Genomic DNA, 141486 nt, shown 5'->3' on the forward strand with positions numbered 1-141486 from the left:
ACAGCAGGAAGTAGTTATGGAATAAGAACGATGCCCCTTTCCCTTTTCAACATAATTTTCCTAAAAGAAAAAGGGGAAATGAGAGAGTCACTTCCTAGGCAGGTTGATAAAAAGTCCAGGGTCCTCAAGGAGAAACGGGTCTGGGGCTCTTGAGGAGGAGATAGGGGTCTGGAATTCTCAAGGAGGAGGAAAGGGAAAACATCTTTTTTTTTTCCTTACATTCCTTAGTCTTAGTCACATTAAATATTTTTTTCTTTAAGCCCGGAACTGATGATTACACAACAAATAACTCAGTTTGAACTCTGTACTAAGGATTATATAACAACATATCCTGCTTGAGGACAGTTTCTCTTCCTGAGAACCTTCTGGCTAATCCTGTTATCTTAAAATGTAAATTATGAGAGTGGATCTAGTAAGATCTTTACAACTTTGAGACATTTTTTGATTTATTGTAATAATTAATTAAAAAGTATATAGCTCCCTTGCTAACACTAGTGAAGGGGGCGCTCTCTGTCCCCCTTCTGATGTCTGTGTCAGACGCTTTCTCTGTCCCTTTTTATACTTTAATAAAACTCTGCTATACAAAAAAAAAGCATCAGTTCTTCGGCACTCAGCTATATGGTCCAACTCTCACATCCATACATGACTACTGGAAAAACCATAGCTTTGACTAGATGGACCATTGTTGGCAAAGTAATGTATCTGCTTTTTAATATGCTGTGTAGGTTGATCATAGCTTTTCTTCCAAGGAGCAAGCATCTTTTAATCTCATGGCTTCAGTAACCATCTGCAGTGACTTTCGAGCCCAAGAAAATAAAGTCTGTCACTGTTTTCGTTCTCTCCCCATCTATTTCCCATTCAAGTACAATGCCAAGATAATAACAATCCGGTAGCAGATCAAGGTAGGGCTTAGAATCTTCCTAGCCCTCAGGAAATTGTTTTTTTTTTTTTTTTTTTGACTTTTTAAAAAAATTTATTATTATTATTATTTTTACTTTACAATATTGTATTGGTTTTGCCATACATCAACATGCATCTGCCACGGGTGTACACGTGTTCCCCATCCTGAACCCCCCTCCCACCTCCCTCCCCATACCATCCCTCTGGGTCATCCCAGTGCACCAGCCCCAAGCTTCCTGTATCCTGCATTGAACCTGGACTGGCGATTCGTTTATTATATGATTTCTGACTCTTTCTCTTGTCTTTGCCCCTCCTTAACGACTTTATCTTACTTTCCTCATCCATAAAATGGGTTGTTGTAAGGTTTAACTGGAATTATGCATGTAAAATGCTGAGGATGGTGCCTGGTACCAGAAATGCCTTCACATTATGTTTGCCCTTCTCTACTGGCTTCCCTGGTGGCTCAGACACTAAAGCATCTGCCCGCAATGCGGGAGAACCGGGCTCGATCCCTGGGTTGGGAAGATCCCGTGGAGAAGGAAATGGCAACCCACGCCAGTACTCTTGCCTGGAAAATTCCATGGATTGAGAGGCTCCTCAGAGCCTGGTAGGCTACAGTCTATGGGGTCGCAAAGAGTCAGACACGACTGAGCGACTTCACTTCACTTTACTGCTCCATTCCAGGGAGTCATTTGAGGTGCTGGAGGAGGACATCCCGATCTGCCATCCTCCCAGCCCCCAAGCTGAACAGCGCACCAGGGAAGCTGATGGGAAAATACCGTGCAGCGCATAAGGCCAACGGGGAGTGGTGGCCCTGGGGATGGACTGTTGGGGGCCCTGGGTGACCTTTCTGCCCTGGCGTCCACCCTCCCCAGATCTGAGCCGCAGACCTCCGGGCGGGAACGGGGGCGGTGCGCTCTAGCCCCGCCGGCGCGTAGGCGGGCGGGCGGGCGGGGCTCTGCGACCCGAAGCCCTGGGCCGCCAATATAGGCGCTCGGCGGAGGCGCTAGTGCGCGGGGGCAGCGCTGCAGGCGGGGGCCGAGATCCAGACACCGAAGCAGCTGGCACCCGGGTGGCCCGGAGAGGGGCGAGCAACATGAGCAGCAAATGCGACGTGATCGTGGTGGGGGGCGGCATCTCAGGTCAGTGGCGGCTGCGCGCCCTCTTTCCCCCTCCCAAGGCTCCGACAAGTGGCCGCCCGGGGAGGCATGCGGGGCGGCAGTGCGGCGGCGTATCCCCCGGAGCCCCTAGACTCTCCGTGCGCTGGAGGGGATCTAGAGGGTCCCAAGCGTCGCACACAGAATCCTCCCTCAATGGGAGAAGGATTTGGTGGCCCCCTCCCCTCCCCGGACAGAATCTGGAGGATGTCTTTTGAAGGTCTGGGGCTAGACTTTGAACTTCTGCCCCGGACAGCTGCCAAGCCTGAGACTGCTGAAATTTTCAAAGCGCCGGGGGGCGGGGACAGAGGGTGGTGGTGGTGAGAAAACGGGCAGGGGAGAGACTCTTACCGGGGGTGGCATAAAGGTCAGTCGCTTGCCCCAAGCAAAGGTCAGTCCTTTTGCTCCAGCCCGACCTGGACACTCTACACCCTCCTCACTCAGAGCAGGCACGGACCACGACGTGTTGTTATTCTGGAACCAGGAAAACGACCTTGAACAGCTTCCCGTTCAAAAAGAAGGGATTGGACCCTGGGGTATCGACCCTCCTGACCCTGATTCTTTCTGATTCCACGATTTCCATGGGTCTACCTGCGGCTGCAGGGCCTTCTTGTCAAATGCCTTCTTGTCGAATGTCTCCTCTCCTTCTGCCCCTTCTTCTCCTCGCCCCCACACTCAGTGCAGGGTGGCCAAAAAGCTTAGAAGGGATGGGGGACAGAAAGTACCCTCTTACACACGGGGAAGGGAGGTGGGACTGGGCCTCGAGAAACAGACACCAGAAGATGGATGGGGTCAGCGGGGGAACCCACCTTCTGAAGAAAGTCAGCCAGATCCTATGGGGAGGGGTCAGTGGAATATTAAGTGATGCTTCCAGAACAGCCTGTCTCACAGACCCCTGAGAATGCTTTGGTCCAACCCCCAGGACCTCCTGATACTTGAGCAATTATGAGGACACCTCCAAAATCCACCACTGTGTTGACTAAGACGTGCCCTAACCAGACGTCAGGAGCCGGCCTCCAACTTGCTTCCTGCTGGGCAGGCAGGGCAGAGGCGCTCAGATTCTCTTGTGGCAGGTAAAGAAAGCAAGGTGCTGGATGTTGGATGCCATGCCTCCATTCCAGCTTTCTTCACCTTTGAGTCAGATCTCAGGCTATCCCTTCTGTTTGCCGGGTCCCCCCACCCCCTCCCCTAGCTCACCCATGCCAGGCTCTGTGCACAGGGCTACAGATGCTTTAAGTACAACAGCATGCTGTGGTGGGCTCTGGCTATATAGATTCCATTTTCATTCAGTATTTTAGACATCATTTCTCCTAGAGGAACTCGGTGTGTGTCCGTGCTGCCTTGCACAGCACTCCCATCTTACGGAAGAGGAAACCTCTCTTTCTAGGCCTTCAAAGTCCTTTTCTTACCCAAACTATGTCTAACGTGTTCCAATTCTTAGTTTCCCCCTTTATTTTTTTTTTTTCTGATTCATTCTCTAAACCTTCACGCTCACTCAAATTATTCATGTAAGACTCATACTGGAAGGATAGATAAGGGTTTAGCTATTTTTTTACAAGCAGTGGTGAATCTCTGCTTTTGACTCCCAAACTCTCCAAACAAGGGACTGGTGAGTAGATCTGCCTTTTCTCAAGAATGTCACATGGAATAGGCATTGTTCTAAAAACTGAGAAAGCACGGTTCCAAGGCCTTACTCAATTGCTTTATCTGCTATGTGAGGATAACTCCAACTAGTCATAGCTAGATTACAAGATCATCTAAAAGGTAGGTGAAGCAATGTGTGTGAAAATGGCTTTGCAAAGTCTGATATATGTATGACACAATCACTAGATTACAAGATCATCTAAAAGGTAGGTGAAGCAATGTGTGTGAAAATGGCTTTGCCAAGTCTGATATATGTATGACACAATCACTAGATTACAAGATCATCTAAAAGGTAGGTGAAGCAATGTGTGTGAAAATGGCTTTGCAAAGTCTGATATATGTATGACACAAGGGATTACAAGAGTTTTGCTCATTTATTCAAACAGTACACATTAGGGCAGGCTGTGGTTGAGGATGCAAAACTAGATCACATTTTTCTTGTCCTGGAAGATTTGTCAGTCTAGGAAAAGAGATGAGGTATCCAGACAAAGACAATACAAGGTAGAAAGTGGTAGGTGCCACAAAAGAGGTCCATTCATTAGTTCATTATCCATTCATTCAAGGAATATTTGCTTCCTGTCCCGCATCCTATCGAAAAGGGAAGGAAAGATGAGTTAGTCAGAGCCATTGCCCCTGGGGTACTCACAAGCTGATGTGGGAGGCAGAGTTGTGAACGAGTGGTACTAATGACCTATGATATATGCCTTTTCCTAGGACCTCCTACTGAAGGTTATAGGAAAGGTGAATGTTGAACTCTAGGTGAATGTTGAACTCTGCCTGAGAATATCCAAGCAGACTTCACAGGGATGGTGAAGTAGATCTTAAGGAATGGATATGAATTCACCAGGAGACTGGGTGAAGAAAGTATCTGAAGCTAAAGAATAGCTTAAATCACAAATATGTGAGATATTCTCATGCTTAGGAAAGATAAGAACTTTAGCACAGGGACTTCCTTGGTGTTTCAATGGTTTAAGACTTGGCCTTCCAATGCAGGGGGTTGCAGACTCAGTCCCTGGTCGGGGAGCTAAGATCCCACATGCCTCAAGGCAAAAAACCCCAAAACATAAAACAGAAGCAATGTTGTAACAAATTCAATTAAGACTTTAAAAATTTTCCACAGGAAAAATTCTTTAAAAAAAAAAAGAAAAAACTTCAGTGTGGAGGATTGAGGGGAACTTGTGGGAGACCAAGCTACAGAGGTGGGTTGGGATGAGTTGTAGGTAGCCTTGTATGTCATCACCCAAAGATTTAGCTCCCTGGTGGCTCAGATGGTACAGAATCCACCTACAATGCAGGAGACCCAGGTTCAATCCCTAGGTCAGGAAGATTCCCTGGAGATGAGAATGGCTTCTGACTCTAGTATTCTTACCTAGGAAATCTCATGGACAGAGGAGCCTGGCGGGCTATAGTCCATTTGGTCGCAAAGAGTTAGACACGACTGAGTGGCTAATGTTGGGGGCTTCCCAGGTAGTGCTAGTGGTAAAGAACCCACCTGCCAATGCAGGAGACATAAGAGATGTGGGTTTGATCCCTGGGTCAGGAAGATCTCCTGGAGGAGAGCATGGCAATCCACTCCAGCATTCTTGCTTGGAGAATCCCATGGACAGAGGAGAGGGTCACAAAGAGTCAGACATGAGTGAGTGACTTAGCACACACGTGGTCAATGAATAGCCACTAATGATTTTTCATTCACAAAGTGATATGTCAAGTGACAGGAATATGATCTACAAAAAGAGGAATGTGCAGAAGAGCAGGTTTGGAGAAAGATGGAGCATCTAGAATTGAAGGTGCTGATAGAACACCCAGGGAGAGATGTCTAGCAGCTGCAAGTGCCAAGAACAGGTTGGGCTGACAGATTTGTGTGACAGAGACGTTTTAGTTGAAGCCCCTGAAGTCTGTGAAATGACCCAAACCAAGAGTGGAGAGAGAAGAGAGGATGCCTAGGATGGAACTGGTTGAGGGGGTGCTCACCTCCTCTACTGGGAGGAAGATATTTCAGTCTTTATAGCTTGATGAGAGAGATGAGGAAACAGAAACTGAAAAACACTTGCTGCTGCTAAGTCACTTCAGTCATGTCCGACTCTGTGCGACCCCATAGACGGCAGCCCACCAGGCTCCCCTGTCCCTGGAATTCTCCAGGCAAGAACACTGGAGTGGGTTGCCATTTCCTTCTCCAATACATGAAAGTGAAAAGTGAAAGTGAAGTCACTCAGTCATGTCTGATTCCTAGCGACCCCAAGGACTGCAGCCTACCAGGCTCCTCTGCCCATGGGATTTTCCAGGCAAGAGTACTGGAGTGGGTTGCCATTGCCTTCTCCGGAAAAAAACTTGGTTAATCTCAAATCTTAGCTCGTATGTCATTTACTGGGGACAGCCTTCCCAAATCCCTCCAAATAGGTTGAGATGCCTTTGTTTAACTCTCCTCTGCCGTCTTGTTCTTTTCCTTGAGTTTTTAATTGTTCACATTTTAGTGTCATTTCTTGTTCAATCACTTTCTCCTCCACTAGTCTGTAAGCCCCTGGAACCCTGGGAAGTGTTTCTATGTCTCCTGGAGAACCCCCAAACTCCAGCTCCAGAGCTCTGCCTGGCCTAGTTAGCACTTAATAAATGTGTTAAATGAACAAACTTTAACATATTCCCCACAAAACAGCAGTTGCATCTGAAATTCACATCCACTTACTCCTGACCCTTTTGCATGTCCTGCCAAATCTTATTGAGTAAGGGGAAAATGGTAAAATCAGAATTTTAGGATTGGTTGGTGACTGACACAGTTAACTTTGTTAATTATTAAACTTGGGCCATTCTGGTAGTTCTCTGATAGTTTTCGAAGCTGTCAGCAAATTTTAATCACTCCCTTTGGCATAAGCAGAGATGGACTGGGGGTACGGATGGTTAATATATAACCTTTTTTTTAGTGTTTGAAAAATTCCAAGGCGACTGTAGAACAGCTTTTTGTTTGGGGAAATGAGTGTGGCATATAAACACGCACCTGCTGACATCTCTTTCACCCAAGGAGCAGGTCATCTCTGGGGACTTGGCAGAGTAATGGCATTTCCCACATGGAGCTGGACAACAGCATACGGCTTCTGTTCCGAGTCTCGATTTTAATGTGTGGTTTGGTAGAACCATGGAAACTATCTTTTGCAATTCTGGAATGGCTCTTGCTCAAGCCTCAAAATAAAAGCTAAAAAAGGGAAACTTGAAACAGAAAGGAGAATTTTTTTTCCAGGCTTGAGAGAAGTGATCTGGCCATCTGAGGATGGCAGGCACTCGGCTAACAGCCTGGAAGAGTCAAAGTCAGCCTTCCAAGTGGTAATCAACACCTGGAAGGTAATCTGTCCAGCCAGAAGGGCTAGGGGGCAAGCCTGCTGAAGGCTGCAGGGACTGGCCTAGGCAGGGTGCATCACAGAGGGCCCACAGGGGATCATGAGTTGAGGGACGTGATAGGCAGATGAGGCCTGTGTGTTAATGGCAAAGCCCCCGCCTCACCTTTGATGAAGAAAGATGGAGAACTTCCCGGACACCTATAACCCACCTGAATGTTCTAAGAAATGGTAATTGGATGGAAGTGCTTGGAAATGTGTATATCCCAAAGATAGGCTATAAAGAGGCAGTATGCAATGTTAAAAGAGCATAGGTCAGACGTCAAACAGACTCGTTATGAATTCCGTTTCCTATACTTAGCTATTGCGTCACCTTAAAATTTCCCTCACCTCTCTGTTCTTCAGCTGCCTTTTAAAATGAGATTCCCAGTGCCGTTATTGGCCGAGAGCTTGTTGCTAGGATTAGAAAGAACGCACATAAAAGACTGTACACAAGAGGCCATTATGGCGACAAGTTGTACTAAAAAGACAGCTTGTCTTTTTGGAAAAGACATGCTTTTTTTTAGCTTCTAGAGTTTTTTCATCTTGAGAGCAGAAGCAGGCATCTCTGTAATCATGTCTTCCTCTTTACTGACCAGTCATTTTTCTTGCTGTGAGGCATTTATAAGGTGACTACAGGATCTATACAGGCATCATTCTGACCTCATCCTGCCCCACCCCCATCCCTTCAGTCCCTCCAGTGAGGAGTCTGAGAACTCAGGCTTATCCTGGGCTTCAGAGCCACCAAACCCATTGTGTTCCTTATCAGAAGAAATTTTCAAAGCCCTCTATCTGTATTTCATCACTACCCCAGCCTGGCTGCTATTCCCTTCCTGATCTGGTCTTCATTTCAGCCACCTGACACCCGTCTTAATTATAAGAAATAATAAATGAGATTATTATTTATCTCTTGAATAATATCAATTATGTAACAATAATAGAAGAGTCAGCATTTTGAGTGCTGTCTGTATGTTAAATTGAGTAACAGTGAGGTGATCTTAATATTAGCATCTGCCAGGCACTGGATGAATTCAAACTCTTAGTGTAGAAATCTGTTCTGTGTTTAGAATTTCTGACATATTTATCTCTTAACTATATACAAAAAATAATTAGAATTTCAGATTTTTCTTTCAGTTTAGCTGCTACGTTTCTTACATCATCTGTGTTGGTAAATCATATACAAGCCAAAAAAGTAGGGCTGTGAAACACAGCCTTGTTATAAGACAATATTCCATGAGTGTGTGTGTGTGTGTGTTGGTACATGTACATGCACAGCCACTAAGCCACTAGCCACCTCCTCCAGCTAAAGTTTGACAGTGGAGTTGGCCGCACACTGACACTTCACATCCACTAGTGGTTAGAGGCCATTTTGTTGGCCTGATTAACAATAATAGCAAGGTCTACTGTGTGCTTGCCAGATCCTAAGCCCCATTCCAAGCATTTTACATGCATTTTCTCCTTTACCCCTCTAGACCACTTTATGAAGTAGATACCTTTATTATTCCTACTCTCCAGATGAGAAAACTAAGTCATCAAAAGGTTACCAATTTTTCTTAAGGTGACATAGCTAGTGAGTGGTAAAACCACAATAAATGCCATGCTCTTAACCTCTGTACTCTACCACTGCTAATTTCTTCTGTTCCCAGTGAAAATGTCACTACTGGAACAGTTCCTTCCAGTCTGTAGCAATAATTTAGGATTTGTTTTGATATAATTTGTTCATGTTGGAACAGTGGAAAAGACATATATATTGAGTAATGTGAGTGATATGTATGTCATCAGTTTGCAAATCATTTGTTTTATAGCTCATACACCTTAATATTAAAAAAAAGTCTCAATCAAAAAATGGGCAGAAGAGCTAGATAGACATTTCTCCAAAGACAGGTGGCCAACATGCTCATGAAAAGATGCTGAATATGCTGATTGTTAGAGGAATGCAAATCAAAACCACAATGAGTAGTTGATCTTACACCAGCCAGAATGCCCATCATTAAAAAGTCTACAAATAATAAATGCTGGAGAGGGTGTGGAGAAAAAGGAATCCTCCTACACTGTTGGTGGGAATGTAAATTGGTGCAGCCACTATGGAGAATAGTATGGAGGTTCCTTAAAAACTAAAAATAGAGTTGCCATATCATCCTGAAATCCAGCTCCTATACCCAGAAAAAACTCTAATTCAAAAAGATAAATGCACAGCAATGTTCATAGCAGCACTATTTACAATAGCCAAGACATGGAAGTAACCTAAATGTCCATCAACAGATGAACGAATTTAAGATGTGGTGTATATATGTGGGCTCCCCTGATGGCTCAGCAGGTAAAGAATCCACCTGCCAATTCAGGAGATGTAAGAGACATGGGTTCAATCCCTGGGTCAGGAAGATCCCTTGGAAAAGGGTATGACAACCCACTCCAGTACTCTTGCCTGGAGAATCCCATGGACAGAGGCACCTGGAAGGCTACAGTCCATAGAGTCACAAAGAGTTGGACACAAGTGAAGCGACTGAGCACACACACGTATATTCAGCCATAAAAAAAGAATGAAAATGCCATTTGCAACAACATGGATGGACCTAGGGATTATCATACTAAGTGAAGTAAGTCAGACAGAGAAAGAAAAATTTATGTGATATCACTTATATGTGGAATATAAAAAATGATACAAGTGAACTTATTCGCAAAACAGAAATAGACTCACAGACATAGAAAATAAATTTATGGTTACCAAAGGGGATAGTGATGGGGGAGAGATAAATTAGTTGTTTGGGATTAACAGATACACACTACTATATATAAAATAGATGAACAATAAAGACCTACTGCATAGCACAGGGAGCCATATTCAATATCTTGTAATAACCTATAATGAAAAAGAATCTGAAAAAGAATATGCATATATATACACATATCTGAATCACTTTGATGTACACCTGAAACTAACACAGCATTGTACATTAAATATACTTCAACTTTAAAATGGTTAAGAGATAAAGAAAGGCAGAGTATACAGATTTCTGGATTATCACTGGAAAAAAAATCTGCATTTAAATGCAATCAATAGGGCAAAAGGAAAAGAAAAAAGAATAAATCAGCTGCTTTGATGATTTCTACATTTTTGTCAATAAATATACAGATGAGATCTGACTCAAATTTATCCTATGAACTTGATGAGATAATTTAGTTTCTAACTTATTTCTCTAATATTTTGGGCTTCAGTGGCATTTTCATGTTCTAGTGACACAATAAAGTCAATAAAATGTTCCAGTATCAAGCATTTCTCCAGATATCAGTAATGGCAGCAAATGTTGCTATCACCGAATTCTAATTTTTGTACATTTCTTTATTCTTGTCAAGAATGCCCTTAACTGATGTACACTGAATTAGAACTTCTGCATTTTAAATAACATTTAGATTTAGGTAATATTGAATTATTACAGGTGGCAAGGTTATAGTATAATGTCACCTGGGACACCTGGGACAAATGAAATGTGTACAGTAGCATGTCATTCTGAATTGGAACTCACACTAACTTTAGTTTCATCTTTGGATTTGATGGCCATTATACATATAGTCTTAGCAGTGTTCCATGTGTGTGTCTATTACTGGATCTCACTTGCCATGTTTAAATTACCTATTTAAGCATCCGTGAACTTTCACCTGACCATAGGCTGCTGAAAATCAAAGACTTTGTACAATATATCTCCCTTTCTCTGGTGTTAGCAAAGAACCCAGCTCACCTTAGCCCCCAGAAATTGAATTAAATTGATAGAATCCCTTGATCAAGATTGTGGGTCTTCTTAGGCTTTGGGCTCAGAGATGGTAAGCCTTACAACGAGAGATCTATTAGAAGGATGGGACTAACTTTTTACTTCCTGGAGGAAGCAGGATAACACAGAAGTTAAATGCAAAAACCCTAGGAGCCTAACAGTTGGGTTCAGATCCTACCTGTGTCCCTAACTGTATAGCTTTGGTTAGTTACCTACTTGCTCAGCCACCAGATATTCACTTATTAAGTGGAGTGATGTTTCTGGGGCTAACTTTTGGGATGCTCAATCAGTGTTAACTCTGCTATTTTTACAAGTCAGCAGGCAGGGCTTAACTGAGGGGATCTTGGAAATGTACAAGATTGAATACACTTCTAGGTCCCCAAAACTGAGCCAAATAGAGAGGCCATGTTCAGGATGAGGGGTTTTGTCCCCATAACAGAATACTTTGGAAATTTCCTCATGTGGAAAGTACAGCATTATCATTTTTCAAGGGCCCCAAGCTTCTTGAGCTTAGCTTTTAAGGGACGTCTCCAGTAGCTCAGCTGGTAAAGAATCTGCCTGCAATGCAGGAGACCCTAGTTTGATTCCTGGGTCTGGAAGATCCCCTGGAGAAGGGATACGCTACCCACTCCAGTATTTTGGGGCTTCCCTGGTGGCTCAGCTGGTAAAGAATCCGCCTGCAATGTGGGAGACCTGGATTTGATCCCTGGGTTGAGAAGATCCTTGGAGAAGGAAGTGGAGAAGACAATGGCAACCCACTCCAATGCTCTTGTCTGGAAAATCCCATGGACGGAGGAGCTTGGTAGGCTATAGTCCATGGGGTCTCTAAGAGTAGGACACAACTGAACGACTTCACTTTCACTTTTCACTTTGATGCATTGGAGAAGGAAATGGCAACCCACTCCAGAATTCTTGCCTGGAGAATCCTAGGGACAGGGGAGCCTGGTGGGCTGCTGTCTATAGGGTTGCACAGAGTCGGACATGACTGAAGCCACTTAGCCACTGCCTGGAGAAAGGAATGGCTACCCACTCCAGTATTCTGGCCTGGAGAATTCCATGGACTATTCCATAGGGTCACAAAGAGTCAGACAAGACTGAGTGACTTTCACTGACTAGAAGTCAGTAATTCCCTTGATAATGGTATAAAATTTTTTCCTGACTTTGACCATCCAAATCCCATAAATTTCTTCTGAGCTAAAAACATGTTCTAAGGAATTCCCTGGTGGTCCAGTGCTTAGGACTCTGTGCTTTCGCTTCAGAGGAACATGGCTCCAATCCCTGGTAGAGGAACAGAAATCCTGCATGCCACGTGGTGCAGAAAAAATTTTTTTTTGCTCTAATAGAGTCATTGATGACTGAAGATGGAAACATCTTTAGTTTTATCTATTAGTGACAGCACCTGGTTTTCCAGTGAATAAAGTCCCTGTTCTGGAGGATGAACCCTCAGCTTTAGGAGAAAGGGCAGTTGGAACAAGAACCTGACTAAATGAAGCTATGTGGAAGATAAAAATGACTAACATTTTGAATGCACTGTTTTTACTTTCAAGTTTACAAAACGGATCCATGTTCAGTCTCTTTGGTTAACTCAGTAAACAAAGTACTACAGAAAACGAAGATCTGTAAGCCATGATCTCAAATCTTCATCTGTCAGTTTACTTAAGGGAGGTACAGAAAGTCTTCTGTAAGACCAAGTTATTACTCTCAGAAAACTTAAAATGCAATTGCAGACACAAGACCAGCATATACAGGCAATAAGAAATGACTAGAAATAATAAATAATTGAGTTCTGTACTGTGGAACCCAAGTAAATCACAGAAGACCCCAGGAGTTGGAGAAGTTCTTCTTAGAGGTGTGAAATTGGAACAGTTCCTGAAGAACAGTCAAGGTTTGGGGTTGGTAGAGAAGGAGAGGCTTTAAAGATGGGAGGAATAATATAAATCATAAGGCCATAGGCTCCAGTTTACAGGTGATATTTCTATTTATAATAAGGTAAAAAGTATAATAAGTCTAAGAGACTAGGCTAGGGAGATATGGGTAATAAATTTGGAAGGAGGAGGGCAGGATCAAGCAATGAAATGTTGAAGAGCAAAGTGAGTTTGTTACGTTTTTCAGTGGTTTGGAACTAAGGAAGCATTGACAGTTTTTGCTAAAAAGATAAGATGGGCAGCCCTAGAGCTGAAGAAACCAAGAGATGGGTAGTAATTCAGGAAGAGGTTGAGAGGTGATTAGCTGATTATAACGAATTGAGTTATCCTGAAGCTCAAAGCAGATTGCAAGAGAAAGTGGGGGGAGGCAAGAATGGGAAGAAGTTCTTCTGTTTTACTGAGAAAACACCTAGAAAAGAGGTATCACAAAAATTAATTAGTATTTTCCCCTTGAAGTTTCATAGTTGAAATGGAAGGACCTGATTTTATTTAAAATTTTCCTTTTTAGAAAAATAAGATCAAAGAGATTTTCTCCCTAAGGGTTGTGACCCAGCTTACTAAATGACAAACATGCATCTTGAGCAATCTCAAACACAAAGTGAATAGTTCATCCTATTCTGTAATATAAGAGTTTTCATTGAAACTTGTTCTGTGAGAGAGAGGGCAAAATCAGAAAGCAAGGTCAAAGTTTGACCTTTCAAATGTTAGTTATGTTACCAGAGTCTCTGTTTAATGGCATCTTAAATGTCATATTCTGGTTAATTTCCATTTTAAGTCAGAAGTTTACATTCTTGATCTTATGTTAGTCATCTCTTACCTGGCTCATTTTTTACTCTGGACTCATCATCAGCTTCAACATTTAATCTAAAAAATGATGCAAATGAACATATTTATAAAGCAGAAGCAGACTCCCAAACTTAGAGAAGGAAACTAGTGGTGCTAGTGGTGAAGAATCCGCCTGCCAATGCAGGAGACACAAGAGAAACAGGTTTGATCCCTGGGTCGGGAAGATTCCCTGGAGTAGGAAATGGCAACTCACTCTAGTGATGTTCCATAGACAGAGGAGCCTGGTGGGCTACAGTCCGTGGGACCACAAAGAGTTGGACATGACTGAGCTACTAAACACACACAGGGGAGAAGGCTGGGGGAAAAGGACAGTTAGGGAGTTTGGGATTGACATGTACATACTGCTTTTTAATATATAATGATTTGTATGTTCATTCATTTTGAGAAACATCCATTTGCACCTTGTACCTCAAGCAGTCTTAAAAACTTGTTATAAACTTAAAAAAAAAAACACATTTGTCAGAATTGCACAATGCTGAAAGTGTCCTTCTAGGTCCTTAATTTTATTTGTTCTCCTTCCAACCTAAATAACACGCCCCCCTTTTTAATTTATTTCGCAGACATTTCCAATGATTCATTCATAGTGAATTTGGAATACTGACCTCATCTTTTGTATTTTTTTAATTCCTGTGATCCCAGTCCTGTTTCTGTCTTAAATTGTGTCTTTATGATTATGTTTAATTCTATCTTACTTTTTGGGGTTGTTTTCCAGTTTTTTACATTAAAGCAACAAATTCTTTGGAAAAATTTTGTTATCCAACACGGCCCCCTTTCACATAACTTCGGGTAAAGAGTTAATAATCAAATTAATAACCAAAGTTCCCTCGGAAATTTTTAGGAAGACAGGCCACTGATGAAAATGAAAGATGAAATCACATTCGTTCTTGGTTATTTACAGCTTAAGGAGTTTTTTTTTTGGAGAGGTAGGAATGTTTTTTAATAATGTGAATTGAGGAATAATACATACTCATTGTGAAAATGTGTAAATTACAGAAAGGAGCAGAAAGAAAACAAAAATTGTCTATAATTGATTCCTACAAAAAAAGCCACTGTTACAATTGTCACCTGTATTTCCTATTTGTAAGCCATCTACTGGATTTACCATACTCACTGGTAGTCCTTTTAACATAAATAGCAACATATTATGAATGTTTAACCATGTCTTAAATTCTCTTCTATACAATATTAATAACTTTATATTACTTCATCTGATTGTATTTATTTACCAATCTTCTATTGCTGAACATTTGTATTGTTTCCAAATTTCTATTTTAAATGAAGCTATTGTGAATGTCCTTGTACCTAAACCTTTGTGCATAATTCTGATTACTTCTTTAGGAAAGTCCTAGACATAAGTGTTGGGAATCATTTTAAGGCATTTCGTAATGATCACAAAATTGTGACTCCAAGAAAGTTTTGTCAATATTAAGGTAGAATTTTAATAATGGGCTTCTTAGTTACTTCTCTAGGAAGCCAGTATTTTTCCATCTTTGACACAACACAAAGAAAACCAGGGATCTTCACCAGTTCACAGCTGTAATTTAATGAAGTTGTAGGTACTAGTTTTTGTAAATGTTCTTTAGTTTTATAAAATTTCAGAAGTGGCATTCTTGCTCTCTTGCTCTTCTTTCTCCCTATAACATGCAGGCAAACCACTTTTGCAATTAATGCTTTATGCCTACCACTGTTTACTAGGTATTTATATATTATACAGTGCTTTAAAATTTTTTGAATACCATTATTCTGTGCTTCTAGAAGTTTGATATCATTAATTAGATCATTCTATGTGTTTCAGCCGGAGAAGGCAATGGCAACCCACTCCAGTACTCTTGCCTGGAAAATCCCATGGGCAAAGGAGCCTGGTAGGCTGCAGTCCATGGGGTCGCTAAGAGTCGGACACAACTGAGCAACTTCACTTTCACTTTTCACTTTCATGCATTGGAGAAGGAAATGGCAACCCACTCCATTGTTCTTGCCTGGAGAATCCCAGGGACGGGGGAGCCTGGTAGGCTGCCGTCCATTGGGTCGCACAAAGTCAGACACGACTGAAGCGACTTAGCAGCAGCAGCAGAATGTGTTTCAGCACAGAAAAGAAAAAAGAATAGTCCTGCGGAAAACCATTTTCTATGATTATTTTTGCCCATCTAGATAAGAAATGAATATTGTCTGTGTCCAGGGTCTATTGTAAAAGCTGATCAAACAGCTGTTTCATGTTTTACATTTTAATTTCCTCTCCAGTTTGCATTCAAATCCTGTGATAGATTTTGGTTTGTTTAGGAGTCCTGTAAGATAGAGTTGGCTGTTTCAGAGTAGCCCTTTTATGCTATGCCTGTTAAAATTAAATAGCCCTTGTTAAGTAGTGATGATAAGCACATATAAACGCATACACTCAGATGAGTTATCCTCATTTCATCAAGCATGTTTTATTTTATTGTTTCTGCAGAGGAGAAAAAAGTCAAGTTTGTTCATTCGTTGATTCATCCATTCATCCAATAAAACCTTATCAAGGGCCCTATTTACCAAGCATGGGGCTAGACATGGGAATATACAGATGGGTAATCCATGTTTCCTTCTTTGAAGGGTACACCAAGCAGAGGGAGGCACATTCAGCTACATACAGGTGAATTCTCTGAGTGGTGGTGGGTGCTGAGAAAGATAAATTCATCTGGTTCAGGTGATACAGAAGAGAGGAATATGGCAGCTTCACCTCGGGGCCTTAGAGGACCCGAAGGAGGACTTGGTGATAGGATTTATTGGAGAGATAGTTAGCCAATTCAAATATTCTTCCACCAAATAGAGTGTTATGTGCTTGACATTTAAATCTACGTTGGTATCTACCTCTATTCTTCCCTTAATCTACAACCATTTTATGCAGCTCCCTGTAGGATTTCTCACAAGGAATCAGAGATGCTGAAAGTGATGAACAAGAGAGAAAGTGACACTGTGAGGGAACGGTTGATAGGATTTGAGTGGAAAGGTTAATAGATTGAGGATCTTGGGTTAAAGGGCATTCATATTAGATGGATTTGAACAAGTGAACTAGAAAGATAGAAGATCATAATTGCAAGGGAGAGTGCTATAGTGTTTTGACAGACAACCTTTTGATTGTACTTCTTGGAAATGACCATTAATAGCATTTACATGAGCTACAACATTTTGAATCAGCATATCCAGAGATGGGATTCTCTGTGTGATTCAACAAATGGTTTAAAGGCAAGAAAAATAAATGCCTTAAAAAAAGTAATTAATCTGCTATTTTACAGTTGGGCAGAGGAAACAACTAGTCATTTAGTCTAAGTTTAGGGATGTCTGGAAGGCCCCTCTGCTGGACTGAGAAACGCAGGAATCTTGAAGATGATTGGAAAAGCATAGAAAAAGGCAAGGGCTATATATAATGCAGCATTATGTAAAGTCCAGTAGGGACACCACATTGTCCCATTCCATGGCAAAACTGAGGAGAGAGAAAGAGAAAGTCCATCCTTCCCATGCCCCACCAGATCAAACGTTGTAGAGCTAGACTATTAGTATTATAATGACATTGACAATTGGAGGATTCTGTTCTCTGATTAAAAAGATGAAGCCTATGACTTATGGAAATGTCTGTAAAAGGAAATTGTGGTCTAGTTTTTAATCCTGTGATTCAGCCTCTTCTGTTTACAATCTATCAAAAAATCTTGGCTGGCAACATGCCAATCTGTCTCCATCCATCTGCTGCTAGTCTTAGATTGGGAAAACATTGAGAGCCTTTTTCACTCTCCTCTTTCACTTTCATCAAGAGGCTTTTTAGTTCTTCTTCACTTTTTGCCATAAGAGTGGTGTCATCTGCATATCTGAAGTTATTGATATTTCTCCCAGCAATCTTGATTCCAGCTTGTGCTTCATCCAGTCCAGCATTTTGCATGATGTAGTCTGCATATAAGTTAAATAAGCAAGGTGACAATACACAGCCTTGAATTACTCCTTTCCCGATTTGGAACCAGTCTGTTGTTCTATGTCCAATTCTAACTGTTGTTTCCTGACCTGTGTACAGATTTCTCAGGAGGCAGGTAAGGTGGTCTGGTATTCCCATCTCTTTCAGAATTTCCCACAGTTTCTTGTGAGCCACACAGTCAAAGGTTTTGGGGTAGTCAATAAAACAGAAGTAGATGTTTTTCTGGAACTCTCTTGCCTTTTCAATGATCCAATAGATGTTGGCAGTTTGATCACTGGTTCGTCTGACTTTTCTAAATCCACCTTGAACATCTAAAAGTTCACGGTTCACGTACTGTTGAAGCCTGACTTGAAGAATTTTGAGCATTATGTTGCTAATGTGTGAGATGAGTGCAATTGTGCAGTAGTTCGAGCATTCTTTGGCATTGTCTCTCTTTGGGATTGGAATGAAAACTGACCTTTTCCAGGCCTGTAGTCACTGCTGAGTTTTCCAAATTTGCTGACATATTGAGCACAGCACTTTCAGAGCATCATCTTTTAGGATTTGAAATAGCTCAACTGGAATTCCATCACCACCACTAGCTTTGTTGGTAGTGATGCTCCCTAAGGCCCCCTTGACTTCAAATTCTGGGTTATCTGGCTCTAGGTGAGTGATCACACCATCGTGATTATCTGGGTCATGAAGATCTTTTTTGTATAGTCCTTCTGTGTATTCTTGCCACCTCTTCTTAACATCTTCTACTTTTGTTAGGTCCATACCATTTCTATCTTTTATTGTGCCCATCTTTGCATGAAATGTTCTCTTGGTATCTCTAATTTTCTTGAAGGTATCTCTAGTCTTTCCGATTTTGTTGTTTTCCTCTATTTCTTTGCACTGATCACTGAGGTAGGCTTTATTATCTCTCCTTGCTATTTTTTGGAACTCTGCATTCAAATGGGTATATCTTTCCTTTTCTCTTTTGCCTTTAGCTTCTCTTCTTTTCTCAGCTATTTGCAACGCCTCCTCAGACAACCATTTTGCCTTTTTGCATTTCTTTTTCTTGGGGATGGTCTTGATCACTGCCTCCTGTACAGTGTCACTCACCTCCATCCATAGTTCTTCAGGCACTCTATCAGATCTAATCCCTTGAATCTATCTGTCACTTCCACTGTATCATAGTAAGGGATTTGATTTAGGTCATACCTGAATGGCCCAGTGGTTTTCCCTACTTTCTTCAACTTAAGTCTGAATTTGGCAATAAGGAATTTATGATCTGAGCCACAGTCAGCTCCCAGTTTTACTGACTACATATAGCTTCTCCATTTTTGGCTGCAAAGAATATAATCAATCTGATTTCAGTATTGACCATCTGGTGATGTCCATGTGTAGAGTCTTCTCTTGTGTTGTTGGAAGAGGGTGTTTGCTATGACCAGTGCATTCTCTTGGCAAAACTCTGTTAGGCTTTGATTTGCTTCATTTTGTACTCCAAGGCCAAATTTGCCTGTTACTCTGGTATCTCTTGACTTCCTACTTTTGCATTCCAGTTCCCTATTATGAAAAGGACATCTTTTTTGGGTATTAGTTCTAGAAGATCTTGTAAGTCTTTATAGAACCGTTCATCTTCAGCCTCTTCAGCATTGCTGGTGAGGGCATAGATTTGGATTACTGTGATATTGAATGGTGTGCCTTGGAAATGAACAAAAATCATTCTGTCATTTTTGAGATTGCATCTAAGTACTGCATCTCAGACTCTTGTTTACTATGATTGCTACTCTATTTCTTGATGAAAGGAAAAGAGGAGAGTGAAAAAGTTGGCTTAAAACTCAACATTCAGAAAACGAAGATCATGGCATCTGGTCCCATCACTTCATGGCAAATAGATAGGGAAACAATGGAAAGAGTGGGAGACTTTATTTTTTTTTTACTCCAAAATCACCACCAATGGTGATTGCAGCCAGGAAATTAAAAGATGCTTACTCCTTGGAAGAAAAGTTATGAAGAACCTAGATAGCATATTAAAAAGAAGAGACATTACTTTGCCAACAAAGGTCCATATTGTCAAAGGTATGGTTTTTCCAGTAGTCATGTATGGATGTGAGAATTAGACTATAAAGAAAACTGAGTGCCAAAGAATTGATGCTTTTGATATGTGATGTTGAAGAAGACTCTTGAGAGTCCCTTGGACTGCAAGGAGAGGCAACCAGTCAATCCTAAAGAAAATCAGTCCTGAATATTCATTGGAAGGACTGATGCTGAAGCTGAAACTCCAATATTTTGGCCTCCTGATATGAAGAACTGTCTCACTAGAAAAGACCCTGATGCTGGGAAAGATTGAAGGCAGGAGGAGAAGGGGACGACAGAGGATGAGATGGTTAGATGGCATCACCAATTTGATGGACATGAGTTTGAGTAGGCTCCAGGAATTGGTGATGAACAGGGAAGCCTGGTGTGCTGCAGTCCATGGGGTTGCAAAGAGTTGGACACAACTAAGTGACTGAACTGAACTGAACTGAACTGAGAGCCTTCTATGTGCCTGGTGCCAGGAATGAATAGTGAAGAAACATTTCCAGTTTAACCAGGTGCACACACAAGGAAAGATGTTAAATTACATTTCTTGTGCCCATTTATTGTTATTGCATGCACCAAAATGTCCTTTTTTTCGATGAAAGAAGCTTCTGGGTACCTTTCAAGAAATCACCCTTGGACCAAGTTAGAATAGATGCTAAGATAACTTGGGGTTGAGTTTCCAAGTATTATGTCCTATCCTAGCTTTTTTAGTCTTACTTGTAGATAGTGTGATATTTCTGGCGTCAGGAGGAGTAAGGAGAACATCAGAAATGCCTTTTCTGTCATCAGAAATTGGGTTGCATGAGGGAACAGTCACAATTTGAAAGGAAATCACATGGCCCACCCTAGTTGATAAAAGGCAGAACATCCAAAATACACTGTCTGTTGTCTGCTTTTCTCCCCTTGGTCCATCCTTTCTGATTTCATGAAGAATATGTCCAAAGGGAAATGAGTTTTCTGTAGATAAATCAGTCTGCTGGCCCACAATATTGCACTTCCAGTGGACAGGTCTGAGAAATGGGGAAAAGTACAAAAAGTTGAGCTGACTGTAAGATAAGGGAGGCAAAAATATTTTATTTGCAAAAGAAAAATCTTTTGGGTTTATGCTTGCTTTATTTCTGGGTTTTAGTTTGTGAACAGAATAGTATGAGAAGTGATGGAATGCATTTTCTTCTCCCACTGCATTCTTTTAAAAGGTATATTTCAGTAAACATGTATCTTTTAAATCTGGCTTCCTTTCCATTAGGTGTGAGAGCAATTTTAAAACCAATCTTTAAAATTCTAAGCATTAGTGAATTATAATTTCCAAAGAATGCTTGTGTGTTAGGGATTTCAATTTTTTCTTAGAAAAATAAGAGTTTTAAGCAGTATTAACATTTAGAATTTAAATCAGTATTCAAATCGTGCATTTTGTATAGAAACTCTTAGCATTATTTTTCAGTGTTTTTTTAATACAGTGGATAAAGACCTCAATGACAGTGAAAAATGATGTCTGCATTTTTCAAATTACAAGTAATTGGTAAAGTAAGAGCTTATTCCATCTTGTGAAACCATTGGAACGAGGTGTGAAGAACAAAGCACATGTGCAAAATATAGTAACAAAAATATCTGCCTGACATTGCTAAAGGACCTTGGTTACATACTAATATAATGACCTTCTGTACATGTAAGAACATATAAAGAAAGGCAATATTAGGATTTTTTTCCTCCCCAAATGCATCCTTCCTATAAGGTGGTATGTGCAGTATATTGATTTGTGTGATTTTACATATAGTGGAAGGTCAGAAAGAGGTGGAGTGTGGGACTGCACTGGAAACTTTTATTTCACTCACTGTGAGTTGTCTGGTTGAATAATGTTTCCTCCATCTTTGACATCTGAGCCTTGTGGTACAGCACAGGATAAGGGTGTTTTTTTTTTGGTTTTAACTAATACTGTGTATTTTATTTAACTAATAACTGTTTTCCAAAAGAGTTCCCACTGTCTGAAAAAAAGATTTTTCAGCTTTTTATGCTAAGTATTAACCAAGCATTTTAAAACAGCACTTCTCATCACTCCCACAATCCCACTGTTTCCTGCTTCCCTCCTCCTTCTCTAGTTGCTCCTTCCGTCTCTTGTGGCAGCATCTACACCCTTCACCTCCAGTGTCCCCTGAAACAGAATCACCCTCAGACAAGTTCTCAAGCTAAGACCCTTGACATTGGTAGCAGACATTGGAGGGGTCCCACTGTCCCTCTGTACTCCCCTCTATGGGGACCTATGGCTTCTAGGTGCTGCAAGTCTTTGCCTGAGGGCTTTCTCTGACCACTGGAATCCATAAGGGGCTCCCACTCAGGACAGGCCAGCAGTGGGGTGGGGTTAATGCCCCCAAGAGCAGCCATCTTCCTAAGACTGACACAATGGCTCACCACTTAGTAAAATCACCTAGGCGTGTTCCACACAGTCTTCAGAGGTCCCAAGCATGATCCATCATCAATTGCCCACAGTGACAGTCTGCTGGCCAGTACACCTTTACTACCTCCCTTCTCTTCTTTGCCTCACCTCCCCTAAGCCCTACTTGGGCTTCTTGAGGTCTCCTTACGAATAAACTGCTGCTGCTGCTAAGTCACTTCAGTCGTGTCCGACTCTGTGCGACCCCATAGACGGCAGCTCACCAGGCTCCGCCATCCCTGGGATTCTCCAGGCAAGAACACTGGAGTGGGTTGCCATTTCCTTCTCCAATGCATGAAAGTGAAAAGTGAAAGTGAAGTCGCTCAGTCGTGTCCGACTCTTAGCGACCCCATGGACTGCAGCCCACCAGGCTCCTCCATCCGTGAGATTTTCCAGGCAAGAGTACTGGAGTGGGATGCCATTGCCTTCTCCGTACGAATAAACTAGCGGCATCTAACTCCTTGTTTCACGGTCTGCTTTGGGATATTAGACATTTTCTTCTTTTCTCCTTTTCTTCTTCCTAAAGCCCTATTAGTTGCAGTTTCAAAATATAACTTGGATCTGTCCATCTCACCGCCTCTGTGTCCCTGTGAATCTGGGGTTCTGCACGTGGGCCACTCTAGTTCTGAGTCGCTCGTTTATGTACGTCACTTGGTCCAGCCCTTCTCCAGTCCATTTTTTTTCTTTGTTTACAGTGATAAAATATGTAAAATGTAAAAAATACCATTGTAGCCATTTTAAGCGTACAATTCAGTACTGCTATGTACATCCACATTGTATAACCATCACCACCATCCATCTCCAGAATTTTGTCAGCACTCTAAATTGAAACTCTGTCCCCATTTAATACTAACTCCCCATTCCTCAATCCTTTCAGCCCCTGGTAACCTCCATGGTTTATTTCACTTAGCATAATACCCTCAAGATTCAGCCATCCAGTCCATTCTTACAACTGAAGGAAGAAGAATAATTTTTTTTTAATGGGAAAGCACAAATTTGATGTTTCTAAGTGACAAAAAAAATTTATCGTCAGAAGTGATGTAAACAAAGTTGTTCAGAGACAAAGCTAACTACCCGTCAGACTTTACCCCATCTCAGCCCTTCAGAGGTGACTCGTGTTGACAGTCTGGCATGTATCTTTCCAGACTTTTCCCCAGGAAGGATAATCTTTCTAAAATATAAATCTCATGAGGTTACTCGTGTGCTTTAAACCCTTCAGTGGCCTTCCATACACCCAAGATCAAGTCCAAAATGATGACTCTGGCCCAGACATGCTGCAAACCTGACCCCTGCCTACAGTGGAAGCCTGATCTCCCACGACCTCTTTGGCTCACTCTCTAGCCACACTAGTCCACTTTCAAGTTCTCAATCTACCACAGTCTCTGGCCATTGCACTTGCTCTTCATGTGCATCTCTTCCCAGCTCTTCTCCTTCCTATCTATCACTTTGGCAACTTGATTGTCTTTCAGAGTTTATTTTAAAACTTACTTTTTTGAGAGTCTCCTTATCTAATAACTTTCTGCACACTACCCTGCACCCCCTACTTCTTCCTTCCTATAGCACCTTGTTTTATACCTTTCCTGCCCTCCCAGTAATCTACTTTTTGTCTCTAGATATTTGCTTGTTCTGGACATTGCATACAGATGCAATCATACCATAAATGGCTTTTGTGTCTGGCTTTTTTCAGCATAAGGTTTTCAAGGTTCATCTAGTTTGTAGCATGCATGAGTACTTGATTCCTTTTTATGACTAATATTTCATTGTATGGATATACCACATTTTGTTTATCTGTTCATTAGTTGATGGGCATTTTGTTTTTTCCACTTTGGAGTTATCGTGGATAGTGATAGTGCTGCTATGAACATTCATGCGTGTGGGGACTTATGCTTTCATTTTTGGGGGTGGTGGTTAGATGTCTAGAAGTGGAATTGCTCAGTTGTATGGTAAATCTATGTGTAACCTTCTAAGGATCATCTTCCTAAGATTTTTTAAAATTTTATTGAAGAAGAGTTGATTTACAATGCTGTGTTAATTTCCTCTGTACAGCAAAGTGACTCAGTTTATATACATATATGTGTTATATTGTGGTTGTTTAGTTGCTCAGTCACGTCCAACTCTTTGCAACCCCATGAACTGTAACCCACCAGGCCCCTCTGTCCATAGAATTCTCCAGGCAAGAATATTGGAGTGGGTTGCCATTCTCTTCTCCAGGGGATCTTCCCAACCCAGGGATAGAACCCATGTCTCCTGCATTGCAGGCAGATTCCTTACCACCTAGCCACCTTGGAAGCCCCACGTGTGTGTATGTGTGTGTGTGTGTGTGTGTACATTTCCTTTATGGTTTGTCACAGAATATTGAATATAGTTCCCTGTGCTATATGGTAGGACCTTACTGTTTATCCATCCTGTATATAATAGCTTGCCTCTGCTAATACCAAACTCTCATTCTTTCCCTTGCCTATCCCCCCTACTTGGGAACCACAAATCTGTTCTCTATACCTAAGGTTTTTAAATGTCACCTTCAGTGGTTTTCTGGATACCACATTGTGTGGATGCACCTAGCAAGTTGGTATTTTTTGTTGCCTTCTGAGAGAAGAAGTTGACTGTATTAATCCAGGAAATTGGAATGAGACAGGCGGAACTTGCCTGCTTCTCCTGTATGCTTTCCCCAGATGATTGGGACTGAAAGAGATCCTTGGTGCAAAATGTTCCAACATTCACATGAAAACCCTGACCAAAAAAAAAATACTTAACTATATATTTAAGTATATGCTTATATAGAGAATGTGTATATTTACAGGAGTATATTTATGTGTATATTTAGATATTGTATTTAACATATAAGAAGTATTTTTCTTAGTTACAATTTTTTCTATGAACATTGGGGAATTTTAGTTGGCCTGTGAGCCTGGAATACAGATCATGATGCCAAATTCAGTCCCTTAATGGGTGAACAATAATTACATTGTATTCATCAGTTTAGAAAGCACAATATAAACAATATTATTAAGTTCCAAAATTTACAGGGTAATCTAATAAAGATATATTGGTGGTGTTCAAAAAACAGTTAAGGGAAACAGCTCCTGAGCCTTGAAAAAATAATGTACATCCTTTGCTTTTTTCCCCCAATCCCATCATTAGGTTGTAACTGGAGTAAATTTCATAAAATATCAAGTAGTTGAGTTTATTAGATTTGACAGCTTTGGGTAAGCACTTCTGTGAATTTACTTGCATGCAATTTTCTTCTGAAATAGGGAGGGTTGGTGTCAATATAAAGGCAGACTATGATTTACAGAGAGAGAAGTTTTGCAACTATGGGACTCTAAGTGCTTAATTTTAGGTCTCTAAAAAGTATAAATGTATAACAAAAAGTCAGTGATTCCTGGAAATAGCCCAATAACCTAAACCACTCATTTGTCATCACAATAATTTTTTTCTTACTATTCCTGGATGAGTTATTTTCACAAGTTCATTTTTAAGTCTTACCATCCAAAGACAACCACTCTTAACACTTGGGTGTGTTTTCTTTCAGTCTTTTTTCATGCATTTGTTTGGTTCTTCTGCATGTGTGTGTGACATATTGATATTTATAGTCATAGTACAGACACAATTTTATATCTTTTCACCTGATATTAAAACATGAACATTTTCTACATTTTTACAGTCTTTATGAACACAATTTAATATCAAATAAGCTTACCATAGCTTACTTAACTAATACCAAATTATTGGACATTATATTTTTTGTATGAGTATTGTTATTATAAATGACATTAACCCAAAGATCTTTAGGAATAATATTTTTCCACATTTGATATTATTTCTTGGAATTAAATCGTAAAGTAACAATGTCTGATTTAAAGATATGGACAGTTTAAAGGTTTTGATAGATACTGCCAGATTGCTTTTCTCAAATGTCTTACCAATTACTATTCCAGCCAGCTTTGTTTCATCACATTGTTGGCAGCCTTTAATACCATCCTTTTTTCCCAAAACTTTCTTAAATTGTGAGTGAAAATGGTATTTCTCCATTTCTCAAATTGAGAGGTGTAATGGTTGTTTGTAATTTTTACTTACTAAAAAGTTGAACATTTTTCTTTTATCTATTAATCAATTATATTATCTGGAAGGGCTACTATTATTTCATTATTTTTCTTAATTTGTGGTTAGAATATGGGGTGGAATCTATTCTTTTTGAATAAACCAGTATTTATGTATTTGTTTTTGAACTGGTAAGTAACTAATACTAGAAACATTTTAACCAAGATATTTAAATACTCTTTGAGAGCCATTATGCATGCATGCAGTCTTCTGTGAGCTTCTCAGCCCCTTTCAGGGTACAGATTTCACACCCAGGTGTATGGCCAGTGGCCACAGGATGGTTCTGATACTACAATTAAAGTGGCTTAATCCAATAAGTAAACGTCCTTGAGCATGTTTTCCTTGAGGTATTATTCTATGCAAAATTCGTGCTGTGATTCTCCTGCTTTCACAAAGCACTCCTACAGGAAAGAGTGATTTCAAACTTCCCCTGTGCTGAGATGAGTCCCAAATTGCTATATATTTTCAGCCAAAGTCAACAAATGGGAAAATATGTAACTATTGGCTTTGTAGTTGGGTCAGTTATGAGATACAGAAGGAACTGGGGAAGTATGGGATATAGATGGATATAGTAAGACAGAGCTAAGAATGTATTAAATACATGGAGCCCCACACACTTAGAGGAGCCCCAGAAATAGACTCACTAGATCTATAGAAATTCAGGGGGACAGAGGAGCACAGAAAAACAGAATATCACAGCATAACTTTCCAGATTTAGAATTTTGTTACTGCTGCTGCTGCTGCTGCTAATTCGCATCAGTCGTGTCTGACTCTGTGCGACCCCATAGACGGCAGCCCACCAGGCTCCCCTGTCCCTGGGATTCTCCAGGCAAGAACACTGGAGTGGGTTGCCATTTCCTTCTCCAATGCATGAAAGTGAAAAGTGAAAGTGAAGTCGCTCAGTCGTATCTGACTCTTCGCCACCGGCTGTTAAATATAATTTTTGCAACTGTGGGTTATGAGTGGTGATGCTGGCATTTTCAGTTCCATTTGCTCCTTCATCTAGAAGGATTTTGTCAAAGATCACAGGATCCCTAGTTCTGGATTCTACCTCCATTTAACAAGATGAAGTGGCCTTTCCCATTAGAAGTGGTTTCTGCTTTCAATTTGGAAGGGGGCTATGCCCAGAGCTTGGGAGTACAGAGTTTGTTTAAGGTGCTTAAACACACACACACAATTTCAGGTAGAATATATTAAAACACATTTACTGTATAAGAAATTTCTGTAAGTAGGTAGTTCAACATAGCCCAGGTACCTTTCTGTCCCATAATCTCATGGTGCAGGCTTAAGATTTAAATGCCCCAGAGGATTTAGTAATTAACAAAGCCTTTAAAATACCTTTTTAAAATATCAGTTGCTCCAGTGATCTTCTATTGAGTTTAGTTTTCTGACCAGTGCCAGGTTGTGTTATTGATTAAAAGGAACTCTAAAGCCTTTAGATGTGAGGAAGGCAGGCAGGCTATGGAGCTGACATTGTACTGTTAATATTTGGGGGCCTCTTTGAATCCTTAACCAGATGGAAGGCTCCATTTCTATACTGATACTTTTTCCCTTGAAAAATTTTATGTTAAATTTGTGATTAAAAAGATATTTGGAACAGGAAATTTGGGGTTGAATATTTTAAAGGGCACTTGCGATCAAATGGTCACATTGACATTAAAATAAGTTTCATGACACATCAGATTTTGAGTAGAAATGCATTCTGATGAACCCACTAGAGTAAGTTCTTTGCAAGATGAGCCCCTCTTCGTCTTTCACAGCTGAGCTAACTAACTTGTCTGACTTGTTTCAGATCAGATCAGTCACTCAGTCGTGTCCGACTCTTTGCCACCCCATGAATCGCAGCACGCCAGGCCTCCCTGTCCATCACCAACTCCCGGAGTTCACTCAGACTCACGTCCATCGAGTCAGTGATGCCATCCAGCCATCTCATCCTCTGTCGTCCCCTTCTCCTCTTGCCCCCAATCCCTCCCAGCATCAGAGTCTTTTCCAATGAGTCAACTTTTCGCATGAGGTGGCCAAAGTACTGGAGTTTCAGCTTTAGCATCATTCCTTCCAAAGAAATCCCAGGGCTGATCTCCTTCAGAATGGACTGGTTGGATCTCCTTTCAGTCCAAGGGACTCTCAAGAGTCTTCTCCAACACCACAGTTCAAAAGCATCAATTCTTCGGCGCTCAGCCTTCTTCACAGTCCAACTCTCACGTCCATACGTGACCACAGGAAAAACCATAGCCTTGACTAGACGGACCTTTGTTGGCAAAGTAATGTCTCTGCTTTTTAGTATGCTATCTAGGTTGGTCATAACTTTCCTTCCAAGGAGGAGTAAGCGTCTTTTCATTTCATGGCTGCAGTCACCATCTGCAGTGATTTTGGAGCCCCCCAAAATAAAGTCTGACACTGTTTCCCCGTCTATTTCCCATGAAGTGATGGGACCGGATGCCATGATCTTCGTTTTCTGAATGCTGAGCTTTAAGCCAACTTTTTCACTCTCCACTTTCACCTTCATCAGTAGGCTTTTGAGTTCCTCTTCACTTTCTGCCATAAGGGTGGTGTCATCTGCATATCTGAGGTTATTGATATTTCTCCCAGCAATCTTGGTTCCAGCTTGCGTTTCTTCCAGTCCAGTGTTTCTCATGATGTACTCTGCATATAAGTTAAATAAACAGGGTGACAATATACAGCCTTGACGAGCTCCTTTTCCTATTTGGAACCAGTCTGTTGTTCCATGTCCAGTTCTAACTGGTGCTTCCTGACCTGCATACAGATTTCTCAAGAGGCAGATCAGGTGGTCTGGTATTCCCATCTCTTTCAGAATTTTCCACAGTTTCTTGTGATCCACACAGTCAAAGGCTTGGGCATAGTCAATAAAGCAGAAATAGATGCTTTTCTGGAACTCTCTTGCTTTTTCCATGATCCAGCGGATGTTGGCAATTTGATCTCTGGTTCCTCTGCCTTTTCTAAAACCAGCTTGAACATCAGGAAGTTCATGGTTCACATATTGCTGAAGCCTGGCTTGGAGAATTTTAAGCATTACCTTACTAGCGTGTGAGATGAGTGCAATTGTGTGGTAGTTTGAGCATTTTTTGGCATTGCCTTTCTTTGGGATTGGAATGAAAACTGACCTTTTCCGGTCCTGTGGCCACTGCTGAGTTTTCCAAATGTGCTGGCATATTGAGTGCAGCACTTTCACAGCATCATCTTTCAGGATTTGAAATAGCTCCATTGGAATTCCATCACCTCCACTAGCTTTGTTCATAGTGATGCTTTCTAAGTCCCACTTGACTTCACATTCCAGGATGTTTGGCTCTAGGTCAGTGATCACATCATCGTGATTATCTGGGTCATGAAGATTTTTTTTGTACAGTTCTTCTGTGTATTCTTTCCACCTCTTCTTAATATCTTTTGCTTCTGTTAGGTCCATACCATTTCTGTCCTTTATTGAGTCCATCTTTGCATGAAATGTTCCTTTGGTATCTCTGATTTTCTTGAAGAGATCTCTAGTCTTTCCCATTCTGTTGTTTTCCTCTATTTCTTTGCATTGATCGCTGAAGAAGGCTTTCTTATCTCTTCTTGCTATTCTTTGGAACTCTGCATTCAGATGTTTATATCTTTCCTTTTCTCCTTTGCTTTTCACTTCTCTTCTTTTCACAGCTATTTGTAAGGCCTCCCCAGACAGCCATTTTGCTTTTTTGCATTTCTTTTCCCTGGGGATGGTCTTGACCCCTGTCTCCTGTACAATGTCATGACCTCATTCCATAGCTCATCAGGTACTCTATCTATCAGATCTTGGCCCTTAAATCTAGATTTGTCTAGGCCCTTAAATCTAGACTTGTTTCAAGCCAGCAACAAATATTGAGAATGTCTCTATGTCAGATATTCTCCCTGATGCTGGGAATAAAGTAGGAAACAAAACAAGTAAGATCCCTGCCTTCATAGAGCTTATAATCTAGTAAGGAAGATCATACAATAGATAACCAATTAATCAACCAGATAAATTCCTATCTACCTACATACATTGTTGTTGTTTAGTTGCTCAGTTGTGTCCAACTCTTTTGCGACCCCATGGACTGTAGCCTGCCAGGCTCCTCTGTCCATGGGATTTTTCCAGGCAAGAATACTGGAGTGGGTTGCCATTTCCTTCTCTAGGGGATCTTCCCAACCCAGCGATCGAATTGCAGGCAGATTCTTTACTGCTGAGCCGCCTGTATATATATATATATATATATATACACACACACACACACACACACACAGAAAGTACTACCAGTGGTAAGTAATCCATGAAAAATAAAATAGATGGTGTGATGGAGCAGAATCAAGGAATACTTCTTCTTTAGACTTGAAATAGAAGTTGAGATCAGAGATGCTGAACATGTAAATATCAGGGGGAAAAAAAGTATCATAGGAGATGGGAACAATTGATCCAAAGCCCCTATGGTGGGGAAACCTTGAAGTGTTCAAGGAACAGAAGGAAAATCAACAAAGCTCTAGTGGAATAAAGTGGGTAGGAAGGCAGGATACATAGACAAGAGTTCATATGTGTCCCGGTAAGTTAAGTATAATGAGGTGGGGTTGTCTCTTTGCACTAGAAGTCATTGGAAGATTTGAAACAGGGAAATGTCATAAATTTGATTTTGCTTTAAAATATATTCTATGCTATGTAAATTGAAACTTTAGAGACGTTAGAGTGGAAGCAGTTGCAAGGCTATTGCAATAATCCAAAGGAGAGATTCTGTCCTAAGAATCTCTAAGAGATCAAGGTAGTAGTAGTAGTAGTAGTAGTATGGCTGCTAAGAAATGGTTGTATTCAGGTCAAGTTGACTTACTGATGTATTGATTGGAGGGTGGAGTGGCCAGGGGAAAAAGAATCAAAGACAAATTCTGGATTTTGGCCTGAACAACTGGGTGAAAAGTGCTACCATTACTGAGATGGAAAAGCATGCACAAGAACTGATTTGAGGGAGGAGACTCACTCAAGACCTCTGTTTGGAATATGTTCAGTTTGAGATGATTTTTTAAATAGCTGAAGGCATAATTCAGGATCACCCAGAAAGGATTTTTTAAAAAAAGGTCCAAGAAACCTAGTTCCGGGGTTCTCCAACATTTAGAAGCTGGAAAGGGGAGAAAATCCAGCAAAGGAGTCTAAGAAGGATAAGAGAGAGGAAGAATCTCAAGGAAGTGTGTAGCCCAAAAACCAGTGAAGAGAGTGGGTCAAGAAGGAAGATATGAGAGTTCCAGGTGGCCTAGTGGTTAGGATTCCAGCCTCTCACTGCCATGGCCTGGGTTTGATCCCCAGTCAGGGAAGTAAGATCCTGAAAGCTGCATAGTGCAGCCTAAAAAATAAAGACATCAATGCAGATCCTACAGATATTTAAAGAGAGAGGGAGGATAAAAAGGAGGACAAGACCAGAAGATGCTAAGAGGACAAATAATTTAAGGACCAAGACTGGACTGTGGGGTTTGCATTATGAAAATCACTGGCATCCTTGACAAGAGTAGTCTAGGTGGAATGGTAAAGAAAAAAGTGATTGCAGTGAAATGGGGAAATAGAGGCAATGGCCGAAGATAACTCTTTGTAGTATTGTGAAGAGATGCAGAGGGAAGGGGTTTTAGTTAAAGGAGGTATTGGGCCACAGTTAGGTTTTTTGAAGATGGGAGATACCAGAGCAGGTTTGTTTGCTGATAACAGTGATCCAAGAGGGAGGGAGAAATTGATGTTGCAGGAGAGAAAGTATGTGATTAGAGGACCAAAGCCCTGGGGGGAATAGGATCCAAAAAGAGTCGCAAAGGTTGACTTCCTTAAAGAATCCACTTCATTTGAGTCATAGAAGGTAAAGCAGCACATATAGGCACAGGTGAAGGTATGTAGTTGGATTTATTATGAAAAGATGAAAGAGTTATTTTATTTTCTCAATAAAAAATGAAACAGAGTCATTAGTTGAAGAGGGCTAGGGTCAGGGGGTTAGTGTCATGGAAGTTTAAGAAGAAAAGGTATGAAATAGCCATTTTGGACAGTGGGATGTGTGAAGATATCTGTCAAATAGGCTTCCCGAGTAGCTCAGCAGTAAAGAATCCACCTACCAATGCAGGAGATGCAGAGGAAGTGGGTTCAATCCCTGGGTCAGGAAGATCCCCTGGAGAAGGAAATGGCAACCCATTCCAGTATTTTTGCCTGGAGAATCCCATGGACAGAGGAGCCTGGCGGGCTACAGTCCATGGGGTCACAAAGAGTCAGACACGACTGAGCGACTAAACAACCATCTGTCAAATATAATGGTCTTAATTTTAGAAAAGAGATTGCAATATTCATTCCAAGGATTGCTAATCAAAAGATATTACTTAGATTGCTCCAAGTCCATGATAAAAATGTTACCAACAGAGAAAAAATTGCTTTACCTCTTCTCTGCTATGGTCGGTGGGCATTCATCCAGTCTGTGATGCAGTTTATCCATTTGTTTTGTATAGGTTAAAAATAAGGTGGCTTAAGATCCAGTCATTTTTTTGGTTGTTCTATCAACTCTGCCTGCAAGGGACATCCCTGTTTTACAGACTGGAATTAGAAGGAGTTCGGAAGTTACTTGCTGAAGATTTCACAGGGCCTAAGGGGCAGAGTGGGATCGGAACCTTATTCTTCCAATTTCAAGGCCAAATACTTCCTAAGATGCTGGATTCATTCATCCATTGGTTATTTACTGAGTATACACCATGCAACAGGCAATGTGCTGAGAGCCTTATATATTTGGCCTCAATTTCTTTTTACAACTACTTGATGAGGTAGGGAGTAAATAAGGGGGTGACAGACGATGAGATGGTTGGATGGTATCACTGACTCAGTGAACATGAGTTTGAGCAAGCTCCGGGAGAGAAAGACCTGGTGTGCTGCAGTCCGTGGTGTCACAAAGAGTCAGATACAACTGAGCGACTAAACAACAACAACAAATACTTCCATTCCTTTACAGATCAGGGACTTGAGGTTTAAAGAAGGAGGATACATTTATTTAATCACCTAACTCATGGTAGACCATGAATATGAGAGGGGTTGAATTTTTTAGAAAGAAGAACATTTCCTTTTTGAAGTGATACAAAGGCAATTTCACACAAGGAATTAATGAAGACAATTGGATTAGTAAAGGTTGGGGCCCACTGCTCAGCATGAAATCTAGATATTCTGGCTAAAAGCACTCAAATTTGTTTCTGATTTGGGATAACTGAGTAGATGTCCTAAGGTGAATGAGGAAGCTAGATCCCAACTACAGATACCCCTGAAATAATTTGCCCAGAAAACAGTAGCTATTGTTTTCCTGTACATTTTGGTATTCGTATTCATTTTTGTGTGGCAGGTCCTCTTTTGATATTAGCCTGACAACTGAGTCCAGGGCCTCTCACTGAGATTTAGAATTTTTTTTTTTTACTTTTTTTTTTTTTGAGGTATAATCTTCCTTAGAAAGAATTGAACCTAATGAACACATAAGTAATTTCATCCGAGTTCCATTTGAGGCCTTGTCTTCACAGACGTTGTCAGCTCATTTTGGCTTTCTGAAAGCCTTTTATCAAACCACAGGCTGAGTTTTGAACAGACATGGAGTGCTTTCAACCTATCTCTGAACTGTTGATACGAAATAACAGGAAAATCCTCTTTCCAAAAGTAAATTGAGTGAGAAGTTTAAAATTATAGAGCTCTCAAAATAGTCTTGGGGATTTAGATGCAAATTCTGCCTCAGCCCCAAATGGCCTCCTCATTCTTATTGTAGGTGATCTAAAAGGGGGTAACGTATTCATTGTTATGAAAACCTCAACCCTGGGCTCCTAACCCACCTTGGGGTGGGAGGCTGGTTAGGGCAAATTGTCTAGAGCCTGAACCAAATTTTGGGGGGTGAGATGAAACTAAGTGAAATCTTTCCAGTATAACAAAGGTCTGGAAACACTAAATAGTGTGGGATATGGAAAGAATCATGAGGAGGGGGGTGGGTGGGGTAGGATTTCAATATTGCTGGAGTATAAGGTGCCAGGTAGGGAGCTGAAGGACAAAGATAGAAAAGTTGGCAGGGACAGAGTCATGCTGGATCTTTAGGGCATTAAGGGTAAGATGGGAGAAGGGACCAGGAAAATTAAAAGATGAATTCCAGGTTTCATTCCATGGGCTCTTGGGCAAATGACTGGGCCCAAGTTATGAGTCAGAAAAAAACCTGGGAAAATGGATAAGAGTTGATCATTCACCAGTTTCAGGTTTGCCAGTTATCCCTACATTGTAAATATGCTGAAAACTAGGGATTTCCTTATTGGTTTGATGAACAGCCCTGCTTTGTAGTTGGAAGGACTGCCATATTTGAAGCCATGTGAGAAGCTAATGCATCAGTAAAAACCCAAGAAAATGGTGTCCTTTGCTGAAGTCATGTCACTATTAATGAGTTGAGGCCCAGATAGTTTAGAGCAGAGGTTCTAAACTGGTAGCCCATGGGCCTTTGTACTGTACTGCATGTCTTGAAAGAGGAAGAAAGAGGAAAACTTCTAGTTTCATTCTTGGTAGGACACTTTTTTCTTCTCGTTTAACTATTTTCCACTTGGTAGAACTAAATACACTTTTGAGCCTCTCCAGGAAGCTCATTTTCCAAATACATTACACTCATCTTCTTCCCACTGCTCTGGTGCCTCTCTTGTTGGTCATTGTTCTCGTCTAGAAGCAAATCATGCTTGGGAATCAACTCCTTGACTACGTGCAGGTTAAGGACATGGTGTGGTTGAGAATGTTCGACATGTAGGGGGAAAGAGAGGAGGACTCTTTCTGAGAGGGGTTTCTGTGACCAACCTACCACCAGTTGTAGCCACATTGACCAAATGGACCAGTTGCTTTAGGATAGTATTTCCCAAAATATATAAGGAGACATTTCTGCCTTTGAGAAAGTCATTTTCACCCCCTGTCGCCCAATAGGTTATAGAGACTAAGAAATGATATAAATGGTACATACAGCACCTGGGCCTTCCCAGGTAGCTCAGTAGTTAAAGAATTCACCTGCAATGCAGGAGATGCAGGAGACATGGGTTTGATCCCTGGGTGGGGAAGATCCCCTGAAGGAGGGCATGGTAACCCACTCCAGTATTCTTGCCTAGAGAATTCCATGGACAGAGGAGCCTGGCGGGCTACAATCCATAAGGTCGCCAACAGTTGACGTGACTGGAGTGACTAAGCATGCACACAAGCATGCATATATAGTATCTGCTGATGAAGGTATGCATGCTAGTCACTGAGTCATGTCCATCTCTTTATGACCCCATGACCTGTAGCCCGGCAAGCTCCTCTGTCCATGAAATTCTCCAGGCAAGAAGAAGGGAATGGATAGCCATTCCCTTCTCCAGGGGATCTTCCTGACCCAGGGATGGAACCTGAGTCTCCTGAATTGCAGGCAGATTCTTTACTGTCTGAGCCACCTGGGAAGCCCTGATGGAGACATGCAGTACATTAATTAAAGACTCTCAAAGTCCATCTGGATGGAAACCAGTTTAACTTGTGTGTGTGTGTTTATTTTATTTTACGGCAGCTTGGTAACATATTACTAACAGCCATTGTTGATACAGAAAATGTCAGCAAACATTTGAATGTTTGTATTTAAACAGTGCTTCACTCATCTTTAAGTTGGGCAAACCTTAAGTATTCTGCAATTAAAGATATACATATATATATATGTGTGTGTGTGTGTGTATATATATATATATATATAGTCTAAGAAAACCCACCTACTTCACACTTCAAATAATCATCCTCATAATTTTGACTTTATAGCCAATTTTAGCAAATAGAGATACAATTGACATGTACCATTCATTATATCAGTTTCAGGTACACCATATAAAGTTTCAATATTTGTATATACTATGAAATGATCACCACAATATGTCTAGTTAATATCCATCACCACATAGGTGATGTGTGTGGATGTGTATGGAGAAGGAAATGGGAACCCACTCCAGTATTCTTGCCTGGAAAATCCCATGGATGGAGGAGCCTGGTGGGCTACAGTTCATGGGGTTGCAAAGAGTCGGACACAACTGAGCGACTTCACTTTCACCACACAGGTACAAATGTTTTTCTTGTGATGAGGACTCTGAAGATCTACTTTCTTAGCAATTTTCATATGTATAATGTAGTATTATTAATTATAGTCACCATACTATACATCACATCATGATGACTTAGTTTATAACTGGAAGTTTGTACCTTTTGACCACTTGATTTAATGTTTTTTCCCCCCAGATCTTTTTTATTGTAAAAATTTTCAAGGAATTATACAGTCAACACTCATATACCTACCAACTAAATTCTGTGGTTAACTTTTTTTGCTGTATTTGTCTTATTCCATATTATCTATCTATCTGTCCTGCTCTTGATCCATCAATCCTTCTTATTTTGCAATGAATTTCAGAGGAAATGACAGCATCTGAACCTTTTACCTCTAATTACCTTAGCATGCCTATCCTCAACCAGCTTTGTTTGAATCTGCATTTCTTGGTTCCAGCACAGCACAAAAATCACATGTTTTTTATTAACACCTCTGGAGGTCACTCAAATTTCATTCTCCACAGGGGAGGCTTTGGGGTAATGCTTTAGGGTTGTAAAGACACCACCTATATCATGAAATCTTGGATTATTTAAAATTGTTATCTTGTCTCATGTAGACTAATCACAGAATGGAAAGGGGGTTGATCTAATCACTTCATTTTATAGATGGGGAAAGTGAGGGCCAGACAGGTGAGGACTCATGCTTTTCTACAGAATGCCTTATCCTTGAATGAGGCTGTTTTCCCTTCACTCTAGTCCTTGCACACCGCTGACTGCCTTGGTCTCTGGCTCACAAGAATGTTTCTGGGGCAAAGTAAAACTCCTGGGCCAGGCTCCAAACTAGGCTCCCAAGTGACTGCCTTGTAACTTCATTTCTTCCAGTTACTTGTTAATCTCATCCAGATTTCTTTTCCTTAACAATACCCACATTTTATTCTGTTCTGGAATTCCAAGTTGATCATCTCAGTTTTGGTGAATGGAGCTGTTTAAATGAGAAGTATTCAAAGTATTCTACAGCAGACTTCTGACCCTTTTCTGGGCATTTGTAACACCCAGCTCTTTCAGAGACTAGGGTGTAGAGAGTGGGTGAGCCAAAGTGGGAATGATATCTCTGCAATTTTATATTCTACCTTAAGAATGTTCGTGATTCTAAAAACCATGTTGGTAAAAAAAGATTTTTTTTAATCATGTTGGTAATCCGTAGGAGGGCTGCTATCATGGCAATGAGTTATTTTACCCTTAAATCATAGTCAGGGAAATTATGGTGGAATCATATGATTATTTTTGATACTTCAAAAACAGTATTGCTAAAGGAGTATGTTTATTTATTTATATATATTCCATTGAATTTCCAAAAGGATTCAAGGCAGGTGAATTAAATGATTGTAGTTTTCTGTGCCAATTTTAAAAATGAAGACTATAACACCCATATTTGGGAAAGACCAAGCTGGAATTTCTGGGTTTGCCTCCTTTTTTCTTGGGAGATCATACAGAGGTAAGACAAGAACAAATTTTGTCCACCACGATTGTAAAACACAAAAGATAACCCCACTCCTTTCAGACAACAAAGAAAGACAAGAGCTTGCCTATGAAACAAGACTCATGATGATGGCTGACATTTTAAGAAAATGCAATAATTTACATATAAAGCGTGATAAAATGATTTGTATGGTTTTAGACATATTCTTGGAGAAGGCGATGGCACCCCACTCCAGTACTCTTGCCTGGAAAATCCCATGGATGGAGGAGCCTGGTAGGCTGCAGTCCATGGGGTCGCTAAGAGTCGGACACGAATGAGCGACTTCACTTTCACTTTTCACTGTCATGCATTGAAGAAGGAAAGGCAACCCACTCCAGTATTCTTGCCTGGAGAATCCCAGGAACGGGGAGCCTGGTGGGCTGCCATCTATGGGGTTGCACAAAGTCGGACATGACTGAAGCGACTTAACAGCAGCAGCAGCAGCAGACGTATTCTGAAAGGCCTTGGGAGGCAGTCTCATTGTAGTATTTCAGAAGCAGCACATCTGGAGAAAGGTTTCTATGGCAACTCATGAAATTTTGATTTTTTTTTCTCTCCTTTTCAAGAGCATAAATCATCCTACGGCCTAAGGCTTCAGTAAAGGTCTCCTGTATTTTAGCAGATATTGCCATTTGTTTTGGGGGTTGTATATTTTGACTGTCTAAGAGAAAACAGAGCAAAGGGCTTCCAAGAAGGCTTGGAGTCTTACATTTTTCATATTTGGGAGCAAGATGTCAATAATCTTATTCTAGACTTTGCTTCTCTGTGATCAAAAGGACGGTGCACGTTGGTATGTTTGGTTTATAGCATGTGTTATTTCAGTTTTCAAGAAAGTTGTGCGACTTCCCTGGTGGTCCAGTGGTGAAGACTTGGCAGTCCCAATCCAGGGGCACGAGTTCAATCCCCAGTCAGGGATCTAAGATCCCCCACGTGCCATGTGGCACTGCTTAAAAAAAAGAAAGTTGTGATCAGTGTGTTCTCAGGAAAGAGGAGTCAGTCTAGACTTAAGAAGGAGGAACTGTTTGGCCAAAGCATCACCTAATCAGTAGTTTAGTGGAGGTGTCCTACTGTCTTCATGTCTGCCTGTGAATGACATGGTCCTGGGGTTTTGCACACTGATATGCTTAAGGTGGTTTTTTATCAATATATCCTTTCCAAGAAAGTCAATAAAGAAATATGATATATGGCAAAACCAATACAATATTGTAACACATGTATACCTGTGGCGGATTCATTTTGATATTTGGCAAATCTAATACAGTTATGTAAAGTTTAAAAATAAAATAAAATTAAAAAAAAAAAAAAAAAAAAAAAGAAGAGTACTTTTGACTTAATACTTTAAAAAGATATCACATACTATAAATGCCATGTCTCTAGGTCTATTTTGTGTGTAAAAAACTAAAATAAACATAATTGTTGTTAAAAAAAAAAAAAATAAAATAAAAGAAAAGAAAAAAACAAGATATTCAAAAATTAAAAAAAAAAAACTCAGAACAGTTTGAGAAATTGTTTTAAACAACTTTAGCCTTTGTATATTATAGGATGTCACGTGACTAATGAAAAACACCCAAGACACAGAAACAGAGCTAGACTATAGACTGAGCTCTGCCATCACTAATTGTATCACAGTGAGCAAGCCCTTGAGAATGTCTTTGAGCCTCCATTTTCTAATCTGAAAAATAAGATAAACAACACAAGCCTCAAAGGCTTATTGTTAAGAACTGAATGTGTGTGAGTATTGGAAACCATAGTGTTGTAGCAATGTAAGGTAGTTATTATAATTGATTGGCTGGCTTTCTTTCCAGCTCTTTTTCTTTGTTAAAGTCCCTTTACCATTTCTGGTGTGACAAGAAGACATCAGTTTCAATGTGCATCAATATTTTAGTTTTCTTATACTATGTTAAATATGATTATATAGACACCACTGCAGCCAGTTGTTTATTTCTTGACTAAGTAATTAAATATCATCTTTGCTGAAGGCTATTAAATGAATCCAGGCAAGTGCCAACCGTGTATTCACATTGAGGACACAAAGACTAGGTAATTAAATTCTTATCATTCAGGAAATAAGTTCTCTGAGTTTTGAGGCCACAGCATGAGCTATTCAGACTGATGCAGTGAAAGAGGGGGGATGCAATCCAGCCCACACACTGCTAGCCAAGCACCAATGTGAGCTGTATTCACCTGAAGAAAGGATGCTTTTTTGAAACTTACCTGCCACGAGTGTAATTTCTTCTTTCTTCCTGTAATTTACACAAAGGCATGGAATGTGCTAGCAGTGGCCCTGGTATTTATGTGGTTTGTGATGTTCTGCAGAAGGCTTTCAGTGTTTCATCGTTTAGTGTGAGGAAGACTGCTTTCCATGTTTGTTTTCTGGAGTTACATTGCCTAGATTTGAATACTGGCTCTGCTGGTCGCCAGCTGTGTGACCTTGGGTACATTACTTGACCTCTCTGTGCTTTGCTTTTTACATCTGCCAACTTCATAGAGTTGTTAGGAGAATAAATAAATTCTTATATGTAAAACATTTGGAATTGAAACTGGCATGTAGTCAGTGCTCAAAATATTCCCGTCTTTTGGGAACTAAACCACTAAACTACTCATTAAGAAATACTTTGACCAAACAGTTCCTCCTCTTTAAGTCCAGACCGACTCCTCTTTCCTGAGAACACATTGATCACAACTTTCTTTCTTCTTTTTTTTTTGGCAGTGCTGCAGGGCATGTGTCATCTTAGTTCCCTGACCAAGGATTGAACCTGTGTCCACCTGCCCCTCTACTCTGTGTTGAAGAGTTCGGCAATTAACGTCTGAATTGTACCTATAAATGCCACTTTCCTTTAATTAATTTAGTCTCACATTGATGACATTTTTTCTTCTTACCCCAGCCTCTTTTGTGTGTGTGTATGTGTTAAATAACTGAAAAGGCATTCTTTGTGGAGACATCAAAGAATTCCAGTTCTTTGATTAGAAGGTCAGTTGGTTGTTTCTAGAATTTTCTCATAAAACCATTGCTTTGTCGGAAGCGACAGAGGTGATGAGGGCTATTTGCATGTTTTTGGCTTTTTTCCTTCCTAAAAGCGTGCTTATAAGGTTTACTAGGGTTATAAGTTTAAAGATGCTTTAATGTACCGTGAATTTTTTTTTCTCAGTTTTGGTCAACATGATACTTTTTTGGTAACTTTAAACTGAGAAAAAGTCCTTTGTAACATGGAAGTACTGATATTTGATAATGTTTTCAGAACAATTAGCCTTGCATTTCATAATGCCGAAAAATTCTGTTAAATATCAGCTTTTGATAGGAAGGACATAAGACAGACTGACAAAGCGAAGAGTGAGGCAGATGGCGATTTTGATTTTTATCTTCCTTCCAAATCCCAACTCCTTCACTGTTCTTAAGACTCTTAGAAGAGGCCCTTTTGTTACTTGCACTGTGTACTTTTCAGTCTCCTACAGTCTCTAACTCTTAAGCCCTTTTCCGTGGCACAAAACAGGAAGCATAGAATGTTAATAATGCTGCAAACCACTGATTTCTAGGTATTTAAAATAATTTGGGCATCTAATACAGATTGAAATATCCAAATAATTGAGATAGTCATCACTTTGAGGAAACATTTTCCAAGTGAGCTATGTGGAAAGGGAGATGAAATATTTTGATCACTTCATGGCATGAGGCTTTCGTCCACCATTTAGTCAGCTATGCCGTACTAGGCTTATTCATCCAAAGAAGACTCCCTGAGGCAAAATACCATAGATCCCGCACCATTTAGAACTAACAAGTGAGATGATCTTATCAGGGACCTGTCTAGGACACATAGGGGCTACTTCTGAAAGTGCCAAATAATCATTTGTTTGTGAAATATTCATTGATCCTGCATATTAAACTCAAGTTTTTATTAGCTTTTTAAAAGTAGGCAGCGATTATATACTTGTTTCTAAACTGGTTGCCTGAAGAGTCTGCCACAATGTGGGAGACCCGGGTTTGATCCCTAGAGAAGGAAATGGCAACCCACTCCAGTATTCTTGCCTGGAAAATCCCATGGATGGAGGAGCCTGGCAGGCTGTGTGCAGTCCATGGGATCACAAAGAGTCAGACACAACTGAGAGACTTTACTTTCACTTTCAAACTGATGGCAAAAATTAAATCTCTGTTTAAAAGAAAAACCAATATTTTAAGATTCTTCTGTTTAGATGGACAGCAGAATGTTTTAAAGACATTGCATCAATCTGTGTATAGAGTTACTGCATTTTTAACTTTTGCTTTTTGGTCCAAGGGTGGTGGCTAAGAATTCCAGTTTGGGGCTGAACCCTCACCATTTACTAATTGTATAGTCTATGGCAAGTCAGTGAATGTCTCTTAACTTCCATTTTTTTTTCTTTTTAAAATGAGGATAATAATACCTGTCAGTACTGTGGTGAAAATCAAATGGGTTTTTTTTATGTTAAACGCTACTTCTTCACACAGAGCAAAGCAACGCTCAGTGCTTTATGGTGGCGTTTGTTATTATCGTGGATATTTTCTTTTTCCTTTTTTTAGCTGTTACTGCATTGTGTCAGGAAATGATTGCCTAAGGGTTTCAACAGCACTGATTACATTGTTAGTGTTTCTACTTTATATTATTTTTCACAATAGTATTACATTTTAAAATTCTCAGACTTCCAAGAGAATACACCATCTCTCCTATTTTTGTTTTATGGCAAAATGTGTTAAAAGTTCCAAATTACTGACATAAACATGAACCCTTGGGAAACAACCCTGTTGTCAGCCTGGGGGTTCTGGGTCCTTAGTTGTTTGCTTATCTTTTGATTAATTCAACCATTAATCCTTTTGCCAGTCATCAGCGAGGAATCCCTTGAGAGCTCAGTTGCTCAGTTGTGTAACACTGAACACCATGGACTGTGGACTGTAGCCCACCAGGCTCCTCTGTCCATGGGATTTTCCAGGCAAGAATACTGGAGTGGGTTGCCATTTCCTCCTCCAGAGGATCTTCCCAAGCCAGGGATTGAACCCACATCTCCTTGTCTCCTATATTAGCAGGCGAATTCTTTACCACTGAGTCACTGGGGAAGCCCCTCCCTTGAGAGCTACATGTAAACAATCTTTTTAAATTTTCTTTATTAAAAATTTTTTTTTATTGAAGCATATAACTGGTTTACAATGTTTGGGTTAATTTCTGCTGTATAGTATAGTGATTCTGTTATATATATATATATCTATATATATACACATACATACATTCTTTTTTAAGTGTTTTTTCCATTGGTTTATCAGAGGATATTTAATATAGTTCTCTGTGCTGTACAGTAAGACCTTGTTATTTCTACATCTTGACAATCTTAATAACCTCCAGACCAGACTCCAACTCCTCAGTTTTTTTGGTACCCTAAAACTCCCTCTTCCTAAAATGCAGAGGATGAGATGGTTGGATGGCAACACCAACTCAATGGACATGAGTTTGAGCAAACTCCAGGGCATAGTGAAGGACAAGGAAGGCTGGTATGCTGCAGTCCATGGGGTTGCAAAGAGTCAGACACAACTTAGCGACTGAACAGAAACAAACTGCAGGGACTTTCTTAAGCCATTGTTATTTGGGTCAATTATTTTTCAAATCAGTCTTTGTCAGTTGATATCCAACAAGCATTTTGAATATCACCCCGCATGAGCGTGAGTGAGACAAATTGTGAGGTGTTTCCCACAACATATTTTTGTATTGCTCTATTTAAAGATACTTTTGTAATTTCTATTTATGCCTTTTTAAGGCACACGAACCTAGAGAACTCTAGTCAATGATTTGATAAGACCCCAGATTGTTCTAGTAAATGTTCCTGTATAGCATCAGGTACTTACTTAGTAGTATCTTTTGTGGAATATAAAATACTAGTGTATTTGAGTGATGTTGTGTTTCATTCTGAGCCCCTTTTTAAGCCTCAACATGCTTAGCAAGTCTATCTGAATTCCATGATAACTGCTGTTACTATGGCTGCATGTTATTTCATCTTTCATTTGTTGAACTGATCCTTGATAAGAGAGATGGCATTGAATCGTGGGCAATTTTGCCTCAATAGAAAGGTTTTCTTTTTTTTTTTTTCCTTATGGAGGCAAAATTGGGAAACTGTAGTTAAAAATCCAAGCCTTGTATTTCTAAATTAGGGTTGTGCAATGCTTGTGCACACTGTGTGTGTGTGTGGGGGGTGGACTTTGGCACCATCACCCCACCACCTGCTGGATGTTCTGGCCTTGGCCCCAAGGGCAGTTATCAGAAGGTGGATTAACTCAAATAATGAAATGTCACATCAGCCTCTTTAAAAAAAATGGTTTTCTTCTTTTAGGACAGCTCACAGAGGGTGAATGGAGCCTCGTGTTTTCATTATGGCTTCCATGGTAGGCTTCCATTGCCTTCTCTGCTTTTTCGCACTAGTGGGATCTAAAAGTTCCAGAATTATTATTTGTAAAAGACAAGGTAGAACATAAGATGGCTTCCATCTTATGTTCCACGGATTCTTATCAAACTGCAAGATACAAGTGTGCTTTCAAAACATGGTGACCCAAACAAAGTGAAAAACACTTTTGAAATGTAATTTCTCCCTGAAGCAGAAATTGAGAGATGCGATCTATGAAAAGGATGGCTCTAAGGCCCCATGGAAACCAGTGCTCATAGTGGTTATAGAAGCAGACACTGGAGTGAAACTGCCTGGCTTTGCTGCTGGCTCATTATGTGATCTTGGACACCTCTTTGTGCTTCAGTTTCCTCAGCCATAAAATGGGAATATCAATAGTACTTTTTAAAAAATTGGATTGCTGTGAAAATTCATTGAATTGATACATTAAAACACTCAGAATAGCATCTGAAATATTGTGCGCACTATAGGAATATGAGCTATTTTTGTAGGGATTTTTTTTTTTCCACACTCGTGCTTGTACTCAGTTGTTCAGTCATGTCTGACTCTTTTGCGACCCCATGGACTGTAGCCCGCCAGGCTCCTCTATCCATGGAATTTTCCGGTCAAGAATACTGGAGTGGGTTGCCATTTCCTCTTCCAGGGGATCTTCCCAACCCAGGGATTGAACCTGTGTCTCCTGCGCTGGCAGATGGATTCTTTACCACTGAGCCACCAGGGAAGCCCTTTTTCACACTGCTACTGCTGCTAAGTCACTTCAGTCATGTCCGACTCTGTGAAACCCCATAGACGGCAGCCCACCAGGCTGCCCCATCCCTGGGATTCTCCAGGCAAGAACACTGGAGTGGGTTGCCATTTCCTTCTCCAATGCATGAAAGTGAAAAGTGAAAGTGAAGTCGCTCAGTCGTGTCTGACTCTTCGCGACCCCATGGACTGCAGCCCACCAGGCTCCTCCGTCCATGGGATTTTCCAGGCAAGAGTACTGGAGTCGGGTGCCATTGCCTTCTCTGCTTTTTCGCACTAGTGGGATCTAAAAGTTCCAGAATTATTATTTTTAAAAGACAAGGTAGAAATTGTTTTATTTCTCTGTAAGGCACAGAATCTTGGCATTTCCTTGATTTTGTTTCATTTCATAAAGCAAATGAGTAAGGTATTTGGAACTGAGTAAATTCAATTCATTGTGGTAAGAACACCAGTTATATTGTCTGAAAAAACTCTTACTAAACTCTGTAAGTTAAAGATGTAGAATTTTAAGATTTGTGAGATCAAAAACTACATTCAGGATGTATTTATACCAAAAATTACATATTTGAACTTTACACTAAGCTTTATACCTTATCAAAACTCACTGAACTCATTGGTTAAAGTTTATTGTATGTAAATGTATCTCAGTAAGCTGTTTTGTTATGTTGAATTCATGATGTTGAAATTGTTGTAGGCATAAGTATTTTTGACTACATTAATAGATGAATAAATGAATGGAGTCATTTTATTCTTCAGTGATGGATCCTACGGGGAATGAGGACAATTAAATGAGTTGCATTTTATGTCTTTGGTTTTGTAACTTTACATCAACTTTCAAAAGTTCAGTTTTAATAGTGAATTTTAGGTCCTTTCACATGCTTTGAAGATTGACTCCCCCCTTCTCTCTTTCACCTAAATTTATTGGATTTTCATATTACCAATTGCTCCATTTGGTCCTGGGTTTGCTGGGGCTTATACACTTCTTTTTTGTGGGGCTTTGTGTTTTCTTTCATGTTGTCAGACACATAATCATGTAATTTAGTCTTTAAAGATAAACATTTTGATAAAGTGACCAAAGAAGCTTTTTAAGGTTTGAGACTTTTACTAAAAATGAAATATTTTTTTATTCTTTCAAGAAATAGCAGTTGGTTTTGCAGACTTGGAATCTGGGTCTCTATTGAGAAACCCTAGACACCTGTAAGTTGGTTAAGTTGAACGTAATGATAATGCTCTGTGTATAAGCCAACATGGACTTTAATCATTGGCTGTTAGCACGGGGAGCTTATGTGGAGTTGAGTGTTTGGTTCTGATTTTTTCTTGTATTTTCTACCAGGTATGGCAGCAGCCAAACTTCTGCATGACTCTGGCTTGAATGTGATTGTTCTGGAAGCCCGGGACCGTGTGGGAGGCAGGACTTACACCCTTAGGGTAAGACAATAAGAATTGGCTGGAAAATTGTGACCCTGAAACTGAGTTTCCTTTTTTCTTTCTGAAAGTCTTGAACTTCACTTGACTCTTGACAAGAGAGTGAAAATTACTTCAAAACACTCCACGGCCTCTCAATTTGCTTTCTTTTCATGTCTTTCTTCTGTCCCTTTTCTCTTCTTGCCTTATAACACTTGGCACTTTCCCCATAAATGATTGCACCAATAATTAGATGTTTGAAATACATTAGTGAGTAAAACAAAGATTCCCTGCCCTTGTGAAATATATACTCCCCCTTTTTTTTAAGTGGGAGAGCAATAGTGACTTAGTAGGTAAAGAATCCGCCTGCCAATGCAAGAGACCCAAGTTCTATCCCTGGGTCAGGAAGGTCCCCTGGAGAAGGAAATGGCAACCCACTCCAGTATTCTTGCCTGGAGAATCCCATGAACAGCGGAGCCTGGCAGGCTACAGTCCATGGGATTTCAGGAATTGGACGCAACTTAGTGACTAAACCATACCACCATACAATAAACAAACAAAAGCAGAAAAGGAGGACCTGCTCTGGTGTCCCTGACTATTAGGAATCCAGTTATGTTTGGACGTGTTCAAACATAGGGAGTTTTTCTAGTCACTCTTGTTCAAAGGTTGGTCCTTAGTCATTGCAAATGGAGCTAATTCAAAACCATATGAAAGCCTTTCTACTGAACATAAGAGCAATTTCAAAGGTTTAAATTAGGACTCTAATGCAATCTTTCAAGTGTCTGGATTAACGAACCACAAAAGAAATGGTCATTTCCTGGATGGACTTAGAGTTTATCATACTAGGTGAAGAAAGTCACACAAAGACAATTATCATATGATATCATTTATATGTAGATGCTTTAAAAATGATACAGATGAACTTACAAAACAGAAACTGACTCACATAGAAAACAAATTTATGGTTACCAAAGTGAATAGAGGGGAAGGAAGTTTGGGATTAAAATTAGGAGTTTGAGATTAACAGATACACACTGCTGCTGCTGCTAAGTCGCTTCAGTCGTGTCCGACTCTGTGTGACCCCATAGACGGTAGCCCACCAGGCTCCCCCGTCCCTTGGAGTTTCCAGGCAAGAACACTGGAGTGGGTTGCCATTTCCTTCTCCAATGCATGAAAGTGAAAAGTGAAAGTGAAGTCGCTCAGTCGTGTCCGACCCTTAGCGGCCCCATGGACTGCAGCCTACCAGGCTCCTCCATCCATGGGATTTTCCAGGCAAGAGTACTGGAGTGGGGTGCCATTGCCTTCTCCACCCAGATACACACTACTATATATAAAATAGACAAACAAAGGCCTACTGTATAGCACAGGGAAGCATATCAAAATTTTCTAGTAACCTATAATGGAAAAGAATCTGAAAAAGAATATATATGTATACACACACACATAAAACTGAATCTTTTTGCTACACACCTGAAACATTGTGAATCAACTATACTTCAATAAAAAAAAGTGGTCCTTTCCTTTCTTGCTTTTCCTCTAGCATTAGGTGCCTCAAAATTAGCTAGAAATGCTAAATAAAGAGAAATTCATTAATAATTCTTAGTTTACAAATCTAAGCCAGTAAAACCCAGAGCACGTTGTGGTAAATAGTAAGAATGATGGGGTTCAGAAATCTCTTGCTTATTTCAAGTCCAATCAGTTTTGCTTTAAAATTAGGAATGATTCAATAACCGTTTAGTTGCATGAATGAGGTAGAGTAAAGAACAGAGTCCAGTTTTCTATAGATACTCCTCAAGGTGTATCTAGAACCTGTGAAATGCCAATCTGCTTTTTTTAGGGCTGTCTTTTTATCTTAAGAATAACATTTTCACAAATATTTATTTTTATTTCTTTCCATGGGAAAACAGAACCAAAAAGTTAAATATGTGGACCTTGGAGGATCTTATGTTGGGCCAACTCAGAATCATATCTTAAGATTATCCAAGGAGCTAGGATTAGAAACCTACAAAGTGAATGAAGTAGAGCGTCTGATTCACCATACAAAGGTAAGCCTGGAACAACCTTTGAAGGATTTGGAGATTATTCTATCAGTATTTCCATATATTAGTACAAATTCCAGATCCTCCCCTCAAACAACCTCCTTTATCCTTGAATGATGCATATGTATTTTATAACTATATTTCAACCATTCTAAGAATTTTCTTTACAGTTATCAAAGGCTAATTCTAAATCTATTTGGGAAGGTTATTGATGAAGTAGTATTAACCATTTGGTAACAAGCTGAACAAAACCAATAGAGAAAAAACATTTGTGATTTATTAAATACCTCTATTAAAATAATTAGGGCTCTTTCATGTGATACAAAAACTTGTGAACAGTTTTACAAATGCTATCTTAGACATCATGTGATAGAGTATTTGCAATATGTCTAATGTAATTATTTTGAAATTTGGTTATTATGTCCTATATATAGGCTAAACTCACTCTCTTTTGGAGATTTACATAAACATAGGTCAAGTCCCAAATTTCATCTTCTGTGGGAAAGCTCCATTGATCTCCCTCAAATTTCTGTGAGTTTACTGTGTCTCACATTCTCATGATCATTTGTGGTCCACGGTTCTTGCTTCCATGACACATATGCTCATTCACATTCGTGGCCTGTGACTCTCTTCTTTCCTTTGCTCTATGTCAACCTGGGTTCGAATTCACCTCTTTGTCTTGACTTTCTTTGGACTACCCCGAGCATTTGTGTACAGTAGACTGGACTGAAGTTTTGAACAGTGGGGGTGAGGGGTTCAATCACAGAAACAAACAACTTAAAACTGAATATTGGACATTGTTATTTTAGGAAGCTCTTCAAACAGGGTGCCCTTGGTGATTTCTCACTGGCCACATTTTTCTGTGAATTCCAGTCTCCCACCATGTTTCTCCCTTTAGACTCTTCTCACAACTCCCTGATGCTTGTTTTCCCAACATCTCTGTCTTGGTCCAAAATATCACTGATGTTCTCTGACAGAGATTTTTAATTTCAGTCTTCCTTCTCTTCCTCACTTACCTCCTTAAAGGATTTGAGCAATATAGAGACAAGTTCCTCACTGGAAAAAATTGTACCCTTAGGAGACAGAAGAAACAATCAACAGTTAGTTTTGAATCACATAATAGTGTTGACGTGTTTATTATTTGTGGGTGATAATATTAAGAAGGACAAATAATAGACTATATGTTGTGAATTATTTAATGAAACAAAATAAAAATTTATCTGATTTGGTATAATGTGGGTAACACTTATAAGAAATGTTTTGTTTGACCTTCAAATTTTGTTTTATGAGCCTTTTCACCTTGCTTCCATATGTGTCTAGTGGGAAAAGAGACACATGAATTAAAAATGAAAATGAAGCATGGTAATAGCGTGATTTATTGAACATTCATCAGCAACTCTTTGTAAACATCGTTCATTGTGTTCCCGGCTTTTATATGTAGATCATCTTGACTGATTTCTTCTGTCTTCATGTCCTAACATTTAAGACTTGCAGAGACTGAATTCCCAGAACACTAGGATCTCTTTTAGATTTCTCTGGACAAAGGAGATGATGACTAGAAATTAAATTCATTTTTCTGTCTTTGTAAGGGAAGGGTTTCTTGGCAGTCAGGGGCTATGTTCAGGATGCTTTGTTTTTCTGGAAATCTTTCCGCCGACACTGTGTTCCTTGTTTGAAAGAGATTGCTCATAGTCATCAACTGTGGCAAGGATGTTATACTTGAATTTTTCAGAGTGATGACCAAATATGCTTCTTTCTTTAGCTATTTCATATAATCCACATGCAGCTAAGAAAATAATTAAGCACTATCTCTGATTTGATACAGAATAAATACATATGCCAGCATTGGTCTTCATGAAATTCAAATGAATGTTATTGCTTTCTAATTATTACAAAAGGAAAGCAGGTTTATTGTAAAAATATAAGAAGAAAACTTGGGTAGAGGAAAAGCAATTGCAAAACCCCTTCAATAATCTTATCTAGAGAAAATCACTTTAAAATATTCTTTCGGTACATAGATTTTCATGTTCCTGTATTGCTATTTTCTGACCTCTGCTGGAGGAAATAAGAAATATCAGTACACTCTAAAATATTGTATACATATGCATATGTGTATATGTTTGATATACTTACTGTTTAATCCTCATCCTGAGACAATTAAAGCACTAATGAATTTATGAAACAAAGATTTCAGTTTTCAGTCCACTGAAAACTGGTTGTATCCAGTGAAGTGTTACTTGATAATAAATAATACTAAAGATTTTAGAGCTAAAAAGTCCTCCCTAAACTAAAAATTTGTTCTCCGCCATCATCACTTCCATGTCTTTGCTTATATGTCATTTTTCTTCTTTTGAATCTGTAAAAAGCATCTGAGATGCTTCCATCCATTTCTGGAATTATTGACCAGAGCTCTGACATCTGATTTCCTACTACATGACAAAGAATGTAGTTCAGAAATTTGTTTCCTCTGTAATGGTAGGAAGTACTTTGGCCATTTGGACATTACCTATTACCTATTTCAACAACTACTGTTCCCAAATGCAAACAATGATTCATGCAAATATCTAGTATATTTGTGCCTTGTTTCTTCAGTGGACCTGCACTGTATTTCTCAACCCAAAGCCTAAGAATGTCAAGAGTATCGAGTGTGTTACTTCTCATATTGTCCGATCCTGCTATTCAAATCAGCCTGCTCAAGGACTCTGTTTTTTTTCAATTTCTTACATGATTGTTAACGTAAGACAGAGTTTTACATGCAGTCTTAATAACATTAAGCTAAAGAATTTGAAGTTGGTCGTTAAAATTGAAACTGGTGAAATGGATGGAGCTACTCACAAAGAGGGGTGAGGGGCTATAGCAGCCCGTGATAGGCTAGCTATTCAAAGGAAGGCCATTTTTTCCAAGAAACGAAGACCCTCAGTATCACCAGTTCTCTGATAGTACTGGAAGAAGTGGTCTGTTGACAGTTGGGTTGTGCCCATGCTAGTCCCATAACAAGCATGCATCAACCTCTAATGTGTTATGATATACGGGGTGTTTTGCTCTCTGCCTCTGATCTCCAGAAATGTTTCTGTCTACTGAGTGGTACTCATTTTTAGTGCTACAGTAGATCTGTCTTACATTGCTAAAAAGTGACTTTCCAAACCCTTGTTCATGAATCAGTACCAAGCTATATGGGGATTTAATTATCAGTGGGAAAATGATCACCTAAGCTCAAATCTATATAATTTAGAAAGTGTTTTCCATACTTCTCAAATCTGTGATGCAGTCCTTCATGCTTAATAATTATTGTGAAACAGCTACTCAAGTTTATAATCTATTTCACAGTCATGTTGATTTCTGCTAGGATGGTTTAGAAGGCAGTTGTTTACATGCCTTGGAAGTGAATTGTGAAAAATGTCCCCTTTTACGGACTAACTCATAATTAAAGAGAAAAATACAAGAAATATAAACCTCTTAAGGAATGTTGCTGCATTTTGCCTTACGCCTCTTCCTCTTTTATCTAGTGTGTGTGTGTGTGTGTGTGTGTGTGTGTGTGTGTGTGTTTGCATGCTCACATGTGTGGTTATTGTGTTTTTGTTTGTTTTTTGTTCTTTCAGGCTCATACTTTGAAGGAGTTTTGTACAATGTAGGCTATTGACATTCAGAATTTCTCTGTCTCAGAAGTTTTATAAGTCTGAAATTTAGAACGAGTGTCAAGTGAAAATATGCATGCAACTGCTTTAGGCCCAAAGGCTGAACTGTTAGGCATCTGGTGAATGTAAAGATGTAGCATGACTTAAACTTAAGAGTCCAACTTCACACTGATAGTTGTGTGTTTCCAAACTTCAGCTCTTGTGATAAACTGAAAAAGAAAGAAAGAAAAAAAAAAGATGCTCTGGTCTTAGTCTACTTCCCAATGAGCAGAAGCCAAGATCACTGTAAAAGTCCCTTTTGTGTTGTATGTGGTCAATATCCATGCTTGAAGGGATGAGGAGCTATTTCTCAAATACTTTGCCTACGTGTCGCTGCTACAACTGCTATTGCTTAAACAGCTTTGTGGAGGAGGCACCATTTGGCAGAACTTTTCCATTTGTTGAGAACACTGAAAGCCAACAGAAAATACAGTACCCCCAGAGGACATAAAGGCGTAGAGTAGAAACTAGATCTCTAGCGATCAGACCAGTTGGGTGAACTTCTTGGAAGAGATCACTGTCTCTCCGTGTTGCGGAACAGCAACAGAATTAGAGGAGACGTTGAAAAAGAAAATACTCAAATTTGAATTGCATTTGGCTAATGAAAACCATCCTAAGATGTAGGACTTCAGCATCTTGCAGAGATCAACAGACCAGGAGTGTCCAGTCTTCTTTAGACTCTTAGTATCCCCTTCTGCATGCCTCTCCCTCCAACATTATTAATCCAGAGAAGCCTGGATCAAAGTCGAGGGTGTACTTGCTTTTCTCACAATGACAGAAGAATCCAGGAACAGGTTGGACAAAATCTTATATTTCACCCAGGAACAGCTGCCATTTTCCCAAGAACTTCACACATGCCACCCAGAGCTCACTGGTTCTGAGATGGGCTTCCTGAACCTTCTCTTCCATACATACCCCTACTCCACTTCATTTCTTATTTGTTGGAAACAGATATGTCTTATCATCACGGGAATATCCCCCCTGCTAAATATGTAGAATAGTAATTTCCTCTTCAGCAGGAAAAACCTATTTGTCTAGTGATCATTCTGAAGCTTATGTTAAGTTCTTCTGGAAAACAAAGTGATAATTTGCGTTTATGAAAGACAGGCAGATTTTTGACATGTAATTGATGAGGATGATGTTTTCAGTGGCTGAATGTGGGGTAATATTTGGGAGATAAGAGAGCAATTTATTCTAAGCCTTCAAGGTTTCCTTTTAGAATTTAAAATATGATAAAATCAGTAAAGAAAGTGAAGTCAGTCAGTTGTGTTCTACTCTTTGCAACCCCATGGACTGTAGCCTTTCAGGCTCTTCAGTCCATGGTATTTTCCAGGCAAGAATACTGGAGTGGGTTGCCATTTCATTCTCCAAAATCTGTAAACATAGTCTCTGTGTAAAAACACATGCACACACATCTGGATAAATTTAACAATGGTTAGAGTTGTGGGTAACACAGAGTTTTAAATTATAGTGAAGGTAGAAGGTAGAGAATGTATAGAATTCAGTTATGGTAGTGAAGTTCATGAAAGGAAACAAGCCTGTGGCTTAAAATCTTGTGGGAAAAGTTTACAGCAGCTGTACCATATCATCATGGAGTATGGCCAAGTAGTCCAACTACTTGACTACATGTGTGCTCAGTCGTGTCTGACTTTTTGTGACCCCATGGACTGTAGCCTGTCAGGCTCCTCTGTCCTTGGAATTCTCTAGGCAAGAATGCTGGAGTGGGTTGCCAGGGGATCTTTCTGACCTGGGGATCTAACCCTAGTCTCTTGTGTCTAGGGCATTGGCAGGTGGATTCTTTACCACTGTGCCACCTGGGAAGCCAAGTAGTCCAAAGGAGATGCATTGGCAGAGGCCCAGCTCATCAAAGGATGGTGACTAACAAGGGTGATCATGTAATAGGTCAAAGCTTCAGCAGCCTGTAGGGATTGGCAGGAAGTAGAAGATGGCCTAAAATATGTTAGCCTACCTTGCCACACCCTCACAGAGCCCATGCCTTTCTATTGGCCTCCGCTTCAACTAGTAAATAATAACAATGGGAACGTTGCCCTGGTATGGACATCTAGAACCTTCCAAGTGCTTTCACGCATGACATCTTTTTTTATTATTATTTTTGACTGCTTGGTATATGGGATTTTAATTCCCTGACCAGGGATGGAACCCACACCCCCTATAGTGGAGTCTTAACCACTGGACCATCAAGGAAGTCCTCATGATATCTTATTTGGACCTCACAATTGTGAGTCTCAAATAGCTAGAAGTTTTGTCCACGTTTATCAGATTAGAATGTAAAGGCTAAAGAGATTAATTGCATATGGCAGGAAGCGATACAGTCAGAGCATGAACTGAGATGCCAAGAATATACATTAAAAAGCTGGCTGTCCTCTGTATGGGAGACTTTTTGTCATTTCCATCTGAGCCCCAGCACCTGCCTTTGTCCTCCTTCTTTCCTGCCAAACTTACACTCTAGCATCTTGGAAAAACCCTGTTGAAGATCCTCCCTTCTTTAAAATTATATGCAATTGACTCCAGTTATTCCACTAACTTCTTCCCAAGTCCTGTATTCTCTTCATTTTCTTAATTACATTCTGTGAAAAGCAGTTTGGATGTAGAAAGTGAATATCGCTCAGTCATGTCCGACTCTTTGCAACCCCATGGACTATATAGTCCATGGAATTCTCCAGGCCAGAATACTGGAGTGGGTAGCCTTTCCCTTCCCCAGGGGATCTTCCCAATCCAGGGATCGAACCCAGGTCTCCCGCATCGCAAGCAGATTCTTTACCAACTGAGCTGTGAGGGAAGCCATCGGAAATAGAAAGAAGTCTGTTATTTGTACTTTAAGATTAAGGACCTTGCCCCCCTACCTCCCCCCCACACACAGAACATATTTTGTTTACATTTGACATTCTTGGATTCTTATTTTTGTATTTTCACATAAAATTTTTAGGTTTGCTTTTTTCACTTATAAATAGTCACAGATATTTTCTAATGTCCTTAGACATTCTTTGTAGATACCATTTAAAATAGATATATAATATTCTGTCCCAAGAACATTCTGCAATATAGTGGCTATTTTGCTGATCTGTTGCATTAATTAAGCTTCTCCACTTTATTCAAATGGTCTAACATGTAATACAGATCTAATATAGGTTACTATTATGCAAGGCACAGGACTAAATAATTGAGTTTGCAACAATTTGAGGTAAAGTCGTTGTGGGATTTGTGGAATCAAAAAAATTTTTTTTAATATGAAAAGAAACATAAAAAGGCACAGTGATTAAATAAAATAAAGCAGGAGAAAAAAAAGATTTCCATGGTGTAATTAAACCAGGAAAAGACTGCAGTCATAGATCATAAAATTTGAGAGTTGATGGCAAGAAAATTCCTGGCTGATGGCAAAAAAAAAAAATTCATTACTGGCTCTCCAATCCCAGAATTACTCCATTGCTGAAAGCAAACGTGTTACAAAGTAAAAAATCACTAAGGACTCCCACAGTTTCTTTTGGCCTCTTCAGGGTCATTAAGTTACTTGGTCTGCTTTCCCAATCATCCAGGTGACAGTTTTGCCAATGCCTTACCACTTTCTCTGGTGGCTTAGATGGTAAAGGATCTACCTGTTAATGCAGGAGATCCAAGTTTGATCCCTGGGTCAGGAATATCACCAGCAGAAGGGAATGGCTACCAACTTCGGTATTCTTGCCTGGAGAATCCACAGATGCCATGGACAGAGGAGCCTGGTGGGCCCCAGTCTATGCGGTCATGAAGAGTTGGATGCGACTAAGCTACTACTTTCTCTACCTTTCAATCGTGTGCCATTTCTTTCCTGGGCACTTGCACCGGGTCCACTAAGCTAATGGTACACAATTTAAAATTTTGTCCTAGCAGTGCTCCACTTCGAGTTATCATCACATGGTGACTCCAAATAAAGAACTCTGGAATGGACCAGCTTGGATGAAATTGGCACTCAACATTAAATACATTTAAATAAAGATTTAAACATAAAGAATTAAAAGAATTATGATTGTAGTACAAAATGTACTATAGTTTGTTTTTTAAAAATTCCCTTATATGGTAAAACATTATGGAATATATAAAATCAGAATGTGAGGAAGGTGAGAAAGAAAGAAGTATAAGAAAGATGAGTGTTCTCTGACATACATCACAGCAGGATCCTCTATGACCCACCTCCCAGAATATTGGAAATAAAAGCAAAAATAAACAAATGGGACCTAATTAACCTTAAAAGCTTCTGCACATCAAAGGAAACTATTAGCAAGGTGAAAAGACAGCCTTCAGAATGGGAGAAGATAATAGCAAATGAAGCAACTGACAAACAACTAATCTCGAGAATATACAAGCAACTCCTACAGCTCAACTCCAGAAAAATAAATGACCCAATCAAAAAATGGGCCAAAGAACTAAATAGACATTTCTCCAAAGAAGACATCCAGATGGCTAACAAACACATGAAAAGATGCTCAACATCACTCATTATCAGAGAAATGCAAATCAAAACCACTATGAGGTACCATTTCACACCAGTCAGAATGGCTGCGATCCAAAAGTCTACAAGTAATAAATGCTGGAGAGGGTGTGGAGAAAAGGGAACCCTCTTACACTGTTGGTGGGAATGCAAACTAGTACAGCCACTATGGAGAACAGTGTGGAGATTCCTTAAAAAACTGGAAATAGACCTGCCTTATGATCCAGCAATCCCACTGCTGGGCATACACACTGAGGAAACCAGAAGGGAAAGAGACACGTGTACCCCAATGTTCATCACAGCACTGTTTATAATAGCCAGGACATGGAAGCAACCTAGATGTCCATCAGCAGATGAATGGATAAGAAAGCTGTTGTACATATACACAATGGAGTATTACTCAGCCATTAAAAAGAATACATTTGAATCAGTTCTAATGAGGTGGATGAAACTGGAGCCTATTATACAGAGTGAAGTAAGCTAGAAAGAAAAAGACCAATACAGTATACTAACGCATATATATGGAATTTAGAAAGATGGTAACAATAACCCTGTGTACGAGACAGCAAAAGAGACACTGATGTATAGAATAGTCTTATGGACTCTGTGAGAGAGGGAGAGGGCGGGAAGATTTGGGAGAATGGCATTGAAACATGTAAAATATCATGTATGAAACGAGTTGCCAGTCCAGGTTCGATGCATGATACTGGATGCTTGGGGCTGGTGCACTGGGACGACCCAGAGGGATGGTATGGGGAGGGAGGAGGGAGGAGGGTTCAGGATGGGGAACACATGTATACCTGTGGCGGATTCATTTTGATATTTGGCAAAACTAATACAATCATGTAAAGTTTAAAAATAAAATAAAATTAAAAAAAAAAAAAGAAAGATGAGTGTTACTTGAAAATTTCCATCATAGCATGGAATCAGTATATACCAAAATTATACTTGTAGCTAACAAAAAAGAGTCAAATCTCTTAATGATCTTTATGATCTTTTGACTTTATGCCACAGGGCTCTTTCTCTTGTTTTAGGCAACATGCATTTGAAGTTTAACCCTTTCTTCAATTCCCTTCAGTTTGTGTTTCTTCTGACTGAAGTGACTAAGCATGCATGCATGTCATTAAAAATAGCAAATCTTATCTGATTTGATACTCATATATTTGTATTTCTTTCTTTGCTCCTTCTCTTCATTTCTTACTTCTCTGTTTCCTTCCTCTTTCTCTCAGTCATCCGTTTGTTCACTTGTCCATCCATACCAACCATCCATCCATCCTTCTTTTGATGTTGTAGACGCATACACAGAGGTCTGGAATGTCGTGTTATAGCTATTTTTTTTAACCTGGAGTAGTACAATTTGAAGTAATGTGCGGCCTTCTTCATTGTATTTTTGAGTACTGCTCAAACTTTTTATGAACAGCTCCTTTCATTTTTACTTTAAAAATGTAATTAGACAAATACTCTACTTTTTCATATTCTTTTCCATTATACTTTATGACAAGATACTGAATATAATTCCCTGTGCTATACAGTAGGAATTTGTTGGTTATCTATTTTGTATATAGTAGTGTATATCTGCTAATTCCAAACTCCTAATTTATGCATCCCCATACCTTTCCCCTTTAGTAACCATAGTTTGTTTTCTATGTAAAGATGCTACTTTGAGAATTCGTGGTATATGAGAAGAGGTTAGGCCCAGTGTTTCCAGCAGATCTCTGTTATTCTCACATGCCCAGGCAGCAGTCTCTTGGGTGACATAACTATTAACAAGAACCAAACTGCTTCCAGCCAGGCTTAGCTACTGAGCTTTGACCCTTTGAGTTTAGACAGTCTAGATCCCAAAGCAGCTGTTTGAATGCAGACCCTCAAAGATTCTGATCCTGGTATTAATGGGCTGCAGAATTTTCCCAGTGTATTCCACACACACACACACACACACACATACTTCATCATTGACTTTTTTCATGACCTTGGCCATGTTATTTCTGCTTTGAACCTTGATTTCTCCATTTGCAAAAGGTGGATATTTATACCTGTCCTATTTAGTGCTTTGAGATTTTAAAGAGAAAAGAGAACAGAAGCCACTGATTAACATTATTTTCACCAATAAGACTACTGTGGTACACTTTAGATACTAAGAATGTTTTGACAGAGCCTGTTTCCTTTCCTTTTGAAAACAAACTTTTCTAATAGACTCTGAGGATTCTTACTACTAAGTAAAAATTTAAATGGTAAAACACCAGATAGGATAAAGCTATACAAGTTCTTTTCAAAAGAAAACCAGGTCAGTAAACTCACCCTGAAAATATTTTCACAGGTGCCTTATACAATGAAATATAACTTCTCTTACTGTAAAATCCAGCCTTCTTTATTTATTCCTCATATTTAAAAAAAAATCTGTATTTATTTGGCTATGCTGGGTCTTGCAGCATAGCCAAATGCAGGATCTATTTCCCTGACCAGGGATCACCAGGGATCACATTCAGACCCCTCTGCATTGGGAGTACAGCACGTTAGCCACTGGACCAGCAATGTATTGGCTGCTCAATTGTGTCTGACTCTGCAACCCCATGGATGGTAGCCTTCCAGGCTCCTCTGCCCATGGAATTCTCCAGGAAAGAATACTGGAGTGGGTTGCCATTCTCTTCTCCAGGGGATCTTCCCAACCCAGGGATCAAACTTGAGTCTCCTGCATTGCAGGCAGATTCTTTACCACCTGAGCCACCAGGGAAGCCCATTTGGACTACCCCCATACTAAGTGCCTCAGCAGCAGCAGCAGCATACTAAGTGCTCTAGTGGCTACTGTATGGGAACAGCAGAGGCCTAGAAAGTTAGCAGATTCTGTGTATTTTTCCAAATGTTTCCAATCCAGCTTCAATTTTTTAAAAGTCTGTCTAAAACATGTCTAGATCTTACAACAGAAACCCTATATTGTGGCATAGATTAATTTTGTTTATTCTGTCAACTCCAAATGTATGGCATCACAAAGAACTTGGAAATAAACAAAGAGTGAAATTCCTTATGTGCCTGTTGCTTCCTAAGAGCGAACCAGCTTGCTGCTGCTGCTAAGTCGCTTCAGTCGTGTCCAACTCTGTGTGACCCCATAGACGGCAACCCACCAGGCTCCCCCATCCCTGGGATTCTCCAGGCAAGAACACTGGAGTGGGTTGCCATTTCCTTCTCCAGTGCATGAAAGTGAAAAGTGAAAGGGAAGTCGCTCAGTCGTGTCTGACTCTTAGCGACCCCATGGACTGCAGCCTACCAGGCTCCTCCATGCATGGGATTTTCCAGGCAAGAGTACTGAAGTGGGGTGCCATTGCCTTCTCTGTAAGAGCGAACCAGCTTAGAATCCTTTTTTAAAAACTCTCCTAGGTACCCAGAAAAAGGCCATGTCCCTGAGGTTTTCATGTATAAGACAGTGAGCAAGTTGGAATTAAACAGGATTGAGGTAGTCAGAGATGCTTTCATAGACAGCGCTTTGGACACTTCTCAAAACCTTGAAAGACACTGCTAAATAAATTTAAGGGACTAACTTTGTGGAGAACATAAATACTTTTCCTATGGTCGCATTACTTTAATATTATTTTAATGAAGTTGTTAAACTATCCCTGACTGTGACTGACTCTGGAGAAACCACGGAACTGGCCCAAAGTGTTATAAATTATTATTGTCTTATAATAGAGTTAAGGAAAATTCCTACAAGTAATGAGCTGTAGAGAAGATAAGGCTATAGTTAAGAGAAAGATGTTTATTCATTTCATCTTTGAACACACATGCTCCATGCAAAGCTTTGAGCAAAAGGGCTGCAGAGTGACCTGGAGCCTTTTACTGCTGACATTTACTGTTGCCTCTTTTTCAAGTTGGCAAATGTTAAGGGCAGCTGCTGCAGACAGTGTCTAGTCACATACAAACCAAGAAAAAAAATTACAATTCACAATCACCTATAGTTTAGATTCTCACATAGAATCAAACACACATGTGCCTTGTGGTTCCTGGAAACTCAGTTCAAAATTGAATGTAATCATAGCCAATACCTTCTGAGATTCAAATATGTGCAAAGCACCATTCTAAGCATTTGATATGCATTATCTCAATCCTCAGGAAAGCCTTACAGCTATTACTATCTCTTATTTACAAATGAGGGCATTTCAGTACAAGATGGGTGATTCGCTCAAGTCTCTCAGTTGGTTGGTGATGATCCCCCTCACTCCAGAGTTTGTGTGCTTGGCTCCACAGCTGCAATGCCAACCCCAGAAATCCTTATGTGAAAAGAGCGGAAGTCTCAAGAAAAACAAAGAAAAGGGTAAAGGTGCTCAGAACTGAACTGTGGACTCAACCCTCCTCTTCTTTCTACTCAGTCTTGGTCCATAAAGCTACCTTTTTTCTGTCTTATTCCTCATTGCTGATTTTTTAAACCTCCATTTCACCTCCTGAGACCTACCTGATCTCCTGGTGGCATTAGGAGCCCATGGAGGCCACTGACATGAATTTTCCTTTTGGTTTAATCAGAGGCTGTCAGTAACTCTATCTCAGAGAGATATTGAACCACCTCATTTCATTCATAATCCAGGAGTTTAAGAAAGTATTAAAGTTGCTCATTCTGGTAAGACTGCTGGAACTCTGTTATACCAGATCAGTCTGAGAGTAGATAGCCATACATGTGTCTCACATTTATTTCATTTTCCTACTGCAAATTGTAAACATAATATAGTTAGAAGAAGAAGCATTGTTCTATGTCTAACTTGATGCTAAGGCAGAAAAGGAAAGGTAAAATAATATATTTAAGGGTGACCTATGTAGGGTAGGTGTTTTGGCAGTTGAAGGAGGTCATTATGATACCTAATGACATTGATCCTTTGGATTAGAAAGGATGAGAGTCCTTCTAAAAAACAACAGGTTGTTTTAAGCTCCTACCTCTCTTTTCTAAGGCCAGGGTGGTTGTACTGCTGCTATTTTAGGGACCTCATATTTCTCCATTATTACTTCCAGGCATTTTTCCCAGGTCATTCTTGACATCTTGAATGTCAATTCAATCTATGAATACAGGCTGATTTCTTGACTGGAGAACCCCGGAAGAAAAACAGCAGTAAAAAATAAATTAGAATGAATGAAACTAAATTTTTGTTATGGCTTACAACTACATACATGCTGTGCCCCTTCCAATGTCCTGACCCAGGTCACTCTAGTCTCCAGGCACTCTGGCTTCTAGTATGTCAAGTTTATTCCTATCCCAGGGCTTTTTCACTTTGAAGTAAATTAAATATGAAACAATGATACAAATGAATTTATTTACAAAAGAGAAACAGACTCACAGGCTTCAAAAACAAACTTATGGTTACCAAAGGGGAAAGGTGGAAGTGAGTGGTAAATTAGGAGATTGGAATTAACAGATACACATCACTATATATAAAATAGATAAAAAGAATTTACTGTATAACACAGAGAACTATACAAATGTCTTATAATATCTATAATGGGAAATAATCTGAAAATAATATATATGTAGATATATGCATATCGGAGAAGGCAATGGCACCCCACTCCAGTACTCTTGCCTGGAAAATCCCATGGATGGAGGAGCCTGGTGGGCTGCACTCCATGGGGTCGCTAGGAGTCAGATATGACTGAGCGACTTCACTTTCACTTTTCACTTTCATGCATTGGAGAAGGAAATGGCAACCCACTCCAGTGTTCTTGCCTGGAGAATCCCAGGGATGGGAAGCCTGGTGGGCTGCCGTCTATGGGGTCGCACAGAGTCAGACACGACTAAAGCGATGTAGCAGCAGCAGCAGCAGATATATGCATGTATATAAATCACTTTGCTGTATACTTGAAACTAATATAATGTAAATTAACTATATTTCAATTTTTAAAACATTAAAAAAAAGTGACTAGATATTCTTTGACACCCCTCCCATGGGGAGGGAGAGGTGAATTCTATGACCACCCACCCCCCCTACTGAGAGGGCTCTGTTGCTTATTTGACAAGTAGAATATGATGGAAGTGATGCTGTTCTAGTTTGGGGCCCAGGACTTAAGAAACTGGCAAAAACACTTCTGTCTTGGAATAGTCACTCAATAGAGCCTTTGAGTTACATCATATGTGAAGTCCAAATACCCTGAAACCACTGTGCTGGAAGAAACCACATATGCCTAGTCTCCTGTCCCAGCTGAATGTATAGTCTCCTGTCCCAGCTGAATGCTGCCTTCCAGCCTTACCTTTCAAGGCACTAAACTTGGCAGTGAAGCTGTCTTGGACGTCCAACACAGTCAAGCCTTCAAATGACTCCAGTGCCAGCCATTCTCTGACATAAGCCACACTAGTAACCTCAAGCAACAACTGCCCAGCTGAGCCCAGTCAATTCATAGAACTATAAGAGATAGTAACAGGCTAATGTTTTCCGACATGGACTGTTTCTTTATGCATCAATAGATAACCAACACATACTTGCTGTTTTTTCCATTTGGAATGCTCTGTCTCAGGTCTCAGCTCAAAGATCCCCTCCTGGGAGACCTTCCCTGATAACCTCACCTTGTTGCTGCTGCTGCTGCTAAGTCGCTTCAGTCGTGTCCGACTCTGTGTGACCCCATAGACTGCAGCCCACCAGTCTCCTCTGTCCATGGGATTCTCCAGGCAAGAACACTGGAGTGGGTTGCCATTTCCTCCTCCAATGCATGAAAGTGAAAAGTCAAAGTGAAGTCGCTCAGTCGTGTCTGACTCCTAGCGACCCCATGGACTGGCTCCTCCGTCCATGGGATTTTCCAGGCAAGAGTACTGGAGTGGGGTGCCATTGCCTTCTCCAACCTCACCTTAAGGAGTAGCTTCTCCCACCCCCACCTAATATTCTCTATTCCTAATTTATCCCTTCCCTGCTTTATTGTTTTTCCAATGCATTTATACGTGCTTAACATCATATATGTATGTATCAGTGTTTTTTTTAATACTTATTTATTTTTGGCTGCCTTAGGTCTTGGTTGCAGCATGCGGATCTTTCATTGTGGTGTGCAGGCTTCTCTCTAGTTGTGGTGTGGGCTCTGTAGTTTGTGGCACTCTGGCTCTCTAGATGTGGCGCACAGGCTTAGTGGCCCCACAGCATGTGGAATCTTAGTTCTGCGACCAGGGATCAAAACCACATCCCCTGCATTGGAAGGTGAATTCTTAACCACTGGACCAACAGGGAAATCCCTATGTATTCAGTTTTCATATGCTTTCTCCAAGCAGAATATAAGCTCCACGAGGGAAGAATTTTATTTCTATTTTGTCCACTGAGACACCTCCAACACTTGGATAAGGACCTGGTGCATGTTAGGCTTTAGGTAAATGTTTTTTGCATGAATGACTGAAAGAATGGATGTTCACCCCCCATGTAAGCCTATCTTTTAGAGCACAACTGGGCGGACTTTGATTTGGTATTGCTCTTAGGGGCAAAGTGAAATATTTTAGTCACAAGAAATCTAGTCTTACAAGATAACAAGTGCCTATCTCATCTGATGTCAGGAAACCAGGAGATCCTACCCCCATCTCAATACATACACCACCAGTTCCCACCAGAATTCTACAACTAAAGACTTACCTTCTTTGTTCACCATTAAGTTACAAATAAACTTACAAACAAAACATACAAAAATCCTTGTGTTCATGGAGCTTATGTGTTAACTGGGTAGGACTGGCAGTAAACAAACAAAATATACAGAAAGCCCAACTTATATACCCAAAATAGAATTAGAAGTAACTATGTGTGGTTTTATATTACTTTTCAGGCACAATCAAGAAATATGAAAAAGTGCAAAATAAAAAAGGGTATAAAATATGGATTTTCTTAAAAGTGAAGTTAATTCAAATGTACCAAAAATTCATATATTTCTTTGTCTGAAACTTTTTTTTTAAAAAAAGTTCATTTATAATTTAACACTCTCAACTCTAATAAGTATATGAGTTAATTTTCAAATACATTTTAGAGTTAAAAATCAGTTAACCACCAACTTGTGAATTATGCAGAAAGCCTTGGCTTTTAAAACCTGTTACTTTTCCCATGTCAAGATTTAATTAAATTTCTATGAAGGGTTTAAACTTTTTAACCAGGTCTGCTAAAATCCCCTATATACATTAAAGCAATGTGTAATAAAACATCTGCTCAACCATATTTGGATGAATATATATATATTTTTGTTTGTTTGTTTTTCAGAAAGTCCCAGGTGCTACAAAGAATTGGAGGTACAGGAGTATAAGAGAGTGGGATAGAATATCAAATAAAGTAGGGCCTCACCCAGGGGGTGACATTCCAACAAAAACCTAACTATAATCTGTAGGGTTTGCATGATGTAAATATTTCACTGTGGCTCAGGTCAACTTACCAACGTACTGTTAATTAATATAGACTTGGGGAGAGACGAGCACAGTGGGTTTTCCTGACTCAGTATGCACAAGTCCCAGCAACCCCACTGGAAGGTCAGTTGATATAGGCAGTTATAAGAATATTGGCTTTTATTCTGGGTGTTATGAGAATCCATAGGAAGATTTTTTTTTTTTTGACTATGCTGTGGAATGTAGTTCCCTGACCAGGGATCAAACCCAAGGCCCTTGCATTGGAAGCACAGAGTCTTAACCACTGGATGGCCAGGGAAATCCCTATTGGAAGATTTTAAGTAGAGAGGTAACATGATCTTAATTTTGATTTAAAAGTTATATTCTACAGAAGTTCACTCATGAGAAAATAGATACTCTGTGTGTGTGTAGGCTCATATACATATATGCACATTAGCACATGGTTATGTGTGTATTTCTTCTTCATAGATGTCAATTCCCCCCAGCCACCACTCTGCTTTTTCTTTGGGGCAGATGCAAGAGAATGCACATCCTTTCCTGTGAAGGGCTGGTCCTTTTGCTTCATTGAGGCATTTAACCAAGAGCCTGCTGAAATAAAAAATGCCATATATCATCATAGCTTTTAAGAATATGTGGCTTATTCAACCCTAGAGCTTCTCATAAAAGCAAAATTCAGCATACATGGTGAAGCCTTAAGTTGTCATCACAATTAGTTATATTCATTTCATTAAAAATATTCTTATGATCCTGCTCTGTCCTCCAGCTTGGAAGCTCATAGCGTTCTATTCAAATGGATTTATGTACATTTAGGAAACATAAGGGTTGTCAGCAGACATTCAATAACTTTGAAGGGGAGCTTTTTGAAACTATACTTTGACAGTCTGCATTTCTCATTGCTATGATCATCATTTAAATCTAGTTTCAGTCAGCATAAGTTAGCTAGCACCTTGTGGACTGTTTTGGAATTTAAAACAACCATATGAGACAGTATCCCTGAATGGAATTTTACAATTGAAGCTATGCATATGAATGGTGTTAGAGGTATTTTAGGAACCGTCTCAGTTAATAGATTAATTTCAAGTGAGTCTAAATGATACAGATCAAAGAAAGAAAAAATACTTGTATGGTGACAGACTTCCTGAGCATAAATACATAGACTTGGAGACAGAAAAAGTGAGATGGTTGAAAATAATGTCCAGAAGAAGAAAGACGTAAATGCTTATAAATTTAACAGAGACCATGAATATGTCTTAATTACAATAAATCTTAAATATAAGACATCTTAAAGAGTATCTCTCTTAGCTATGAATGAAACAGCCTTTGTCTCAATGGTCTTTTGCTATGATCTTCCACCAGCTTGAAGATATGTTGGCAGTATCATATTAAGGTTCCTCATAGCCTTGAAAATACATTTTGGGGGAAAATCAAAAGATAAAAACAACTCTCCCATCTGTAATAATATAAAGATTGGGAACAAAATAGTGCCACTTGCAGAGACATGGATGGACCTAGAGATTGTCATACAGTGAAGTAAGTCAGAAAGAAAAAGACAAATATCATATAACATCACTTATATGTGGAATCTAGAAAAATGGTACAGATGAACTTATTTGCAAGGTATAAAAATAGCATCACACATGTATAAAACAAACTTACGGCTACCAACAGGAGAAGGGATGTGGGATGAATTGGGAGGTTGGGACTGACATACATACACTACTATGTATAAAATAGATAACTAATGAGAACCTACTGTACAGCACAGGGAACTCTACTCAATGCTCTGTGGTGACCTAAATGGGAAGGAAATCTAAAAAAGAGGAGATATATGTATAACTGATCCACTTTGCTGTACAGCAGAAACACAACATTTTAAAGCAACTATAATAAATATTAAAGATTGGGATCATAGGCTTAGAAGCCAGAGGATCTGAATTTGAATTTGAGTCACTACTTATTGGCTATGCAATTTGAGGCAAGTTTCTTAATCTTCTGTACCTCTATTTCTTCATCTAAAATGAAGATAATGATAACACCTTCCTTGTAGGTTGTTGAGAGAGAAATGAATGAAACTTGTAAAATCCTTGAAAGAATGCCTGGTCCAGAATTCCTAGTACAGAAAGTGTTAGCCATGGTGATGATGGTAATTATGATGCTTGCCTATCACAATCCTTATTTCTCTTACCCACTTTCTTCTTGCTCATGACTTCCCTTTTGCAGTGGTGGGTTGTGTTTTTTTTTTTTTAAGCATATGGATGTCCATCAGAAGTACCCCTTAAGTGAATTTCTTTGAAAACTCTTTGTTCCTGATAAGAATTTTTTTTCAAATAAACAGATACTTCTGGGATATTCCTTTCATCTCAGGCTGGTTGGTAAAGTTTGAATTCCCTTAAAGTGTCTACAGAGTGTATGTAAACTTCACGAGTGGCCTCTTTGCCAGATTTGCCTCTTTCTTCATCTGAATTTCACTCCAAGTTTCTCCTGCCATGTCTCTTCTCTACCAGATTCCACCCCCAAGGATTAATGTCCATAGCAGTAATGTTCATTTTGGGGCCAAGGAAACCTTTCTATTTATGCATAAAATCTTTTTGATTTATTCCAATGTGGAGTTCTTATTTCAAAGCATTGCATTTGAAATCTTGAAATCTTCTGACTCATCTAAAGTGAATCATCATTTTAGTCTGTACCATTAGAGAAAGTAAACAATTTGCCCCAAACTATTTATGAAGTGAAAAGTTGAAATCTTTACTGGCATTAATCAGTGGCTGACTTTGGAACTGGATGAGTTATTCAGTGGAAAGTAGAATACATGTTGTGTTGGATACATTCAAAGATATGAATTTCCATCTTGGGAGAGGACCTCTCCATAGACGAAGGCAGACTATGGAGTCATGGCCCTTCGTTAAGGCCTGGGCTTTCAATAAATTCGCTATGGACTCTAGGTATATCACTTACTGTATCTTAGAACCCTCAATTTCTAGTCTGTAAAGAGGGACTACTAGTTTCCACTCCCAATGTTGTCATGAAAATTAAATATGATAAGATATAAAATGATTTTATAAATATCAGGTACTTTTACTATTTTAAAAAATCTTATGTGGCAGAAAAACCTTTCAGGTGGGAATTTTTTTTTTTTGATAATTTACTTTTTAGACACAATTTTCCCAGATGTAGATCATTATATATCCTCAGATTTCAAAATGATAGTGTGGTAACCCAAAGAGGGTAATAACTGACATCTGAGGAAAAACCCATTGTGAGAAAAATTATTTCTTTTAGGAGACTTAATCTCTCTCTTTCTCCCCTTTGATGTTGTGTGTGCCCAAGTTACAAAGAGCTTTTTCATCTTCTCATTACTCTATATAGTTTAGGGACATCAAAAGCATTTGGATAATACCTTTGAAAGACTAGGAACGCACCTGTCGTCTGGCACCTGTGAGCCCAGTGAGGCTACAGTTGGACTAGGAAAGGGGTGCAGTTGTTTGGGATTAGTTGAGCTGCTCTCTGAGGCTGGAGTTCAGGGTCCAGGTCAGGAGGTTGAGAGAGTCCTTGACAGAGAAGGTGGCTGGATGAACACCTTCCCTGACAAGGGTGTTTTGGGGTGAGCAGTGGGGATTGATTGTTTTCTGCTGGTAAATCCCAGCATGCTGAGTGATGCCATAAGGGCAGGAAGCTTTGCACCTTCTGCTGCAAAGTCCTCCAGGGACTCACACAGTGGAATTCCCCTAGAGGACCCCAGGGCATTGTGTCTGTAAAGTTCAGTTCAGTTGCTCAGTCGTGTCCGATTCTTTGCAACCCCATGGACTGCAGCACGCCAGGCTTCCCTGTCCATCACCAACTCCAGGAGCTTGCTCAAACTCATGTCCATCAAGTCAGTATGTGTTTGTAAAGAGATATTGTATTTACTAAAATAATAATACTAGTATCCTTCTTAACACTTTACATATAGTATCTCATGTAATCCTCTCTTCAGCCCTGGAGGTAGGTATTATTACATACATTTTGTAAATGATGAAAGTGTCAGCCATGTAGAGTAACTTACCTATGGTCTGTCAGAGAATCAGCCTTTCTATGCAATCTGTTTCTTTCAGTCTCTTGGCCTCTAAATGACAGTTGGTAAATAAAAAAAGAATGAAATAATGCCATTTGTAGCAACATGAATACAAATAGAGATGATCATACTAAGTGAAGTCAGAAAGAGGAAGACAAATACCATATGATATCACTTATCTGTGGAATCTAAAACGTGACACAAGTGAACCTATCTACAAAACAGAAACAGAATCAGGGAAGTAGAGAACTGATGGGTGGTTGCTAAAGGGGAGGGAATTTGGGGAGAGATGGGGTGGAAGGTTGAGGTTAAGAGCTTTGAGCTATTATATACGGAATGGATAAACAACAAGGTCCTATTGTATAGCACAGAGAACATAGGATACCACAGTATCCTATGGTAAGCCAAAATGGAAAAGAATATATTTTAAAACATGTATATGTATGTATAACTGAGTCACTTTGCTGTGTAGCAGAAATTAACACAGCGTTGTAAATCAACTATAATTAAGCAAAGTTAATTGGTGATACTTTTTGTGGAAAGAAAAGTGTAGGGACAGTAGTGATGATATTAGTCAGTATTTACCCATTTGCTATAGACAAGGCACTCTGTTCAGAGAGGTACTGCTTCCCGGCAATGACACCATGACATTGGTTCTATTTAAAGCCATATTATACAGAGATTAGACAGTGGAAGTTGGTTGCCCGAGTTCATATGGTTAGCTAGTGCTGGACATCACAAGCTGTGTTCTCATCTCTAATCGTGTGTAATTGGGCACAAAAAGGGATCTTTTCCAAGTGACTTCTGATGTCTGAATATTCTAAAATAAGAGTTGGCCACATTTATTATTAAGCCAGTGTCCCTTTTTTGCTAGGACTAATTGTGTTTTTCAGAGAAGGCAATGGCACCCAACTCCAGTACTCTTGCCTGGAAAATCCCATGGACGGAAGAGCCTGGTGGGCTGCAGTCCATGGGGTTGCTATGAGTCGGACACGATTGAGCGACTTCACTTTCACTTTTCACTTTCATGCATTGGAGAAGGAAATGGCAACCCACTCCAGTATTCTTGCCTGGAGAATCCCAGGGACGGGGGAGCCTGGTGGGCTGCTATCTACGGGGTTGCACAGAGTTGGACATGACTGAAGCGACTTAGCAGCAATTGTGTTTAGTTTTATTTCTTTAATGTCCTACAACCTACACCAACCAATTCTTTAACTCTTTACACATTGACTGGGTAACCTACAGTTCAGTTCAATTCTGTCACTAACTACTTGAAGTTCGCATAAACCCGGCAAGTTAAGGACTCAGTCTCACAAAACTGCTCCCTCTTCTGATGGCAGTTGAAATTTTCAGGCCTCACCTACTTCCAGCTGACCAATAGAAATCAAAGGTTTCCAGGACACACTCTTCAGGTTCGGAAGTTTGCTAGAACAGGCCACAGAACTCAGAGAAAACAGTTTACTATTACTGGTTTTATTATAAAGGATACAGATGAACAACCAGATGAGAAGGTACACAGGGTGAGGTCTGGAAAGGTCCTGAGCACAGTAGCTTCTGTCCCCAAGGAAATGGCATAGACCACCCTCTGGGCATATGGATGCATTCTAGTTCACTGACCTGAGGCTCTCTGAACTCCCTTCTTAGAGGGTTTTATAGAGTTTTCATGATGTAGGCGTGATTGATTAAATCACTGGGCATTTGATTACATCAGTAACCAGCAACCCCCTTCCTCCCTGGAGGTTCTGGGGCGGGGCTGAAAGTTCCAACTCTCTCATCACGTGGTTGGTTCCCTTGGCAACCAGCTCCAATCCAGAAGCTATCTAAAGGCTCATTAAGAGTCGCCCTCATTAGCATAAACTCTGGTTTGATTGAAGGGGGCTTGTTAGGAATAACAAAAGACACTCTTCTCACCCGAGTTGCTCAAGAACTCCTAAAGGTTTTAGAAGCTTTTGTGCCAGGAATTTGAGATAAAGACCAAATATATATTATCACAATATCACACTATTGAAGTAGCATTTCCCAAATATCTATATAAGCTCTTACAGCTCTTTAGTAATGGCTATTTTAATAAGCATTTGATCTATTTTTTCCTATGAAAAAACCACATTGGATTTATTAATTAAACTCTAATATTAGAGCTGAGAAAACTATCTTTCATGTAAATTATTTATGGAGGATTTTATAAAGTCTTTTAGTGAGACTACAATGATCTTTTCTCTAATTTAAGATTGTGTATAAGTTAATGCAGCTAACAGAGCATGTTAAAAGTGCATGGAGGGGAAGATTTCAATATTTAGATTTATTTAAAATTTATTGGAATTTGGAGACCATGTGGATTTTAACTACCAGGTCCTTGCCTAAATAACTCAAAACATGCAATAGGAATTATTTTTTTAAAGTCCTTGGAGATACTTTTATGATGGCAAATTCACTCTTGCTCCTGGTACAAACCTCTATGTGACCTTAATGAGGTTTTAAAATTATGACGTATGATATAAAAGTGAGTTTTGCTTTGTAGGCCTTCTGTCACCTGAAAACTTGGTTTACTCATGGGTGTCAAGCCAATAGACACACCCAAATCAAAGTGAAGGAGAATTTATTATTACTTGCAGCAAAGAAGAACACTGGGGATCTTTCCCAAAGCAGTGTCTCCCCACAGCAAAATTGTGCTGTGCTTAGTCACTCTTTGTGACTCCATGGAATGTATGTATCTCTCCAGGTTCCTGTCCATGGGGATTCTCTAGGCAAAAATACTGGAGTGGATTGCCATGCCCTCCTCCAGAGTATCTTCCCAATCTAGGGTTCAAACCCAGGTCTCCCGCATTGGGGTGCGTTCTTTACCATCTGAGCCACCAGGGAAGCCCCAGAACACTGGAGCAGGTAGACTATCCCTTCTCCAGGGAAACTTTCTGACCCAGAAATTGAAGTGGTATCTCCTGCACTGCAGGTGAATTCTTAACCAGCTGAGCTACCAGGGAAGCCCCCAACAAAATTGAGGAAGTTTTAAGTTAAAGGTACATGCATATTCATGAAAGGGCTTGAGCAAAGGAGAATTCAGCATAGAATTGGGACAAAGGTCGACAGAGGCCAAGTTTTAGTTGATTGAAGTCTGGAGGGTCATGGGGGCCTTAATTCCTGCTGCTGCTGCTTCTGCTAAGTGGCTTCAGTCGTGTCCAACTCTGTGCGACCCCATAGACCGCAGCCCACCAGGCTCCTCTGTCCCTGGGATTCTCCAGGCAAGAACACTGGAGTGGGTTGCCATTTCCTTCTCCATTAATTCCTGCAGAAGACCTCAAAGATATTATGTATATTCCTTGACCAGGAACCAAGACCCTGCTTTAATGGCTGTGCTATTGTTCCTTATTCAGCTGCAAAGCATTGGATACCACTTAACCACCAAACAACAAATTGTTTCTTGATTGCTCTTCCTTTGTTTCTGCATTCCCTCCCTTCCTTGATCAGCAACTGTTTGAATCTGCGTTTTGAAACTCTGAAAAGGTCGGGGAAGCTGAATGAAGCCTATTTCCTATGAACATGAAACATGCATTCATGCTTGCTGCTGCTAATGCTGCTAAGTCGCCTCAGTCGTGTCTGACTCTGTGTGACCCCATAGACGGAAGCCCACCAGGCTCCCCCGTCCTTGGGATTCTCCAGGCAAGAACACTGGAGTGGGTTGCCATTTGCTTAGTTGTGTCCAACTCCTTGAGACCCCATGCACTGTACCCCACCAGGCTCCTCCATCCATGGGATTCTCCAGGAAAAATACTGGAGTGGGCTACCAATTCCTCCTCCAGGGGATCTTCCTTACCCAGGGATCAAACCCACGTATCCTGTGGCTTCTGCATTGGCAGGCAGACTACCACTGAGCTACCTGGGAGGCCCCACAAACAAGAAACAGGGACTGAGGGTGGGACTCGGAAAGCATTTTTACCTGGGAGTCCTGCAGGGTCCTGCTCAATTTCACTTAGATTTGATTACAGTCTTTCTCCTCTGAATTTCCCCTGTCGGTATGTTAACCTATCTGAATATGTTTGTAACAGCTATGGCTGTATTTCTTATTTCCTTTAGCAAGTCTCTGGTCAGGATCACAGAGAAGAAGATTGGGACCTCCCCATTAATCCTCCCCAAAGAAAACTTGTATTCTCAAAGGGGATCCCGATGTACCTGGTTCTGTATATTTTCCTGAGATTAACCCCGCCCCTCACCCCCAGAGCCTGGAGATTGAGAGTCTTTAGACAATGCTACAGTCTGTTGTGTCTATTCCGTTGAATGGCTGTTATGAGGGAGTTTCCCAGGAATCAGATCTCTGAGATGGAGAGGAGCATCACTTCACTTCACTTCAGTCACTCAGTCGTGTCCAACTCTTTGTGACTCCATGGACTGCAGCACTCCAGGCATCCCTGTCAATCACCAACTCCTGGAGTTTACTCAGACTCATGTCTGTTGAGTCAATGATGCCATCCAACCATCTTATCCTCTGTCGTCCCCTTCTCCTCCCGCCTTCAATCTTTCCCAGCGTCAGGGTCTTTTCAAATGAGTCAGCTCTTCACATCAGGTGGCCAAAGTATTGGAGTTTCAGCTTCAACATCTGTCCTCCTGATGAACATTCAGGACTGATTTCCTTTAGGATGGACTGGTTGGATCTCCTTGCAGTCCAAGGGACTCTCAAGAGTCTTCTCCAACACCATAGTTCAAAAGAATCAATTCTTCGGCGCTCAGCTTTCTTTATAGTCCAACTCTCACATCCATACATGACCACTGGAAAAACCATAGCCTTGACTAGGCGGACCTTTGTTGGCAAAGTAATGTCTCTAGCATGCTGGATGGATGTTGGGGAGTGCTCTGGGCATCAACAGGTGTGGATGGAAGGGGAAAGAGGCAGGACCCATCAGAGGGAGAAGTCAAACTGTGATATATTTTCAATGGAATCCTCAGCCCACCCCGAAAGGAATTCTGAAGATGGGGTGACACTTCAGAGCTGTCCTGACTGGGGCAAGAGGACAAGACTTCTCTACCCTCACATCAGTCAGTCACTGGAAGTGCATTGCTCAGAGAAGGGAGCATGACCTTGGGTAAAGTGGTTTTTTCTGCAGCTGGGGTCATCTCTGAAGAAGGCTAAGAGCCAAGGGCTGCCTGCTAGGAACACTCTTAGCAGGTAAAGAAATAAGACCCTTACTTCTGAGTGGGGAGATGGGCAAGCTCATCACAGTGTCCACCATATTGACCATTTGGGTAGACCACTCTGCTCTTATGTAGTTCTAGATCAAGCTTTACTTATTGGGGCTTTTGTAGACTTAGCCCCCTGGCTAACAGAATGGCTCTGGATGGATATGCACAGGGGTGTTTGGGGTAAGATAGCTGCAGTCACGGGGCTTCCTTTGTGGCTCAGGGGTAAAGAATCTGCGTGCAGTGCAAGAGAGGCAGGAGACGCAGGTTCAATCTCTGGGTCAGGAAGATCCCCTGGAGGAGGGCATGGCAACCCACTCCAGTATTCTTGCCTGGAGAATCCCATGGAAAGAGGAGTCTGGCTGGCTACAGTCCATGGGGTGGCAAAGAGTTGACATGACTGAAGCGACTGAGCACGCACGCAGGCAGATGACCTCATGAATCCTGCTGACCGCACTCTGCAAAGCTCCCTTTAACAGCCATGTAGCCAGGTGACACCATGAAGTCAACCATGTGCCTTGTTATAATTATGGTGCTGTAACTGTTTCCATGGACCTGCTCTCCAACTAGACTTTGGAGCTTGTTGAGCCTGGGATTGTGTCTTATTTCATTTCTGTGTCTTCAGAGGGTCACATGGTGCTTGTCTCATATCTGTGGTCAGTATGCTGTTAGTGATTGAAATAAATTGTCCTAATGTTCTTAGCAGTTAAAAATATGATGCCTAGAGATTTTTTTTCTGGGCCTATCCAAGCCTATCATTAAGGCTTCTCTGGTGGCTCAGACAGTAAAGAATCCACCTGCAATGCGGGAGACCTGAGTTCGATCACTGGGTTGGGAAGATCCCCTGGAGGAGAGCATGGCAACCCTCTTGGTATTTTTGCCTAGAGAATCCCCATGGGCAGAGGATCCTGGTGGACTACAGTCCATGGGGTCTCAAAGAGTTGGACATGACTGAGCGACTAAGCACAGCAACATCCAAGCCTATCAGTAAAATGATCTTAATTCTCTTCATCATTTAGCTAAATATAGTGTCAGTTCTAATTTGATAGTTATCCTTTGCTTGGGCTTTTAAAGTCACAAACACATTTAAGCAGACAGAGTGGAATGGCAATGAGGTGGGCCACATTGGTGCCTGCTGCTGTTTATGCCCTTGTGACCATCCAGATCTTGGATCTCCTGCTGTTACTGAGTCCAAGCTCACTTTGCTTGGCACATGACAGGCCAATGAATCCGAGAGATGAGGTGTTGAGGCAAAAAGAGACTTTAATTAGGGAGCCAGCAGACCGAGAAGATGGCAGGCTAGTGCCTCAAAATCACCATCTTATTGGGGTCCGGATGCCAGGTTCTTTTATAGATCAAAGAGAAAGAAGCAATAACTAACTAAAGTAAAAGGGCAGAATAGAGAGGGAGAGGCAGTGGGGAAGTAAAGTGAAAGGGTTTTCAGTCTTGCAAAACATCTCAAAGGGAGTGGCCAGCCTTTGGAAGGGGTGTGTTAATCTCTTCTATTCACAGGTGAGCAGGGACAAGCTCTCTCTCCAGGAGCTGAACAAAGGCCTTTTAGTTTACAGTCAAGCAGAGGGTCAGGGTTCTCCAGGCAAGCTATTAAGTATGATTATAATAACAAGAGCAACGAAAAGCAAGTCAAAGAAACAGTTTCCAATGTGGAGTCAGAATTGGCTTTCTCCCTGCAACACTGCTGCATCATGAGAGGTGGCATGAGGTGGAGAACCAGCTTGATTTTAAGCATGGCTAAACTTGAACCCCTCTCATTAGCTGCGTGATCCTGGGGAAGTTGTTTATCCTAAGATTCACTCTCCTCTGTAAAGTGGGTCAATACACAAATGTTCATGGACATTTCACATTCTTGCGTAGGTGTCTGGGGACCATTTTCTTGGGCGTTTACCTAGAAGTGAGCCATAAACTGTGTGCATAAGCATCTTTAGTAGATACTGCCAAAAGGTTTTCCAAAGTGGTTATACTATGTCACACCATCTTAATTTCACCAACACTCGGTGTTGTCATCAAGCTTTCTCAACCTCAAATTCATGACTCTTAAGAAAGGGCTCAAGTTAAGTTTCAGTTGTACTCTCTGATTTTACATACACAATTGTTTGTATATGTGTGCTTTACTGGAGAGATTACATGGTTTTCTACAGAGCTTCAGGGGGGCCCTTGTCCCAGAGAAGAGCAGGGACCATGGCTTCAAGTTGTTGGCTTTCTTATAATCCTTAACACTGTAATGGTACACATAGTGTTTATTCGAGCCAAAATTCCTCTTGGGAAAACTAAAACTGCTGGGTAGCTGTCTCTATTTTTGAAAAGCACATTATGGAAGGCCAAAGCACTCTGGCATTTTGCTAGTGCTGGTGGATGTCGGGAGATGTTGGCAATGTTCAAAATTTCATGCCCTAAAAAAAAGAGATGATATTTATTGGGGTATTTTAGGTGTCTGTAATAATTTGATCAAATAAACACATACGTGTCTACTAATTGAAAGAGTGAAAAAATTGGCTCAGGAAGATAGATTTTAGCTGTGGGCGTTATTCTGCTTTGGAAACAACCTGTTGACATCAGTGGTGTGTCCTGATGGTTTGCAATGTGATACAGCTGGAAATGACTAATACAAGTAGCAGAGGATTAGAGGCACAAAATCCTGCATCCTTCTCAATACACTCTTATTCTTTGAGGTAAATGTATGGGCTTATTTTGGGAACTCTTTCCTGTAGAGGTCTCCATCTCCATCAGCAGGTGCATTTAGAAAAGATTAGGAAAGTAAAGAGAACAAAGATACTGATCAAGTTCTGGTGGGGGAAGAATTACAATGTTCAGTTTCCTAGTTGAAACCCTTCAAGTTTTTTTTCAGAAGATATTAAGTTTCGTGGTGTTTACAAAGCATTCAGTTGCTCTTCTGTTTCAGACGGTGAAGCATTCTTCTTCTTATTTTAAAACTATTTGCCTTCATCTGTTTGGGTGGCTATAACAAAATACCACAGACTGGATGGCTTATAAACAACAGAAATTTATTTCTCCCAGTTCTGGAGGCTGGGAAGTCCAAGATCAAGGTCACTGGCAGATCTGGTGATGCTCTCTGCTTGCTGTGTTCTTGCTTGGCAGAAGCTTCCAGACGTTCTTTTATAAGGGCGCTGATCTCATTCATGAGAATGAAGCCCTCATAACATAATCATCTCCCAAAGACCCCCGCCTTCACATACCATCACGGGGTGGGGTGGGGGGTGGTTAGGCTTCAACATACAAATTTGAGGGGGAAACAAATATTCAGTCTGTAGCACTATTCATCCAATCAATCATCTATCCATCCATCCAATAATCCAATTATCCAACAGTTGTCAAACACCAGTCAAATATACATCACCTTTAAGCATTATCAGTCAGTCAATTCAGTCACTCAGTCATGTCTGACACTTTGGAACCCTATGGACTGCAGCACACCAGGCTTCCCTGTCCTTTACCGTCTCCTGGAGTTTGCTTAAACTTAGGTCCATCAAGTCGGTGATGCCATCCAACTATCTCATCCTCGGTCATCCCCTTCTCCTCCTGCCTTCAATCTTTCCCGGCATCAGGGTCTTTGCCAATGAGTCAGTTCTTTGCATCACGTGGCCTAAGTATTGGAGTTTCAGCTTCAGCATCAGTCCTTCCAATGAATGTTCAGGACTGATTTCCTTTAGGATAGACTGGTTGGATCTCCTTGCAGTCCAAGGGACTCTCAAGAGTCTTCTCCAGCACCACAGTTCAAAAGCATCATGGGAGGAGGTAAATGATTGATTTTTTCCCTGAAGTAGCTGGGGAAAGAAGACAAAGTCATGTGGAACACCTAGAGAATAATGTCAAGCTGACATGGGCAAATATTAATATAAGTTGCTATGGTAAGAATTCAAAATGGGGTGAATTTTATGTTTTGAAGAGTAATGGGGGGTGAGGTGAATTTTTGGAAGGCTTCCTGAAGAAAGTGAGTCTTGAGCTGGGTGTAGAAAGTAGTTTAAGCTTTGCACTGCCAGAACTCAGAAGGCAAAGGAACATCTGAGGGCACATGGAGCCACGATGCAGGGGTCAGGTTGTCCTGCAGAGATCAGAGCACAGAGGCCTCTCCTCAGCAACCACCTCTTTCCAGCCTGGATTATTCCAGTGAGCAGAAGAATGAGGATGAAACAGGCCTCCTTTCTGTTCCTTGTGTATCTGTTTCATCTCAGGATGCTTGCCGGGGCCTTTAATTAAAGCAGTCTTTCCTCTCCTGCCCCACCACACTGAGAGTCACATGGTTCCCTCTTCTCTTCTTGTCTTTTCCTTCAAATGGTACCTTCTCAGTGAGGCCTTCCCTGACCACCTTTTTTAAAATTGCAATCAACCCCAAACCACCAACACTCCCTCTTTGCCTTTCTTACTCTCTTTTTCTTTCTGCTTTTTAATTAGTGTAATTGCTTTACCATGTTGCTATACGATGTTCCTGCTATACGATGAAGTGAATTAGTTATATGTATCCCCTCCATCTTGGACCTCCCTCCCACCTGCATCCCCCATCGCACTCCTCTAGGTCACCATGGAGCGCCCAGCAGCACTTCCTTCATAGCACTTATCATCTTTTAATATACCATGTGATTTTCTTCTTTATGTTTTTAGCCTCTGTTTTGTTTATTTTGTTTCTGTCTATTACAGTGTAAGCTCCCAGAAGAGCAGAGACTTTTATCTGTTGTCACTCAGTACTGTGCCCCCAGAGCCTGGAACAGGTGCTTAGGAGGTGGTCAAGAAATATTTGTTGACCTATGTAATTTTAAAATTTCCATTTAAAAAAAAATTATTTATTTTGATTGGAGGATTATTATTTACAAAAATGTGATGGTTTTTGCCATACATCGACATGAATCGACCATAGGTATACATGTGTCCCCTCCATCCTGAATCCCCCTCCCAGCTCCCTCCCCACCCCATCCCTCTAGGTTGTCACAGAGCACCAGCTTTGGGTGCCCTGTTTCATGCATCAAACTTGCAACTAGTTATCTATTTTATATATGGTAATATATGTTTCAATGCCATTCTCTCAAATCATCCCACCCTCTCCTTCTCCGAGTCCAAGAGTCCAAAAGTCTGTTCTTTATGTCTGTGTCTTGTTTCACAACAACAAAAAAAAAAGAAAGAAAGAAAAAGAAGTATCTGTGAGCTAATGAACTGGCATGGAAGTCATCTGAGGAGAGGGGTGGACTGGTCTTTGCCTGGAGAGTCACAGAAAAGATCTGGCACGTTATTGAACCCATCATTAGCTTCCACCTGGTTTGTAAGATCTCAAGTGGTTCCTGGATCTAAATATCTTCCAGAGACCTTCTTGAGCAGTGGTTCACAGAGCAGAGATCTAAGTGCTTGAGCTCTAAACGCACAAACCTGAGGTTAAGTTCTGTTCTACTTGCGTGCAAGCTGTGTGACCTTTGAACATATTACTCAACCTCTGTGTGCTTCAGAACACATCTGTAAAGTGAAACATACAATTAGCAATTTACTCACTGGGTTGTGAGAATTAAGTAAAACCATTAACCTAGTGTCTGGCAAATGGTATTCAATAATTATAACTAAAGGCTGGAAAGTTTCATGATCAAGAGCATTGACTTTTGAATGTCTGAATTTCAATCCTGTTGCCACTTAGTAGTTGGGACCTTGATAATTATTTTGCCTCTCTCTGTCTCAGCTTCTCCATCTAAAGGGTGGCTGTGAAGATTAATGAATTAATACATGCAAAGTATACAGAACAAGGCCCGAATGGGGTAAACATTCACTGTTAGCTGTTGCTGTTAATGTTATTATAATTCCTGCAGAGCTTTGTCTAATATCTCAGCCACTATCACAACCACCTTCCCTATTTCTCCCTACATGGACATTTCTGTTGCAGGAAGAAGGACCCTTCAAGGGCCCAAGAGTGAGCTCCTGTCTAACACTTGGAAATGGATTGTCCGAGGAGATACACGTGCTGACAAAGTGAGAGACTTTATTGGGAAGGGGTGCCCAGGACGAGAGCAGGAGGGTAAGGGAACCCAGGAGAACTGCTCTGTCATGTAGATCGCAGTCTCAGGTTTTATGGTGATGATGTTAGCTTTCTGGGTTGTCTCTAACCAGTCACCTTGCTTGGTCTGACTCAAGGTCCTTTCTGGTGGTGTGTATCTCTCAGCCAAGATGGAATCCAGCATGAGGATTTCTGGGAGGTTGCTCATCTCCTCCCTCTTTCGGCACCTCCCAAATTCTCCTGGTTATTTTTTGGAGGTAGCATTCTATTTCTTATCAAGACCTCCTGTTGTGAGAAAGTCAGGCTGGCCTGGCCAAGGCGAGTGGCTTCTGTCAACAGTTACCTAACTACTCCAGGCCTTTCCTGTACTAAGTGTCACTGTTGTCTGCGCCTCCCTCCAGCTTCACCCATGTGATGATGCAATCAGAACACAGTGCTGACACCAGGCTCCAGGCACTTAGAAATGAGAACACATTAACAGAGGAAGAAAGCCATTTGGCTAAGTACAGCTTCCTGCCCTCCTCCCCCATGAAAGTGAAAGTGAAGTCGCTAGTTGTGTCCGACTCTTTGCGACCCCGTGGACTGTAGCCTACCAGGCTTCTCCATCCATGGGATTCTCCAGGCAAGAATACTGGAGTGGGTTACCATTTCCTTCTCCAGGGGATCTTCCCAACCCAGGGATCGAACCTAGGTCTCCCACATTGGAGGCAGACGCTTTAACCTCTGAGCTACCAGGGAAGCCTAAATTTCTTTTCTTCCAAACTGGAAATATAGATCAAAAGTTAAGCTCGGTCCTCCTCCTGTTTTGTCTGTGACTCAGTTGAAATCCTTGCCAAGACCTGTAAAAATGACTGCGTTCTAGAAGGGCCAGGTGGCTGGCTCTGGCTCCCAGGAGGAAGGGAAGATTTCCATGAACAGCAGAGGAGACACTGAGAAGGAATCTGTTTTGAATCTGTTGTTTGGTCTTTTAAAACTCACCCTGTACCCCTTCTCCTGTAGTTGTGTTCCAGCCCTTCTTGACATTTTTCATTCTTGAAGATTACTAAGAACTGAAAGTAGCTTGGCCTCACCTGTTCTTACTGCAGAGACTGGGGTCAGCGTGGGAAGTTGAGTTCATTTGCTCAGTCGTGTCTGACTCTTTTTGACCCCATGGACTGCAGCACTCCAGGCCTCCCTGTCCGTCACCAACTCCTGCAGCTTGCTCAAACTCATGTCCATCGAGTCGGTGATGCCATCCAACCATCTCATCCTCTGTCTTCCCCTTCTCCTCCTGCCTTCAATCTTTCCCAGCATCAGGATCTTTCCCAATGAGCCAGTTCTTTGCATCAATGTGGGAAATAAGATGGCAAAAGGGCTTCCCAGATGGGACTGAATTCAGGGTGGGTGGTCTTTGCCTCCAGAGAACGAGGGTCAGGAGAAGGGCGAGAACACATGGAACATCAGAATTGTCGCTGTTGTTAGTGATGTGTGTGCCTGCCAAGCCAGCCCATCTCATTACGGGCCAAGAAGGCAGATTTCAGGTGTTTTCAATGGGCTTGCATGGCTCAAAGGCTACAAAATAAGGCCATGAGATAATCAAGTTGGTTGCTGGTTGTCTGCAAGTTTGCTTTAAAATGTCACACATCAATCTCCATGCTAGGTTTTCTGATTCTAGGAATTTACCCAAAGGAGATTAATTGATAAACATGGATTTATGGGTAAGAAGTGGTTGTATAAATGACAGGGCATGCCTCATGATCCTAGAACTGTCAGCACCATCCATTTAGTGAGTGCATCCTATTTGCTATGCATCATTTGGGTTAATTCTTACAATACCCCTGTGAGATGGGTACCATTATTCCAAATCTAAGGATAGGAGTACACAAATGTTGAGCAACTTGCCTGTAGTCACACAGCTATCAAGTTTCAGAGCCTGTTTTGAATCCATTCTTTGGTCTTTTAAAGCCACCCTGCATCCCTTCTCCTGTGCTTCTGTTTCAGCCCTTCTCAGACTTTTACATTCTTGAAAATTACTGAGAACTTCAAGTAGTTTTGGCTCAAATGACTCCGTCTGTTTGTATTTTCCATATTAGGAATCAAAACTGAGAGTTTTTAACAATATCTATCAATTCACCTAAAGTGAAAGTGAAAGTTGCTCAGTCGTGTCCAACTATTTGTGACCCCATGGACTCCAGCACACCAGGCTTCCCTGTCCATCACCAACTCCCAGAGCTTGTTTAAACTCATGTCTATCAAGTCGGTGATGCCATCCAACCATCTCATCCTCTGTCATCCCCTTTTCCTCCTGCCTTCAATCTTTCCCAGCATCAGGGTCTTTTCTAATATGTCAGTTCTTCACATCAGGTGGCCTAAGTATTGGAGCTTCAGCTTCAGCATCAGTCCTTCCAATGAGTATTCAGGACTAATTTCCTTTAGGATGGACTCGTTGGATCTCCTTGCAGTCCAAGGGACTCTCAAGAGCCTTCCCCAACACCACAGTTCAAAAGCATCAATTCTTCGGCACTCAGCTTTCTTTATAGTCCAACTCTCACATCCATACATGACTACTGGAAAGACCATAGCTTTGACTAGACTATATATAGTCCATTTGACTAGACCATATATAGTCCATGGAATTCTCCAGGCCAGAATACTAAGAGTGGGTAACCTTTCCCTTCTCCAGAGGATCTTCCCAACCCAGGGATTGAACCCAGGTCTCCTGCATTGCAGGTGGATTCTTTACCAGCTGAGACACCAGGGAAGCCCAATTCACCTTAAGTAACAATAAAACCACTATGACAAATTAAAATAGTTTTATGGAAAAAAAGATGTTTTCTAAAGCAAACACATGAGTGAGTGGCATTGATTTTCATTTTTGTGTATCTTTCCCATCTGGCTGAAGAGGAAATAGCTGGATTCTCCTATCTGTGTTTGGCATTCAATCTATTGTGATATGTTGCTTTGTCCCTGAGCTGGGGACTTACTCTGATGTCTTCCCATGATTTCCTCAGATGAGACAGGCCTCCCTGGACAATATTCTAAATAGTAATAGTCACTGGAATGTTTCTACAAAAGCCAAATCTGAGGTACAAAACTCTCACAGTATCTTTGGTCATGTCAGATAAATTTAGACCTTTCCCTACTTCCCCTACTTATTCCCTGAAGCTTGAAGATTTGAGTTTTTATGACTCTAGTAATAGTTATTTCCTGGGTTCATCATAAGATTTCTGTAATCTTATACAACAATACAGTTGGCTCTCCATGTTTGCAGATTCAACCGACCACAGATCATGTATTATATTTATGATCGTGGTTGGTTGAATCCATGGATATAGAACTCATGGATACAGAGGGCCAGCCCTGGGACTTGAGAATCCATGGATTTGAGTGTTTGCTGTGCATCTTGGAAATAGTACCCCAAAGACACCGAAGGATGTAATCACTTTTATAAACTTAGCTAAGGTGCTACTTGCTTGCATGTAAGACACCAAGGACTGTCAGTAAATGAGCACATAAAAAGGATAAAGTGTTTTATTCTTCTTCATCATGGTACTCTTTGTACATTGTTTGGTTTCCATTTACTCACACAGAGCTCTTTGTGGTGGTCACTTCTCACTTTGGTTTTGGCTTTAGAGTTCTGAACACACCTCCTGTCTATGAGCATTCCTGATTTAGGAGGGCTTTGGCAGCTGATCTCTGACCCCATCGCGTTGCCGGAATGATTGCTGTTGGTGCAGCCCCCACTGTAGGACCCAGTTGAATGCCTGGCCTTCAATGAGGGTGATGTCTCAACTGGGCTGCTAATCTGGCATCTATCAAGTGCAGTCTTGGAAGCCCCCCACCCACCTCCGTCATATCCTTTCCCTATGATGTGTGCTTTACAAAGGTGTTATCCTTGAGAAAGGAGGGAGGGATAGTGGAGAGGTACCCATCTCCCAATGGGTCGAAGGTTAACCAGGAAGGAGAAATAGGTCACTGTTGTTGGATGGGGCTCTCTGTGCAGGTCATGATAACTCTGCCCTCACCCAAAAGCTGTTCTTCACCTTTTCCTGGGCCAAACCACATGCATCAGATGGACGTTCCCAGTTTCTGAAGCCATTGCTCTTATGTTCCCAGGAGCTGCTGTGGCTGTTGGTGCAGACCTTGGCAGTGACAGAGCAGACACCAATTAACCAAATGTGCTGGGCTCACATGCTTCTTCAAGTCATCTGCTGGTGATTTCTGGCAGAACCAAAGTGTTTGTGAAAACAAGCACACACAAAGTGCTGAATAACCTGTCTGTCTGACTACTAATTTCTTCCCCTCCATTCTTGGTCCTGGAGCATGAAACAACAGACTGGTTCCCAATAGGAAAAGGTGTATGCCAAGGCTGTATATTATCACCCTGCTTATTGAACTTATATGCAGAGTACATCATGAGAAACGCTGGGCTGGAGGAAGCACAAGCTGGAATCAAGATTGCTGGGAGAAATATCAATAACCTCAGATACACAGATGACATAACCCTTATGGCAGAAAGTGAAGAAGAACTAAAAAGCCTCTTGATGAAAGTGAAAGAGGAGAGTGAAAAAGTTGGCTTAAAGCTCAACATTCAGAAAACAAAGATCATGGCATCCAGTCCCATCACTTCATGGTAAATAGATGGAGAAACAGTAGAAACAGTGGCAGACTTTGTTTTCTTGGGCTCCAAAATTACTACAGATGGTGACTGCAACCATGAAATAAAAAGACGCTTGCTCCTTGGAAGAAAAGTTATGACCAACCTAGACAGCATGTTAAAAAGCAGAGACATTACTTTGCCAACAAAGGTCCATCTAGTCAAGGCTATGGTTTTTCCAGTAGTCATGTATGGATGTGAGAGTTGGACTATAAAGAAAGCTGAGCACCGAAGAACTGATGCTTTTGGACTGTGGTGTTGGGGAAGGCTCTTGAGAGTCCCTTGGACTGCAAGGAGATCCAACGAGTCCATCCTAAAGGAAATCAGTCCTGAATGTTCATTGGAAGGACTGATGTTGAAGCTGAAACTCCAATACTTTGGCCACTTGATGTGAAGAACTGACTCATTTGAAAAGACACTGACGCTGGGAAAGATTGAAGGTGAGAGAAGGGGACGACAGAGGATGAGATGGTTGGATGGCATCACCGACACAATGGACATGGGTTTGGGTGGACTCTGGGAGTTGGTGATGGACAGGGAGGCCTGGCATGCTGCAGTCCATGGGGTCGCAAAGAGTGAGACACGACTGAGCGACTGAACTGAATTGAATTGATTCTTGGTCCTAAAGGATTTTGCAGCAAAAATGGGCTGTTCTTCCCATTTAAGGGGTGATTATTCAACCTGCTTGTGGTTTTATCTCTTTCTGATCTCCTTTACCTGTGGGCAGAAGGCCCAAAGAGTCCAGGGAGAGGTCTTCAAGTGCCAGCCTTGGGTGTACTCTGTCTTTGCGAGGTAGCCTGACCTATTTCTTTACTGTGGGAGTTCTATCTCTTAACTCCTTTTATAAGTGCATCTCTGGTGTGTGGTGGAAAGGGGGCAAGTATTGATAGTGGGGACCTGCAGGGGCCAGGGGAGGGAACTTAAAAGCAAATAAGTTAATAATAGCATAGGAAACCTGCTATAAACCAAATGTTTGTGCCCTCCCTTAAATTCATATATTGAAATCCTAACCTGCAGTGAGATAGAATTAGAAGACGGAGCCTTTGGGAGGTGATTAGGTCATAAAGGCAGAGTCCTCATGAATGAGATCAGTGCCCTTATAGAGAGACCTAGAGAGCTCCCTTGTCTCTTCTATTGTGTGATGATACAGCAGGAAGATGGTCATCTGTGAACCAGGAAGTTGGTCCTCACCAGACACCACATCTGCCAGTGTCTTGACCTTGAACTTCCCAACCTCCAGAACTTTGAGAAATAAGTTTCTGTTATTCATAAACACCCAGTGTATTGTATTTTTGTTGTTGTTGTTAGAGCAGCCCAAAAGGACTAAGACCAAAGATCTTTCTTAGAATTTAGGACATTGTGTGTCAAATAAGTAAGTTCAAGGTCACACACCTGAGATGATAGCCAACATTTATTGTGAACTTACTGTGTGCCAACAGTCTATGCCCACAGGTCCTAGACATGCAAAAATAATAATTAAAGCAGTGGTAACTGCTGCAGGAATAACGGCAATGTTGTTTGTTGAGAACTGACAATATGCCAGTTGTCAGAGTAACTCACGTGAGTCATCTCACTTCATCTTTCCAGTACATCTATGAGGTAGTGACTGTCATCCCATTTTACACATGGATAAACTGAGGACAGAGAGCTTAAGCAGCTGAACACAGCTAGTGAGTGGCAGAGACATGACTTGATCGTAAGATTGGCTCCAGAGTGTGTGACCTTGTAGCTTAGAGTCCAGTGGGTAACACAGAGTGGTCAAATGACATTGGTGCAGTGGAGTTAGTGGCAGGAGAGCTCTGGGACATGGAGAAGGCCCCCTAACCCGGTTGTTTATGGTAATCTGGACATACTTCCTGGAGGAAGATGATGGGGCCAAGAGTTGTCGAGTTGGAAAGACTGATATATAGGGCCTAATGAGATCAAGCAACTTACTTGTTCCATGTCAATCAGCTTTGGAGAGGCAGTGCAGGGGTGGGACCCACATGTCCTTTGCAACGAATGCTCCTGTGGAACCAAGTTTAGAAATGTACAGTGGTAATGTCCAATATTAGCATTAGGGAAAACTAGTTGAAAGGTATAGGACACTTTCTGTACTGTCTCTGCAATTTCTCCATAAGTCTAATATTCTAAAATCAAAAGGGTACTTAAAGCATAAAAGTCAACCAAGTGTTGATCAGGCTGTGGAGCAAGTACATTTCTGGTGAGAATGTAAAGTGGTAGAATCACTTTGGGAAGCCATTAAACTTGAAAAGTTCAATGTACAGCTATCATGCATCTCAGCCATTCCACTCCTAGGCATTTATTCAAGAGAAAAAAAATACATATGTGTGTGTGTGACAAAAAAACAAGGATGTTTGTAATAGCTTTATTCACAATGAATCAAAACTGGAAATAATCATCAGCGGAGGAATGGATAAACAAACCATGGTGCATCCATACAGTGAAACACTCAGCAATCAAAAGGGACCACTGCAGCATGGATGAGCCTCAAGAACACCATGTCGAGCAAAAGAAGCCAGATAAATGTGGAATCATACATACTGCATGATTCCATTTGTAAAAAAAACAAAAAAATTCTAGAACAGGCAAAACCAATCTATAGTGACAAAAAACTGATCAGTGGTTGTCTGGGGGCAGAAAGGGAATAGGAATTCACTGGGAAGGGGTAGGAGAGAACTTTCTGGGGTGATGGAAATGTTGTATATCTTGATTGTGATAATGGTTACACAGGTACGCACAGTGTGTCAAAAACTTCCCAAATGGTGCGTTTAAAATAGTTTCATTGTATGTTAATTATACCTTGTGAAAGTTTTACTCAGTTGTGTCCCACTCTTTGTGACCCCCTGGACTGTATCCTCTGTCCATGGAATTCTCCAGGCAAAAATACTGAAGTGGGTAGCCATTCCCTTTGCCAGGGGATCTTCCCGACCCTGGGATGGAACCTGGGTCTCATGCACTACAGATAGATTCTTTGTCGGCTGAAATGTGTAGCAGTTAATTTTATGTGTAACTTGGCTAGGCCACAATACCCAGATATTTGATCAAACACTCTTCTAGATGCTTCTGTGCAGGTATTTTTTTAGATGAGATTATCATTTAAATTAGACTTTGAATAAAGCAGATTCCCCTCCATAATGTGAGTGGACCTCATCCAATCAGTTAAAGGCCTTAACAGAAAAACACTGAGGTTCCCCAAGGAAAAGGGAATTCTGCTAGCAGATGGTCTTTGGACTTGAACTGCAACTGTTCCCTGAGTTTCCAGCCAGCCAGCCTGCCCTGTAGATTATGGAGTTGCCAAGCCTCTACAATTGCCTGAGCCAACTCCTTAAATTAAGTTAATCTCTCTCTCATCACTCCCATGCACACACACATGCACACACATTCGATTGGCTTTGTTTGTCTGGAGAATCTTGACTAATAGAAGAAGAAAAGTAAGCCTATATGATAACTCTTCCCTGAGAACCTTAGGACCTTGTTGGAGAAAAGATCAATATGACCATAGAGTTTGTAATTAAAATTATTTCTGTGAGCACAAAATCAGTATGAGATGAAACTTTGCTGAATGACTGAGATTATTGTGAGATTTGGGTTGATTGTGGACCTTGACTTACTCCAATTTGGTTGCAAGATGATGCCAGAATACACAGCCTGACTCAGGTTTTCAAATAAACCAAAAGTGATTAACAGTAGTTTTCTTCCAGCATTAACAAGTTAAGTTTGCCAGAGATGACTTACATGCTGCCATATTAGTAATCTTTGCAGAAATATTAATATATGCCTTTTATTTCTGTGTTGAGGTATCCCTGCTCTCTTGGAAGCACCAGGCAGTGTAAACGTGTCACAGAGAGATCCTTGAAGTCATCTGTTATTGTGCATGTGGCTGTACTCTGCTTGCAGGATCTTAGTTCCCCAACCAGGGATTGAACCTGGGGCCATGACAGTGAAAGTTAGGAGTCTTAACTAGACCACCAGGGAACTCCCTAAGTTGTCTCTTCTTTTTGCTTTGACCTTGATCTTTGGGAACTCCTGTGTTGACCTAGTGTATCTATTCCTGGGAAAAACCTTCTGGGCCCTCTTTTGTGGCTCTCCCTAGAGATATTTCTCCTTAGAGAAGCCCGGCGGGCTACAGTCCATAGGGTTGCGATTGGTTTTCCGTCCCCTTCTAACTTGTATAATATTTATAGTTTCCATTTTCTGACCATGCAGGGATATCCTGGCTCTGAGATATTTGTAAGTACCATTGGCAAATGAGATTAGGTAACCTCAATTCTGTACTGGCATTTATATTTTACATGGAAAGAGTTCTAGTTTCAGAAAGAAGCTTCTTTATTGTGTTGGGTGTGGCACCAAATTTATTTAGTAACAGAGAATTCTGCTGGAAATGTTTATGCTTAAAAGTTAAGTTCTGAGGACACAAGGAACTAAAACATTTGAGTATCTATCACAAACTGATAGGGGGCTTCCCAGGTGGTGCTAGTGGTTAAGAACTCATCTGCTAATGCAGGAGATTTAGGAGATCTGGGTTCAATCCCTGGGTGGGGAAGATCCCCTGGAGGAGGAAATGGAAACCCACTCCAGTATTCTTGCCTGGAGAATCCCATGGACAGAGAAGCCTGGCGGGCTACAGTCCATAGGGTTGCAAAGAGTCAGACACGACTAAAACGACTTAGCATGCACATACTGGTAACATGATTTTGCTTACAGCTATTTAACAGCTTAGCATATTTAACTACTCTTCCATCGAAGTAAATGTTTCCTTTGAAAAATATCTTGTATCTCACAGGGCAAATCCTACCCCTTCAGGGGCTCATTCCCATCTGTGTGGAATCCTATCACCTACCTAGATCATAACAACCTCTGGAGGACGATGGATGACATGGGACGAGAGGTAAAACTTCCACAAGCTTCTTTGATGACATTTGTATTCTTCATGATAAGTTTAGTCCTTGAAAGACGGTGAAACATGTCACCAATGCCTAGCACATTGTGTGGCACAGTGACTCACAGTAAAGATTTGTGAGATGAATGAATGAACTTGTTTCTAACCCTTAAAAGAATGAGATGTCCAACAGGCTCCTATTTGCATACTACCAGTGTGGGGGGAGGGAAGATTTTATATCATTCAGCTTTCCTGTGATAATGTTTCTAATTTACAGAAATAGCAAATAAGATTTCTGGATCTTTGAGTCATCACCATACCCAAACCTGCATCTCCTAAGTAAACACACACAGAGTAAACACACCTGAAGGTCCAGTTTAAACATGATTTGGTGCAACTGACTGATCTTTGTTAAGGCGTTGACTTTCTGAATTGTTCTCTCTAAATTAGTAACTTAGTAGTTATTTGGAAACTGCCTGATTACAACATCACCTCCATTTATGGTAGAGGAAAGGTTAGCATAAATTAAATATGGATTGAGTGAATAGGAATAAAAAGTGGATTGTGCAATAAAAACCACCATTGAGGGAATTTGGAATTTTCTTTAAGTTAGAGCTTTTAATACTATTGAAATGGTTATTTAAAATGGAAAATTGCATTTGTTTTTTCCCCTCTGAATCATCACCTGAATGTAGATTCCCAGTGATGCCCCGTGGAAGGCACCCCTTGCAGAACAGTGGGACCTGATGACAATGAAGGAGTTGCTGGACAAGATCTGCTGGACAGAGTAAGACCCGCCATCAGGCACAGGCATTGACTGTGACCCGCTTTCAGATGTATTTAGCAATTCCATTCAGCAACTCTGAGATAAAGAGCTGTTTTGTGTCTAAAACCACAGTTGGTCAACTGGAGGGCTGAAAAATATTGGGATCATGTCCTAAAGGTGTCTATACATCAAACCTACTTCTTGGAAATAGTTTTGCATCACAAAGGTGATATTGCCCCATAAAATCCTCAGGACAGTCTAGAATATGCCATCTCTTTTATTTAGAACAGCTTAAAGGGAAACTTCCCTGGTGCTCTGGTAGTTAGGACTCTGTGGTTCCAGTGCAGGGGGCACGGTTTTAATCCCTGGTGGGGGAAACTAAGATCCTACAAGGCATGGCCAAAATAAATAAATAATTAATTAAAAATAAATATGTTATGTGTTTTTTAAAAAAAGAACAGCTTAAAGATCTCATTTATCAAGCTGTTGAAGTAAAGATAGTTTTGTACTCCTTGCTAAGGGTCAGGTACGGAGATAGTGTATCGGGATATACATTTCAAACACCAAGGAAATGGGGTGCAACTCTTTAAAGCTTTGAAGAGGAACTTCTAGAGAAGTTCTCTGGATCATTCACAAGTATCCAGGAAATATGGATCACTGGACTGACTACTCCCCATTAAGGAGAAACATGTAGCTTTGAAAGAAAGTGTGCATGAGTCAAGTATTAAATTGCAGTTGGCAGAGTTGTGGAAGCTGTATAGACAGACAAGATGAAGAGGCCTCACTGATCTTGGACAGCAGGGAAAAGGGAAAGGATTGAATCTCAAGCATGTGGTGAATTTGTGGTAAACAAAGTAATAAAATGGAATTGCAATGAAGGTATTTGCCCATGCTAAACAGCATTAGTTGGGAATATGACTCTGCGGTTGATGTCTTCATTCTCTAGGCATTGGGGAGGGAAGTTAGAGCTCTGGCAACTAAAAGTAAAAAAGATTTGAGGGATATCTGAATCTGAGATATAGAAATAATCAAAAGACATAAAATGTACATACATTTTCATATGTAAATTCAACTTTTAAAAATTTAGCTTAAAGAAGGAGAGAAAAAAAGAGAGAGAAAGGGAGATTCAAAGCATTATTATTATTATTTTGGCCCCTTGGCTTGCAGGATCTTAGTTCCCTGAACAGGAATCAAACCCAGGCCCTTGACAGTGGAAGCACAGAGTCCTCACCACTGGATCACCAGGGAATTTCCTCAAAGCATTATTTTTAAAAGAAAAATCTAAAGGTCCCCAAATTGAAGATTGGTAAAATTAATTATGCTTTGTCTGAAAATTGGAATACCCTAAAATCTTTAAAATTTTGTTGTAGAAGAATATTTAATGGCTGGAAAAAATTGTATTATTAAACAAATAGTAAAGTAGACTATAATCAAATATGTACAATGTGATCTCATTTCTAAAAAGGAAACAGTATATGCACTGCAAGCAATGGACATCCATCAGAACTTTTTTTTTAACATATATTGCAGTGCAAACATTTGTCCGAGTAATTAAAATTCTTCATCGAACACCGTATTTCATGGTTGCAGACTATTCCATGAAAAGTGAATATTATAATGTGTTTATCTATTATCATTAGACATTTTAGTTACTTCCAGTTTTTAATCATTGCCATTATTATATAATAGTTTGTGATGAACATGTACTACTCTTATGTCTTCAGCCTTTGAAAGCAACCAATTTTGAAAGAGTAAAACCTTTTATTGTCATGAAATCATGCCTATTATTAATTACATCATTTTAACACATGTGATTTACCACATTTTTTGAGAATGTAGCTTGTGATACAACGGTTTTTTTTGGTAATAAAATTGCAGTATTCAGTTTTAAATTTTATACATGAGATTTTCAAAATATAATGAGTATTTATTACCTGCATTTATAACTCCCATTATCAAAAGCTTTTAATGAGTTCTTCTCTCTCCAGAGAGCTTTAAAGCTCACTGAAGATAAGACTAATTATATTTCTTTGGTCTCATAGAGATCTGAGTTTTTCTGTCATAGTCCTTGGCCTTGTCCTTCTGTTAGTGAATATTTCAGGTTGTTGGCTGACAAAATACTGCATTCTGAGATGTTAGGACTATATGAACACAAGCTAATTTTTAAATTTTTCCTAAGCAAGATAACTATGATATCATTTCCTAGTTTCAAAGGAAGTAACTCTTGGAACTTCTCTGGTAGTCCAGTGGCTAAGACTCTGCTCTCCCAATGCAGGGGGCCCAGGTTTGATACCTAGTCAGGGAACTAGATCCCACATGCTGCAACTAAAACCCAGTGTAGCCAAATAAATGTTTTAAAAATAAATAAAATAAAAGGAAGGGGACAACAGAGAGTGAGATGGTTGGATGGCATCACCGACTCAATGGAGATGAGTTTGGGTAAACTCCGGGAGTCGGTGATGGACAGGGATGCCTGCAGTCAAGTGTGCTGCAGTCCATGGGGTTGCAAAGAGTCAGACATGACTGAGTGACTGATCTGAACTTAACTGAACAAAATCCCCACCATATCCAACCTACTGTGATTCAAACTAAAGTATAGTCATACATTCAAAGATTAATATTGATCATTTTGTCTGTTATTATCATTTTATAATACGCTTTAAGAAACACATTGAATTTATGATATGGTCACAACTATGTAAATATACTTTTTAAAATCTATAACTAGAAAAAATGCACCAAAATGAGTCTAGGGATTATCTTTTGGGGAGGCAGAAATGTGGAAGATACTCATTCTCTCATCTTTTTATTTTTATAAATTTTCCAAATTTTATATAATATATTTATTTTTTCCATGTAGAAAATATAGTAACGTTTACCTTTTAAAAAGTCGACAGGGCAAGGAACACAAAAATATTATTGCACTAGTTTCCTTGACCTTCCATCCCGCAGATATTTTTCTTCTAATTCTTTTCCCACTAAAGCTCCCAGAGTAAATCAAATAAAGCATTAGATATGGCCTGACCCTCCAGAGAGAATGACTTATAGATTTCCCTTGATTTCAAGCCAGTTATTTCTTTGTCACCAAAGTGGCAACAGTAACAATCACAGCACTATTTTTATGTTTGATATTGGTTATCTAGCTAGGGCAATATTAGATTTTAGTTATTTATGACTCCCTTTGGAGAAGACTCTTGAGAGTCCCTTGGACTGCAAGGAGATCCAACCAGTCCATTATGAAGGAGATCAGCCCTGGAATTTCTTTGGAAGGAATGATGCTAAAGCTGAAACTCCAGTACTTTGGCCACCTCATGAGAAGAGTTGACTCATTGGAAAAGACTCTGATGCTGGGAGGGATTGGAGGCAGGAGGAGAAGGGGACAACAGAGGATGAGATGGCTGGATGGCATCACTGACTCGATGGACATGAGTCTGAGTGAAGTCCGGGAGTTGGTGATGGACAGGGAGGCCTGGCGTGCTGCAATTCATGGGGTCGCAAAGAGTCGAACACGACTGAGTGACTGATCTGATGTGATCTGATCTGATTACCTTATATTGTCCGAATTCACCTATAAATTAAAGAACAAAGGATATAAGACATCAGGAAACAGCAAAGGATATTTTTACTTTGAAGTAATATTTTGAATCATTCTTTGGATATTTGCTTTAGATAGATGACAAAAATTGCCTCTACAAAGAAAGCATGAGTCAGCAATTTCTGTCCCTTCCATTATCATGAGGAATCTTGCAAAACTAACTTTAAGTCACTTCAACATATATATTACACTATTTTCAGGCTTAATGATGGGGACTATCACAAAAGTGCTACCAGGTGGTTATGGTTGCAAACATTGTCACAAGTAACTGGTGTGTGTTATTTGATTCTACAAACTTCCAGAGCTAAGGTACACTAGGGTAGAGAGGTGTCCCTTGGTCGGGGGATTCGTCCCTTCGAGGTCAGCTGATTAATTATAAAGCATTTTGAGGTATTAAAAGCATGAGGTTTGAATCATGTATGCTGTGGTTTACAGTGATACCATTTAATGAGCTCCCTAAGACTCAGTTTTGGGGCTTGTGAACTGGGGAAAAATAATAACTGTCATTTTTATAACAAATCAGTAAGACAGTGGGTTTAAAAAAACCATGGAGTATGAAAGAGTTCAATAAGTGGAAGATGATATTATTTATTCCATGTATTGTCAGCATTACCAGGTGGCAAATTCTGCCTCAGATGTAAAACAACATGCAAACTTTATGTCAAAGTCAAAAGCAGGGTTGGTCCTAATTAAAGATATCCCAGAGTACACATTACTTCTGGTGAATTTTAGGATCTGTTAGACGTAACTGAGTTGTTGGAATTGCATGAGATCTTTCACCTTCTGGTGTGGCTACAGGTAGGACATAACCTCTCATCATTTACCTGCCAACCTCAAGCAAAAGTTCATCTATTTTTTGCCTCCTCCATTCTTTGGGCTGCTCTTCCATTAGGTGGTAAAATAACTGAATAGGTAACTGTGACTAATTCTGTACTTGGTACATCACCTAGCATATCCTTTGAGCATTATCAGTTCAGTTCAGTCACTCAGTTGTGTCTGACTCTTTGCGACCCCATGGACTGCAGCACGCCGGTCTTCCCTGTCCATCACCAACTCCCAGAGCTTGCTCAAACTCATGTCTATCAAGTTGGTGACGCCATCCAACCATCTCATCCTCTGTTGTCCCCTTCTCCTACTGCCTTCAGTCTTTCCCAGCAGCAGGGTCTTTTCAGTGAGTCAGTTCTTTGCATCAGGTGGCCAAAGTATTGGAGTTTCAGCTTCAGCTTCAGTCCTTCCAATGAATATTCAGGACTGATTTCCTTTAGGGTTGACTGGTTTGATCTCCTTGCTTATGTAGATCATTTACAAATAATGTTTAGGGAGTTCCCCCTAGTGGCCGAGTACTTAAGGATTCCAGGCTGTGGCACAGCTTCAATCCCTGGTTGGGAAACTGAGATCCCACAAGTTGTTTTGTTGTTTAGTTGCTCAGTTGTGTCCAACTCTTTGTGACCCTGTGGACTGTAGCCTGCCAGGCTCCTCTGCCCATGGGGTTTCCTAGGCAAGAATTCTGGAGTAGGTTGCCATTTCCTTCCCCACGGGATCTTCCCAACCCAGGATTCAAACCTGGGTCTCCTGTGTCTGCTGCACTGGCAGGTGGATTCTTTACTTCTGAGACATGAGTGAAGCTCTGCAAGTTGTGTGGCATGGCCAAAAAAATAAAAAAAATGAAAGTAATGTTGAATTGATATTTCTCATCAATGTGTGTTCATTCAGTCATATAACAAGTAATCTATTCAGTGCTTACTATGTGCCAGACATTATTTTATTAAAGAGGACACTATGATGAGCAAAAAAGTTAAGATTCCCGTCTCACTGATGATATTCTAGTGTGGGAGACAGCAATAAAAAATAATAAACCAATAATTAAGATAAGACAGTGAAAAGAGTTTAAATGATACTGTGGTAAAGTGATAGAGAATGCCAGTGTGCTGGGAATATAGAAGCTGGTGCTCACTTTCATGAACATGTAAGAGTTCATTTGGGGCTTTGCTGGTGGTCCATGGGCCTGGTTGCTCTGTGGCATGTGGGATCCTCCTCGACCAGGGATCGAACCCGTATCCCACATGCCATAGAGCAACTAGGCCCATGTGCCACAGCTACTGAGCCTACACAGCCCTAGAGCCTGTGCTCCACAACAAGAGAACCACCACAGTGAGAAAGCTGCACACCGCAACTAGAGAGTAGTCTTCACTCGCTGCAACTAGAGAAGAACCCACACAACGATGGAGATCTAGCACAGGCAAAAGTAACTGCATAATTAACTAACTAAACAAAAATTTTAAAATTTAGTTTAAAATAGATGTATGGCGAAACCAATACAATATTTTAAAGTAATTAGCCTCCAATTAAAATTTTAAAAAAATTAAAAAAAATTAAAAAAAAGAGTTCATCTTTCTGAGGAGATATTAGGATAAGGAGAGAAGGTATGGGATGAAATAGAAAACATAGGAATGGGTTAGACCACTTAGGACTTTGAAGGCTGTGGTAAAAGATCTGAATCTTATTCTGGTTTTGAAAGGATGCCACTGGAGAGTTTTAAGCAGGGGGATGACGTGACTTGATTTACACTTTAAAAACAGAATCACAGAGGCAAAGGAAATAAAAAGATTTTGGCTTCAGGCATGGTAAGTAGATACTAGGTGAGGACAAGTGGAACCTTGTCCAGGAACCAGTCTGGAGGAAATAATTGCAATAACCTTGGCAAGAGAGGTTGCCAAATTGGTAGTGATGAAGATGGAGTGATGTGGCGAGAAACAATAGGACTTCCCAATGGATTGGATGGGAGGGAGAGTGACGGAAAGAGAAATTAAAGTTCATTTCTCTAGTGTTGGCCTTAACAAGTGGATAAATGGTGATGCCTTTTACTGAGATGGGGATGACTGGAAGAGTAGCAAGTGTGTGGAGAGCAATCATGTGTGTATTAGTTGCTCAGTTGTGTCCGACTCTTTGTGACCTCATGGACTGTAGCCCACCAGGCTCCTCCTCTGTCCATGGGATTCTCCAGGCAAGAATACTGGAGTGGGTAGCCATTTCCTTCTCCAGGGGAATCTTTTCGACCGAGGGATTGAACCTAGGTCTCTTGCATTGCAGGCAGATTCTTTACTACCTGAGCCACCAGAGAAGCCTGATTCTGAGTTAGGTCTTTTGATGAAGGGGAAAATATATCTCTTATCCCCCAAATCTTTGATGTCATGTTTTATAATGTTAGATTCTAGTGATTACGAATTTCTGCAACTTGCCAAATTGCATTCCACTTAGCCAAGTAAGTTTGCTGTTTGAATAATTTCCAGACAATGAAGAAGATGCTCCCCTGCATTTGCCAATGTTGCTCTTATTTCTTCCTAAGCAGATCTTCGAAGCAGCTTGCTACTCTCTTTGTGAACCTTTGCGTCACCGCAGAGATCCATGAGGTCTCCGCTCTCTGGTTCCTGTGGTATGTGAAGCAGTGTGGGGGCACGACCAGGATCTTCTCAACATCCAATGGAGGGCAGGTACCCATTCATACCCAGACCATTCCGACAGAAAACCACCACTGCCTAATTCAAAGATTGCCATCATCCATCCTTCATTCATGAACTGACGGAGCTGGAAGCACACTTGTGGCTTTTGGAATTTAAGCATAGCAGCTCAAAGTGACTTTTGAAAGGGGGAGTCCGTTGTTAAGTACAAAATGTGACAACCCAGTGGCCAATAGCATTTAAAAATTAGGCTTTTTAATGTACTTTTGCAGTCTTCCATTTGGATATACATCTGATGATTGTTTAATAAGTTTGTAAGAGACCAGCTGATGAACTGGGTACTTCTTAGAAAGCTCAACAGAGAAAATCAGAAATATATTTTCAATTAAAAACACATACACCACATGGAATTCATTCATTGCTTATTTCCTGAAGCCCAGCTTTGTATAAGGGGCTGTGCTGGCACTGTAGGAAATGGATTAGAGTTCTTAGATAATCTGCTTGACAGCCATTTTCCTTTTCTCTCCTTACTCTTCCTCCCCTTCCTTCCTCTCATCTCCCTTCTCCTTCTCCCCCTCCGTTCTCTTTCTCCTTCACCTTCTTCTTCTGAGAACTATTTGAAATAGTCTTTTAAAAATTTAGCTGAACTGGACATGTAGGAGGAGGTGGTCAGTTCAACTGTGTGTATAATCATGCAGAACATTTTGAAGCATTTTCCTGAGCTTGGGACAAGGGGGTGCAGGGAGGTGAAATGACCTCAGTGACCACAGAAACAGCAGGCACCTGACCCAGGGTGAGATAGACAGACTGTAACAGGGAGTAAGCTGGCCTGGGGATGGGTAGGCCAGCAAGGTTCTGAGACTGGGTGACAAGGAAAGGGGAAGCAGGCCTATGTGGGCTCAGGCAAGTGGTTGGCCCAGCAACCCAATCAAAGGATGCAGGTATGACACAGAGCGGGGGCAGTGGCCAGGCAGGTGGGACTTGGGAGTCAGGCTGAGGATGTCCACCTGAGTTTGGAGCCTAGGAGCCCATCAGAACATAGCATGAAATGTGACTGTTAGAAAACCTGTCATTTTGTTGAAAGCGGCTTCCCAGGTGGCACTAGTGGTAAAGAATCAACCTGCAATGCAGGAGACCCAAGTTGGATCCCTGGGTTGGGAAGATCCCCTGGAGGAGGGAATGGTTTCCCACTCCAGTATTCTTGCCTGGAGAATCGCATGGACAGAGGAGCCTGGCGGGCTACAGGCCATGGGGTCTCAAGGAGTAGGACACGACTGAAGCTACTGAGGACAGAAGCATCCATCATTAGTTAGAAAACAAAGGTGAAAAAAAGCAGCCACGAGAGCAACATGAAGCTGAATACCTCACACAGTAAAGATGTGTGAGGAAAACTAGCAATTTAGCAATTTGTATCTATTTTTATATTTCCTACTCACTCCTTGGGTCCTTTTTTTTTTTTTTTCTTTCCAGGAGAGGAAATTTGTGGGTGGATCTGGTCAAGTGAGTGAGCGGATAATGGACCTCCTGGGGGATCGAGTGAAGCTGGAGAGGCCTGTGATCCACATTGACCAGACAGGAGAAAATGTCCTTGTGGAGACCCTAAACCGTGAATTGTACGAGGTAACCAAGAGCCTTAAACCAGGTGGAGGAGACCAGAGTACCATAGGTAACCAGAGCACAAATAAAGCCAAGAACATTCCAGACTTCAAAGACAATGCCTTTACCCAAAGTGAAAAAGCTACCTCTATCTGAAAGAAAGGAAAAGGGAACCATAATATTTGGGGCTAAGTTGGAAGATTTATAAAATATATATTAGCAATCCTCTGTATTGGGCTCCTGCAGAATTAGAAAACCAAACAAAACATTGATTTGATACATATTAAGTGCTTCCTATGTGCGTGGCATTCTTCTAGGAGTTGGAAACATAGCAGTGAACAAGACAGATAAAATCGCCTGCTTTCATGTGACTTATGTTCTAGTGAAGGAGAAAAGCTGTAATCAAATATATAGTTAAAACATAGACAATGCCAGATAGTAATGAGTACTGTGGAAAAAACCAAGCAGGGAAGGGACAGGGGGGTGATGCCAGAGGTGGGGTGGGCCATTGGTCATGCAATTTGAAATAAGGTCATCAAGGAAGGTCTCACTCAGAAGGTGATGTTTGAGGGCAGAACCCAAAGAGATGATAGATTGAGCCAGGTGGCTCTCTGGGGAATAATTTTTCAGATAGACTGAACATCAGTGCAAAGGCTCTGAGGTAGGAGCAAGCCTGGCATAATGAAGTAATAGCAAGGTAGTAAAAATGGTGATATTAAGAGGATTGTGGGGAAGAGTAACAGAAGATGAGATCAGAGATGTGACAGGGGTTCCTCTCATGTATGGCCTTGAAAGTGACTGAGGAACTTGGCTTGGACTCCAAGTGTGATGGGAAGTCATTGGAGGTTTTGAACTATGGAACAATCAGAGCTCATTCTGATTTTAACAGGGCCCTTCTAGTTTCTCTGTTAAGAAGAGACTGAGTGGGGGACAAAGGTAAAATGAGGGAGAAACATTTAAAAAAAGAGAGCAAAAACAACCAACCAACAATGTTTAATCACACCATTTTTTTCCCCCAGGCTAAGTACGTGATTAGCGCTATTCCTCCTGTTCTGGGCATGAAGATTCACTTCAATCCCCCTCTGCCAATGATGAGAAATCAGCTGATCACTCGTGTGCCTTTGGGTTCAGTCATCAAGAGTATAGTTTATTATAAAGAGCCCTTCTGGAGAAATATGGGTGAGTACTTTTCTTTGGTAGAAGGTCCAAGAAACTTGGTGCAAAGTTACACATATCTGTATAACTGTTTTTCTTAGCATGCGGGCATAAAACATTCATCCAGGTTCTAAGGTCAGTTCCATCAAGTAAAGTACATTGGCACAAACTCATGGAATTAACTTTCCTTAGAATATGATTAACTCTTTTTATGATTCAATATGGGCTTCCCAGGTGGTGCTAGTGGTAAAGAAACCGCCTGCCAATGTAAGAGACCCTGGCTCAATTCCTGGGTTGGGAAGATCCCCTGGAGGAGGAAATGGCAACCCACTCCAGTATTCTTGCTTGGAGAATCCCCATGGACAGAAGAGTCTGGTGGGCTACAGTTCATGGGGTTTCAAAGAGTCATACAAGACTGTGGTAACTTAGCACAGCACATCATAATTCAATATAATGTTTACTTAATCCTTTCACAAAATTTTGTGAAAATAGATTATTAACACTTTCTGATACAGTTTTTTTTAAGTACAAGTTTATAGAGCCATTCACAAAGATGGGGATTCTGAGAATTTCCAGGCAATTTCTCGCTTGTGTCAGGATTCTACTGTGTAAAATACATATTCAATAAGTGTGTTGCTCTGCTGGATAGAACATTACAGAGATGCCCACTAAAATACTAGATTCTGCAATGATGGAAATGTTTCAGAGTGGTTTTCTCCAGTACAGCAGCCATTGGTCACTTGTGTTGAGAATTGAATACTTGAAATGTAGCTAATAAGACCGAGGACCTGAATTTTTCAATTTTGTCTCATTTTAATTGCTTTAAAGTCAAATGTAAGAAGCCACACATGGCTACTTAATTTTAATTGCTTTAAATTTAAAAATATTATGCAGCCATTAAAAAGAGAGAAATAATGCCATTTGTAGCAGCGTGGATGGACCTAGAGATTATCACACTGAGTGAAGTAAGCCAGACAAAGACAAATGCCATATGATATGACTTATGTGTGGAATCTAAAAAGAAAAAATACAAATGAACTTATTTACAAAACAGAAACAGACTCAAAGACTTAGAGAACGAATTTATGGTTACCTTGTAGGGAAAGGTTGTGGGGAGGGATGGTTAGGGAGTTTGGAAATTGACATGTACATACTGCTCTATTCAAAATGGATAACCAACAAGGTCTTAAATGTATAGCACAGGGAACTTGGCTCAATATTCTATAATAACCTAAACGGGAAAAGAATCTGAAAAAGAGTAGATACGTGTATATATATATTAATGTATTAACTGAGTCACTTTGCTATACCCTTGAAAATATCACAACATTGGTTTTTTAAATTAATTAATTAATTTTTTTACTTTACAATATTGTATTTGTTTTGCCATACATTGACATGAATCCACCATGGGTGTACATGTGTTCCCCATCCTGAACCCCCCTCCCACCTCCCTCCCCATCCCATCCACCAGGGTCATCCCAGTGCACCAGCCCCGAGCACCCTGTCTCATGCATCGAACCTGGACTGGAGATTCGTTTCACATATGATAATATACATGTTTCAATGCCATTCTCCCATATCATCCCACCCTCGCCCTCTCCTACAGAGTCCAAAAGACTGTTCTATACATCTGTGTCTCTTTTGCTGTCTCGCATACAGGGTTATCATTACCATCTTTCTAAATTCCATATATATGCGTTAGTATAGTGTATTGGTGTTTTTCTTTCTGGCTTACTTCACTCTGTATAATAGGCTCCAGTTTCATCCACCTTATTAGAACTGATTCAAATGTATTCTTTTTAATGGCTGAGTAATACTCCAGTATGTACCACAGCTTTCTTATCCATTCATCTGCCGATGGACATCTAGGTTGCTTCCATGTCCTGGCTATTATAAACAGTGCTGCGATGAACATTGGGGTACACATGTCTCTTTCAATTCTGGTTTCCTTGGTGTGTGAAAATATCACAACACTGTTAATCAACTTTACTCCAATATGAAATTTAAAAGCTTAAAAAAAGAAAAAAAATCAAATGTACAAAAGCCACACATGCCTACTATATTGAACAGCACAGCTCCTTTTCTTCCAAGAGGAGGCCAGGTAAGAACAGTCAGTACCTGAGACTGAGGGCAAAGGGAAGGGTGGACTGAAATGAGGACCTATATTACAGAAGATGAGAGGAAGGTTATGCTGCAGGCAAAGGGGGAAAGTTCCATGTTTTTCCCTTAGGACAGTTCTTACTGTATCTACCCCTTTCCACCACATTGCAGCCTCCTAATCCTCCGCCTTTGCAGGACATTCTATTTAGGACTGTTACTGGGTTGGCGCATCAGTTGAGCAAGTAATTTATCTTTTCCAAAGAACTGGATAGTGACCCACCATGGAGAGCTTGCTGGTGCTAAGCTGCTTCCCTCTGTGACCACAGATATTTCTCCACATTTTGGCATTTAAATCTACTTTATTTCAACAAGTGAATAAACAGTAATTCCCTGTATGGCTCTATCAAAATGTGTCCAGTAGTTATGCTGATAATAGGCATTTCCATTGTTTTTAAGTTTTTGCTATTATATACGATGCTGCAATAAACAACTTCTTCTGTATCGCTCTGAAGATTTGAATAGAAGCATTTCTTTTTTATAAAATCTGTAACTTTTATCATTAATAAGGCTTCAGAACTATGTAAAATCATTTTGTCAATTATCTCTTTGTCCTGTGCTCATTAATTTTTTTCTGCATCTGTTGCAAATATTTTCTTCCAGTGCATCGTTTTTTAAAAATGTGTTTATGATGGTTTCATCCTACTAGGAAATATATCTACATGGGGCTTTTCTGGACCAACCATTCTTTTTCTCTGATCTTTGTCACCGGGTTCCAAATGTGTTTTTTTGTAGCACTCTATATAAAAGGGGCTTCCCCGGTGGCTCAGCAGTAAAGAATCCGCCAGCAGTAAAGAATCCAATGCAGGTTGGATTCCTGGGTCAGGAAGATCCTCTGGAGGAGGGCATGGAGACCCACTCCAGTATTCGTGCCTGGGAAATCCCGTGGACAGAGGAGCCTGGTGGGTTACAATGCATGGGCGTCGCAAAAGAATCAGACACAGCTTAGCGACTAAACAAAAAACCACTGAATATATTATTTCTAAATTATGTCAGAAAAAAAGATATGTTTATTATAAGATATACAAGAGTAGTCAAAACAGTTAAAATTGAAAATAAGAATTTCTAATATCTTTCTCCTCTATCCAGATGTGCAATCTAGGTGTGCACACTCCACTTTAGAGAACACAGATTTCTATTTTCTAGCCCTTTAGAAGCACTTGTACTATTGTAATCCCTGTGGCTATAAGATATATGTTTGATATTTGGTACAAGAGTCTCTCTCTGGCTTCCCAGGTGGTGCTAGTGGAAAAGAACCTGCCTGTCAATTCAGGAGACCTAAGAGACTTGGGTTTGATCCCTGAGTAAGGAAGATGCCCTAGAGGAGGGCATGGCACCCACTCCAGTATTCCTGCCTGGAAAATCCCATGGACAGAGGAGCCTGGAGGGCTGCAGTCCATGGGATTGCAAAGAGTCACACAACACTGAAGCAACTTACTATGCACACACATTCTCTCTTCATTATTTTTCCTATAATTTTGTCCTTGGTAAATATCATTCTTCCAGATGAATGTGATCATCAGCTAGGCATTCCTCCTTCCACACTCCCACACTAAAAAAAGCTTCTCATGTATTATTTGATTCTGAATAGTCCTCTTTGCATGCATGTACTAAGTTATTTCAGTCATGTCCGAATCTGTGTGACCCTATAGACTGCAGCCCTCCAGGCTCCTCTGTCCATGGGATTCTCCAGGCAACAATATTGGAGTGGGTTGCCATGCCCTCCTCCAGGGCATTTTCCTGACCCAGGGTTCGAACCCACATCTCTTACATCTTCTGTGTTGGCAGGCAGGTTTTGTTTTATTTTTTAAACCACTAGCACCACCTGGGAATAGTCCTCTTTTTCACGGACCATAGGTACAATATCCTCTTTTCTCCCTGAGGATGTTACTTGCCACTTTGGGGGGTACTTCCTCTCTTTGTCTTTTTTTCCTGAGGGTTCCTTTTTGTTTGTTAGTTTGTTTCTGCTTTTGTCTGCTTCTTTTGTTAAAGGACTTTGTTAAATGTCTAGATGTCTCTGAATGCCCCTTTTTAAGAGTAAGGCTGGACCAAGTTAATCAGAAGTCCCCTGTGCATGGGCAGAACTCCTGAGCTTTCTACTTACAAATGACAGAAATACTACTGTTGTCACATGATTTGTCCTGGCATGAACAGGGCTCTTCTCTCTGCCCCTTGGTCCTTTGCTTCCTCCCAGTGCACCTGGGTGGTACAGAGGCCAAGCAGCATCTCTGCCCAGGAAGCAGGGCCTCCACCCCAGCCAGTTCAGCTGACTATGTGACCAGTGTGCCCTTGCTCTTTTCTCTTATCACATCCTGTCTTCTTTCTTATCTTCTTACAACATGGTGATTCCTTAGCTATTTCTCTTCTTAAATCTTCTTAAATTCTCCGACAGACTTTAAACATTTCTTCTCCCTGTAGTTCAGTTTTCTCAATGTTTTTTCTAGCCCCAGTACATCTGCTACTGCTGCTAAGTTGCTTCAGTCGTGTCTGACTTTGTGCGACCCAATGGATGGCAGCCTACCAGGCTCCCCCGTCCCTGGGATTCTCCAGGCAAGAATACTGGAGTGGGTTGCCATTTCCTTCTCCAATGCATGAAAGTGAAAAGTGAAAGTGAAGTGGCCCAGTTGTGCCCGACTCTTAGCGATCCCATGGACTGCAGCCCACCAGGCTCCTCCGTCCATGGGATTTTCCAGGCAAGAGTACTGGAGTGGGGTGCCATTGCCTTCTCTGCAGTACACCTGAGGGGCATGCAAGTGCCCCTCAATCCAGTGACCGACTAGGATATTGATTCTCACAGATGCAAAGTGGGGAGGGTCATGAAGGGAGACAGAGAAGCAAATGTAGGTTTAAAGGTCTAGAGGTGTGCCTGCTCACACACAAGCTGGGGGCATTGCATATCCTCCAAGTTCTTTCTCTAGTCTTTATTCCTCATTTTGAAGCCCTCTCATTGGATTTTCTATACAACATTTGTTCCAAGGTGTTCCACCATAATTTTGTTCAAACAACCCCAATTTCCTAGTAAATGATGGAGCAGGAAGAGTGGTACACTGTAGTAGGATCTTATTCTAACATTTAAAATTCTGCCCTGACATTTTCACCATTGCTCTGTTGTATTCTCTTGATAAAATTACATATCTTTTTTGTTCAGGAGGGGAATCGGATAAGCACATTTGTCCAGAATGAGCTGAAATTGTTTCCCAAGTTGTTCTGGAGGTGCTGTATGAAATGCTCTCTGCCCTGTCTACAGATAATCAAGAACTAGTTAGAATAAGTACGTGTGCTCTATGTCACTTCAGTCATATCTGACTCTTTGCAGCCCTTCGGACTATAACCTCTCAGGCTCCTCTGTCCATGAGATTCTCCAGGCAGGACTATTGGAGTGGGTTGCCATACCCTCCTCCAGGGGATCTTCCTGACCCAGGGATCAAACCCACATCTCTTATGTCTCCTACATTGACAGACAGGTTCTTTATCTCTAGCGCCATCTAAGTGGCCCCTCATAAAATGTGAATGTTCAGTGCCTTCTATTTTACAGGAATAGACTAGCATGTCTTCAATACATCTTTGGTTTTATGTGATTTTTTGTCAAAAAAGAAATGGGGACACATGTGGTAACGGTAAGGGAAAATAAGATTTCGTTTAATGGTGGCCTGGATTAATTCATGATATCACATTGCTTCTTTGCAGAGAGGAACTTAGCATTTGAGTTTTTCACCAAATGTTGGCTCCTTCACTTTCCAAACATCAGTTTGATTTCCTTCATATATTTAGAGTATAAGTTCTTATTTTCATCTTTTGGGCTTCTCAAATTGAAAACTGTATGCTTCATTGTAACTGCTACAGGTAATTTGATAGGGTGATGAATGTCTTTTTCCATTTTGTTTTTCTCCAAGATTACTGTGGAAGCCTGATTATTGAAGGAGAGGAAGCTCCAGTTGCCTATGCACTGGATGATACTAAACCTGATGGCAGCTATCCTGCCATAATAGGGTAAGGCATGCTTGTGGTGGTGTGATGATCTTCCATATTGACAATATATTCCTATACTATCAATAATTGTGTCCCAGACTTTGTTCAATAATTTTTTACCGAATGTCACTTTTCTCCAAATCCAGCAGTGAGAAAGATCTTATTGATTTTTTACAAATAATGTCTTCTGGTAATTCCCTGATAGTCCACTGGCTAGGATTCCATACTTTCATTACAGGGGACACAGGTTCGATCCCTGCTCAGGTCCTACAAGCCACATGGCAAGGCCAAAAAGTAATTTTAAATAATATCTTACAATGAATAACAATTTAGAAAGGAATTAAAATATCAATAACATTTTAAAATGTGTTATACTAGTTTTCTTCTTCATGTTTAGCACTGGGAGTTGATATATTATGGTAAGCTATCTTTTGTGAAAGCATGATATGAAGATTTGACTTACGGTGTTCCACTAACAAGGCTTCTTGTGGAGGCTACATGAGCATCGAGGGTACTTATGTGGGATGCTGAGATTTCCCATAAGAGAGAAGCCAAGACCAGCCCAGTCCTCAGTTTGGTAGGGAAGAGCAACGTAGATGTGGATGTCATGGGGATGGAGAGGTGGTGATTACCTGGAGCAGCCAAAACTGAGAAGGGTCTTAGGATATGTATGAGTTTATTTCAGAGAGAGCCAAAAGTCAAAAGAGGGAGATCAAAACCAGTTGGTTAGTTGAAGACAATCATAGGGCTGGAAATGGAGGCAGATTCTAGAAGGCTGGGCAATTGGGAGAAGCATATTGAAAACGGAACTAAAGAACAAGAACTGGATGGAACTGTAAAATCTCAGGCAGATCTTAAATAGGCATTTGAGACCCAGGGTGTATTCCTATTGACCACCAGCCATATATGGGGAGATGGCTTAGTCATGGTATACCCCTAGGCAAAAATTATGGCCAGTGATCTGTTTTTAGTCCCTTGAATTCCTAAAATTAGAAGGTATCTTTTAATGTCAGGAATGTAACACCTAAATAGTAAAATATGGAACATAAAATAAGATAGTGTGTTGTTTGTTTCTTCTGGTTTACTTTTAACTTGTACACTAGACACATGTGTAGCTGTAGAAATGAGGCCAAGATGATAGCACCCATTGATTTTCCCCTATTTTTTTATTTGTATGTTTTAGATTTATCCTTGCCCACAAAGCCAGAAAACTGGCCCGTCTTACCAAGGAGGAAAGGTAAGGAAAAAAGTATCTGTTCTTTCTCCCTCCCTCTCTGCCTCCCTCCCTTCCTTCCTTTCCCCCCTCTCTCCCTTCCTGCGCTACCCCATACCCCTCTCCTTTTTTTCTCTGTTTCTTCTTTCTACCTACTTTCAACTTCACTTAACTTTTTAACTTAAAGACTGCTTAATGTGTATTCCTAACATGACATGTCTGTTATGTTTCATCATGAGGGTCTTGTAGAGAGGCACAAGGCTGATAACTGAAGAACCAAGTATTCAAAATAATATTTGTTGAGTTTATCATACATAAGATACCATGCAAGGAGTTATGGAGAATACAAAAATGGATATAGCCCAGGAGCTGAAAACTTACTGGGGGAGGAGATAACCAGGTAAACAAACGACCCCTTGCAGGGCACTCTGCCATACATCCTGCATGAATGATGCATAACAATGAAAAAGTATAGGTACAGACGGACTAGGTTCCTTGGAGGTGGCAATTTCTTTCAGCAATTGGTATTCACCACTACCAACTATTTATTCCCATACCACCCCTGATAACATGGTGTGCTTCTGGCATGGTGTGCGTGCTTAGTCATGTCCGACTCTGCAAGTCCAAAGACTGTAGCCTGCCAGGCTCTTCTGTCCATGGGATTTCCCAGGCAAGAATACTGGAGCAGGTTGCTGTTTCCTTCTCCAGGGCACATTCCCAACCCGGGGATCAAAGCCATGTCTCCTGTGTCTCCTGCTTTGGCAGGCAGATTCTTTACCACTGCGCCACCTTGGGAGCCTCCCTGATAACATATTTACCAACTAAGAGCCCCTGGAGGGCTTCCCAGGTGGCACTAGTGGTAAAGAACCCACCTGCCAATGCAGGAGATGCAGGAGACATGGGTTTGATCCCTGGGTCGGGAAGGTCCCCTGGAGAAGGAAATGGCAACCTAGCTCAGTATTCTTGCCTGGAAAATACTATGGACAGAAGAGCCTGGTGGGCTACAGTCCATGGGGTCACAAAGAGTTGAACATGATGAGCATGCACACACAAGAGCCCCTGGATACATAATGGCACACCCTCTCCTGCCTCCATTCTTAGCTCGCTGCTTTATGACTATTGCCACCACCGTGCTTGGCCAGGGCTATGGAGGGCTGATTGGACCACTTACCTAAAAATGTCCCCACTAGAATATTAAGATCCAAGGAGGGATGGATTGGGAGTTTGGAATTAGCAGATGCAAACTCTTATACATAGAATGGATAGACAACAAGGTCCTGATGTATAGCACAGGGAACTATACTCAATATCTGGTGATAAACCATAATGGAAAAGAATAGGAAAAAAAAGAATGTACAAAAATTACATATAATAAAACATGTTATAAACCAATAAGAAAGTAGTATTATCTGTAAATATTAATATTACAGTATTAAGTAAAATAAAATGTTGCAAAACAGTAAAAAGAAAAAAATCCATGAAAGTAGGAAATTTTGTCTGGTTGGTTCACTGCTGAATTTCCAGTGCCTGGAACAGATCTTTTCCCAATATGTCTTTTGATCATATTTATGGCTTATTCATTTTATACTATAATAAATATTTAGCTTTTTATGAAGTTAGGTTGATCTGTTTTTAAAATCATTGCTTCTGAATGGTCTATCGTGCATAGAAAAGACTTTTCCATTTCATTTCAAGATTGTTTTAAAGTACTCATTTTCAGTGCTTTTCTGTTTTCATCTATTCTGTGTAAATCTTTGATCCTTCTGAAATATATTTTGGTGTAAGAAGTCACATAGGAGTCCAATTTTGCTTCTTTCAGGGTAGCCATTTGTCCCAGTGCCATTTTATCAAATAATCTATCTTTTCTTCATGAGTTTAAAATGCCCACCTTTATGATTCTAAATTCCCTTATGTATTTGGTTCTATTTAATTTTCTTTGTTCTGTCTGACTATTCCTCTGCTTCTGCCAAATTAGTCCGTTTATGTAAAAAGAAATTAGAAAGAAAAAGTGAAAGAAAGAGAGATGGCAGGGTAGAAAGAAGGGAGGAAGGATGGAAGGAAGGAGGGATGGAAGAGAGGGAAGAAGGGAGGAGAAATTAGGAATTTTCTTTTTAAATTTATTTTATTGAAACATAGCTAATTTACAATGTTATGTTAATTTCTTCTGCACAGCAAACTGACTCAATTATACATATACTAGGCATCTTCATATATTTTTATTTGTAGAAAGAGTTCCTGTATTTAAAATAATAATAATGATAATAATACTAATACTTTTGAAAGTCATTGGCCTAACTTTATACCACCTGTAAGATCCTGTTTAACAATGCTATTCTCTAAAAATCAGAATGGAAATAAGTCTAATCTTGTACCTTAATTAACTAATTATAACTTTTGGCTTGTATCCGATTCCCCCATAAGACTAAATCTCTTAAGAGCTATCATTTATCAAGCATTATTACATATGTACCAGTTGTTGTGGAGATAGTGAGGGACAGGGCAGCCTGGAGTGCTGCATGCAGTCCATGAGGTCAAAAAGAGTCGGACACGACTGAGCAACTGAACAACAACAACCAGTTATTCACCTGGAAACTTTGTATGCTTTCTACCCATGGTTCTCAAACTTAATCACCTAGAAGGTTTGTGAAAACACAGATGCTGCCACTGCTGTTTCTGAGTTGGCAGGTCTGGGATGAGATCTGAGAGTCTGCATTTCTGACAAGCTCCCAAATGATGCAGTTGCTACTGGTCCTGGGGCCACACTGTTTTACTGTGATTAGTGAAAAAATCAGGCGAGTTTGTGGACAAAACTAAAGGTCGAAGAGCTTAAGTAACCTGCTTAAGACTTCACAGCATGGAGGAGACAGAAGCAGAATTCAAAGTTGTTCTTTCTCCACTTTGCCCATTTCCTCTTAGTGGGATGAGGAGAGAAGGAGGGTAGCAGGAATCCTATCCTGGTCCTCCCAGAATCTCCAGTGCTTAGGAAATTGACAACAGGTACACAAGGTTTCCTTCGATGAATGAGTAAATTGCCCTGTGCCCCTGGTGACGCAGGCGATGCATCCCTTTCTTTTCATTATAACTTTTTGTGACCTCGTAGATTTCAGATACTGGAACTAAAATAAAGTGCCTTGTTTTGAAAAGTTAAAATCAAATGTCAAGTGGAAGCAAAAGTTCAGAGGCTCAGAATCTTTTTGAATGATGAGAATCATAGGTACCTCTTCCACTTTTGCTTCCTTCTTCATTTTCATTTATTTATTTTTTCTCCCCTCTTCCCATAGGTTGAAGAAACTCTGTGACCTCTATGCAAAGGTTCTGGGCTCACAAGAAGCTTTGCACGTAAGGCTTCCCAACCCTTCCCTATAGGACAGAGATCTTGCTTTTCTTTTTCTTTCTTTTTTTTTCAACTTTGGCAGCACTGTGCAGCATGTGGGATCTTAGTTCCCTGACCAGGGATTGCATCTGTGCACCCTGCAGTGGAAGCTGGGAATCTTAACCACTAGACCACCAGGGAAGTCCCGAGAGATCTTTCTTTGTTGTCTTGGGCCTAGCAGTGATGGGCTCATGCAAGTCAGGTTCTGGAGCTCATGTTTTCCTTGATCTATTCTTGGAGGGCTGTGCACAACAGGGCTGGTCAACTTATGAGTTGTCCCAGAAGGGATGGGCCCTGGCTAGTGGCAGCTTGAAAAGTGAAAGTGAAGTCACTCAGTTGTGTCTGATTCTTTGCAGCCCCATGGAATGTAGCCTACCAGGCTACTCCATCCATGGGATTTTCCAGGCAAGAGTACTGGAGAGAGTTGCCATTTTCTTCTCCAAGTGGCAACTTAAGGACCCTGCAAACTAATGTGTTTTACGTGATGCTACCCTTGTCCCTGAGTTTAGAGCTCTTCCTGGAGCAGGGAAGCAATGCTGATTGGCTCAAGATGAGCCTTAGCTGAGCTTCCTAGACATCTTTGCAAGTAGTTCTCCTCCCCTCTGCGTGGCTAAAGGCGGGATGATATGGGAGGCAGGGAAGTAGGGGCATTTGATGATAATCAAAGGACCTAATGTGCCCATAACCAGTAACCATAACCACCACCCCCATCAATATTTAAAACAATGAGCTGACATTTCCTTCCATTCACCAGACTGCTGGGTTTTAATGTTTTGACACGGATTACATCACCTTTTGAAAGCTATTATTAAATCCAGTTATCCATGAAGCATTTGAAGACAATGGAAAACATTGTACAAATGAGTGGTTAAAGCATAAGGAAAATCTAATGAAGGGACTAAGAATATTTAACTTGTTAAGCCTCTTAAATCCAAATCTCTGCACCACACATCATGACCTACTTGAACAGCTCCGTGGCTTCATCTTATCCCTTGAACATTTATTTTGCTCAACTTTGCAATGGCTGATTTCCTCCTAGTCAAAAGTTGTTGTGGTTTTTGAATTTGTCATTTTTGTTCATCCTTTTAAAGCAAGAGTTACTTGTTATAGGTGAAACACATGCTCTTGAAGCTTCAAAGAATTTGTCCTCAGCAAATGAACAAGAATGACAAATTGATTGGTTTGGAGAGAAATATAATAATGAAGAATGGGTTTTGTTTCATTTTTCACTGTCATACACCATTTAACAAGATAAAATATAAGCATAGCCTCTGGACACAAGGATACTATGAGTGAGGTAGCAAAATCCAAACTCTATGCACATTAAAAATTAATCCTGTCACATCTGCTGAAATTGGCTGGTCTTTCTATTTAAAAATTACAGTTCAAGATATTTCTCCCTGGTAGATACTCAAGCTTTATTGAAGTTACGTTCTGAGACACCCTCAGGCTGAGGCAGCGCAGAGCTGAGGTTCCTCCAACCACCTGTGAGATGGTTGTTTGGGGAACCCCAGTGGGAGGGGAAAGCAGTTCTCAAATTCCCAAAAAGCTGATCATTTTTAACAGGGGAACAGTCTCTTTTTCTTAGAAAAATATGTATAATTAATTTCTGATGATAAAAATGAGTTGTTTGCTCTTGGCATACAGAGTGGCAGTTGCTTTGGCATTTGTCCTGGGATCAGGGAAAGGTGAAACATGAAGTCCAAACTTTCTTCTGATTGGCTGACTGGATATAGGCAGAGAAGCATGCTTGTAAGGTGGTTATCACACTCAGATGCTGAGAGGGAAGAGGGCTGGGCCAGAGGCATCAGAGCCACTTATACCTAGCAGAAGGGGCGTTGTGCCCTTTTGTTCATTGTTACAAATAGCTATCCAAAGTCCCATGTGTGACTACAATTGTTTTAAATGAAACATCTTTTCCAAATCTCTTTTTACAACTAACATTTTTCTCTTAAGACTTGCCATGTTGATTTTATTAACAACTTTTCAAAATAATGCTTAATGATAACACTTATGTTTACTTTTTTTAGTACAACTTGAAGTTCACAAAACCTCAGCTAATGTTTTGCCTGTTCATGGGAAAAACATATTTTTCAGGCTGATCGTTGCCTGCATGTATTGCCATCAATGGGCTTCAGCTGGTAAGGAATCTGCCTGCAATGCAAGAGACCCCAGTTCGATTCCTGGGTCAGGAAGTTCCCATGGAGAAGGGATAGGCTACCCACTCCAGTATTCTTGGGCTTCCCTTGTGGCTCAGCTGGTAAAGAATCTGCCTGCAATTCAGGAGACCTGTGTTTGATCCCTGGGTTGGAAAGATCCCCTGGAAGAGGGCATGGCAACCTACTCCAGTATTCTTGCCTGGAGAATCCCCATGGACAAAGGAACCTGGCGGACTACAGTCCATAGGGTCTCAAAGAGTCGGACATGACTGAGTGACTAAGCACAGCACAGCATTCCACATTTCCATCAACAGAATTGCCTATATCCCATGAAAACATTAAGTCGTCTGTCCTAGCTTCTCTTAACAAAGTTGACTTGCACCAAAAATGTGAATCTGGTCATTCTTTTTACTTAACAGGCAGTCTTTCTACTTTTTTTTTCCTCCTCCTTACTCTAGTAAGCATAAATCCTTTTTCAAACTTGTCCTGAAACTATTAGGCACTAAAAGCTTCTTAATACCTAAGACCACTTTAAACATGGAGCTAGACAATTGCAATTTATGAACGGTACCTGGGACATGAATGAAGCAAGTGTGAAAACTAAGTCAGAATTTCTTAGAAGTTTATAACCAAGGACATTTACATGTCCAAAGTCATATCTCTAAAAACATCATAACAATAAAGCTTTATTTTAGACATAGGGCTTTCCTGATAGCTCAGTTGATAAAGAATTTGCCTGCAGTGCAGAAGACCCCCCCCCTTTGATTCCTGAGTCAGGAAGATCCGCTGGAGAAGGGATAGGCTACCCACTCCAGTATTCTTGGGCTTCCATTGTGGCTCAGCTGGTAAAGAATCTGCCTGCAGTGCAGGAGACCTGGATTCGATCCCTGGGTTGGGAAGATCCCCTGGAGTAGGGAAAGGTTACCCACTCTAGTATTCTGGCCTGGAGAATTCCATGGACTGTATAGTCCATGGGGTCGCAAAGAGTTGGACACAACTGAGTGACTTTCGCTTTAGATATATGTTGGTTCTCCAGTATGAAGCCACCGTGATGTGTTTGATTTATTCTGGATGAGATCACTTCCATTGATTCTTCTCTGAGTTTTTGTCACTCTGCCTTGCAGCCAGTGCACTATGAAGAGAAGAACTGGTGTGAGGAGCAGTACTCAGCAGGTTGCTACACTTCCTACTTCCCTCCTGGGATCATGACTCAATATGGAAGGTAGAGTAAAAGTGGGCTCAGTTCTAACTGAAATTCCCTGAATCTGAATACATAACTCTAAGAAGGTTCATGTAGCTCTACTCCCTTGTTTCTTATAAATGCTGGGGGAAAATAATCCCCAAATCTCTGGGTTCCTTTGTATCTTGTGAATCTCACTACTGAAGTCATTGCAATGCCACATCATGGTGGCACTTTGGACTCTGAATTCCTCTGAAGGAGCAATCCCAATCAATAGAACCAAAGAAGACTGCAGCCTAAGATTAGGAATTTAGATAGGGGGTTCATGTATATTGTCAGAAGAACTGTCTTTATAGCAAGTGTAGGGCTCAGTGAAACTTCCTCAAATGGTACCACATAAGTGCCAACATGGGTACAGCATTATAAAAACAAATTGAGTTCTAGACTGGGAATAAAGGGACTTGGGTTCCAGTCCTGATTCTACCAATAACCAACTTTTCCATCCTGGACAGGCCACTTCTCTCTGAACCTTATTTTCCTTATCAGGTGTATGAGAAAATACAAGGTAGCATACAGTAGACAAGAATCAGTATATTAATGAGAGCATACTTTTTTTAAACATCTTTATTGGGATATAATTCACATACCATTACTTTGCCAACAAAGGTCTGTCTAGTCAAGGCTATGGTTTTTCCAGTAGTCATGTATGGATGTGAGAGTTGAACTATAAAGAAAGCTAAGTACCGAAGAATTGACGCTTTTGAACTGTGGTGTTGGAGAAGACTCTTGAGAGTCCCTTGGACTGCAAGGAGATCCAACCAGTCCATCCTAAAGGAGATCAGTCCTGGGTGCTCATTGGAAGGACTGATGTTGAAGCTGAAACTCCAATACTTTGGCCACATGATGAGAAGAACTGATTCACTGGAAAAGACCCTGATTCTGGGAAAGATTGAAGGCAGGAGGAGAAGGGGATGACAGAGGATGAGATGGGTGGATGGCATCACTGACTCGATGAACATGAGTTTGAGTAAGCTCCAGGAGTTGGTGATGGACAGGTAGGCCTGGCATGCTGCAGTCCATGGGGTTGCAAAGAGTTGGACACAACTGAGCGACTGAACTGAATTCACATACAATAAAATTCACCCATTCAAAATGCATAATTCAATGGCTTTAGCATTTTATAGTGTTGTGCAGACAAGTATGAATCATTAGTGTTTAGTTTATTGTAGTTAACAAGGTATGAATTAATAATACAGCAGTAACTATTAACCGTTAGAGTAAAACTAAACCAAGAGATCATTTGGTACCAAGAGCTCAATCTAAACAGAATAGGAAATGTAGAGTGATGAGTAAAAGCCTGAGTATGCAACAGGAAAAAAAAAAAAAAAAGGGTGTGAGTAAATGTAAACGGCTAATCAATCTGTTCATGAAAACCAGTCAAAGAAGGATTAAAACCTGCTTGCAAGAAGATATATAGTGGCTTTGGTTAGCACTGTCCCATCTTCCTGAAGATGGCAAAATATCATCTACGAGATCATTCTGCAGTAAAAGGGCACCACCTGATTAGTTACTGGGTCAATAAGCTAATTTTTGTATATGCTGATTGTAGACTATGTCAGTAATAAATGTTTCATTCATCACTTATTACCTGTGTGCCAACTATTTGCCAAGCATTCTGCTGAAAACTTCAGTATAGGCAGACCTCGAAGATATTGAGGGTTCAGTTCCAGACCACTACAATAAAGTGAGTCACACAATTTTTGTTTTTGGTTTCCTAGTGCATAGCTTCCTTGTTAGTACCGTGATGAGTATCCCTACCTGTCAGGTGGGAGACCGGGGTTACATTCCCTGAAGCAGAGGTGAGCTCTTTTGAAGCTTCCCAGGTGGCACTGTGGTAGAGTCTGCCTGCAATGCAGGAGACTCCGGTTCGATCCCTGGGTTGGGAAGATCCCCTGGAGGAGGGCCTGGCAACCCACTCCAGTATACTTGCCTAGAAAACCCTTCCTGAATACCCTTAGGCTCTGCAACCCATGCTGGCTATGGATAATTCCAGATGATGCTGTGTATTGTTATCAGGATTCTAGTCTTTTATAATATCTTCTAGTGTCCTCCTGGATTTTTTTTTTTCTTGATGGCTGCAATAAGGGTAGGTGAAAGAAAACCCACCAATTCAAGCCAACTCGTTTTGTTTTCTTTGAAAGGTCCAGTGGTGTACAGTGTTGTCTAAGAGTGAGGGTATTAGCTCTGGACATCCACATCCATTATCTGGAGTATAATGGAAACATGGAATAGGATGCATAATGCCATATTGATGGTGCCTCCCTTATGGTATTTTTGTCAGGGTAACAGCAAACAGTCCCTCTTAGAAACCAAGTGCTGTGACCTTCTGTCCTATTATGTAGCATATGGGCTTCTTGTTGTTGCTGTTGCTTAGTCACTCAGTCATATCTGACTCTTTGCAACCCCATGGACTATAGCCTACATAGCTCCTCTGTCCATGGGGATTCTCCAGACAAGAATACTGGAGTGGGTTGCCATTTCCTCCTCCAGGGGATCTTCCTGACCCAGGGATCAAACCTGCATCTCTTACATTTACTGCATTGCAGAGGGATTCTTTACCACTAAGCCACCAGGAAGCCCAGGGCAATTTTCTTTAGTGGAGGCAATAGCCAAACAGTGCTGACATCAGAAGACTACCTTTCAGCAGCTGGAAGTAAGTCCTTCATTCTTGAAGTAAGGTCTAGGTGGACCTAATGTCCACCATAGTTCTTGTACCTCCATATTCTCATCTGCAAAATGAGGATAATGATAGTATTGACTTCATAGGGTTGTAGTAAAGATTAATGCACTTAGAGGAGCACTTGGTGCCCCCCAAAATGTTAACTGCTTATCATTTAATGCAATAAAACTCTTCACACTGATAAAGTGCTCAGTGAATGGTTATTGTGGAGTCATAGTGATATGCACAGATTTGTTGAATGTTACTGGTAAGAAAGGTTTTAAAAATCAGTGGATCATGCCCCTTAAGGGATGGGGAAGCTGGAGCTCAGTGAGAGGACACTTTGCCAAATTCACTGGTGGAATGACCAGGTGGGAAACTGGGGTACGAGTCTCCTTGTTCAAACCTGGTGAATCATAAAATGAGCTTATCCATGACCGGGCACATATAGTTTCTCACTTCATGTACTCAAAGCAAATGCTTCTTTTACCTCGGGGGATGGCAGCCCCTTTACCTGTAAGTTCTTGGTGCAGGAATGAATTTGGGATTTTATTCCACTTTTGTCTGTGACAAAGATCATGCAAGAACTGAAGGAAACTATGAACCTCATTCCAAAATTGCCACTGGACTTCCTGACATTTAAAATCTGAGGAAAGTGACCAGCCTTGGTCTTTGTAGGAAGGCTCTCTTCTGGCTCTCTGAGACTGACCACTTTTATCTCTTTGCTTTCTTTTCAAGGGTTCTACGCCAGCCAGTGGGCAGGATTTACTTCGCAGGCACAGAGACTGCCACACACTGGAGTGGCTACATGGAGGGGGCTGTGGAGGCTGGCGAGAGAGCAGCCCGAGAGGTAGGGCCTGAGGTCATGCGCTGTGGAGAAGGAAGTAACTCAGGGTCCTGACAAGCAGGTTAAAGATGTCTGAGATCCTGGAGGCCAACTGCCCATTAACCCCCATCTGAAAAACCACAAAACACCCTTTTAAACAGGAGTCTTGGGTGAAATGAACACCTTAACCCCAAAGTAATGAGTCCAAGGTAAAAAGACTCCATGGGGCAAAATATCACCATGGCTATACTTGAGAGAGAACCTCGGTCTAATATTATGAAACCAAACATGTTTACCCTAGGACTCAGAATTCATTTATGTATTTTCTGACAGTTCCTCTGGTCTCATCCCTATTAAGGCGTGTTTGCGGCTACTAAGATTTATTGTGAGTCTAATGAATGTGCTTAGTCTCTCAGTTGTGTCTGACTCTGTGCGACCCTATGGACTGTAGCCCACCAGGCTCCTCTGTCCTTGGAATTCTCCAGGCAAGAATACTGGAGTGGGTTGCCATGCCCTCCTCCAGGGAATCTTCCCAACCCAGGGATCGAACCTGAGTCTCCTGTGTTGCAGGCAGATTCCTTACCACTGAGCCACCAGGGAACCCCAAGATGCCACAGATGAAAGATCTTTTGGATATTTTTGAGGGTTCAGTGGACTACACTGGCTTTTACCCTGGAGTGTATAATGGATATCCCAAAAGACATTGTTAGTCTGTATTTAAAGAGCAGATTAGGAGATTAAGAGAAAGATTAGTAGATTGGGAGAAAGACAGTGTTGTTTTTGTTATTCACCAACATGCTCTTTCTTTTCAGATCCTGCATGCCATGGGCAAGATCCCAGAGGATGAAATCTGGTTGCCTGAACCAGAGTCTGTGGTAGGTTCTATTTTATTTCATGAATTAATTTCTTTCCTTTGAGAACAGTTATTTGCAAATAGAACACACTTGTATATATTCACAGACCCTCCCTGTAGTGATTCAACCCATGGATGTTTAAAGAGATGTCATGGGTTAGGGCAGAGGTGAGGGATTTAGAAGACCTTTGATAAATTTGTAGTTGCCACATGCCTTGCAGATTATTAGGAAAAAGTATTTTTTTGGTCTGGTGAGATTACTCAGAGAGTTCTAGGCTTATTAAGAACTCAATAAAGGTCTCTTGAATAAATCTCTAACCTGGTGATAGGGTGGAGGAAATGAAGGGAAGATAAGTCAGTATACTCTGTTCAGAGGGCAAAGAAGTGGAATGAAACAGAGCAGATTTAAATTAAAAATGCATTTTCAATATGCCTATCATTTTGTAATAAGACCCCAGGAGATTTTCCTGACTGGAAGGAAGGATACGTAGAGGGATAGAGTGAAATGCATTGTAAAGGACAAGTGTCTGAAAGGTCCGAGTTACTCGTCTATCAGGAAGAAGGTCAAAGGCAATAGCCTGGCCACCCTGAAGTCTTTCTCTTAGTGCTTCTGTCAGAGATGGGATTGAGGACTGAGTGGACCATAGATCAATTCACTCAACACATATTTATTGTGCAACCTGCCACTGGCACAATACTTATTGTGCCATCAGCCACTGGGATAATGGTACAACTGCACTTTCAGAGCTCAGCACGTGGTGGGGAGAAGAGATGACAACCAAAAAGCCCCATGTGTGATGAAGATGACATGCTGAGAATGTAAAAAGAGAGAGTCAACTTAGCTTGGGGGCACTGGAAAGGCTCCTGGAGGAAGTGAGGGGGAAACTGAGGCTTGAAGTTAGTGGTCAGAGTTAGCTAATTCAAGGGCCCCGTGGTTGAAGAGCATCACTGACTCAATGGACATGAACTTGGGCAGACTCTGGGAGTTGATGAGGGACAGGGAGACCTGGCATGCTGCAGTCCATGGGGTCTCAGAGAGTCGGGCATGACCAAGCAACTGAACAACAACTGGTGGGGAATGGAGATGAATGTTCTGAGCAAAGGGAATGTGATGTTTCATGGCCTGGAGGTTGGCAAATGTGAGTCACATTCAGGGAAATACAGACTTCTTGGAGCAAGGTGCACAAGCCCTGTACTGACACCAAGTATTCTCTGACCCCAGGATGTCCCTGCGAAGCCCATCACCACCACCTTCTTGCAAAGGCATTTGCCCTCCGTGCCAGGCCTGCTGAAGCTGATTGGACTGACCACCATCTTTTCAGCAACTGCTCTCGGCTACCTGGCCCACAAGAGGGGGCTCCTGGTGCGAATCTAAAGAGAGGGCATCTGTAACCACACCCTGGTGTGTGGGTTTGGGGGAAGGCATTGTAATAAAGTTCCACAAAGATGCAAAGAATGTAGAGTGAGGCGGCGAGCATAACGATCAGTCAGACTTTCTGACCACAGGATACACAGTCTCTCTTTCTCCATTTTGGCACCTGTGTATTGTCTAGTACCTAGCTTAGCACTCTGTCTCACCCACTTCCAAGTTCACTGGCTCCAGAATCTTTACAGTAGTTAAATTGGCTTGTGAAAGGTCCTTGCTATCCTACTATACATTGCCCAGGCACACACACACACACACACACACACACACTACTTTTTTCTTACTTCTATGGCTTTGTGCTTGTCCTTCCTCTTTCCTGTAATGTCCACAACCTTCCAGGTTCTCTACATTTGTCCTTAGAATCCCATATTGTTACAGCTGGAAGAACTTAGACACCATCCAACCCTTACTTTCTATTTTAGAATTGAGCAAACTGAAATGGAGAGAGGAGGAACTTAATGGCTCAATGTCCACAATAAGCCACTGATATTTTGGTGACTAGGACACAGGTCCATTGCTTTATCCCATCTCTCAGGATGGATTGCCCAATCACCCTTCTCTACTCCCTGCCAAGGTTGCTGTGTTCCCTTGGGTAGGTTTACTCTGTACTAAGCTGTTTTGTGCTGCTCAGATGCTACTACTCAGTATATATCCTTAAGTCTTACTGTCTTGGGCAGTGTGTCTTCAGCTCATTTTACCTTTTTTTCATGGTAAGAGTTCTTGTCTTTTCTTCCTTTTGTATCCTCCACTGAATCTGGATACAAAGGTTGGTGCACATTTGGGTAATTCAAATAAAGTTGATTGACCAGATGTCTGTTGTCTTTTCTTTCTGGGTAATGACTTTCAGGGTTTTGATAGATCAAATCAAGATTCAGTATTAGGCATATAATTGAGGCTTAAAAGCATTTAGTCAAAATTTCCTTGAAGCTCAGATGATGCATGCATTTTGATTGTGTGATCCATCATGGGTGGCATCTATGTGAGCACTTGGCAAGTGATTTATAATGATATGAAAAGGATGCTAAAAGACAAAGCTCCTTGTTTCTGCCCCCCCAAAGGCTGTCAAAATAATTGACATATTAATAAGCAAGATGCTTTAACAATTAAGATAATTGTAATATTTCAGTTGACCTTTCATATGCCTGTTAGTGCAAAGCTTTTTACTAGGTACACTCATTAATTTAAAACCACAGTTCCACAGTCCATTAAATCCTATTTGAACTACTTTTTAAATGAGATATTCATTTCAAAGTACTCATACATTTCAACTCCCAGGGTCAGCTTTTATCAGGATATATGTTAAATCCATAAATGACAATTCTCACATGCTGCTTTAGAAAATGAATGTTATTATTCTTAGCATAAATGACATTTAAGAAATCTCCCAGGATTAATAGATAATAATATAGTTTCTGATTTTACAGTGACATTTACACTTGTGAATTTGTAAGAACTTTAGAGACTAAATGAGGAGATGAAAAAACCAACTAAGACTTATGAAGTGATTTCCCTAGCAGTCTGGTGGTTGGGACTCCAAGTTTCTACTGCAAGAGGCATGGTTTGGATCCCTGGTCAGGGTACTAAGGTTCCCACATGCTGTGTGGCATGGCCAAAATAAAAAGACTTCTGCAACAATTTTGGTTTTTGCATCTGTCTAGAAATATAATGTATTTGGCTTAGGAGTGTCTACTTGAGCATGTTGCACTTTAAAACAGCCCCACCCACCCTGAGAGTTGTCATACTACTCAACTCCAGCATATCCATTAAGTGAAAAATGTTTGTGCTCACCAGGCTCCTCTGTCCATGGAATTCTCCAGGCAAGGATTCTGGAGTGGGTTGCCATTCCCTTCTCTGGGTTATCTACCTGATCCAGGGATCAAACCCGGGTCTCTTGCATTGCAGATAGATTCTTTACCATCTGAGCCATGAGGGAACACTCATTATGAAAGAGTCAAGTAAGGGATTACCTTCTTCAGGAATCTCCTGGACCAGCCAGGAATCTCCTTCCTCAGGAGTTACCTTCTACCAGGAATTACCTTCTTCAGGATTCTCCTGGTCCTCCAGCCAGGCCAGTGGAGGATGCCCAGTGTTCTCCCAGTATTACTTCTTGTTCTGTATGGACATAGAAAAGAAAATGAAAGTGTTAGTCGCTCAGTCATGTCCGACTCTTTGTAACCCCATGGACTATGGCCCTCCAGGCTCCTCTGTCCATGGGATTCTCCAGGGAAGAATACTGGAGTGGGTTGCCATGCCCTTCTCCAGGGGATTTTCCCAACCCAGGGATTGAATGTGGGCCTCTCACACTGCAGGCAGGCCCTTTACCATCTGAGCCACCAGAGTAGCACTTAAACTGTGATACTGCAATTATGACATCTTGTTAAAGTACATGATTTGAGGTGCCAAGTTACATTCGATATTAATTACCAAGGTAAATCCTGAGATAGATGAAAATGGGAAACTTTAAATGAAAGACCTAAAAACCAATTTCTTGTCTGATGAAACCTCTCACCAGTTTTGAGCATATGAAAAGAGTGAGAATTTAAAAAATTTTTTGAAATATAGTTGATTTACAATATTCTGTTAGCTTCAGGTATACAGCAAAGTTATTCAGTTACATATATATATATATGTATATACATACATATGTTCTTTTTATTCTCTTCTGTTATAGGCTTTTTTCAAGAAAATGAATATATGTGGAATCTAAACAATTACACAAATGAACTGCTTTACAAAACAGAAATAGACTCACATAGTACACAAACTTATGGTTACAAAAGGGGAAAGGGGGGAGGGATAAATTAGGAGTTTGCAATGAAAATATGAACACTACTGTATATAAAATGGGATTCCCACATGGCACTAGTGATAAGGAATCCGCCTGTCAATGCAGGAGAATTAAGAGACACAGTTTCAATCCTTGGGTTGGAAGAGAGGAGGGCGTGGAAACCCACTCCAGTATTCTTGCCTGGAGAATCCCATAGACAGAGGAGCCTGGTGGGCTACAGTCCATGGGGTTGCAAAGATTCAGACACGACTGAAGTGACTTAGCATGCATGCATGAGAATATAAAATAAATAGCAAGGCCCTACTGTCTAGCACAAGGAGGGGATTTGAAGGGGTAGATTCGTGAAGAGATCTCTTTAGAGAGAGCTACCATTCTTGAGTCCAGCCCACCCCAAAAGGGAGGGCCAGGGTTTTACCTTCTCATCTGAAGCCTTGTGAGAAGGTCTTCAAGGAGACCCTTTCAACCGCTTGAAACACCCCAGAGGAATTTAAAGTCTTGGCTTTTGTTCAAGACGCTTCTGACTAGAGAGTGAGGGTATGCCACCGAGACTGCCAGAAAACGAGCTGCATGGGGATCAACATTGAGGGACAAAGGAGAGGTGTCCTGTGCTATGGTAGTCAAAGTCAGAAAAGGCCAGCACAAAATTCCCTGAAAAAAAATCTGTAAGTGTCCCCACAAGAAAAAGTCAGTTCTCATAACAGCCAGGCCCAGAGCATATAAAACTATCTTAGAAGAGGATGGGTCAAGTAGGAATGTTCAGGAGCCCTTTTCCCTCCTCCCTTTCCACACTCAACCCATGAAGTCCCAGAATTCACAGTTGGCAAGATAAGCAAGGAGAGGAAAAGCTAACCACAGGCTCCTACAAGATCCTAAATCAAGTTTAGAGGTTTGCTTTTTCCACAATATTAGACAGGCTTCCCTGGTGGCTCAGATGGTAAAAAAAAAAAAAAAAAAAAAAAATCTGCCTGCAATACAGGAGACGCTGGTTCGATACCTGGGTTGGAAATATCCTCTGGAGAAGGGAATGGCAACCTAGTCCAGTATTCTTGCCTGGATAATTCTATGAACAGAGGAGCCTGGAGGGCTACAGTCCCTAGGGTCACAAAGAGTCAGACACGACTGAGGGACTAACACCTTCACACTTTCAATATTAGACATTCAAATTATTGAATTGAAGCTGTGCTTTGTGATTTAAAGAAACCTTAGGATTGCCTCTAATTTAAGAGTGATTGGTAAAATCATAGACCTGCCCAGGTTTTCAGCAAGAAGGGAAGACATTTCTCTCACTGTTAAGGTTTAAATGAACAACAGAAGATAAACTTCTGATTTCTATGCATCCTATTTAATGCACTGGTGTTATTGTCACCTATTCATGAGAGCAGAGACTGTCTTATATTCATCTTTTCATCTTCCTTATCACTATGGTGTATAAGCCATCAAAATTTCTCAAAAATAAATGAATAGATTCCTGTCATTTTCATTATAATTTTGGATTTGATGATCCTATCATACCTACTCTTTTTAAAGAGAATGTATCAGTGAGAGCTAATTTTCATGTTTCCTCATATTTATTTTGAAAGTATCAACTGCCTTGATCATATCTTAGTTGAGGTAGCTCTAATAAGTGGTTGGATCTGGTTTTCTTCTTGAGTAGGTGATGAGTCTAAAGCAATGATTCTCAACTGAGGGTACACACCAAAATTACTGGGGTGCTTTGGAAAGACCCACATGTCTTCACGCTTTTCATGGGGAGTTTAATTTAGCAGGTTGAGAAGAAGGCAAGTATCTTCATAGAACTTTGTGAAGGTTTTGCGTGAGTGCTGTTGCTTCAGTCATGTCCGACTCTTTGCAACCCCATGGACTGTAACCCACCAGGCTCCTCTGTCCATGGGGTTCTCCTGGCAATAATACTGGAGTGGGTTGCCATGTCCTCCTCCAGGGGATCCTCCTAACCCAGGGATCAAACCCACGTCTCTTACGTCTTCTGCATTGACAGGTGGATTCTTTACCACTAGTGCTACCTGGGAAGCCAGCACATACACATAACTAAAACTAAAACTGAAAATTAAAAAAAAATTTTTTTAAGTGGTCAGAAATGGATCCTTGCAGGTAGGACACCTGCTTTTGTGATCCTACTACTCTGGCCACAACAGATTGGACTAGGGTTGATTCCTGAGTCAAAGGTAGAACTCTATGAGAGGGCAGTGGCCCATGAGTTGGCCTGACCCAAAGCCTTTCTGTGGCAGTGGTGAAGATAAAATGGACACGAGGAGGGGCAGACTAAGGCATTGGAGTGGAGAAATGACAGCTGATTCCAAGGGAGTGACAGTAGAGTGGTTCCTGTGTCACTCGACCTATTGATGCATCTCAGCAGCAATGGCCAGTGTTCCAGGGCGTTAGAAGTACCCTGAACCCTAGTGGCCTAATCTCCCTGACTTCTTCACTTCCTCTAGTTTTTCTATAGAAACTCAACGTATCTAACAGAGATGTCTTTTTTCCTGCCAACATTCACCTCCCTCCTCTCTGCTTCCTCTTGAACTTCAACTTCTGCTTGTCCCTAGTGACCCCTGTCACTGTATACCTTTTAGGGTTTTGTCTCCTGGATAATCTGGTAGGATCCCTTAACTTCCATCTTAGCCTTGGCTCCAAACTACGAAGAATGAGTTCCCATTTCCACAATAAATTACATCTTATAACCAAATAGAAGACTTCCCAGGTGGTGCTAGTGGTAAAGAATCTGCCTGCCAATGCAGGAGACATAAGAGATGGGAAAAGTCTAGAATGCTCTGTACTCTGCTGCTACTGCTAAGTCACTTCAGTCGTTTACGACTCTGTGTGACCCCATAGATGGCAGCCCACCAAGGCTCCCCTGTCCCTGGGATTCTCCAGGCAAGAACACTGGAGTGGGTTGCCATTTCCTTCTCCAATGCATGAAAGTGAAAAGTGAAAGTGAAGTCGCTCAGTCGTGTCCGACTCTTAGCGACCCCATGGACTGCAGCCTACCAGGCTCCTCCATCCATGGGATTTTCCAAGCAAGAGTACTGGAGTGGGGTGCCATTGCCTTCTCTGGCTCTGTACTCGAAGTGAATGTAAAGACAGCTTGGTGTAATGTGGTGGTGGGTTTGTCATTTGTTTCCTGTTAATTTGTTTTTTAAGTGCTAAGCAAGGCTCATCCGAGTGGAAACTTCTCCTGGAGAGTGATCTTAATAACATTTCAGCCTGTGGACAGTGGAAGCCAAGCCCCTGTATTAGAAACAGCTGATCTAATCAGACCCTGCACTTAGCCTGGGCTGCTCCTTTCTGATGTGATTGTTTTTGGCGTTTCTGCTGAGATCTCACAGTGAGTCACTGACAAGACATACACCACTCCGGCAGAAAGACATTTTAGCCTCTGGCCTCCATCCATGATCACTTTGACCTCTTCTTTCACCCTTCTTTACATCTCTAATCCTCAGCTATTTCTTCCTCAAGCATTCTGGTTCAGTTTATTCTCTTCGAAAATCCATTTCCATGCAAGGCAGAATGCTCAGTGGCACTGAGCTTTTTGCTCTTGAGTTTGACATATTTAACTGCCTTACCTCTAGGCCATCTTCATTGCATTACAGTTTCTTTTCCCTAACCTGCTGTCAAAAATCTTTTCATGGCAACCCACTCCAGTATTCCTGCCTGGAGAATTTCGTGGACAGAGGAGCCTGGTGGGCTACAGTCCATGGGATCGCAAAGGGTCAAACACAACTGAAGTTTCTTAGCACACACAGGCATGCATCATGAAATCATCCCTATCTACATTTTGCAGATGAGGCGTCTGACTCTCAGAGATGCTATGAGTCTAAGGTCTCATAATCAGTTAAGTATGGACATGCCTTCTAAGCCACACTATTACAGCTTTTCAATGATTATAATAACCTGATGTTAAAAAGTGAGTAGTTACTTTTTTAAAAATGTCCTTTCAACATTTGTGTTATATATTTCTGGAGTTCAGACACCTAGACATTTGTGTTATATATTTCTGGAGTTCAGACACCTAGTTAAACAAACTGCTGCTGTATTTAGGTATTTGTTTATTATCTGCTACCTCCCAAAGAATTTGAGACAACATCCAGCAGTACATGAACATATAAACTTAATAAAACAAATACAGAAGATCAAGACTAATGCCAAAAAGGAGATGGTGGGTAAACTGTAAGTGGATAAAGAGAAGATGGATGAAGAGCTGGCCACAGGGAAGGCCAACTGCTATGTAAGTGCAGAATCTGAGTTAGCAGGGACATGTTGACCCAGGCCTGAGATGTTGCTATTTTGTTTTGTCACGCTGGTGAAATATTACATTAGAAATCCTCTTGGATCAGGCTTTCTCAAAATGGACATTTAACTCACCAAGTCGATTCCTGGCAGTCTTTGTTGTTGTTGTTCAGTGGCTCAGTCATGTCTGACTCTTTGCAACCCCATGGACTGCAGCACACCAGGCCTCCCTGTCCTTCTATCGCCCAGAGTTTGTTCCAACTCTTGTCCACTGAGTCAGTGATGCCATCCAACCATCTCATCCCCCATTGCCCCCTTCTCCTCTTGCCCTCAATCTTTCCCAGCTAGTATAAATAAGCTTCATCTAACTGTGGTCAACCTAGAATAAAATCTACTCCGAAAATGAATTTCGGGGGAGCATCAGCTTGAGGTGACTGCAGAATGTTGGGAGGCCCAAGGATTCCTCCTTCCCCATGGCTTTCTGGGCTCCTCTTTCTGTCCTCTTCCTCCACAACAGCTTTTCCTCATGTCTTTCCTTGACCTCTGCCAGGAGCTCTTTCAATTGGTGACCTCCTCCTTTCCAAGATCCTGCTGATGCCCAGAGATAAACCCACGCACCTATGATCAATTAATCTATGACCAAGGAGGCAAAGGATTCCAAGGAGTCAAGGAGAATGTTCCCTGGTGGCTCAGATGGTAAAGAATCTGCCTGCAATGTGGGAGACCTGGGTTCAATCCCTGGGACAGGAAGATCCCCTGGAGGAGGGCACAGCTACCCACTCCAGCATTCTTGCATGGAGAATTCCCTGGACTGAAGAGCTTGGCAGGCTACAGTTCACAGACTCGCAAAGAGGCGGACATGACTGAGTGACTAATGCTTTTACTCTCAAGGAGGCAAAAATATACAATGGAGGAAAAGACAGTCTATTCAGTAAGTGGTGTTGGGAAAACTAGACAGCTCCTTGTGAGAGTAAAATTAGAACACTCTCTAACATCATACACAAAAATAAACTCAAAATGGATTTAAGACCTAAATGTAAGACCAGGTACTATAAAATTCCTAGAGGAAAGCATAGGAAGGATACTCTTTGACATAAATGGTGCCAAGATCTTCCTGATGGACAGAAGATGGTGCCATGTGTGTCCAGTGTTTCCCAGGGACCAACAGGGGGATGCTAAAGGATACTTTTCATGGTTTGCCCTCAGAAAGATGGGTTCCTTATTTGAATGAGCTCCATGAAAAAGTGGATGGGTGAGAGAACCGAAACATAGGTGGAGGGAGTGGGGAAGGCTCCAATGAGTTTGGTTGGCCTTTTGTCTACTCAGCTGACCATGGCCTGAGAACCTTCTCCCGGGACTTGTACCTGTGGACAGTACTATTTCCTCTGCTTTGGGTGTCCTTCCCTGTTGTCAGCCTGGAGAATGGCTATATTTTGTCTTCAGCCACTCAGCTCTAGAATATCCTTCTTCAGGAAGAAAGCCAGCCCATATCCTTCCCCCTAAGCCAACCCATCGAGGCTTGTAGTGCCAATCACACAGAACACCTGGCTTGGTAGGGTGACCCGAACAGCTAAGTGGAGGGTGTTAGTCAGTCAGTCGTGTCCAACTCTTTGTGACCCCATGGACTGTAACTCACCAGACTCCTCTGCCCATGGGATTCTCCAGGCAAGAATACTGGAATGCATTGCCATTTCCTCCTCAGGGAATCTTTCTGACCCAAGGATTAAACTCAGGTCTCCTGCATTATAGGCAGCTTCTTTACTGTCTGAGCCACCAGGGAAGCCCAGGTGAGTGGGGCAGAACACCAGATCCCAGGTTGGTAGGTGATTCAGTCGTGGTTCCATGGAGACCAGTGCAGATGGATTCAGGGGCCCAGACCTCAACAGGGGTATGAAAGGTCTACTTCAGCTGGGAGGGTGGGGAGGTAGGAGACTGGCAGCATCTGGGTTCCAGTGATATCTGTGTCTCATAGGGAGATGTGGTGAGAACAGGGTGAGGTGCTCAGTGCTGACCCCTGACCTAGGACGGCCCCAGACCACATCTTTTCACAAAGGGTCTACCTGAGGGGACATGACAGAGGCTCCATGTCCAGTAGCCATCAGCAGTCCCCTGGGAATTCTGTGGGAGGCTCAGCCTCTGCTCCTTGGCCTGGAGGAGGGAAGGCCCTCCTGCCTGAACTCAAAAGGGTATCCTGCCCCAGATTAAGATTTCCTGTTGTTATTCTCTGCCAACTTCCAGAGAAACCCAGACTGAGAATGGCTGGACCCTCGCATGGCAAGCTCTTCTTTTCCCCTGAATGCTCCTTGACCACCAAGACTGTCATTTCCCTTTGGCTCACCCTGGCTGCCCCCATGATGCCTCTGCCCCAGGAGACAGAATTGTGCCGGGCACGGGCTTCTTCTTTCTGTCTCAGAGGGACTGGCCACGCAGATCCAGTTTTCCTGGACATTGATCCATGAAGGATATTATCTGCCAAGTGCTTGAAAGCACCCACCTGATGCTAAACAACCCTGGTGCATGCATGCTAAGTCGCTGCAGTCATATCCAACTCTGTGACCCCCATGGACTGGAGCCTGCCAGGCTCCATGGAATTCTCCAGGCAATAATATTGGAGTGGGTTGCCATGGCCTCATCCAGGGGATCATCCTGACCCAGGGATCTTCCTGACCCATGTCTCTGGCACCTCCTACATTGGCAGGCAGGTTCATTACCACTAGCGCCACCTGGGAAGCCCAAACAATGCTCATACTGTCCTAATACTGTCCTGTGTCTTTACCTAACTAGAAATGTCTACATTGGACATATTCAAGCATGCTTGGCTGTGGGGGTGCAGAAGGTGGAGGAAAAGACTGGCCCAATTTTGAGAAGCCAGAGGTACCCTTCCTGGATGCCTCTGTGTCAGTCCCAGCCCTTGAAGTGAGCCAAGGCAAGACTGGATTTGTTCCTTTCTGTGCTTGTTAATTTTAATTCGTTAATTTTGTATTTCAGCCAGACACCTGGTTTCCCCTCAAGATTGGGCATGTCATAAATGATCGAGTGAAATAAATAATGAATAAATGCTTCTCCCTTGGATTCCAATTTAAATCCAAGGAGCCCTGGTGAGATCTGAGGACTGGTCTTGTCAATTATTTCTTCCAGACTGACCTCTGGTTACTAATTGGCTCATTTAAATTCCTTCTTTTGAGGACATGTTACAATGGAAGTAAAATAATTAAAGAGCAGAAGACTTGAATTTGTGGTTGGATATGTTTGAAGCTATGTGATTACCATTATGATGCTGGGCACCATATGAAATTGTGGGCCAGGGAAATGATAGTGTTTTTAATTTTTCTCTTGCAGATGATGTTTCATAGTTAAATCTGAATATTAATGAAGATCCTTGATCCTTACTTGCTTATATCTCTATGTGTACCCCAAATACTATCTTTAAGGCAGTGCATTCCAAACTTGTTCACATCATATCACAAAGAGAAAAAATGATTGTATTTATATGGCATATTTTGTAAATGGATAAGTTTACTCCAGGTGGCTCAGTGGGTAAAGAATCTGCCTGCAATGCAGGAGACTCAGGAGACCCAGGTTCGATCCCTGGGTGGGAAGATCCCCTGGTGATGGGAATGGCAACCTACTCCAGTATTCTTGCCTGGAGAATCCCATGGACAGAGGAGCCTGGAGGGCTACAGTCCATAGGGTTACAAAGAGTCGGTTATGACTGAAGTGACAGAGTACGAATGCATGCAAGGTCAGTCCATGTCTGAAAGTGAAGTGAGAAGCTTGAGGGCTCCAGCCACATGACACCTCCACCCAGAGGGTTAATGGCCTCCAGATTCTGCACAGATTTGAGGCGGCCTTATCATCTGGGAAGACATGAAACATCATTTAAACAAATATGTAATTTTAAATCTTTATGGAGGGAAAGTAAATACAATGATGTGCTGTGCTTAGTTGTTCTGTTGTGTCCAGATCTTTGCGACCCCATGAACTGTAGCCTGCCAGGCTCCTCTGTCCATGGGATTCTCCAGGCAAGAATACTGGAGTGGGTTGCTATGCCCTCCTCTAGGAGATCTTCCCAAGCCAGGGATAGAACCCAGATCTCCTGCATTGCAGGTGGATTCTTTACCATCTAAACCACCAGGGAAGCCCAAAGACAATGATAAGGCATTCTAATGGAGAATCCACAGTGGGGAAAGGATTGTCAGGACAGGCATTTCTGAGGAAGTCATTGGTGACCTGAAGGATTTAGTCAAGTAAAGAATGGAGTGATGTATAGAACAGTCTTTTGGACTCTGTGGGAGAGGGAGAGGGTGAGATGATTTGGGAGAATGGCATTGAAATATGTATGACATCATATATGAAACGAGTCACCAGTCCAGGTTCGATGCACGATACTGGATGCTTGGGGCTGGTGCACTGGGACGACCCAGAGGGATGGTATAGGGAGGGAAGAGGGAGGAGGGTTCAGGTTGGGGAACACATGTATACCTGTGGCAGATTCATTTTGATATATGGCAAAACCAATACAATATTGTAAAGTTAAATAAAAAAAAAAAAAAGAATGGGGAAAATAACCTTCCAGAAAGAGGGAACTGAGACTGAAAAGGACTGGCTGTGTCTAAGGATTTATAAGCAGAACTAGATGGCTGGAAGCTTCTGAGGGAGGAGAGTGGCTCTGGGCTAAGACAGGGAAGCAGGCAGGGGATAGAAGCTTTGTGAGCCCTGATCTGTCACATCCACAGCACAACAGCAGCCATTGAAGGGATGTTGTCTCTGACTGAGGCTCAGATTTGCACTTTTCTAAAAGATCCCTCAGGCTACTGGTGGTGTGGTAAACAAAAAGAAACCAGGGCATTTTGATAGAAGAAGACTAATGAGAAAGAGGATAGTACAGAGAAGTACTTCAAGTTGTATTTTTAGAAGCAGTAGTCATAATAGACCATGGACTGCTATTTGCATCTTCATTTTCACTTTTTTAAATTTAATTTTTCTTAACTTGTGTCCGATTCTTCTTCAACCCTATGGGCTGTGCACAGGATTTCCCAGGCAAGAATACTGGAGTGGGTTGCCATTTCCTCCTGCAAGGGATCTTCTCGACCCAGGAATTGAACCCGTGGCTCCAGCAGCATCTCTTGCACAGGCAGGTAGATTCTTTACCACTGAGCCACAAGGAAAGGCCCGTATATTGAACTATAGCTGGTTTACAATCTTGTGTTAGTTTCAGGTGTACAAAAAAGTGAATCTCTTGTACATATATACATCCGTTCTTTTGCAGATTCTTTTCCCATGTAGGTTATTACAGAATATTGAGTAGAGTTCCCTGTGCTATACAATAGGTCCATAGTAGTTATCTATTTTATATATAGTGGCATGTATATGTTAATCCAAAACTCCTAATTTATCCCTCCCCCGTGAATTTTTGTATTTAAGGACAACACTTACTGTTACTAACAGCTTTACCTGCCTTATCCTACTGAATGCTCAGAATAACTGAAAAACTCCATTTAACAGGTGAGAAAATCTACATTCAATATCAAGATTCAAACCCAGGCTGAGCTGGCTCCAGAAACCTGAATTGTTCACATTTAAGCTCTTCCCTGTGGCTCAGCTGGTAAAGAATCCGCCTGCAATGTGGGAGACCTGGGTTCGATCCCTGGGTTGGGAAGATCCCCTGGAGAAGGGAAAGGCTACCCACTCCAGTATTCTGGCCTAGAGAATTCCATGGACAGTCCATGGGGTTGCAAAGAGTCGGACACGACCGAGTGACTTTCACTTTCACTAAGAAGGATAATTTAACGAAGAATCAGTTTCCAAAGAAAATTCTTAGCACTCGTAAATCAAAATGAACATGTAGGAATAGTAAGTATTCTCAGTTATGTGTTAAATCTTAAACTGAAACTACCATGCTTTCTTGTCCCTGAGCTAAACAGTATATGGGAACCAGTCAAAAATAAGTTGGCTACTTGTCCCAGGAAGTACTTGCTGCTGGAATACAAACCCTTGAACTAACAAAAATAGATTATTTATTGAGACTAACAGCTTGCTCATCAAGACTCACTTCAAGACCCCAGCCTCACTATGCTTACCGATCGTAAGCTATTATGTCATCAACTCTGCCAATCTGAACCAGTTTTCTGCCTTTCAAGACTGGCTTTAAAAAGCACCCACCCCAAATTGAAACCTATAGACCTACAAACCCATAAAATCTATATACCTATAAGTGAAAGTGTTGGTCCCTCAGTCATGTCCGACTCTTTAAGACCCCATGGATTATAGCCCGCCAGGTGCCTCTGTTCATGGGATTCTCCAGGCAAGAATACTGGACTGGGTTGCCATGTCCTCCTCCAGGGGATCTTCCTGACCCAGGGATTGAACTTGAGTCTCCTGCATTGCAGGTGGATTCTTTACTGTCTGAGCCACCAGAGAAACTCGTATACCTATAAACTCTGCTCTAATTTCTCCACTTTGAGACATGGCTAAGACTCTGTTAATGTGATGTTCACGTTTACAGCAGTGAGTCTAATAAACTAAGCTTTACTTGATTTGACATGTTTCCTGGTAATCTTTTGGGAGGTCATCAGCTAAGTGTCTGGTAGGAAGCTCTGTTGCCTAAGGGGAGGCTTAAGGTTCTTATAAGAGCACACTACTCAGTTGTGTGTGGAGTCTGAAACGTTTTAGATTAGAACAGGAATCCCCAACCTCCGCGGTCTAATGGCCGATGATCTGAAATGGAGCTGATATTATAATAATAGAAATAAAGTGCACAACAAATGTAATGTGCTTGAATCATCCTAAAACCATCCCCGCCCCGATATCCATTGAAAAATTGTCTTCCACGAAACCAGCCCCTAGTGGCAAAAAGGTTGGGGACTGCTAGATTAGAAAATAGAAATTTACTTGGATAGGAGAATAGAAATTTCTGGTCTCTAGTTTATTAAAGGTGCAAAATTAGAGTCTAGTTTTGTGTTTGTGTCAGGCGAACACACTTGCGTCTCAGGACCACAGATTCCAATCTTTTTGTATCTAAAATAAAATCTAATTCACTGCTAGACCTATTTGGTGTATATTCAGTCTAGGGTGCATGGTTTACCAGCTTAGATGTTGCTCTTTTCAGGGCAGAGTGGCTGAGGTTCTTTCTGTTTAGTTCCACTGAGATCCCATAACTGAACCTATGAGACTCTTTTGCATCATTTAAGATGTTAGACACTATTACCCATATGTTTTCTAAATTCATAGAGCCCAGAATAATATAGGCTGTTTGGGGGGCCTCCAAGGTGGTCCTAGTACAGTATAATGTGTAGTCACAATTTTGACTCCCAATGCTTAATGAGTAGTTGTAGATGTTTTTTGCACCAAATGACTCTAAGTTAAACTTTCTAAAATCCCTCCTTACATTCTGTCTCCCTAGGCTGTCAAGGCAGCTTTTGAAAACTCCTCCTTCTCTTCACCTGCACTCCGTAGCCCCAAGTCGATTTTTCTGAAATTTTCTCTTCTCCTACCCTCTTCCCTTTGCCTGCTTTTCGCAAATTAGTTCCCTGCCCAATTTAAGGTGAAAGCAATTCCATCTCTCTCAGCTCCCACCAACGTTCTTCCTCATCCATTGCCAGGATGGATACAACAGATCAAAGGACAAAGCAGTTCTAACCAAAAATCTTACTGGGTAATTAGGACAGTGGAAAGGCTGCGGATATTAGACATTAATAGTTTTGACCCATGTTGCAACTGGAAACTAAGAGCAACACAGGCAAGTGTGTTTGGAGGAAATTCTGAATGCAGGGAATGCCTTTTATTTTCTTGAAAGATGAAACTGTCTTGAACACTTGAGGATTTCTGTTGGAAGGAAACATCAGTATTTGGCCAGAAGATGGCACTCTTTGAAAACAAATTTAGGCAGCCCCTTAGCACAGAGGGCTGGCAGACAGAGTCCTAGAGGATAAAGATCTTGGAGTACAGAGAAGGGCCGGGTAGACAGGAACAGAAAATGACTGAAGGGATGAACAATAGTCAGTGGAGCAAAAGGGACTTAACATTCGGGGCTTACTGGTGATACTTGTGGTTTTCTTACCATTTAGCCATGCTATCTGCTGTGGCCTGAATGTTTGTATCTTCCCAAAATTCATGGTGAAATTCTAACCCCAAAGTTGATGATATTTGGGGCTGGGACATTTGGAAGGTGATCAGGTCATGAGGGTGGCATCTTCATGAATGGAATTAGTGCTCTTATAAAGAGGCTCCACAAAGATCCTTTGCCCCTTCCGCCATGTGAGGACACAGCTAGACCTCTATGAACTCGAAAGCAGGCCCTTGCCACACCTCGAATCTGCCAGGGCCTTGATCTTGAACTTCCCAGCCTCCAGAATTGGGAGGAATTAACTACTGCTGTTTATAAGCCATCCAGTTTATGACGTTTTTGTTATAGTAGCCCAAACAGACTAAGATAACGATCTTATTATTTTTTTTATTTCCTTTCTCTGCCCTGTATAAGGTTCTTTTTTTTGTCTTTTATGTGTGTGTGTGTGTGTGTGTGTGTATATATACACACATAAATTTTTATTTTTTGGCTGTGTTGGGTCTTTGTTGCTGCACAGGCTTTCTCTAGTTGCCATGAATAGGGGCTACTCTCTAGTTGTGGTGCTCGGGCTTCTCATTGTAGTAGCTTCTTGTTGCGGGGCACAGGCTCTAGACACATGGGTTCAGTAGTTGTGGCTCCCAGGGTCTAGAGCACAGGTTCAGTAGTTGTGATGCACGGGCTTAGTTGCTCTGCAGCATGTGGGATCCTCCCGGATCAGGGATGGAACCTGAGTCTCCTGCATTGGCAGGTGATTCTTCACCACTGAGCCATCAGGGAAGCCCCAGCCCTGTGTAGGGTTCTTATTGATGTGTCCCATAGTGATGATGCTTATAGAGGTTTGAGGACAGGTCCTCAAAACCTCCCCTTAAATCTCATATCCTTCTGGAAACTCCCCCTAGTATCTCGTGAATGTGCTGGTGTCTGCAGTGCTATGCGCTCCATAAGGTAGGCTCTACCTGTCTTATTTGCTGAATACCAGGGAACAGAGCCTTAAGCTCTAACAGAGAAGAGATTCTTACTAGATACCCAGCATCTTCCTTTGTTTGGATCCTGTTCCTCCAATATCTCAGCCAGTTTCTCCAGGCTAAGGGATGTGTCTTGCAGTTTTACCACCATGTCAGTGTAAAGTGGATGGTGTGGTTTTAAAAAGTTAATCCATTCAATATTGATATGCTGCTTACTAGAACTGTATCATAGAAAAAAAAAAAGAATTATAGTCAGCAGAGATTAAATGCTGACTGAAGAGCTATGACTTCTATCCTACAGAGAGGGTGCAGTTTTCCCAATAAACTTTGGCATTGCTCTTATCAATCATGACAAGGACACAGCAGAAGATAAGAAGTGCCTTGGGATGGGCCACTGGAACTGTTATTTCATGAGGGGGATTTTTGATCTAGGAGAGTTTTTTTTTTTCTGTCTTTTCCGCCCCTCTCTTTTTGCCCTTAATCAGGCCTTTTTTGCCCATTCCTGAGAGTTTTACCAATTGGTTGCTGGTCTTGGTTCTCAGAACATCAAAGGCATCTGAGAAGAGTTTGGCATTCATGTGATGTAAAACCAAACCTAGCATTTATTTGAGACTTGAGAACAATCTGGACCTCTGAGCAAACCCTTCATATGTTTTGGTTGGCTAGGAATCTTTTAAAGGAATTTGGATATAAATGTTCTTCTGAGGGGCAGATTCTTCCCAGGTCAGCTACAGTCCATCAGATCAGATCAGTCGCTCAGTCGTGTCCGACTCTTTGCGACCCCATGAATCGCAGCACACCAGGCCTCCCTGTCCATCACCAACTCCCGGAGTTCACTCAGACTCACGTCCATCGAGTCAGTGATGCCATCCAGCCATCTCATCCTCTGTCGTCCCCTTCTCCTCTTGCCCCCAATCCCTCCCAGCTTTTTTCCAATGAGTCAACTCTTCGCATGAGGTGGCCAAAGTACTGGAGTTTCAGCTTTAGCATCATTCCTTCCAAAGAAATCCCAGGGCTGATCTCCTTCAGAATGGACTGGTTGGATCTCCTTGCAGTCCAAGGGACTCTCAAGAGTCTTCTCCAACACCACAGTTCAAAAGCATCAATTCTTCGGCGCTCAGCCTTCTTCACAGTCCAACTCTCACATCCATACATGACCACAGGAAAAACCATAGCCTTGACTAGACTGACCTTTGTTGGCAAAGTAATGTCTCTGCTTTTGAATATGCTATCTAGGTTGGTCATAACTTTCCTTCCAAGGAGTAAGCGTCTTTTAATTTCATGGCTGCAGTCACCATCTGTAGTGATTTTGGAGCCCAGAAAAATAAATTCTGACACTGTTTCTACTGTTTCCCCATCTATTTCCCATGAAGTGATGGGACAGGATGCCATGATCTTTGTTTTCTGAATGCTACAGTCCATACTACTCCCTAATGTCTCATGCCTGCTGCTGTTCATTTTAAGCTGCCTGACTCCTGAAGACATGGGATTTTGGACTCTTGCTTGTAAGTGCACATCCCTCCTCCACTTTAATCTATTAGTAACCTGTAGAGGGGGGTTCCTTTGTTGAGACAGAGTTTGAATCACTTCCAGGGTAACTTCCAGTTTTATTTTTCTTCCACATAAACAGTGCAGAATGCCATCTTTAAAGGCAATTTCCTTACCTAACAGGGATAGGTTCACAGAGAGCTCCATTCTATCTGTAAAACCAAAGCTCAAGTCCACAATATCTTTTACCTGACAAAGGGCAACTCTGCTTTTGGATGGTGTAGAGTATCCATACTGTGGGTACCCCTGCCTGGACTCCCTTGGCTGCTGGGAATTCAGGCTGAGCTCAGTTCACAACAGCAGTTCCTCACCCAACATAACAACCCTTCCCAGCTCTGTTCTGCTTTTCAGTTGCTTATTAGTGTCCAACTCTCTGTGACCCCATGGACCACAGCCTGTCTGTGGGATTCTCCAGGCAAGACTACAGGAGTTGGTAGCCATTTCCTTCACCAGGGGATCTTCCTGACCCAGGGACTGAACCTGCGTCTCCTGCTTAGCAGGTGGATTCTTTACCGCTGAGTCACCTGGGAAGACTCCAGAGGGAAGCCAATGAAGGGATACAGAAGCCAGACCCCCTTGCCTCAATGGGGGATGATTCTAAAGGGCCCTTTCAGCTCCCCCTTAAGATCTGCTGAGGCCCTGGCTGCAACTGCTTTGTGGGTCAACTCCTGCCCAATCCTGCCTTCCTCACCCCCTTATGTGTATTTCCTGAGAGTCATCCCCAATTAACTTTCTGCCCTGACTCTACATCTCAGAGTCTGTTTCTAGAAAACCCAACTTAAGTCAAGGAGTGAACTGAGATACAGAAAGGCTGAGTGACTCGCCCTGCCATATAGATAGGCAAGCACAGAATTCTGGTAACAAATGCATAAATCACATAATGTTGACACAAAAAGAATCCTTGAGAACCACCAAGGTCAACCCACCCTTTTCCAGATGGGGAGACTGAGGCAGAGAACCAAGGCATTTGTTCAAGGAATCATAAGCTAATTAAGTGAAAAAGCTCTGATCAAACTCCACATCTTTTGTGGCCCATTTGGGCAGATGATATTCTTGTGTTTAATCAGCTTCCAGGAAATCTTGAAAAAATCCAACTCAAACTGAACTTTGAGAATTTGGAGTCCATACCAGGTGGCTTTTTAAGCTCATCCTTTATGGACAACACTTCATTGCAACCTCCTGCTATAGGAAGCCATTTAACCTTCAAGCCATCACCTAAATAGAGGAGCCAGGTCTGAATCAGAGGTGATAGTGCACTTTATTAACAAACAAAACAATACCAGACAGGCAAAACTGTACTTCAGTGTCAATACATACACACATGTGTACTCCCACGTATAGCACTGGGGCACATTTCAGACGGAACAGTAGGCACCAAGTTCACAGACTAAACATGGTTCACAATCCTTCAATACTGTGTCTTCAGGTTGATATACATCCTTATTTAAAAGCTGGGACAAGAAGGTTAACTTTTCAAATCTCATTCTTAACCTTACTATTGAGTGAGGCTGACAGCCTTCAGAACTGTGAAGCAGGTGACTGAACAGGGCCAGGCTTGATCAGCTGCTTAAACTGACTTGAGAGCAGGTAGAAGAGAAGACCTGTTGCATCTCGGGATTGGATCACCTCATGTATGTGGGGAAGTTCTCAGCTGCCATTTCACCCATAGGCACCACCTGGGCTGGCATTCATTTTTAATAATCTGTAGCTTAACAGGGTTGATCTAATTAGGATGAATTAATGGGTTCGCTAAAAAGTTTGAGAAGAGGGTAAATCCCATATTCTGGGAGTCCTTCGACATGCGAGACATGTTAACTATGTTAACAACTTGATGACTGTTAAAACTGTTGCCAGTTAAATTTGTCAGCATTTCCCCAGAGGTGTGTCAGAACCAAGTTAATCAGTAAGCAAACAGAAATAACTGAAATAAATCAGGGATGTGATTTCTCAAAGCACTTTGGTATAAAATGTAGCAAGTTCTTACATATTAGGGCATAGCCAAGACAATACCAAAACTCTCAACTTAGCTAAAATGCTTTTCAATTGCAAGGTATAGACTGGCAGAAAATCCTGCTCTTTGCTCTCAGGATGTAATTTTGGATTTACAATAAGGTTAATTATGTAATAAACTTGGGTTGGTTCCTCTGGCAATCTTTAATTCCCATTCAATAAAAAAATAGACAGCAGATTAGATTAAGAGTTACTGGGAGGTAATAGAAATAATGATGTGACATGAATACTGAATATGGGAGAAGATAGAAGCAGCAGTAGACTCATCAGCTTTGAAACAACTGTGCGGCATTTAGTACAGGGGCAAAGACGATGGTATCACTCTATTAAAAATGGTATCACTCTATTAAAAATGGCATACTGTATTATAAAAGTATAAAATAATCCAGAGACAGAACGGTTGACAGGATTAATTCTAAAAAAGGAATTTGAATCTAGCTTATGTACTAAATGTGTGGAAGTGACTCCATCAAAATATTAGTTGATTTAAATATTTTGGCACACAAAGAACAAGCTTCAGCTAGCTAGAAACTTCATTTAAAATGAAATGCCTCATTCATCAATGATGCAGGATATTACTGGGTATCTACCACCTGGGTAGCTGAGTCCACAGAATCTTCTGAATCTTCTCGACCGCTTTATTTGATCACATCTGTGTTGATTTTCATATGTGTGTGTGTGTGTGTGTGTGTATACATTTTATGGCTGAAACTTTTGGGTTTTTTAAAAAATCTGACAGGTTTTTTTTGTTTGTTTTTTTGCCACATGGGGCAGCTTGCAGGATCTTAGTTCCCCAACCAGGGATCAAACCCTGGACCTGGTGGTGAAAGCACAGAGTCTTAACCTCTGGACCGCCAGGGAACTCCCCCAACAGTTTTTAAAATGGGAAAGATAAGAGGTGAGTACTGTTCTGAACTCACATTTCTCCTAAGATAAACTTAATTTTCATATATAAAATCATTCAATTTCATGTCTTTTATAAATCTTAATAATGAAAGCAAGTGAGGTTATAACAAGAGCCCTAATTTCCTTTCTGTGCTTGATTAGTCTCATGAAATAACAATCAGAAATTTGTCATGTGCATTTCAGTACTTATTTGAGAGAAACTGGCATGGTGGTATTACTCAAAGGTAACCATGTGGAAGTGCTTCCCTGGTGGCACAGTGGTAAAGAATCTGCCTGCAATGCAGGAGACACAGGTTCGATCCCTGGGTCAGAAATATCCCCTGGAGAAGGAAACGGCAACCCACTCCAGTATTCTTGCCTGGAAAATCCCATGGACAGAGGAGCCTAGCAGGCTACAGTTCATGGGGTCACAAAGAGTCAGACATGACTGAGCCAGTAAACAACAATAACAAACCATGTAAAAAACATACTTAGTTAACAGATCTGCCTGATTTTATTATGGCTGTAGAAAAAAAAAAGAAAAAAATATCTGCCACTAGGGGCCTTCAGAAGGGTCTACCTGAAGAAAGGAAAATATTGCTTCCTTGGAATTGGCAGAATGTTATCAAGGACAATGGGCCAAGTAATGTGTAGCCACCTTCCAGGAGGATGCGAAGAAGCCTACTGCAGTCGGTCTCATGAGGAGCAAAACAGGGAGCCCTCCTGGGGGACAGTCTTGCTACTATTTGTTCATCTAGGGAGCTACATACCAGTCACAGCAAATCAATTTAAACATCCCTTGGTAAACACTGTCCTCTTTAAGAAAAAGAGGAAAAATGCAAACAAACTATCACAAAGACTAGATGTCTAGAAGTTTAGTTTAGTTTTAATGTTAGTCACTCCATTGTGTCTAACTCTTTATGACCCCATGGACTGTAGCCTGTCAGGCTCCTCTGTCCATGGAATTCTCCAGGCAAGAATACTAGAGTAGATTGCCATGCCCTCCTCAAGGGGATCTTCCTGACCCAGGGATCAAACCTGGGTCTCCTA

At 41.2% G+C, this 141486-nt stretch overlaps 1 protein-coding gene across 1 annotated transcript; it reads left to right on the plus strand.

Annotated features, from left to right (window-relative positions):
- The first annotated feature begins 1926 nt into the window (after positions 1 to 1926).
- On the plus strand, positions 1927 to 120734 carry MAOB (monoamine oxidase B). The gene is made up of 15 exons (XM_055564551.1): positions 1927 to 2042; positions 46154 to 46248; positions 48132 to 48269; positions 89390 to 89494; positions 90181 to 90272; positions 97196 to 97337; positions 98775 to 98924; positions 99920 to 100079; positions 106109 to 106205; positions 107368 to 107421; positions 110679 to 110736; positions 114054 to 114151; positions 117567 to 117678; positions 118467 to 118529; positions 119730 to 120734. The coding sequence occupies exons 1-15, from the start codon at positions 1997 to 1999 to the stop codon at positions 119880 to 119882; spliced, it is 1563 nt and encodes a 520-aa protein (XP_055420526.1). The 5' UTR covers positions 1927 to 1996; the 3' UTR covers positions 119883 to 120734.
- The last annotated feature ends 20752 nt before the right edge of the window (positions 120735 to 141486 follow it).

This window comes from Bubalus kerabau, chromosome X (assembly GCF_029407905.1).
Source record: "Bubalus kerabau isolate K-KA32 ecotype Philippines breed swamp buffalo chromosome X, PCC_UOA_SB_1v2, whole genome shotgun sequence".
NCBI lineage: Eukaryota > Metazoa > Chordata > Mammalia > Artiodactyla > Bovidae > Bubalus > Bubalus kerabau.

What these genes read in the sequence shown, in the direction of transcription:
- MAOB (XM_055564551.1), top strand. Translation starts at nt 1,997, where the DNA reads ATGAGCAGCAAATGCGACGTGATCGTGGTGGGGGGCGGCATCTCAG. An exon ending in TAAACCGTGAATTGTACGAG is followed by an intron (nt 98,925 to 99,919) that starts GTAACCAAGAGC and finishes TTTTTCCCCCAG; the next exon opens with GCTAAGTACGTGATTAGCGC. An exon ending in ATCATGACTCAATATGGAAG is followed by an intron (nt 114,152 to 117,566) that starts GTAGAGTAAAAG and finishes TTTCTTTTCAAG; the next exon opens with GGTTCTACGCCAGCCAGTGG.